This window comes from Ornithodoros turicata, chromosome 7, assembly GCF_037126465.1.
Source record: "Ornithodoros turicata isolate Travis chromosome 7, ASM3712646v1, whole genome shotgun sequence".
NCBI classification, from domain to species: Eukaryota; Metazoa; Arthropoda; class Arachnida; order Ixodida; family Argasidae; genus Ornithodoros; species Ornithodoros turicata.
In genome coordinates this window covers 23,744,734-23,858,556 of record NC_088207.1, presented here as the reverse complement: position 1 = coordinate 23,858,556, position 113,823 = coordinate 23,744,734, and the positions used below count along the sequence as shown (strand labels likewise).

At 47.4% G+C, this 113,823-nt stretch overlaps 3 protein-coding genes across 7 annotated transcripts; all 3 read right to left on the bottom strand.

Moving 5' to 3' along the window:
- Window positions 1-7,388: 7,388 nt before the first annotated feature.
- On the bottom strand, window positions 7,389-20,198 carry LOC135400362 (leucine-rich repeat-containing protein 24-like). 4 transcript variants are annotated; one of them, XM_064632200.1, is made up of 4 exons: window positions 19,423-20,197; window positions 13,019-13,167; window positions 12,761-12,907; window positions 9,050-9,138 (listed from the first exon to the last, which is right to left on the bottom strand). In XM_064632200.1, the coding sequence occupies exons 1-3, from the start codon at window positions 20,118-20,120 to the stop codon at window positions 12,798-12,800; spliced, it is 957 nt and encodes a 318-aa protein (XP_064488270.1). In that variant the 5' UTR covers window positions 20,121-20,197; the 3' UTR covers window positions 9,050-9,138; window positions 12,761-12,797. The 4 variants fall into 4 exon arrangements, with proteins under 4 accessions (XP_064488269.1, XP_064488268.1, XP_064488270.1 ...); XM_064632201.1 differs by having other exon boundaries at window positions 9,081-9,157; window positions 19,423-20,198; XM_064632199.1 differs by lacking the exon at window positions 12,761-12,907 and having other exon boundaries at window positions 7,389-9,157; window positions 19,423-20,194.
- Window positions 20,199-38,626: 18,428 nt separating this feature from the next.
- Window positions 38,627-44,868, bottom strand: LOC135400361 (uncharacterized). The gene is made up of 4 exons (XM_064632197.1): window positions 44,763-44,868; window positions 43,316-43,404; window positions 41,036-41,180; window positions 38,627-38,967 (listed from the first exon to the last, which is right to left on the bottom strand). The coding sequence occupies exons 2-4, from the start codon at window positions 43,356-43,358 to the stop codon at window positions 38,781-38,783; spliced, it is 375 nt and encodes a 124-aa protein (XP_064488267.1). The 5' UTR covers window positions 43,359-43,404; window positions 44,763-44,868; the 3' UTR covers window positions 38,627-38,780.
- A 9,719-nt stretch (window positions 44,869-54,587) lies between these two features.
- On the bottom strand, window positions 54,588-105,861 carry LOC135400359 (uncharacterized). Of its 2 annotated transcripts, XM_064632195.1 has the most exons (23): window positions 105,714-105,861; window positions 104,006-104,027; window positions 100,269-100,298; window positions 99,051-99,080; window positions 98,187-98,216; window positions 93,921-94,055; window positions 92,678-92,704; window positions 92,586-92,606; window positions 88,081-88,119; window positions 87,995-88,007; window positions 85,943-85,978; window positions 84,877-84,971; window positions 82,663-82,719; window positions 79,771-79,824; window positions 79,509-79,655; window positions 78,519-79,163; window positions 72,079-72,298; window positions 68,240-68,399; window positions 65,431-65,576; window positions 62,109-62,238; window positions 59,345-59,515; window positions 57,190-57,315; window positions 54,588-54,926 (listed from the first exon to the last, which is right to left on the bottom strand). In XM_064632195.1, the coding sequence occupies exons 2-23, from the start codon at window positions 104,019-104,021 to the stop codon at window positions 54,720-54,722; spliced, it is 2,535 nt and encodes an 844-aa protein (XP_064488265.1). In that variant the 5' UTR covers window positions 104,022-104,027; window positions 105,714-105,861; the 3' UTR covers window positions 54,588-54,719. The 2 variants fall into 2 exon arrangements, with proteins under 2 accessions (XP_064488265.1, XP_064488266.1); XM_064632196.1 differs by lacking the exon at window positions 85,943-85,978.
- Window positions 105,862-113,823: the final 7,962 nt, after the last annotated feature.

Here is a 113,823-nt window from a genome sequence, read left to right as displayed (position 1 = left end):
CTCGAAAACAAAGCCTTGAAGAGTGTTTCGAAATCAGGTCGCGTCCGTACCCTGCTTCTGTCCCGAAGACACTTCGTCATTGTCGCTCTCACATTTTCTTTACGAAAACTACGGTTGTCGTGTTGAAAAATAGTGCAGTTTGTCATGTTTCAATGCCGCTAGCACGAAAAGTGACCACCAGTGGGCGGAGCTTACCAGCATGCCACGTCACCGCCACATCTCAATGTGACGTAGGTGAAAACTCCCTATAGCCAGAAGTCGTCTGCTACAGCGATTCGCCATTCTATCTGTTCAAGAATTCGCAAAGAACTCGGGTAAATAGTCTTGAGAAAAATATTGGAACGTTTTGCGCTTTATTTTGTTTTTCCATTTATTACGCGGGGATGTTCGCTACTCGCAGACGACAGTGGCTGCCCGTGCGGCTGACAGTGGCTCGTTTCCATTGCTATACGACCGCTGAAAGCCCGTTCGTGATTGGCTACGGCCGTTGGAAACAAGATACTCATTGGCTGACGCTCAGTGTTTACATCACGGGAACGAGTAAGCAGGCTTTCTCTATTTGGACGGTGTTGGAAGTGCTCTCGTTAGAGTGTAGAAGGGAGACGCCAACTGTCGATGACGCCATGTCCCTTGCAGAATCCGAATCTATGGGGTTTGCCCGCTGCCTTCGAAAATTCGTGGAAGCGTGCAATGTTTACTGATGACATTCAGAATTTGCGTTTTTGAGTGAAAAAAAAAAAAAAGAATAGAAAAAAAAAACATTTAAAAAGTAGTGGCACTTTAAACGGAACCGTAAAAGCGACACACGATAACTCAACATTGACTGCATTAGTTATGCGCACTCGTTTTAGAAACTGTCATTTCTTTCTTTCCTTCTTTATTCGTTGTTAATATTTATACAAAACTGGAAGGCTCCCCCGGTAAGAGCTGGGCAACTCTGGGTCACAATGTGGCAGCTTCAGTTATTTGACGGTGGTTCGTGGTAACTTGGGTCACCTGTTTTAGAATTCCGTTGTAGAATTTAGGATTGCTTTAGAACTGCACTATTTTCTGAATACTTTTCTTTGTGTACCCATTAGTACATCAACCAGACCGCTGCGGACGTGACCATTTTTGTCCCCCGTGGGCCTTTTACACGCGATAATATCTCAACCACTCACACCAGTCAAGACCTCTTCACGCTGTCGAGACAAGCAGAAACAGCGACGTGTGCGCATTTTCTGCAGACACACGCTGAGCTTCATTCTTGCTCTGGGTATTCTCACCGCATAGGCAAACACTACTGGCGCCATCCATGTACACTTCGGAGGAAGAAGGTGGAATGACAGACCTAGCCTATCATGCCGACACGCCCCAAACCGTAATGAGGATTCAATAATTTGCTTTGCTTCAATTAAATTTGATTTCAATAATTTCAATTTAATTTGATTCTATAATTGGCGTTGCATCGCGACATGAGAGAGGACTGTCCAACAAAGTATACTTCGGGTGTGTTCATGCAGTCCCTTCAGTGTCGTTCTTCTGACCCAAACAGCACAACATCTTGTCTCAATATTGGCCGGCTATTGGCAATATAGTGGTTCAATATCGGACCAATATTGCATATATCGAGCCAGTATTGGGTCAACGTAGCAGCGCTCTTCATGGCCTCGGAAACATGAATGGTTTATTGCATCATGTACACGTGCACTCTTAAAAATGAACTTCACCACATAGCACGCTCCTAGCCAACCATCATCCCGAATGACAACGTTCTCGCCCCTGATTTGTTGAAAACGGGAGGAGGAGCCTATTTTGTGCCATTATGCACGGCACAAAATAGGCTCCTCCTACCGTTTTCAACAAATCTAGGGCGAGAACGTTGTCATTCGGGGTGATGGTTGGCTAGGAGCGTGCTATGTGGTGAAGTTCATTTTTAAGAGTGTGTATACTGCAGGGTTAATCTCTTTATTCTCTACATGCCGTAGCTGGCGAGGCACGAACCCCTGAACCAATTTCTCAGTCTGACATCAACAAGGCGAGAACCTCGGCCAGTCCTATTGGTCCTTGAATGCACGTGACCTTTTCCGCGTCACCTCATTGGCGGGAATGCCTGCCGTTATGTCGCAGCTGGACGAGTTTTCGCATTTTATCCGAAACCGCAACCGGGCCGTTGTAATGCGGGTAGAAGCGAATTTACCCGAGGACGCCGCCGATCAAAAAACGACAGTCTGACGCAACGCCAGGGCCCCTATTCTCGTCGAAGTAATCGACCTCGATTACTTTTTGTCTCGCCTGACGTTGGTCGTTACGTGAAGAAGGCGCGAAGAACAGAAATGAATGTTACGCGCCCTTAAGCAATAGTCGAACACTTGATCCTGCATTCTTCATGCTTTATCTACCTTGTCACTTTATCCCGGTGCCGGCTGTGCTGTCTGGAGGTTCTCTTGGGTTTAGCTCAGACGCTGTCAGACACACTATTAGAAAAAAAGGGTGGAGCAGTTACACCATGTGACCTTTTAGCAGCATGTGACCTTTTAGGAGGTAATAGTTGTCGCATATATTCCGCCTAAAAGGTTGCAAAGTGCTACCTGCCACTCACTCTCTGCCACGAATGGCAGGGTTACTGCTTCTCGTCCGGTGGGCGAGGGAGGCGTACGCCTTTTTGTAGCAATTTGGATATATGATAATATTGCTAACACGCCATTTTACACCCTTTATCTCGACGCTATGTTGACTTAGGTGGTAACTATAGAAGTTACCACGTTTTCGCACCCCTTTTTCTTAGTGTGCTTAGTTCCCTTAGAAGTCGGCCCAGGACGCACATTCCTCCCAGAGCGTTAGTCGTGACGTTGCCCACCTCTGTGAGGCGAGCTCTTTTATTAGCGCCACCACAACAACCATCACCAATAGTCGAGCACTTGGTTATGCATTCTTCCTGCTTTATCTATACGCTATCACGAAGTAATCGGGGTCGATTACTTTGACGAGAATAGGGCCCCAGAAATGTCTGATGTTCTCAAAGTGCGCTGATGTGACATATTCTGATGTCTCTAATGTCTTCGAAACACTTTGATTGACAAAGGCCTAACCCTTACCCCCCTGTACCCTTTGACGTCTCAGGATTCAGGAACACGCTGGTGTGACATCAGAGAAATCGGATGCGCCCTCTGATGTTTTTACCGACAAGTTGTTGTTTTCGTTTTGCTGTTTCTCTGCTGTCCTTCGAACCGGCTTTGATGTTCTGATGTTGCCGTGCTGTGCTAATATTGCATCCCGATTGCCCTCGCATCGAACATGCGCAACCGTAGTTGTCAGATGTAAATCTCGGTGGGTTGGCGTGCACGATTGTGGGAATGCCTGCTGTTGCAATCCGTTTCAATCGCCTTTAATCTGTGGCTATATCACGTTGTACATATACGTTCAGCGTTGGTTTTCAAGTCATACCCGTCAAGTGCGTAGGAATGTTCTTTTGTGCGTTCGTGGAGTTCGACGAAGGCAAAAAGCCGTCGGTCACGACAACTGATATCAAGGGCCCAACAACTTGTGTATGGTTTCCAGTATGAGCAAGAGCTTGACCCAGTGATTTTCCCAGGATTTTCTTCCAGGGGGGGTGTTGGAAATCACTGGGGGTGGGAGGGGTGCGGCATAATATGTGACGGTTTCGCATGACGTCACAACCATGTGACCATATCCTATGACATCACGTATGATGTGACCCAGTGGTTTTTCCCAGGATTTCCGTTTTGGGGGAGTCGGGATTTAAAGGAGTGGAATGGGGGGGGGGGGGGTACAGATGCGCTTTAGAAGACTTGCCCATTAACAACTGTGTTTCTGACTAAATGTAGCCACATTCAATTTTCAAACAGTAACGCTTTATTACGGTGAATATTATTTTGCTGCTCTCAAAATACCACCTAGGTAGATCAGGGTTGCGAGCATCTTCATTTCTGGTAAAAACGTTGTGTGACGTTTAAAACAGAAAACGAGGACAGATCACGAGAAACGCAAAAAGAAAAAGAAAAAAGGAAAAAAGAACACACATATGACGCAGACCAGTTCTCTTCATGTGAAGCGGTAAGTTTCCCCTTCATGGCCTCCTTGGTTTCCGGACCCATTTTTCAAAAGCTTTATCTATTAACTCGTGGTACTTGTTGGTGCTGCCATCAGGCGTCACCTGCTGTCGCGTAATCTGTGGTTCTTCGATGAATATCTTCATCAGAGCGTCAACATGCGGAGGAAGCGATTCCGAAGGTTCTGAGGAGAGTATTCGATTCATAGAACCATTTATGAAATCAACATTTTAGTGCGAGAGCAAAACACTCGGTCTCGTTCCTGCATATCTCATTCACAAGTACAGTTACCACACATTTAGCAACGTGATCCACCGAGTGCACCGTACTCTCGCACGATGATCCGGTGTAACCACGCTAAACTGCTGTTACTTTTTTTATGCTTTACTCAGAGCGTTAAAAACCAGTAGGCATCGTAAATATCAAGGCTTGATTTGAATACTAGACAGGGCAGCCAGGATGACACTCCACTGGGGGAGGGGGGTGTCTCATGAGCAATTCCTGGGGGGGGGGGGTTGTCAAATTTTTGGGGGTGTTAGGGCTGTGTGGAGGGGTGCTGGGAAAATCACTGGCTTGACCGCTTTTGCAACGAGACCAAGAGACACGCTGTGGATATTTATCACATTTAATCATTCACATGTTCCATTACGTGTAAGTGATTCTTAGTCTGGTACATACTCCACTCTTAAAAATGAACTTCACCGCATAGCACGCTCCTAGTCAACCATAATCTCGAATGATATCGTTATCTGCAGTGATTTGTTGAAAACGGGAGGCGTACGCCTTTTCTGTGACACTTATGCTGTTCATAATTGTCACAGAAAAGGCGTACGCCTCCCGTTTTCGACAAATCAGGGGTGTGAACGACGTCACTCGGGATGATGGTTGGCTAGGAGCGTGCAATGAGGTGAAGTTCATTTTTAAGAGTGTACTGGTATTTAACACGGTACACTCTTAGAAATGAACTTCACCGCATAGCACGCTCCTAGCCAACCATCATCACAAATGATATCGTTGTCTGCCGTGATTTGTTGAAAACGGGAGGCATACGCCTCCTGTTTTCAGCAAATCATTTCTAAGAGTGTAGGCAGGCAGGTTATCTGCCCTTCTTTGTTGAAAACGGGGGCGTACGCCTTTTTTGACACTTATGCTGTTCATAATGTAACAAAAAAGGCGTACGCATCCCGTTTTCAACAAATAAGGGCACACTCTAAAAACTGAGCTTCACTGCATAGCACTCTCCTTGGTTCTTGGTTTAAGGGTAGGGAAGGTTAGCCATCCTGGGGGAGGCCTGCCATCGTTCCGAGTGACATCGTTCTCTCACCTGATTTGTTGAAAACGGAAGGAGTACGCCTTTTTGTGACACTTATGCAGAAATGTTAATTGTCACAAAAAGGCGTACGCCCCTACTTTCCACAAATAAAGATTCATAGAAGTATATCACTCTGTACAATGGTTGGCCTTCAGCGTGCTATGTGGTGAAGCTTTGTTTTAAGAGTGCAGATAACGATATCATACGAGGTGACGGTTTGCTAGGAGTGTGCTATGCGGTTAAGTTAATTTTTAAAAGTGTAGGTCTCCTGAAGGAGTCTCCTAGGTCACTCTTCTACTCATATTACAAAAGCACAAGTACAAAAGCACAAATGTCACAGCAAGATATTCAAGACACGTCCCCAACGAGTGCATATATTTTTAGATGTTCACATAGCGGTGCATGGAGCCTGTATTGTAGTTTGTTATAATACATATATTGAAAAAGATGAGTTGGCTCAAATAAATATGTTATACAAAACGCAACCCTCTGTGAGCTGGCACGTTATTTTCTGTCGTGTGTCCTATATAGATGATGATTTGGAACACCTCTTCGCGCGCGAACAGCTGCCTCATTTGCATGCACATCAGCATGCCAAGGCACGTTTTAGCGCGACATCAGGACAGCAAGGTCTGGCTTAGAGGAGGGGGGATATGTGAGAAGAAAAGAGAAAATATGGAGATGTTTGGCTTGACATCGGAACATCAGAGCATGGTATGACATCGGGACATCAAGACCTGTCCGATGCGACATCAGGACATCAAGGTCGGAAATTACAGCCTGATGTTAGGTTCACATAAGGATTTATTGATGTCGTTTTTGATTATAGCCATTGACAATGAACTTCTACCCGCAAATCGCCAAACTGCATGGGTATCCGCGACTAACCGCGGGTGTACCCGCATCCGCGCTCATCCTCTATACGTATTACCCCTGTAAAGCTTAACGATGATTCTCCTGGAAAACTTCCAGGTTCACATCCTCCCAAATTACCTCGTTCCTTGTCTCTTTCCAAATTTATTTCTCTTTGCACTTGCCTGAGTCGTATACTGTGCCTGCTGTCTCCGGCGCAAATAACTAGAAGCATATAGTATATCGCCGCCACTGTTTGAATAGTCAAGTCGTATATTAGCGAGAAAGAAGCGTGCATATACTGCATTACTGGATCACAATTTCCTTCACGTGTCGAAAGTGACTGTCATCTCTTCCACGATTAAGACCCCGTGCAAGGGGAAAGCGTTGGCCTTTCGCACGAGAACTAACGATTCCCCAGGTCTTTCAGGAAGCTCAGAGACAGTGACGCATGACGGACGGCTTGTACGCGCATAACGTTTCCACATCGAATGTTACTTCATCCCATGGCTTTTATGTGGGCTCTCTGACGTGAACACGTAATCGTTTCGAAATACACCCGCCGTCACGATTCGCAGGAACCTGCATTTTGCTGCACAGTAGTTCTGTATCACTTGTACTTTCTGTTCCGGTCTGTTCTTCCCGTTTGAAGGGAGTGGCAACTCCCTTAATACTCCCCTACAGGTTCGCTGGATTTTTCTTCGTCTATGTTCTTACCGTTGTGCGTCCTACACTCTTAAAAATGAACTTCACCACATAGCACGCTCCTAGCCAACCACCATCCCGAATGACAACGTTCTCGCCCCTGATTTGTTGAAAACGGCAGGAGGAGCCTATTTTGTGCCGTGCATAATAGACCCAAAATAGGCTCCTCCTCCCGTTTTCAACAAATCTAGGGCGAGAACATTGTCATTCGGGGTGATGGTTGGCGAGGAGCGTGCTATGTGGTGAAGTTCATTTTTAAGAGTGTAGTGGCATGCTTTACGTAATTCCTTCGAGCACTCCATAAACACATAAATAAATATATATCTCCTATATAAGTATGCTAATCCCCAATGCGGGTATGCAAGTATTATATGGTGCGTACACACGCGTATATTTACTAAAATCCTTCAGGAAGTCTTCACTGATGTACATTTTCAATGCTGACGGACAATAATAAGGTACAACGATGAAAGGCACGCACTCACTACCTTTAATTTCAACGATTGGTTAACAAGTCGACGAGCTATAGAAGTCAGGAAAGTTCAGGAGGCGTACCGTGCTAGACGACCTTAAATATCGAACAGTCTTATAGTCCCAATCATCCTCAAAGGGAAAAAAAAAAAGTGGCTGATATCGGTCGGCAAAGTTCGGTGCCGCCACAGATACCCGTCATCACAATCACATTTTTACAAGGAACTCAAATGTGCTCTTGAACAGTCGATCCAATGTTAGGTCCAGTCGACACTCCGGTACATGCGCAAGGGCAGTTACAAGATGATATCACATTCTTTCCAAAAACTACACGCATGTAGTTGTTCTTCCTTTTATTGACGCTCGCGAACACAATCGTAAAACAGAACTTCACCACGTATCAGGCCGAAGAAAGTGCTGGGCGTACACCTTTATGTGACAATCAGCATAACTGCATAATACCCTGGCCACACGGCAAGCCTAATGCGTTAAACGGAATGACATTTACTTCGCCTCCTAACCAACCATCATCTCGAATGACATTGTTCTCTCCACTGATTTCCTGAAAACAGGTGGCGTACGCCTTATTACAATTATGTTCGGCATGATTGTCACACACACACACACAGAGGGCGTACGCCTCCCGTTTTCAACAAATCAGGGGAGACAACGATGTCATTCGAGATTTCCATTGCATTTGATGCATTAGGTTGCCGTGTGGCTACACTCTTAAAAATGAGTATCACCACATAGCACGCTCCTAGCCAACCATCATCCCGAATGACAACGTCCTCGTCCTTGAAAGCGGGAGGCGGAGCCTATTTTGTACCATTACGCACGCACATAATGACCTAAAATAGGCTCCGCCTCCCATTTTCAACAAATCAGGGCGAGAAGGTTGTCTTTCGGGATCATGGTTGGCCAAAAACGTGCTATGTGGCGAAGCTCATTTTAAGAGTGTAGGGTATTAGTGTCACACAGAGCTCCTCCTCTTTCCAACAAACCACACTCTTAAAACAAAGCTTCACCGCATAGCACGCTGACGGCCAACCATTGAACAGAGTGATACCTCTTGTACTCTTGATTCGTGGAAAGCTCGAGGCATACGCCTTTTTGTGACAATTAATATTTCAGCATAAGTCTCACAAAAAGGCGTACGTATACGTCTCCTGCTTTCAACAAATCAGGGGAGAGAACGGTGTCATTCGGGATGATGGTTGGCTAGGAGCGTGCTATGTGGAGAAGTTCACATTTAAGAGTGCAGGGGAGCGAACGATGGCGTTCGGGATGATGGTTCGCTATTAGTATGTTATGCGGTGAAGTACTGCTTTAAGAGTGCAGGGTACACCAGGAACCATTCCCTGACCGCTGCAGTCCAAATGCGGGTTCACACCACCGGGACGTGCATTCAGTATGCACAATTTTGAGCGTCCAAATGCTCAAAGAAATGCGTCCTCTCACTGCACAACACGTCACTGTCGATACCTTCGCCAATATTCTTTAAACTGTGCTCAAACAGCAAAATCGAGGTATTTGCACAAGGACAGGGTCGGTGGCTTGACGTCTCTCAGTTCTTGTTCTCGCACCGGAGCTTCTCGGCTGTCAATGAAATCACGTCAGTGCCCACGAGCTCCATGGGCGCCGAGCAGGTGATGTCGTCGTGGCGCCAAAATTGGACGCCCACAGCCGTGTCCCGGAAGGTGCTCGTCATCCAGATTATCTTGCAGTCGCAGTGGAAGCGGTTTCCTGAAACACAATCCATGTCCTGCTGTCGTGTTAAAAAGACTACGCACGCAACAAGGGTTACACCAATCGCACACTATAAATTGAAAAACTAGGCTACACTCTTAAAAATGAACTTCACCGCATAGCACGCTCCTAGCCAACCATCATTGCGAATGATATCGTTATCTGCCCTGATTGGCTGAAAACGGGAGGCGTACGCCTTTTCTGTGACAATTATGAACAGCATAAGTGTCACAAAAAAGGCGTACGCCTCCCGTTTTCAACAAATCAAGGGAGATAACAATATCATTCGAGATTATTGTTGGCTAGGAGCGTGCTATGCGGTGAAGTTCATTTTTAAGAGTGTACTAACGAGAGTCTGCCTCTTTAAGCCCAAATGTGTTCCTGCACCTTTGAAAGCAGGACTTCACGACATGACACGGCGAAGACCAACCGTTGCAGAGAATGATACCGATACCACTCATGATTTGTCAAAATCACGGGGTGGGTGGGTGTCCGGGGAGTACGCCTTTTTGTGACAATAAACATGGGTAGGTTAAGTAACGGCTCTGTATAGAGCGCGTTCCGTCCCACTCTGTCCCCTTCGCTCCGGAGCTTTTGCTAAACGGGGTTTTAAGTAATAATGGTAATGGTAGTGTGACGTTACACGTAAGGTTTGCCTGCGCAGTGTGGCGACATGTTGCACGTGCCGCGGGGTAGGACTGTGGATAATTTGGACAACATGGGGTTCTCCGTGCGCCGGAAATCTTCTACACACGGTGCTGCGCTGGAAGCACTGTTTACCTCCCCCACATTGCTACCGCCCTCGGCTGGGATCGAACCCGCGATCTTGAGCTCAGCAACCCAGCACGTTACCGACTGAGCTGCCGAGGACGGTGGGGTTTTAAACCAAGAGAAGGCGTTACGTGTGCACGTCATGCGTGCACGTTGCGTGTGCAAAGCACCTCTAGGCCTCTGGGTGTCACTGAACGTTCTTTTCCCGGTAGAGCCGTCTTCCTATCCGGCTGTCTGCAGCCTCCAAAATATTAATTAAAGGGGGCAATAAACAGGTATACGAGGCACACTTTTTTTTAAATGCGTTGTGGTACGTTGCCGACGGTGAACGCTTTCAAAAAAATGTTGTCGCAAAAAAGTAAATAATGGGTCCAAACCGACCGAATATTCACTGCACTCTTTCGCCCTCATGCCCCGCCCTGCGACGTCCTGGCGACAATAGCGACACGTCATTGTGACGTCGCGCATCATCAGCCGTTTAGGATGCGGGACGCTTATACATTAATTTTGTTGTAACATCGAGAAGTGAGGTCAACTCTAAACATGTTCCCACTTGTCCAATCCAAGGTATCCAGTTCAAACAGTACCAAAAATCCTCAATATTCAATTTTACGTGCGCACTATGTTTTCTGTGGTGTATTGCTCCGCGAGGTCACCGCGATGTTCCTGCATCCGGTTCCCTCGCGAGCTGCAGCTTGTGCAGCTTGTGTCCGTCATTGGCTAGGAGAGCGAAATCTCCCCCACCTCCAGCGCCTAGAATTCGGTGTTGCTATACGCTGGAATATAGACTTCCTGGGACAATTAGGCTGCGTTCCAATACCCCGGTTAGTCGACCGCCTAGCGGTCTATCCGGAAGTGCCGCCATGTTAAGTCTCGTCCCAAATCTCGCCAAGTCCGCTATTCTGTCGGCTACCGCCTAGTGCGCATCGATGCAGTCTAGTTATACGCCTGACCATCTGACAGCCGGGATGGAGACGCGCGTTGACGGTACCAGCGTGCCCGCTGTTTCTGCTGGCTTTAAATGTAAAGTTGCACATAGTGGTACGTTTTTTAAAACTGCGCAGAGAGTTGCAACACATGTTTAGTTGTGAAGGTGACAGTTTATGCACGATGTCCTACAAACTTAGCGCATTCGAGTCCTGCTGCGCTTGCGCCGTACGCATTTCTTGCGTGAGCAACGAGATGGCGCCACAGGCGCCTCGGCTAGGCAAGCCTGTTCCAATAGTGACAAGCAAAGGGGTCTACTCAGCTACCTAGTCAGGCGGCTTCGCGGGCGCGAGGTATTGGAACGCAGCCTTAGTTTACAAGTGTGCTCGCAGCGCCAGGAAACTCTCCCAGCTCCTTCTGGCGCGTTGTGACGTCATATCATCGACCACTTACACTGACTGCCGAGAATCGTCCGGAAAACAGGGCGAGAGCGAGCCGACCGGTTTGTAAAGGTCGCCAGCGAGAAGCGGCGCGAAGCACGTGTGCGGAGTTGACTCCCCACGTGGAAAGGGAGAACTTGGAGTTCAGAGAACGTCAAGGCGTCGCGGTAGCTCAAGGAGGGGGGACACCAGAGGCCCAAGCGCGAGGCCCCCACTGGCAATAAATCTGTAGAATGACCCAGAAGTTTACACTGCTGGAAGTTCCGAAGTGCGCGGCTTGACAGCCAGGACCGTTTGCACTAAATAACCAGCAGTCGGCGGACATTTGGGAGGTCCTGGTCCAGTTGAGATTTTAAATTAGGCCAATTAGAAATTGGATGGTTGAGGGCCAGGACCGTTTGATTGGTGAAGTTACCAGCGGGGGCACCGGTCAAGATGTCACCTCTTAGAGGCCTGCACGGCCAAAAAACTCAATCTGAATCTGGGCTCCGATGCGGAAGGCACGCTCGGAAACATTACATCGCGAGCCCACCAGATTCCCTGTCTTATGGTGACCAAATGTCAAACGTTTAAATAGCCATATGTAAATAAACCCTTCGCATCCATCACGAAAGGGTTTTCAGTCGTCGGCGCTCCGGGAGTGGAGACAAGGAACAGGATCGGTGTGAAAACCTTGGACCTACGATTGAGGCCACCAGCCATCGTCACGGCGCGGCCTCGAGTTATCCGTTACTCAGTTCAACTGCTCTGCGTCGGCCGCTGAATGGGTGGCGCCAAATATAACCGCAGAAAGTAAGAACGAAGTGGTGCTCATTATTGGGTGGATGACGTGACGTCACAAACCGGCAGACGAAGGAAGGACAGTTTCTGATCGGCGATATTGCAAGCTCTCTTGCGCACCAGGACAGCGCGCTGCACGCGTAGCTTTTGTGAGAATATGTGTGCCCCAGCGTTCGTAATCCTAATCTCTAGACTTCCTGACATATTTTTCAAGCACTACCATGCTCATTTCATCTAATGGTCCTTTCGAGCTAGGTTTTAAAGTGACCCATCAGGGACCCCCTGATAAAAAGATAGACGTAGTTACAGCATATATATTGATATTTGCCAGGAGACTTCCTTTTTCAAAAGTGCATCTTGAAGCCCAACAGAAAACACTGCACGTATGTTCAACTGGTCGCCGACGCGCTTAGATTACACACTGCTGCCTCTTTTCGGGCTCATGCACAACGTCGAAGTCGAAGACTCGGAGAGCTCTGGGCTGCTGTGACACGCACTGTCGAAGCGGTTGCAAGGGGTGCGTCCGAATAGTCTGAGATGCGCCACAGGCCCACCACATACCGCACACCGGAAGTGCAGTCAACACTTCGGCAACAATTTGCATCGTCAAGAATGATATACGTTGTCTATTTACGTTGATGCTACAGCTATCAGTTAAGTTGTGGTCGAGTTCGACCCCACTACCTCGATATTTCTCTTACCATTCGGGAGGTGATGACCCCCTGGGGTCCCTGAAGACTAGAAGCCTCTCTCAAAAGGACCACGTTCCTCAACGCGATAGTCCAGTTCGTGTGTGCCGTTTGCCAAATCTTTGGAGAATAGCAGTGTCTCGAACCGTCCTCTTCCTTCTAAGATTATCAGTATTAAATTTCATGGGCACCGTCTAGCCGGGCAAACTTGCGCTATCGGCAACGTTATTTTGGAAAGCATGTTCAAGCGTTGTCACTGAAGTTACTTACTGCTGATGTCAACCAAATGCATGTTCTGCAGGACCGGCTTGAGGACCTTCTCGGACAATGTTACTAGCTCGTTGGCACTGAGGTCCAGGAGGTTTAAAGAAGGCATATCGACGAACATGTCGTCTGGAAGGTGGCGCAGCTTGTTGTTTCTGCAAAAGTAGGGATATCATTTTTAGTCGTCGCTTAGTAATGTGCATATCATTGTCAGAATAACTAGAAATCCAAGACTGCGAAGAGGTACATCTCAACTACTGAAACGACATCATCTAGGCCTAACGAGCAGCAAGCGGTACCTCTCACAAGCTCCATACGCTGTTCACACAGGTCGCAGTAGAAATCTGTTTTTTTTTTCCCCGGTAGAATACTCCTTCCTTACTAAATAGGAAGCATCCTAGCACGTAGCAAAACGTAGCAAAAAACGTAGCAAAAATGCAGCAAAACTTTCAGACTATACACTCTTGAAAAATGAACTTCACCATATGGCACGCCCCTAGACTCTAAAAACTGAACTTCACCGCATCGCACACTCTGCACCAACCATTGTCACGAATGATAGGTTGATCGCTTCTGATTCCAAGAGAGAGGGGGGCGTACGAACTTCAGTTTTTACCCAAGCAGCACAATGTACTGAAGGTCGCGTGCAATAGGGGTACGTGGAAGGCCTTGAACACACTCGTGAAACTGAAGTACTCTGATAAGACACATACCGACCACTCCTATTGCACTCGACTTTCAGTACATTGTGCTGCTGGGGTAGCCTTACATCCAAGAGGCTCTTTCACGGAAAAACACTCCGAAATTCGCAGCCTCGTCTACTTTCTCCAGGAATCCTGCTTCGCTCAAAGGCTATGGGTACTGCTCGGACTTCTCGGCAACTCTGCAGTGCCAGCCCTAAATATTAACTTTCGGCCGTCATCATTCCTTCATCCTGTTATCACACCATCTTATCTCATCCTGGTTACAGTCGTGACGCAGCCCACATACGTGAGGCCAACAACGGCAAGCCGGTTTTTCGTCACCACCACCACCACCACCACCACCACCACCACCACCACCACCACCACCACCACCACCAGTTTTTAGAGCGTAGCCAACTATCAACCCCAGTGACGTCGTTATTTCCCCTGATTTGCTGAAAACGAGTGCGTACGCCATTTTTGTGGCATTTTAGTCGTGACGTTGCCCACTTCTGCGAGGCCGACAACGGCGAGCACCACAGAGCGAGCGGCGATCTCTTTCAGAAGAATCACCACCACCACCCTGGTGCATTATGCAGTTCATAATTGCGACAAAAATGGCGCACGCCGCCGTTTTCATCAAGTCAATGTGTACAGAACGTTGTCACTCGGGATGATGGTTGACAACACTCTTAAAAATGAACTTCACCATATAGCACGCTCCTAGCCAACCATCGTCCCGAATGACAGCGTTCTCGCCCCCGATTTGTTGAAAACGAGGGGCGAGAACGCTGTCACTCGGGACGGTGGTGGGCTAGGAGCGTGCTATGTGGTGAAGTTCATTTTTAAGAGTGTAGGAGCGTGCTATGCGGTGAAGCTCTGTTTTTAGAGTCCGTACACTGGTGGTGGCGGTGGTGGTGAAAGTGCTCGCAGTTGTCGGCCTCACAGAGGTGGGCAACGTCACGGCTGGCGCCCTGGGGGAATGCGCGCCCTGGGCAGACTTCTAAGAGAGGGGGGGGGGGTGATGGCAGGATAGGCTCGCCGTTGTTGGCCACACAGAAGTGGGCGTCGTCACGACTATAGCCAAAAAAAGAAAAGGAAAACGCATAGCAAAACAAAACACAAAGGAAGGACGGAGGACTTCTAAGAGAACTTCACTGCATAGCACGCTTCTGGCCAACCACCATCCCGAATGACATCGTTCTCTTTCTTGATTTGTTGAAACCGGGAGGTGTACACCTTTTTGTGACACTCATCGGTTATGTCAACTGTCACAAAAAAGGGTGCGAAGGGCGGTGTGCATGAATCAGGAGTGATAGCGGCAGCATTCTGTGCAGTGGTTGACGCTTAGTGTGTTACCTGTGCTTTAAAGGAACGGTCGCATCCGGAAACCCATGTATGAAACCGCGCGATACACCGCCATGTTCGGCATCGGCCGATAATCTGCTTGGCTATTTTTCTTTTCGTCCGAAAAGTGCTTATATACTAAGCTTGCGAAGTACTTCACAGGAGAAAGAAAGAGATGACAGAGCAGTTAAACGAAACAGTTATGAGAACGCAATGTCACAGCTTCCCATTCCCCTCCCTTTCCCCATTTTTTTTATAATAAACATATGTTCTCCCCCATTCAACCCCTCCCATCGCTCATAGGTGTCGCCACGTCGGCGTAGTCGGACTCGTAGCATGGGGAGTTGTCGAAGTTCACTAAAACACGTCGAAGGGCGCTCCGCCTCCCATTTGTAAGATATGTAGGGAGTCGGGGCGACGCTTACGATTCCCTAAAATGTCTAAAGAAGACGAAGGGTGTACGCCCCTCATTCTCAGCAAATAAAAACACAGAGCTGCATCATTCCGAATGCTCCTTTGCCCTTGGTGGCGCGGGCTTTGCTAGCTTTCGCAAGGGAACGGGCGCTGTAGCTTCCGAAGGCGCTCCTTGCGTTACCACAGCGCCGCGTTGCGAGAGGGAACCGAACCACGGGAGGATCGCCCAGCCTTGCAGCACTCAGCTCTTCGTAAACGTAAACGGTTACCTGCTACTGCAGAAAGAATTTGGGACAATTACACCACACTCTGTCACTTGCTTAGAGGCGGGGACTTTCCCCGCACCCCACCACACGCTCCTATTGTCTCCCCCTCCCTCGAAAAAATCTCACAACACCCCAAAATACGCTTCAAAATGGATAAGAAAGCCCTGACAGTCAGGAGTGCCACACCCCCTACGGAAGCCGGACACCCTTCCGGAGATAGAAATCCTGCGGCAATACTTATAGGTGTTTATAGGTTCCGAAGGTGAGAAAAAAAAAAAAAATACAGGGAACGAAACATCCTTGCTCTGTTTGGAATACACGCTTATCGTTTGCCCCCGGAGACTGCAGCTCAAACGCAACCTAGAGGCGAACAATGAAAGATGAGATTAAACAAGCACGAGTTTCGTGTGAACGTCATCCATTGACTTTTGGGTTTGCCCATTGCATCACAGAACTTGGCAACACCTTCAACGAACGTACTCTCAAGAGAACAGGATTATGTTTCAGGTGCTTACCCATCAACGATAACGAGAATCGTATTATCCACTTGGGTTTGGCAAGGTGCAAGTTGTATATCGCAAAGCGTGACACATTGTCACACGTGGATATTGCACAATCGATAACTGCGACGACAAGGGCATTGTATCGCAGGGCAATGTCTACTCACGCGCACGGGTTCCTACTGCAAGGCAGTAGTACATCGTAGGACGCAAGGATATAGATTAGAAGATCGTTATCGAAGATAACGTTCCACAAGCTTAGTCCCGTGCTGTTGGCCCCTACATCAGATAAGGGTTTGTTTCAAAACTTACCATAACCGATTACGCTCTGGTGTAGCCCTTCTAGGAGTATGTTGATAACTTGGGCTGTTTCATAACTATTGTGTGAGGATGAAAGCGCAAACAAAGCAAAGCAAGGACTTCGTTGGTGTGTTCTGAATCAGGAACCTGATAAGGATATCCTGGTCAGTGTTGTTGACGTAACAACAGAGCGAAAGTGGAAGTAGCACATGATGGGTTTGGACGCCCCTAGGGATGGCACACTGTTGTTTATGTCAATTTCTTCCGAAAGGAAGAAGGAAATCGCTAGTGGCAAGCCAAAATCACAGTGGCTGAATCAACAGTTACAACGAACAATAGGGTAAAGCATCGCCCCTGCCGATGGAACTCCCCATTCATCATTCCAAAGTAAAATTGTTGTCGTTACAACGGACGCAACTCTTAAGCCTATCACCAACGTCTAGATTTAAATTACTTCCAAGTATGGCAATTGAGGAAAGGTCAGAGCGCGCGGGTTCGATTCTCGTCGCCAGCAGAAGGGGGATGAGGGGTGGATGGGCGTATGCCCCAGGGCCTCATCTTCACGATTCGCTTTTTATAAATGATTTCTTTTTAAACCTTCGCAGAGACCATTTATGCAGTATCCAGTCGGAATGGTTGTGCAGTATACTTTTTGTGTTACTGTTGAAATAAAAAGAAAACGAATTGGACATAAGAAACGGTCCTCCTCGTACTGTGACGAGTATCCCGACGTCGTGGTAGAAGACTAGGTGGAAATCCCTGTTTGACATATAGAATCTAGAATATAGAAATAGACACCTCCCTGTTTGTAAACATATGACGTCATAGTGTTCGACAGCGCCACCAATTTGGTAGAGTTGAACTACGCTCAAATCTAGGGGAGAGCAAGGTCGCGCCCGAAAGCCACGGTCTTGAGGGGATCCACATGGTCCCTGACAGGGACGCGACCTTCGGTCCTACCTTTCTTTCAATAGGAGGCAGCGAACAAGTGCCCATTCGTGAAACCCAGCCCTTCCCTGCCCATTTGTTTCGGTTTTAGTCTGTCTACCAGCTTCATGCTGACGTTTCTCGGTGCAATAAGTGAACTAGAATTTTTGACAACAGTAAGTTATTGGGTGAATGGTGAGATTGAGGAAACATTACAAAAACAGGTAAAGGTCTTATGGGGAATGGTTACCGGCGGGTATCCGAGCAGTTTAGCCAGTTGGAGGAACTGCCATGTGCAGGAAAGCGCTATATCGCTCTCTTTTGCTCTCGTCCGCTATACGCGTTGCGGCGCAACCGCCGTATATAATGCAGTCGCCCATGGATAAAGGCATCTGTGTTATTATGTACTCCCTCGTCTATCGTCTCACCACGAGCAGACCGTCGTACCCGATATTGATACTTAGCAACGGCCACGTATCAATTTCCTGTCACTGGCTTCCGTAGAGGAGGCGGCGCCGGGACATGGTATCAAATGATTTGCCCCCGTTCGCTGCAGATATAGATTATGTATATGTACGTGTATGCAGGTCCTGCGTCTACGGGGTTGGGCAGGGGGGACAATTGCCTCTCCAGACGTTCGCCCGAGGGGGCGCGAAAATCACTGCCGCATGGCCGGGAGTTCACGGTGTTTGGCGTCACACAAACCGATGACAGTCGTCTGTAAAGCTCTGCTGCATCGTTAGCCGGTCACAAGTGTGGTCTCTGCGAGGCATATATTAACGCATTATGTACAAGTCTATCATTTCAATAGAATATAGAATATAACAAAGGTTCCATGGAAGCAGTATGGTATGCTTTTCATTCATTTCGTTGCGCCTCATTTCGTTTCGGGGCGTCATGTGTGCTTAGGGATCACCCACAGAACGCACGGCCAAAGACGGTACGGTGGTAGAGAGAGGGGGGGGGGGGGCAGGGGGGGAAACTCGAAACGTAGACGCATGGTCCTGCGTGTAAGTTGTAGAATATTACGTACTCGGAACGGCAACTGGAGCTGAGAGTGGAAACTGCCCTTGTGTGTCAGCATCAGTCGTTAGGCTGTTAGCCCACATTTTGATAGGTCCCAACTAGACCAATATTTGACTTTCATGAAATAAAGTGACATCAACGCAACCAATATAGGATGCGGTCTGCCATCTTTACACCTCCCAAAGAGCAGCTCTGCGATGTCGCCTGCGACCGATCGCGGCCGCACTATCCACATTGGCAACCATCCTCGGCCCTTGGTCTAACCGGATCGACAATCGCCGAGCTCTTGAGTACTTCAAGATTTTTCTCAGGGACTCTGGTCTCCTCTCTACCTTATGATGTGCCTGCGTACCTGTGTGCTGAGTGTGTGTTTTTGTGTGCTGTGTTTTTGCCTACCGTTCTGTTGATGCCTCACTGACTCCACGGACTATCGACCCCTATTTAGCATCGTTCATCACCTCATCATCAGGACACATCTCGTCCCGCCCATTGTGCCTTGTTGTAGTGGGCCGCATCTTATGTGGCGAATTTCCCCATTCATCACCATTAATTTATCTGTTGTTATTGTTGTTGCGGCCACTGCAGAGAGTTACCCCCACGCAATTAGTTGTAGAATGGAAACACGAGCAATTCCGCAAAGTTGCCCATACAATGATACTGCCGCGAGCGGGCAGATTATATGGTGCTTTTTTTGCATTGCGATTGTGTTTTGCCCATTCATGGCCAAGCAGGTGCCGCCGCGAGATATCCAAGATATGGACGTTGCTATTTCTGACAAGGGAACAACGGTGCATTGCCGATTGGGGCACTCTCTTTCGCGGTATATATCTGTCGAGCAATAAATAATGAGGCATGCATATGACGACAGAGGAACCTTCATCACAAACTGGTCGATGACGATGACGTGCGTTGTAAATACCTTGTTTGCATAGCAACAGAGGACTCACCTGAAAGATAGCACTTCCAGCTTATCCGCCGCTGGCGGAAATATCTGTCGTGACAACGTCGTAAGTTTCGTGTAAGACACCTCCAAGTCCCTTAGCTGCAGCCCGGCAAACGCGCCGTCTTCGATGACCTCAAGGTCACCTCCCTGAACCATAACATGCGTGAGGCTCTGCGGCATCGTTGAGAATTCAGGTCCGATCCTCATCAAATTCGACGAGAAGATGTACAGTCGCTGCAGGCTGCTCAATCGCTGCATGCTCGTCCAGTTAAAGTGGTCCATACTGAGCCCGCGCTTAATCTCCATCATGTACAGCGTTTCGTCCAAACTTTCGTACAGATTGAATGTGCCAGCTGCACTTGAGTAGTTCACCATGTACGTGTACAGTTCACTGACGCGGAAGTCTTTGAAAATGTCTGACGGCACTTGGGCTAGGTCACAAAGCGCCAGCTCGAACTCGAAGACGTGTGTCCCGCGAAGCGTTGCCACGGATGCACGAAGGGAATCCACATTTTGCACCTCCCGGCATTCGATTCTCTCGTACGATCCGAAGGTGTAGCAGTGACAGGGTCGAAGTCGCTCCTTGTCGGGACAGGTTGAATCTGATATCCGCACCAGCAGGGCGAAGAGTACGGCGACGAGGAGGAGTGCCATCGTACGGGCTGAACTGGGTCTCGGAAGCAACTGCAAGAAGCTAGTCATATATGTCGCGGGACGGGAGCGATAACTTTTTCTCTTACTTGGACAGTTTCGCTGCCTCTTGGCACTAGCGAATTAACATGCGGTGCTCCGATAAGGGGCCGAGCAAATTTGCGAGATAGGTGAGATTATACGGAACCACTCCAGTCCAGGGGAAGATAAAAGGCATCGCTTCACAATCGGTGAGGGTACTTGTGGTCGAGTGCGCGAGATCGATGGAGTACTTGATGAGGGGAATTTGTCTCGCATTCTTTTCTTGAGATGTCGCTTATCGGAGGAATACCTAGGGCATGCCTTCGCTATCATGTAGTAAGAATGTGCTGACGCGGCGACCTGAATTTCAAGACACCGCGTTTGATTGCGTGCGGTATGTTTGCAATTCGTGATAGGCGTGTGCGGAACAGCTTAGAAATGCTCGTTGCACGGTTCTAGGATAATGTGTTGTTTTACACAATCTACAAACTACATAATATGATGACAATGCTTCTTGCCCATAAGCCTTTCGTATCAAGGAATAATTCCCAATAGAGTAATTTCTAGCTGAATTTCGCCGCGCCCTATTGAAAAATACTTCAGAAAATCTCAAAGAAACATAGCATTCTCCCAGAATTCCTTACAGAGGATGCAGATTCTTATACATATCCTCACAGGCACACCAATGAGAAAATATCCTGTGGTATAATTCAAGGTCTGGCCTTGTGATTTCTATGAGAAAACAGCGTGATTCATGCAGGACTGACTTTCTCACGAACTTCTCTTCAGTATTAAGAGAAATTTTGAAGGATATTTCCCTGTCGGATGAACATGAAGCAAGAACTGACGGGCAGCAGAGAGTGATATGTCGTCCGTGTTGGAAAGTAGTTCGTGCCATTTCGTATGTTTGTGAATAATCCCTCTTAGGTAGATGTGTCATGGTTGCTCCGCTTTGTCGTTCCCTATTGAAACTATTAATTATATAACCTCTCATGACATTCCATCGTACATTAGTGGAGGCGTTTGTTCGAACTGCCAGCAAGTTAGTTAGTCTGCTTCGAAACGAGGAAGCGCATGGACGCAGCTAGGCATCTCAAGCAAATGTCGCCGGACATTCAGGATTTTCGTCGCGTTTGAGGTATATAGCACGTGCGCGTTTGGTACATAATCGTCCGTGCTATGCATTCCCATTCTTTATGCGTCTTTACCCCTGTTTGCAGGTATTCTGTGGATCGGAAGGTAGAATGCAGTCAGATGGTTATAGCAAACTGTGCTTTGGGCAAAAGGTATGTTACATATTTGTATGCATATCTCTCACGCACACACATGTTGTAACCGTGCTTTTTGAAATGCTATTTCTTCTAGGTTAAACTCGTAAGAAGCGACAGGCAGCGGGAATTAACGCATTGCATCCGAGTTCGTGGTCGTAACCCATTCTCGTCTCGAGAAAGTTGGGTGGTGCTTTTACGCAAGAAAGCCTATGCGTTCCCAAGGTGCAAAACAAAAACATGGCATAATCACATGCATAAATTTTTTGGTCGTCGCATTGGACATTTCAAGTACGTGTACAATGCGTTTGGCCATGCCTTTCTGAATTTATTGGCTGGGCCACAAATGTGCTGCAACATTCCTTATAGTGACGGCATGCGACTTACTCTCAATACTTCTCAGCAAGTAAGTCTGGGATCTTTCAATTTTTATGTGGCAGTGCAGCTTTCTTAGGGTGTTTCTTGCAGGGTGGCCCATTACCATTTCTCACAGGCTTTCTTGCGGGCCTCGAGAAATCCTGTGAGAAAGCCTCACAGGCCACCCTGTAAGAAGAAAGCTGCATTGCCACTGCCTGTAAGAAATCCTGTAAGAAAGCCTCCCTGGAATCCTACAGAATCCCTGTAAGAAACTCTGAGAAATTTTGTAAGATTTAGTCTCATAACCTTATAGAAATTCCTTCAGCGATCTAAGAGATTTCGTTTGAAAGATTTTCTGAAGTATTATTCGATAGGGCGGTTGTCGATACTGACCGCAACAAAATCACGGCAAAGGTTGTGGTATATCCGTAACCTTTCGGATGTCAGGAACATGTGTACGAAATACCTCGTTCCAAAACTGCGCAGATCTTATTCAAATGAATTTATTACGAAGCGAGCGTTTCACCCCTGTGAAACGAGACGGCGCTGAATGCAACACACTGCTGACATAATCCGGCAACCGGCAAGGGCATGGAGGAAAGAAGAAAAGCATATAGTTAATATAGGAAGACGCTAGAGAACGTACTTGGCGCGCCGTCAATGGGATTCGCCTATCCCCGAGCGTGACCGCCCAGGCGCAGTCATGGACAGTGTTAGTGGACGAATTTCTGTCCCCCTAACTTCAGCAGAGCTGCTCCGTTTGTTGCCAACCCTGTGCAGTCACGTGGGATAACAAACGGCGGAAACGAGCCGATGGGGGGAACGACGTCCAGCGTAGGACGCGAGGCAAGCCGTGTAACTGCGCTGAGTACGTACGAACCTTCAGGATACGTGCAGAATTGAGTAGAGCTACCGGAATCACAAGATAAACATTGTCATATCAAACGTGAACCATGTTTTATCTATGAGGTTACCCGCGACACCGCCAACCCTTTGCTTTCCACCAGCACAGATGAACGTGTTTACCGCCTATGACGTGATGAAGTGACGTTTCTATGGTTTACGAGCGAAAACAATAAATCGTTACCCATCGTAACAAATGTTGGCATGTATTTCCAAAGACAACAATAATCCAAAGATGAATACACACAGTAAACCGTCACCTTCATGCTGCTCTGCGAACCAACGGGAACCGGAAATGGCAAAAACGAAACCACCCGCCATTCCATGTTCTGATCTGTCGAGTTTCGTGATAATAAAGTGACGAACGGGCGACATCACACAAGCAAGTGATGCAGTGGTAAAAGGTTTACTGCTTATTTGTTTAACAAATACATATGAGATACCCCTATAGTACGCCGAAGTTAGATAGCAAGTGATGAATTTCAGAAAACGAGCACGTCAAGTTTAGCGGAATGAAGCAGCCAACGGAAAGCAACGCCTTCCATGACCAACGGATGGCAGCTCCCTTTTGGTCACGCTTTTTTGAGCGAGTCCGGCCCCCTGAAGAAAAGGAGGCGCCCCAACGGCCCTTCGACAGAGGAGAGAAGCGTGGGGCAAGTGACGGTGGGGATAGAAGGTGAGCTGTAGCTTCTTTGGAGCCACGCGATGGTCACGTTACCTGAATAGCCCAATCAGGTCGCTTTGCACATGCCACTTTGAGGGCCACTTCGGCGCGCTAGCACCACACCTCTCCAAGTATTCCGAAACTATGAGTTGGGGGCACCCATAGAGATGTATGTAACCGAAACCGGAAGGCGAGCGGTGATGTCACTGGAGTGGTCTCCAATCTCGGCTTCACTTCTCAGAGCAATAGGGCTTCTCCTCTCTTTCCTTCCCCCATGGGCAAGGGAGAATGCAGATTTCGAAGCAGACGACGATGCTGGGTGACGTCACGGTATCCTCCTCCGGACGAACCGCAGTAGTATGGAGCTCTGTTTTCTGCTCTTCGCATTTCGGTTTCGGTTTGCTATTTTCATCATTTAGGAATTAATTATTCGCGCAAAGTGAACGCAAATGTTGTATTCGGTATACGAGGGTGCGGTTCGTGTTCGGTATGACGCTCACCTAATGTTTTTTTTCGAATACTTGCGAAGTTTCCCTTTAAAGGGGTCGTGACGCTACCCAAAGAGTTATTCGGATAAATACAAGTACGAACGACCTGCATTCGCGTCGATGTGAACCTGCATTTCCAAACTTCACATCAAAGGAGATAATAAACGAGTAAAAATCGGCACCGCGAATATATAGCGGACTGATACAGCTGTAGCATCACGTCAGGCACATTCGCCTGTGAGCCGGCTGCGGGAGTGGTCACGTGCTCGCGAGAACCAATAGACCGTTTACAGCAGAGTTATCTGGGCGCCGCCATCTTAGCGCACGTGACCTTGCCCGCCACTGCTTGCCTTCTCTTTCGGCTGCCTGTTGGCGCGGCGCACGTAGGACGGCGGTGCACCAGCTCCCGTGGCTCAGTGGTTAGCGTGCTGGCCATGTCACGTCGAGACTGGGAGGTACCCGGGTTCGAATCCCGGTGCCGGCTGTGCTGTCTGGGGTTTTTCCTGGGTTTCCCCCATTTGTTGGCAATAAAACACGTCTAACGCACGTTGGCAATAAAACTGTTTGTCAATAAAACACGTCTACTTGCGGTGCCACTGTTTGTCCTTTAGAAGTCGGCCCAGGACGCACATTCCCCCAGGGCGTGAGTCGTGACGTTGCCCACATACGTGAGACCGACAACGGCAAGCACTATCACCACCACCACCAGTACGGCGGTGCAACCCAGAGACGCTTTCTCCGATTTAAAATTTTTTGCAATACATTCCGGATGGAAGGATGACACGAGGCTTTGGCCGAAGCTTCAACGGTAAGGTGAGTGAATTTGCTTGATTTAGAGTGATATTTCTGTCCTCGTGCGTCCCAGATGATCGACCCCACTATGCTCGAGTTACTACATATTTCGGCGTTTTTTTCCCCTCTTCTTTTGTTGCGCATACGTTATGTTGTGGGTACGTTCATAATGTAAGATCGTGATTTCTTGCTTTTTATCGCAAGAGTTGCGGTACAACTGCCTGAGAAAGATATGCATGTAAGGGCTGTTATGTTGTCGTTATGAAGTAGCATATACTTTTATTGTTGATTTCAGATGTATACAACCACATGATCAACGAGCTAGAGGGAGACGGAAAGCCTGCGCTGAGCTACAGAGAATTTGCGAAGGGAACGAAACTGTTTGACAGCGGCCATGTCGGTGTAGTACTGTGCCAGTGCAACGATGGTGTATGAATTTTAAAGGCCGACATCAGGTCGACACAAACAGTGAGAAGAACGTGTAGTACAGAGACTAGCTTCGGGCCCACTTTGGCGGCAACATGCACATGTAAAGCGGGTTTGAGCAGCAGGTGAAGTCATATTTGTACACCGCTCATCATGCTTGTAGAGGCTACAAACAAGGGGCTCACGATCGAGTGCTTCGTGCACTGACAAGGCATGTACACGGAACCGTTCAACTACAAGGAACGTGACCCCTGCAACTATGGGGAAAGTTTATCTCACAAGCAGCAGCCAACGCCTACAGCGGAGTTTGGGGCTCACGCAGAAATGCTGCGCCACCTTGAGGGCTGCATTACTTACCCTCGCTGACTCTCCCGGTTTGAAATCCTTCCTCTGAAGATTCGATACCTACTGTTGTCGAATCAGCTTGTTTTTCTCTCTTTGTGGAAACCCGTGCATTGCAAAAGGCCTCGAACGCGGGCAGTCTTTGTATAGCGACGGCTCGTGAATTTAACAAACAGCTTCGTCCCACACGATCAGATCTCAGGTGGTCAGTTTCTACATTCAATCACGGAACAAGTCTTCCCCCTGCTTTTCCAGATCTTGCACATAACTGTAGCACAGCGGCAAAAAAGGTCGGAAAGACTCACATAGGCAAAGGTACACAGGCTCTCGCAGAAGGCAAGCAATGGCGTGGCTACTGTGGCGCCATCTACTAGCGCCCGAAGCAACTGGCTGCTGTAAACGGTCTATAGGAGTAACCCAGGCTGTCCCTCTCGTGACATCAGATCTCGACACCCATGTAGTGCTCCAGCAGCTGTATCCCGCTACGTGTGGTACATAGAAAGAAAATCTTCCAAATCTTTCTAAACACGACATGGCTAGATTAGGTCAGACTGGGTTGGGTTAGGTTAGGTTAGGCTCGGTTAGGCTGGAAATAAATCATTTCTAAATAATAATTTGTCAGGTTAGGTTAGGGCCAGGTCAGGCCGGGTTAGGTTAGATGGAATGCACGCATGAAGTGACACACCACATGTATAAAAGTGTTACAAACCCCCACATGAGGGTCTGTGAAATCTTAACGCATCCCCTACGGAGTACGATGTGTCTGACAATGCGTGCCACTCCACCAAATTGAAAGCGTTCTCATCCGTGTTTGATCAACGGGTGTAGTTCCGTATCGGGACCACTCGTTTTTAAAAATTAGTGAAACGGTTAGGAAAGTAAATATTGTATACAAGTGGAAGAAGATCATACACTGAATCTAAAAATGTAAGAATTATAAAATTCTGTGGACTATTAGTTTTTTTATATGCATTTAAACAACCCCATCTGATTCACTTTTAGCGCAGGAGAAACACGGGAATGCTAAGCCTAACGGATTTGACACTTGCCGTGTTGCGAAAGGTAGAGCTGTTGAAATGGGCTAAATCACCTCACTTTAGTGAGGTTAGGTTAAGTTAGGTTCTACAGATTGGGGGGGGGGGTCTGGGGGGCGCCGCCCCCCCCAGGCACGCACTAGGCGGTGCGGGCGTCGAGATTGTGCCTCGGGTTAGGTCAGTAAGGTCCTCAGCCAAGATGGCGGATCGCCATCAAGAAAGCGGCGATAAAATTCAATTTTTATACGCTTTACGCAATATACGAGGGCCATTCCTGTTTCATTTCGTTACGAATTACTTCCACTTTCACGTAAAAGCGTTTGATTTTTGTTTTTATTAGTTTTTCTATAAAAAAAGCCACTGGTCCCGATACGAAACTACATCCTGATCAACACCACCTAGATACAGAAGGCCTGCAAAATGTCTCCTCTCCCTCCTTCGCTACGTGGACACATACAGTCAGAATTCGTCTGCTACAGCGATTCGTCGTTCTGCCAGTTCAAAAAATCGCAAATGATTGCAGCTAACTTCGCAAATTTATACCTATTGTTGAATTCCAATGGCGGAGTCGGAGCAATTAGCAGACTCCGCAGTAGAGCAGCTTGATCCGGCCTAGAGCAAGCGATCCAAATCTGCGACTGTAACACCTGCGCTCAACTTGGTGGTGATGGTGAAAGGACTCGCCGTTGTCGGCCTCACAGATGTGGGCAACGTCACGACTGACGCCCTGGAGTTCAGCCCTGGCCCGTGGCCCTGGCCAATCTCCCTTGGTGGATGACGGCCAGAGACGGCTGATGTTCCACTACAACGCCATGTTTTGCAGCAGGAAGGTTCTCCTAATCTCCGAACGTTGCCCTGGTAACGTCTGACTCATGGCTTTCTTCAAGAAGCAAAATCGCCAACGTACGACGCGAAATACCACTCACGCTGGAGACGCATTGCAAAGTGGACATGTTAGCGAGGAAGAGACTGTCGGGAAATAGGATGCGCGGGCGACAAATGATACGTCACGGAGAGTTCCAGTTGAATCTGCCTATTCTGGTGGAGCAGTCTGGGTTGCTCCTTGCAGCACGACCTACTATACTAGTGACCTGGACATCCGGAAAGCTCCCAGCACTGGGGTAGAAGTTCTGACAATCGCCGCTTCTCTATAAGATTTAGCGCTAGCCAGCACTGTTTGTTACCACGTGATTTACCGAAACCGCCGCGGCAATGGTAGGCTGTGCTAACAACGACGAAGAGGTACGGAAGAGGGTAGGGCGTGCTTAGCAACAGCTGCGTAGCAGACGAACGACGGTGGCAATGATGATAATAGTGTACATGTCATTTCGTCTCCCCAATAATGCTATTTGGCACTCGCAGCGGCCACAAGCGTAACTAACCCATGACCCGGCTCTCCCATAGACGATTGCCATTTGTCCAGGTCTCTAGCAGAGAGTAGGTCGTGCCTTGAAGCGACCTTGACTTGAAGGCCGCTCCAAAGCTCCCATTGGAAGACTCCGGCACTGTTCCCAATCTGCTAACACACTTACTCCGGAAACGCTCCGAATCTGTCATTGGAATTCAACATAAAAGTGAAACACGCTTTCCAGAAAACCAGTCTTGAGAAACGTATGGGACCGTTCTGCGCTTTATTTGGTTTTTCCCATTTAGGTGCGCGGGGACGTTCATTACTCGCAGACGACAGTGGCTGCCCATGCGTCTTACGGTGGCTCGTCTCCATGACTACGACTGCTGAAAGTACGTTCGCGATTGGCTACGGCCGTTGAAAACACGATCCTCATTGGCTGACTCTTAGTTGTTACGTCACGGCGACGAGTAAGCAGGCTTTCTCTATCGAGGTAGTGTTGGTTTGAACCGTTCGAACCCGGAACGTGGGTTCTAAGGAATCCTTTTTGCTCGAACGGTTCGCGAACGGTTTCGTGGAGAGTCAATAAGGAGGAGGTGTGAGTTGTGACTCAGAACGGAGTCATCTGGTTGGGCAAAGCAAAAACCGTTCCCGAACATTTTGAATGAAAACGATTCACTAAAACTACGTAGGACATGCTCACGTGCACCCGTAACAGATTATCCTGCCAGTTTTCAACTGATGATAAAATTACACTGTAACAGCGGAGGCACATTGTTGCACACTTCGAAATGTTGATAGTACTCAAATGTTAAAGGAAACCAACGCAGTACAGCTGTCAAAGACATGAGACAAGAAAGTTGAAGAAGCTTGAAAGGCTGGATGTGCGGACAGGGGCGAAGGACGTGTTCGGGATTTCCCGAGTCACTATAGCGACGGCTGGTTGGAGAGTCTGCTTATCGCATGCGATAACGCAACTCAGCAGTAAAAGCATGCATCCTGAAGCATCCTGCGTGCATCCTGACTGGAAATATTTCCTGGCCCATCCGTAAAAGCAAAAAAAAAAAAAAAAATCATGTGTGGGTAACGCGAAATGGCTGTAGTGGCGTGCACACATGGACAGGAGGAAGGAGTTAGAGACGGGGATCATGTGCCCTTGGTCGCCTTCATGGGCCACTGTGCCGACAACCGTTTCGAGTGTCTGAAAACCCAGGAAAAATCGTCAGACAACACAGCCCGGTGGTACGATTCCGAATCTTCAGCTTGACCATGGAGCTATACTAAAAGCATGCGAGCAAATGATATGGCCACTGAGCCGCAGTGTTAAAGGAGTTGGGACAGTTTCATAGATATGGTTCATTACATCATGGATGCATTGTACTGCACGACAGAGTACTGGGGAAAAAAGAATTCTTCTTCTTCGTGTCGTATACTTAGCTGGATGCAAGACCTCGAACACATTCCCAAGCGAAGCGCAGACGTCACAGAGCTCAGAGCTGCGTCCATTGGCGTGCGTTGCCAGTTGGCAGGTTATGCATGCATTTTTGCGGCGTTGACATAATGAAGTGCGACGTAATGACGTAATTGACGTAATGAAAAAAATTCAGTGGCGATTTAGCGGTAAATGCTAGAGAAATCCGTTAGCATAGAGCGCCTTTTCCGGTGCATACTTGACTTCCGGTTCGACACTCTGAATTACTATAAGTAAGCCTATTTTAGTTAACCTTTAATTAGAGTGAATTACTTTCAATTACCCTGTCATTACCCTTTAATTGCCGAGGGTTACATGAGGTAATCCTGAATTTCATATAATTCCCTTTCATTACGTTTACTTGCTTTAATTACTCTTAATTCCCCGTTAATTGATGTTAATCACCTTTAATTACATTTAATTACCCCCTGTAACCTGCTGATTGCCTTCGGCAGGCTTAATTTCTTTAATTTGATTTAATCTTTCTCCAAATTACATGTATCTTACATTCATTAACTTGAAACTCAAGTTTCTCACTTTAATTGCCTTTAATCACCTCTAATTACCTTCACTTACTCTTACCTCTTACTCTTTATTACCTTCAGTTTCAAATAATTTACCTCCGTTTACATTTAGCCCATCATCCCCTTTACATGTCCACTTATACCTCCGCCTCTGTGAAGCTTCACCATCTCACTTTCTTTGTCTCTCTCTCTCTCTCTCTCCACACACACACACACACACACACACACACACACACACACACACACACACACACACACACACACACACACACACACACACACACACACACACCCTGACAGTCCTAACAGACAGTCCTAATGCAATCGCATTAAAAACACGAGGCACCCATAACCACGTGACTTTCTACTGCGCTGCCTCACTGGCGGCGGCGAGGGCTGTGACGTCAGAGCAGCAGCGGCAAGCCCTTTCACCACCACCACCACCGCAGCATCAGTTTCGGAATTCCCGATGTCCATTTTCTCCGCTTTATTACACTCTTTGATGTGAAACTTTCAATGCAGGTTCACATCGATGCAAAAAAACGTGCTTTACGTTTATCTTGCATAACCATGGATGACCTGTGTCAACCCCTTTAAGGGAGAACTTCACGGCATAGCACGCTCCTAGGCAACCGTCATCCCGAATGAACGAGTGGCGTGGCCATTTTGTGGCAGTTTTGGCATTTTTGTTCATTTTCATAAAAATGCGTACTCCCAGCCTTTGTCGATTTCTTGAAAATAGGAGGCTGTGTGCTTTTGAGGGGAGTCGGATATGCGCTGCAACTGTCACAAAAAGGCATATGCCCAGCTTTCTCTCCTGACTAAAAGCATTGTAGGGAAGTTGTGCTTTTGCAGTGAACCTCTAAAAAACGGAACTTCACCGCATAACGCGCTCCTAGCCAACCATAAACCCGAATGACGTCATTCTCTCCTTGAATTTGTTGAAAATGTACACGCCTTTTTTGTGAGATTTTTATACCGTTGTGACAATTACTACAAAAAGGGTACGCCCCACGCTTTCTACAAATCGGGAGCGATATTGGTCCCAATCTATTCAATGATTGGCTTCCAGCGTGCAATGTGGTGAAGTTCTGCAAGCAGTAGTCCTTCCACCATCACGACCACCACCATCTGCTTTTAAAGGAGCAATGGGGTAACATTTGAGACGGGTCGAAACCATCCATGTCCATCAGTAGCGACCCATGCAAAATATTTTCTCTGTGCCTTGAATTGTCACTGCGCAATCGAATTAACAAAAACAGTCTGAGAAAGCAGCCGCGGACGACTGTCACGATCCTCGCTCGACGTCAGCAAGTCTCCATGGCCTTTCTTCTTTTGAGTTTTCATCACGAGAAGGCAGGCTCGAGATTATATTTTGGTGTGGTGGGAAGTGGGAAGAACGCGGTATCATCCGTATCATCCGGAGCTGCTTGGGCTGAATACGTCATGAACCACATGACGTGCGCCGTCAGTGGGACGTTCACGACGTATCCTTTCCCTTCCCTTGTTCTCCGATACGGCCTGTGCAGGAGTGGAGGATTTTCTTCAAAGGTGTGCGGATCGGAGACTTTGCTCGTGCGCTGCAGATCACTACGGCCGTCGCTCTTTCGTAAGAACCTCTTCCTGCGATCTTCGTAGCCCGTCCCCCTTTCACATCAATGAAGCGCCACTCCCGTCTAGCGACAGCTACTTCAGGCTACTCGACTACTACAGGCGAATTCGTGTGGTTATTTCGTGGCAATCTTGTTTTGTCTGATACAGAGCAGTCATATTAGCTCGCGCCATGCTCGCGTGGCGCTTTCCGAGGCTTTTTCGCTCTTTTTCGCAGGTCTCGATACGACCGGGCAAGCGGGTTGCCCAACTGTATCCAGTGTTACATCCGCACTGCTAGGATGGCGATGGTCCCGCATTGGGCGCATGAAGCAGGCTCCCGAGCGTCCTTTCCATGTTCTCAGGAGAACGTACACCCTTGTGAGACCATCCGGAAGCCGGGCGCCCCGCATACGGGCCACTGGTCGAGTTTTCTTCTGTCGTCTGTAAAACAAGCCGCCCACCAATCCCGCCAAATGCTATCTGTATGCCCAAACGGCGCATACACTGGAAACAGAGCGTCACGGGCCGGAAGTCGCACCGCTTTACCCTCGCATGAGAGTGATGAGACGAGGGGCGCCCAGGGTGCACCCGGGAACGCGCACCGGGAGTTGCTTTGGTACTCTTAAAGTGCCACTCCGGACTTGGAAAACATCGTCTATTTTATTTCGTACGTGAAAAGAAGGTGCCACAAGGATTCTATGCGCGAATTTCAATCCTGCTTACGAACGCTGTGCATTTCTGACGATTTTTGAAGATCTGCTGAGCCTCCACAAGTTTCGATGACGTGAGGGGTGGGTAACGTAATCATACGCCCACAAATTGCAATGATGTCATGTCCTGGGGAGGGCACTCGTCTCCTAGCTTGTGCAGTGACGTCATGTTTGATCACGTGACGTTGGAAAACATATTGCCGCACCGGAATGGCAAAAGGGCAAGGGTGCAGGCCAGCTGGTACATGGTGAAAAATTGGAACCCAAGAAGGGGACAGAGGAGGGACGACACGACACGTTCTCGAACACAGCAAACCCTTTAATGACGGAAACACCTACGTACCTAACAACTTCCGAATTGGTGGCGAGGGAGCAACCGACGCCACACTTACACAATTTCCCCTCGTGACAATCTTTTTGTACTCCTTTAACAGTCTGGCATCCCGAGATCGCGGGTTCGAACCCGGCCGAGGACGCCAGCAACTTGGTGGCAGGGTACAAGTTGCTTAGACACGCCGTCTTCCGCGAGGGACGTTAAATACGGGGTGCCGTGTGATGAGCTTTCATCGCACGTTAAAGGACCCTCAGGTGGGCAAAAGCAATCCACAGACCGACCGCTGTGGCGTCGCTCATGATCTCAGTTGTCTCGCGACGTAAACACCCAATTATTATTATTTAACAGTCTGGCCACAGGGTCCCGAACAGAATCTAGGACACTTGTCTCGTCGAAGGCCGGGGAACAATTATTACAAAGTCTAAGATGGGCGACAAGTTTGGAATTCCCAGACAACGACTCCGCATTTCTCTTCTGTTCGCTGAGCCGAGTGTTTAGACACCGTCCAGTCTGACCTACATAGCAAAACATCGAGAATAGCAAAACATCGTGCATCGAGAACGTGTCGTGTCGTCCCTCCTCTGTCCCTTTCTCGGGTTCCAATTTTTGCCGCACCGGAGTCACAGTAGGAGGGCATGCCGTGAGAAAACACACACTGCTGCCTGATTCGACCCGCAGTTAAGACGCATGTGACGCGTCCACATGTTCTCCCATGTCGCGTGGCTCCAAGGGGCGCAGAGGCTGCGCGTGACGTCATGTGCACAAGCCTTATTAAATATAATGACAAGTGGCACACCTCGCATCAGTAAAAGCACACCATGTGCCGACCGGAAGTAGGGGTGTATTCAATAGTAACAAAATATGCAAGAATCATGTCCGTATGGGCGCATAATGGGCATCATCACTGCGCACCACACTTCGGTTTCTCTGTGGCACTTTTCGGCACTCTGTGTATACTGTCGTCATATACTTTGCCGCCTTTCGTTTTTTAAATTCATGGGATGCATTAAAGGGACACTGATGTGATCCCCAAATTGTTTTCGTTCACTTTTCCGTGTAGAGTGTTCTCCAAAGAATAAAATCAGTTCATGCGAAAGAACGATGAGCGTAGGTAGGTGACTTACAGAGCGAGCGCGAGGGCTCAGTTCCGCACGCCTTTGAAAAATCCTCCTCGTGAAAAGAGCGCATCGCAGAACGTGAGGGCGCCGTGACGTACGCTACTCCTTTCACGTGACCTGCGGCGTATAGCGGCACAGCGCAAGCATGTATATGAGGCGCGTGATCTGCGAAGGAAAGAAAACAAAGAAACAAGGCACGGAGCCTTCACCACGTCACGAGAGTATCGTATCGGCCGTTCGCTGCTGCTCTCTCCAACTGATTTTCTTAAAATGGATTGCGCAGCTATAATTGCCGAGCGAAAATATTGTAGCGGGCCGTGGAACAATGATGACGCTGGCCACGCGCCTGGAGCACCGGATTCAGTTAACCGGCGCTTCCATTGAGACAGGCCACTCCGTGGCAAGCTATCGTCTCCAGTCTGGGCTAATGTAGAGGTACACCACCTCCTCTACAATATTTCGCGTGGTGAGTCCTGGTGGACAGCTTGACACACGAAGCAGGACATCATGCGATGTTCAATGCTCTGACGAGCCCACATTCCCGTGTTGATGTATTGGGTAGTCGGCCGCCCATCCAATCGACATTTTGTACTGGCGTATGTTTATTGGCTGATTTTTATATTCGGTTTGAACCGAAGATGCGGAGCTGTACAGTTACCCAACCCAAGGAAAAACATATGGAAACAATACTCATGTACACAATCGGCAGCAGTAGTCTCCGATTACGAATGTTATTGTCCCTGACACAGTCCGCCTCTTGTGCCAACAGAGGTGACACCGTTTCGTCACATTGGCAGTGACCAACATCTTGTTCAGATGGGTCCAACACGCTATGTGTTGTTATCGAATTGTTATCGCAACTGACTGGTGTAATCGATGAGAACAATACACAATCAGGCCGACGAACGACATAACGGTTGTGTGACAGTGAGAGCGTTTTCAAGGATACGATCTCGTGTTGTCAATAGATTGAATTACCCTCCGGGCGCTCACTTTGGCCCATATGATGGACCAGGATGGATTCTTCTTGTGAACAAAGACAGCAGAGCGGATTGGCGGGTTCGCAAAACGAAATATGGCAAACTAACGATGAAATTAAGCTAGTCAGGAAAAAGGTGCTGACGCCAGAACTCGAATACGGATCTTCCCGATTTCCGGATGGAGCATCAGGTCAGCATCTGTGAAATAACGAGAACGTAGATTGGAGTCCCTGTGTCAGCACTTTCTTCCTGAGCTGCTTAATTTAATTAATTCGTGGGAGTTGGAGGCTTACGTCTTGGTGTCATCCATGTTTGTGGCCAATTCTAGTTGCTTACCATAAACATAGCCATGCCTCTTTTATCCTATACCCAAGACTAGGCTAAGTCATAAAATAAGCTCCGCTTCAGCGTAGCGACACTGAGTTTCCCAGGCAAACAGGGAAGCCATTTTGTTTCCGCTCCACACCAGCGACATCTCCAGTTGAAGGGCAGAGACAGCTAACATAACAATGCTCGCCGTGAAGGCTGTGGTTTAGGGAAGCGTGTGAGAGTGCTGTGCGGCATTATCTGTCTGTTATCCGTGAGAGCGGCCCGGGGAGGTCAAGGAGAGCTCAAGGCTATCGAGATACCTACATTGGTTTGCAGCAGGAGCAACATTTCGGGGCGCGCTTGACATATGGCATCGTGAGCACCGTTAGGTCAGTGCCGTGTATGCCAAAGGGAGTCTGGCCATTAATGGAACCTGCCAATACATGAGGCTCCACCCACTTTTTGAGGTATCTAGCCAATCACAGGTCGAAATACAGTTGTCTATTATTACATCCATCCAGTACTTATACCTCACCCATATTTACTGGGTGGCATCATTTTTGGAGAAACTCGGAAATTCAGATTGAAACGGATATCACTGGTGACAGAAGAAAACGACGGAATTTGCGCCCACTTTTATCAACGCCCATCTGCATGGAGAGAGGCATGTTGGGAAGGCTCAAACTTGCAGAAATGGATGCTGGCAGAAGTGATTGGCCAGGAGAGCGGTACAACCGCTTCTTCGTAGCAGGCGACTACCGGTATGAAGTTTTAAATCACGTAATGTAAGTAGATCGAATAAAAAATGAGCAAAGATGTATGTATAAATAAAAACGCAATTACATAATGCAAAATCCTACGTATAAGGGTCGTACTTCTTGCTATTTTCTTCGTGTCACGGTGTTAACTAGGTCTAACGTTAGCGACGAAACATCCCATTTTCGCGTAAATCAATCAATCAATCAATCAATGATGGCGGAGCGAAAGTTGAAGCTGATTTTGCAGATACATTACATGAGAATATATACTCACAGTATGAAATTAAAGTAATCTGTGAAAATTTTTTGTCACGAAATCTCCGCTTCGCAGTTCCAAGAACCATCCTCCATCTTGGAGAAAATTTAGTGTCATGCGGCAGCGCCCATGGAAAACGGTAACCAATGAAATACGCCTAAGTTTGATTGACAGGTCGAGCCTCTTTTTTAAGCTCCTCCTAATAGCCAGACTCCCTTGGCCTACACGGCACTGCGTTAGGTCAGTGCCGTGTATGCCAAAGGGAGTCTGGCCATTAATATACCTGAGGCTCCACCCACTTTTTGAGGTATCTAGCCAATCACAGGTCGAAATGCAATTGCAAAAAAGCATTGACATTGCTTGCAAAGCATGGCATCGCCACATTACCTGAGTGTAACATATTCAACATTGCTTCAGTAACATCATCGCAATGTTACCTTTACGGAGTCTTTGAACCATGGCATGCACATTGAAACGAGTATATTTCCACAACGACAATGTGGATGTGAAACATCGCTGCAACACTTGAACGTTGAGGTAACATTGATACAACACATTTGCAACATATTGTGCTGTCTGGGCATATACGTACTTCTTCCTAAGTGTAACTCATTTAACACGTTGTTCAGCGTCTACAGGAAATACATAAGCTCACTAGTTTCAATTCCCTCCATAAAAATAAGAAGCAATCAAAGCAAAACCGTGTTACTTTAAAACTTCTAATTTCGAAGCTTTCGATGTTGTGATTTTGGAGCGCCCCGGAGGGCCGACTGCCAAACGTGGTTGGTGGATTCGAAGGATTCGATTCGCTGTTTTGGGCAATGGGATTCGGATTCGCGAATCTCGAATCCCTGCCTAGGATTCGAGGATTCGCGGATTCGGTTGGCACATCCCTACTACATACTACGAACCGGGGGATAAGTGTTAAAGAATGGGCCTCACGCACAACAGTAGCAGATAAATACGCTTGTCATTTTGGGTGGTTCTTCCGCCACACCGTGTGGGAAAGATTTTTTTTTAATGCCGTGTTAGCGCTGCGAAGCAGCGTGCAAAGCTGTGGCTTTGTGCGGCGTACATATCTGGACAGATGGAGAGAGGACAGCAGGAAAGAATGGGGGGCAGGGGGGTTTGTATGCGTTATTGGCCTACTTGAAAAGAATGTCACATTAATTCTGCTACACGCAAGACGTTCCTTATAAAGAGGCAGGCGTTTGTTGTGTCAAGTGGTTTGTTATTTTTAAATACCGTATTTTCCAGTGCATAACGCGCACTCGTGTATAACGCGCATCCTTAAAAACAATCCGAATTTGAAAAAAAAAAAAAACGTTCCATGTATAACGCACACAGCAATGTTGCTGCAACCTTCTATATTGCCACTGCTATACACAATAAACCAAGGTGGTCTATATGCGTATGCTTTATTCTAAACATATTTAGTTTCGTGTCCCTTCTCAATCACTCCGGCCTTCTGAAATGAATGCAGGATTATTGGCTGCTCAATAGCATCCCTAAGCAGTATCATTAATTTCTATGAAGTCTAGCCCCTTTCCGCCGGTTTTGTCAACTGACCCTAAGAGATTTGGGAGAAACTCACCTGCACTCGGCACTTGGCTGCACTTGCTGATTTTCGATTGTTTCATCCTCCATGTGCGCAGGCAAAGAGCTCGCCATTTTGAACGTACGTGCAACACAATGTCGCGAACGCTGACTTACAACTTACTCGTTCAAAATAACTCACGCGCATCACGATGTCGTTGACACTGACTCGTGCGAACGGAAACTGTCGTGGCGAATACGCCCGTTTATCCAACTTGTCCATAACCGTTTTTCGGCAGTGCCCAAATACATCGTCGTGTGCTTGACAACGTGTTGTTAAACATAGTCAGAGCGGTTGCTTGTATGATGGCACGGTCACACTGGTTATACGCACGTGTTTTAAAACATGTTTTGCCGGTGTATAAGCAGTGTGACCAGCACCGTATGATCATACATGTTTGAGGGATGTTTGTTACACACGTTCGTCATACATGTATGACGGGATGTTCGTGTATAATGTATAACCAGTGTGACTCCGGCCTTAGATAACGCGCAGGACCTCTTCAGAGCATTTTTTTTTACTGTATAACGCGCACGTTATACACCGGAAAATACGGTAAACAGATAGATAAAGGATGCAGGTATGAACGCCTCTGCACCCCGAGACTTCTGCAAACGGAAAGAAAGCGAAAACTGCAGGAGCACTGATGTGAGCGAGTTGGTTTGGATCAAACGTGAACGTGATGCGGGGAACAGACAGGACGCAATACGCAGACAACCGTTTCGTATACTTTGTGAGCTGCACATTGCCATTTAACGTACACACTTCCGTCTGTACCCACACTCTAAGGAAAAAAAAGGAGTAATTTTACTCCTTTTCGGGACTAAATGCATTGCCACAAAAAATAGTCCCTTTCGGTAGTAAATGCACGGGAGTAAATGAATGGAGAGAATGAAAGAGAATGCAGAGTGGAGACTGCATTTCACGCTCTGTTCTAACAGTCCCAGGTACATAATTCGCGTGCATGCATGAAAATACTTGGAGTCCAACCGTCAACCCTGATATATCGAGTGATATAAAATCTTGCGACATATATACGGCACCATTTGCGAAGAAAGAAGTGCTAACTGTTTCTTACTCTGCGTGGATGAAAAATTGCTAAGTTGGCTGAGTTATACAGCCTTATGCCATCACATTGACCAAGAACAGATATTTACGTAAACTGTTACACTCGGAAGACCGTTTGCGAAGTTCAGTGACTATTCGCAGTCCTGGGGAGTCACTGTCGGGGTCAGGGGACTAAAATGGGGAGCAATTGGCAGTCTAGGAAACTAAACTACACCTTTATTGAACTGAAGACGTGACGACAGAAATGTTGTTCTTGTTTCTCCGTCGTCACCTCTTCTTAATATGTACCAACCGGCCCATTTCGTAACTTTTACATTGTTATTCTTTGGTGCCGGTGTCGCAAGAATGAGTCACTTATGGTGCACGGAAACAATCGGAGTATCTCCGCGGCCCCTGCCAACGGCGTGGCAGTTAAAGTTGCACGGAGCGAACTTTTCGACCATAACCTTCTTCGTATTGCTGGCCATCGAGTCCGCGGTCGCCGAACAGGCTCCTGTGAGTTTCTCACGATAGCATTTCTCCAGGCTCTCGATGATGCTAGAACGACATACGGAGAAGACATTTTTAGTCGTTAGTCCGCAGGACTTACACACTCTAGCACACAGAACCGCGAAACGTAGTTGTGGCTAACCATTTACTCAGGGGCTTCGAGCCCTTCCCTAAATCATATACCCGATATTTAAACAAAGCACGTATAGAGGCGTTGTAGGCAGGGAGGGATAACGGACGTATTTTCGTTACCGTTTCCATTTTCGTTACTGCTATATTTTCGTTGCCGTTATCCGTTTGTGATACCGGCCTTTCAATTTTGTTTTCGTTACGTTTCCGGTATTGTTTTCGGTAATGGAACGGCTGTTAGAGAGCTGGCGGGAGGACAGCCCGTTCCGCTCTATTAGCACCCTGTTTTGCCCAAGTATTGCTTCGGTGTCACGCGTACACACTACGCAAGTAATTTTACGTCGTTGGGATGCGCACATCTTGCGAGTCTTAAAATAAGTAATGTAGGAACATGTGTTGGGTCACTCGGAGCCCAGCAACTCTAGATGGGCGTAACCTTCATCCAATGTCGCATTCATAAGCGGACGTTCTCAGTTGTAAATCATACTGCCATGGCCACGGTGAAGTTTTTTTTTCCCCGAACTAAGGGGCAAAATGTACGCCAACTTACGGCATTTTTTACTGAGCTCTGTTCACCTGTTACACATCGCAGTCCAAGTAACTTGGTATGCTATCCCTACGTGTCTTTCTTTTTTCATATACCTACCTATCGGCTCCACCATGCCATGCTGGCCCCCGCATCTAAACCAATATGACCGTGTCACAAAGAGCAGTTGAAACGTCGGGTCCTGCGCGGGTCGGACTTTCTCGACCCGCATGCACCTGACCCGCATGTTATTTTCACAAGTTCATCCGACCGGCCACCCTCTTTCATGTTCCGGCTTGAAAATTGAATACGTTTTCATGGAATGACTTATTCGCGCCCGACCCGCTACACGCAGCATACCAAAAATCTGGATCCGCAGTCGCAATGATGTGCGGAACATGTAGGACTGACGCTTGCTCCCCAGAAGCACAACGTTGAAGATAGGGGGGGGGGGGGGGTTGATGTATGGGGAAGGTGCGGTCATCCATGCTCTGAAGTGGCGGCTCGGTGCACCCAGGGGAGAGAGACGAGGGAAGGGTGAAAGAGGGAGGGGAGGGTGGCACAGGAGAGGGAAGGGTGCGCTAACCGTCTTGCTGTGGGATTTGTGTAGTCCAAGATGACTAACCACCACAGAAAACATGCGAGCATCCCTCAGTAGTCTTCATTGGGATGCTCCCTGTATACCACGGTAACCGCCAGGATTATTGGCGAAGTTGCCCCATCGCTAAAGTGGCTGCTATTGCAGAACAGCTCACTGTTATCCCATCCGATCATATATCGGAACGGGTGTTGTTGTGCGTCATGATGCAATTTGGCGAGCAGCGTGCGCAGCGCCATTTTGACTACTTTGAATGCAGGATTCGTACGTGTTGCGATGCTCAATCTCTTCGAAATTTACCAGGACTGAATCGAACGATCGAATGAAACGATAAGAAATCGTGCAACGAATACAACATACACACAATGATGATCCCGCCATGTAAGCATGTCAGCAACGTGTTCGTAAAGACGTTTGAAATTAATCTTGACACCTGACACACCAGACTGCATCTGGTTGTACCTAGTGACTCTAGTTGCACCTTTCCCTGTGCGGGAGAAGAACGAAGAAAGAAAACCGTGTCGTTGTGAGAAACAAATTCAAACAATGAATGCAGTACAGAAGCTGTAGCCCACCGACGTCAAGTGCTCGGTCACAGTCAGAAGACCTGCCTGCCTGGAACGACTCAGATACCGTTGAATTATACTGGCTGTAAATATGACGCAGGACCCTATTCTGTAACGAACTTAAACAATGCTGTCTTACTGTAGGGATGCACATTCTTTAATGGACAATAGTAACGTTTTGTATAGGCAACATTCACAGTTTCAGGTGACCACAGTTTCAGAGTCATTCGCAGAAAACTGACGCTGAAATTAGTTCGTTTTGTCAAGGATAGCTATCGGGAGTCAAGTAATACTCACCAGCATCCGAGCCTTCTTTGTAAAATATCCGTCTTGTCCAGCTTCGAGATATCCGCAGCGTCCCCAAAGTTGGCTTGTAGTTGCCGGACACATTCGTGGACCACAATTGCTTTTCTTCCCAGCGGGCAACGGGACATGCAGGATGCTGCATTATACAAAAGTTCACAATACCACAAGAAAAAGCGTAATAAAGACACGTGTTGCCGAGGCGATTGTGATGTGTACATAACGGTCGCCGGTCGAAATATAATGATGCTCATCGAGGATAAATAATATGTCCGAAATAGAGATGAGTGCGAATATGAAAATTTCTGCCCGCACCTGAAGCAGTGTCATTGTTGGAACCCACACACGCACGCGCACGTCCTGACGCGTACTTGCATACTCGCAGGCGTCCCCGCAGCCCAATGCGTACGCAGGTCTCAGTTATGCCACATGATCGTCACAGCACGAAGTGATTTATTGAAGCTGACGGTACTGTCCGTTACCTAGCTACTTTTCCAGCGCGCCAGACGCTGCTGACGTGACCGCCAGCTTACTAACGCGAAGCGTACCAATCATGGTGCCGGAAAGTAGACAAAATTAGACCCATTCGGCAAACATAGAACACGGTGCCAGTAAGTGACAAAGCAGTCATCATCTCACACACCACGGAGGGTCTGGATGTGGGGGGAAAGCGAACAACATCTTCAATAAATTATTTTGGGCCAAATACTCACAATGAATCGGATCGTGCACCAAAAGCCGACGGGCTGGCTTTACACCTGCGAGTATTGCGAGTATACCCGCATAATCCGTGGAGGGAGTGCGCGTCTACGCGCGCCTTACCCCGCAACCCGCGATGACAGGAAGATGTGCACCCGCGAAGAGCAAACTTGCGCGGGTATCCGCGAGTACCCGCGGCCATACCCGCACCCGCACTCATCTTTAGTCCGAAACTCGGGTGCCTGTTCCAATCGATGCTCGAAACAAATGCATAGATTAAGAGTGATTGATGCGGAAGCCTTAGGTCGGAAGCAGGTTGGTGGCCACACTGGGATTCTGTTGTGGTTATATGGGTTGGTATTTTTATGCTAGCGCTGGCTTTCACTCGCAGGACGAGCGTTTTAGATCCAGCTCTTCCATATTGCTGCTTGCACGTTATCCATCAGAGGGACATTGAGGACACAAACCTTAGCTAAAACAACGCTGTCACATGTACTTTCTAATGATGCCCAGTATCAGACGCGGCTGCAAGATGAGCTGCCACAGCTGCTACTCCTGCCACTGCACGTCTACCCCTTACACTTTCGGTTTGCCATTTATCTATTCGACGCCAGTGTGCTGCGCGTGCCCAAGCATCTAGATCTGAGGCCGTCGCCTACAGCAGTCACATCCAGTCCATCGACCCCTCGTCGGTTGACTTCACCATTGCGTGTCGCTGCAGTCATCAGGAAAAATCACTGCTGCAGAGCCTCCATCTCAACGTTGCCCGCACCCCATTGCTCCTTTACAAAATGGGCCAATCGAGCTCCCCCTTGTGTTCCACCTGTGGCGAGGTGACCGACATTCCTCATTGTCTTCTGCACTGCCACCAACACGTTCCCCAATGGCAAGCCCTCCGTCGCCCGCCGTCTACTGCAGCTTGGGTGCAACACAATCTCCATGGCCACCCTCCTTGGTCCCGTCCCTCGGCCTACCGAGTGGGCCGCCACCACAGCCCGGTTCCGCTTCCTGAAACACTCGGGATCTGCGTCTGCCCTCTGAGTGGGCTTTCTTGTGCATGTCGTGTCTGTGAGGCACTAACTGTTTTTCTTTTCCCCCTTACTGTTTCACTTCCTTTCTCTTTCTTTTTTGTGTATTTTGAGTTTCTTTCTTTTTTGGAATAGCAAGCCGGCATAAGCCTCGCTGACATTTCCCTTTTTCTTTCTTGTCAATCTATGAAACATACCCCCTCCCCCCCTCCCCCCTAGAATCGCCGTAGAAGAAACTTCAATCAAATTCGCGCAACCAATCATCCTGAATTTATATCCATTTTTTTCTTGGCTGTCCTAATGTCAACGTCAGCAGGTTTTGTTGTGCCAAGCAATCAAGTAAACTATTCGGGTCAAAACGTGCTGGTTGTGTTTTGTAATTCTTTAAGCTTGTCACAAACCATCTTTATTCCGGCCTTGCACTTTTATGCGGTGTCGTGAAACCGAAACGGGATATTACCCGCCGTTCGTATCTTTCTTGGATTACTTGTTGTTATACAATTTTTGTTGGTTAACCCAAAATAGTAAAAAAAAAAGTGGCACTTACAAATGAAGACGATCATACTAAAGACAAACAGAGCAGTCTTCATATCGCCAGCAGTTGGTGCTTATTGGAAGATTTCTGCAAACAGGATACTAAACAGAGACGGTGAACATTAGTGCCAAGCGAATACTGTATTCGAATATCGAAGCGAATACTTATACGTTCGATTCCAATTCCGAACCGAATGCGAATTTCGGTATTCGAATTGCGAATCGAATCGAATGCCTCTTTCACGCCGAATATATTCGAATAGTTGCCGGGAAAAAGGCCACGCATGAACAAACAATTAATCTACAGCGAAACAGCTAGAGACGCTGTGTAAGTGCACTAGGAGGATCGTCTTATCAGTTTCCTTAAGTCAAAACGAGGTGGCGCAGCACTCTCTTCCGTGCTCGAATGCATAAAATAAAAATAAAAATTGATTAATAAATAAAATAAAAATACATAATAATTAATTACATTAAAATATATCTGTTCTCGGTGGTGGTGGTGGTTGTGATGGTGAAAGGGATCGTCGTTGTCGGCCTCACAGAGCCGTTCTCTGCTAACGTTTCCTGTATACGTTTGCACTTTATTTCCAATCCACCTACATGTGCAAACCGTTCCATTTTGCAGCTATTTACATGGTATTCGCTTCGGGTTTCAAACCACTATTCGCGCAGGTCTAAGTGTACATGCTACACTGTTTCTGTACGGCACCACGTCCTCCTGAGAGGAAGTCGCAGGCCAAATAAGTGAACTCTCTCGTTTAACACATGATCATCTGTTGACACGCTCTACCCCGTAAAAAAAGAAAAAAAGAAAAGAAAAAGAGAAACAAACAAACAGAACTTCACCGCATAGCACGCTGAACGCAAACAATTGCATCGAACGCTACCTTTAGCTTCGGTTTTCCGTTCCGTTAGTACTAATCAAGATATATTTCCGCGGCTGATGCTGCTCTTATATCGACTGAAGTGTCATTGTTTGCAAACGTGAATTAATAATTAGACAGTTGTGCTTGACAATGTCAGCAAACTTGGCCGCGGTGAAGATGAGATTTTGAGACAATCATTTATCTGAGGTGTTATGCTGTGGGCTGCTCCCGCGATGAGCCCTCTACGCTCTTAACACAGAACTTCACCGCATAGCACGCTGTGCGCCAACCATTGCCACGAGTGCCTTTCTACACTGTTAAAAAAAAGATGTAATGGTACTGTGATGTTACACGTAGAACTTCACCACATAGCACGCTCCCAGCGAACCATCATTCCGAATGATATCATCCTGTGTCATGATTCCTTCAAAACAGGGGGAGGAGCCTATCTGTGACATGCATAATGTGTCCCAAATAGGCGCCTCCTCCCATTTTCAGCAAATAAGGACACAGAATGATATCATTCTATGCGGTGAAGCTCCGTTTTTAGAGTGTAGAAACAAAGAAAATGATATCGGTGAAAACATCACTTACGAGGGGCGTTCCTAAGGAATGAAGTATCGCTCTGGATTTTGTGAGACGTTTCTTTAAACATGTGCGCTCCCTGTTGGCCTTATCATCTTGGTTTCCTTTCACACTATCGCCCAATACTCACTTCCTTTGCGTTTCTGCTCTCTCCCAGCGAAACAAATGCGGGCGATGTATGGCGACGTTCACAAGGACATGCGTTTACTTTACTTATGCTTTACTCAATTGAAAGACAAATTTCGACGCGTCCGTCGGGATCAAAAGTGGTGTTGTACGCGATCAGGTGTGCTTTCAGGATGGAGACCTATAAGACACATGCGAATACGATTTGGCTGCGTAAGATGAGCGTGGTCTTGGTGACGCATTTTGGCTTCCATTTCTGGACTGGCCGCGCATTGTTGTGTGAAGAAGAAGAGCCTCGCATGGGCGAGCTCCGGGACCTCCGGACCTCCGGAGGCGGCTTCGGTTTTGGGGGCCAACATCAAGGTGCTCCGGGATCGGGGGTTGCAGGGACAAACAAAAAAAAAAAAAAAAAAGAAAGAAAGAAAAAAGAGACCGAGTAAAAAAAAAAAGCTGGAAACTTAGACGGTCCTATATCATCCCCTTTGCAAGTGTGTAGTAGTATGATTCCAAGCAGCACACAATATTGGACCCATATTAGCTGGGCATTGGCAATACGGGTCCAATATGGGACTTGTTTTGCCAACATTTTCCCCACATTGGCTCAAACTTGGTAATATGGGCCCCATATTACCCTCATCGAGGGTCCTTAAAGTAAATAAATGTATGTATGTATGTATATTGTTCGATGCCACAACGTTTGATAGGAAGGGATGTCTGTTCTGTATAGTGCTAGGTGCTTTCAAGTTACTTCAGGCAGTGTGTGTTGCTGAGGTGTATGTTCATCACCGCCACGAAACTGCTTTGCTCCTTTGTACTCTAGGAGCCGGTTGGAAATCTTTGGTTCATGCACTATTGTGATCCCAATGAAGGCTTCTGAGGGATGTTTGGCATTCGCAGTTCTGTGAGACTGCCTGGTTCCTTCAGCAGGACGGGTACAGCACCTGTTCTTAGTTTTTTGGGCGATGCAGTGCTGTTCTTGTAACATGATGCAATGTGGATTGATAAGAAGATCTGTAGAAATAAAAAAGGAAAAAAAGAAGAGAGAAGTAATATCAGTAGTAGATATTATACTGCATAATGCGTTATTGTTACGCAGACACACCAGCAGCGTTATCACGGAAATATTGGCACAATATGGGCAAAATAGGCTTGCTGATATAGGCAGCACATATTGGTACAATATGGAGGTTGCACTCCCATATTGGTCCTATGTTGGCAGCTGATATTGGACAACACTGGTAATCCTGGAAGCCCACACTGGTCCAATATTAGACCAATATGGCATGCTGCTTGGGATAAGTTTGTTCTTACTACATCAGTTAAAAGATGTCGCATGACGACAGCGGTCAGTTTTGCTTTGCAGAGTAGTCCTTTTTCTCATGAATGCTGTCTTTCTTAGTGTTTGCCTCGAGTCCGACTTTCTTTTTTGAGACCTTTTTTGGGCATGGTACGGAATTATAGTGAATACGAGAAGTGTTTAAAGTTTATTTCTTGTTTCAGCCCCCAAGTTGCAGCCACCAAGTTGTATGTAGTATCGAAATTTCATTGATTTGATTTTAATGTACGAGTTCCATTTCAGACGACTCGGTGGGCGCGAAGGTGACAATAATTATGTACTATTGTATGATTTTTATTAGTTATTATTAATTGTATGTATCCTTTTCAGGCGTTTCACAGGTGCCGCCACCCCCAGAATGTCAGTAAAATTATGGGTTTAATGGAGTATATGTTATTATTAGCAAATGCCTATTTAAACTCTTGTGTTTCGGAAGTGCTGCAATTTGTGTATTATTCTAATGTGTGTGGCTGTTGATATTGGGAATATTTTTTTAGACTATCCAACGGTGCTGGCACCATAATGTCTGTATTACTTAAATGTAGAAGATGTAAAAGTAGATTAATTGTGACTCTCATTCAGACTATTGAGGTTCTGCGCCACCACAATGTATGGATTATTGTATTGTGTGTAGATTGTGCATTGTATTGTATGTGTGTGTGTGTATTGTATGTTGATATTAAGTGGGATTCTCTTTCAGACTACCTTGGGGCAATGCATTGTATGTGTTACTGAATGAGATTGTGGTTTGATATAATAATAAGTCCTCTTTCAGGTCACTGCTGTGGGCTACGTGAGTTATCGAGTGGTAAGCAATGTGACGAATGTTGATTTTGTGTTCTTTCAGATCCCAACACCCTCAAGGACATCAAAACTAGTTTAGCAGAAGCATTATTAAATTTAATAAATAGTCACTACATATGTGTTTTCTATTACATGTACTGTCTTGTGTATTTTTTCTGCTGTTTCAGATAGTGAGGGTTTCTCGGCTGGGAATTTTTCCTTCACCTAATTGGCATCATAAGTGGCACAATTCCCAGCACTGTTGACTTTAATAAAGAATTGGAGATACGGTTGGTTTTAAAGGAGCATTAAAGTGGTATGTAACATGGTCAAAAACTGCTGTCATCTTGTAAAGCAGTACGTGAAAAGCATTCCCACAAAATATTTTTATCCCAAGTGTGACGTTTGTGGTAGAGAGCCCCTCATTCATTGATAGGAAAAACCGTCTGCTACGAACATTGCGAGCTGTTTCTTGTTGACTTTATATGACTTATATCACGTTTTCTAAAAAAACAAAGCATACATGCTGCCTGACAAAATGGTTGCAATCACAAGAGTAATATATCCGTGGCTTCTGTGCAATCTCAGAACTCACAGCAGCAGAAAGCAAGCGATGACTGCGGTATTGTGGCGCCACCTGTTAGCCACTGAACGAACTGTATGGTGAAAACGTTCAGAAAGGCTGCACACTGTCAGGAAGCACTGGGGTATCGGTCTTCCCGTGGTGTCAGCAGTCCCAAAAAATTGTGGTCGTGTTGTTGACAGCCTTCAAATCCTCCGTTTCGGACATCACGCAGCTGGAGAACGCATGGCGTCTCCGAAGGGGTAGCAGACGCTCCGACCTGTGCAGTGTAGCTCACCTCGATCATGTGATCCCAGGTCCAATGATGAGCGTCCCTACCACTCGCGTCACATAGTGACGCGCGTGGCGGCGCTGATCACGTGTCTATCGTGAAGGCGAAGGAGGGTGCTTTGCACATGGGAGGTTCAGGGGCTATAGCAGGAGTCCCAGTTTCGCTACACTCTTAAAAATGAACTTCACCACATAGCACGCTCCTAGCCAACGTTGATCCCGAATGAGAACGTTCTCGCCCCTGATTTGTTGAAAACGGCAGGCGGAGCCTATTTTGTGCCATTATGCACGGCACAGAATAGGCTCCGCCTCCCGTTTTCAACAAATCAGGGGCGAGAACGTTGTCATTCGGGATGCTGGTTGGCTAAAAGCGTGCTATATGGTGAAGTTCAATTGTAAGAGTGTTCGGTTGCACTAATTGTGGAAAAAACTGTTTTCGGCCGCCTAACATTCCATACTGACTAAAAACAGAAACAAGGTTGCGTGCCTCTAGGACTGCTCCTTTAATAAGCATATTTTTATTTGTACTTTTGTGTATGACTCTTCTCTGCATGTACATGCATATGTTAAGCGCCCGGGAAGTCCTCCGCCCACGTGCTACCCACCGCGTGCAAAAAAAAATCGCGAAAGTAGTCGGCCCTGGTGGAAAAATGCCCGACAGTGGCGGCGCCTGGCGGCGAAGGAATCAAATCGCCCAGACCCTATACTACTCATGCATGCACAAATACCTTCATAGCAACATGTGATTCAACTGTCCTTGACAGGCTATGATGGAACTAGGATTTCATCATTGTGTGTCACCACGCATATTTTGACATACTGTGCTATGTGAAGCACCAGCTAAACCTGCCCTCGTGTCGCCGACGTGTTGCCAACGGCAGCCTCGACATTACTTATACAACTAAACATTTTTTGTTGCTCATGATAACCTCAATACAAAAGGTGTTTCGGAGAACCTACTGTTGTTCACACACACTCACACACACACACACAAAGGAAAACATCATTTTTTGGGACAGCACTTTCGTCCTATGACCTCAGTAGAGATACTGTGGTTCCAAAAACAAAAAAACAAAACAAAAAACAAACAAACAAAGAGACATAGCAACAAACACGGTTCACACCACATATGGAATGCTTTAATGAACAATTATATGGAAAATATCACTCCTGAGGTACATAAACGGCACTGCAGGGTATTTTCAGGGTAGCTTATTACAAGGGCAAACGAATGAATCGCCTGGTTAGCTATGTGGAGCAAATACAAAGTACAAGCAAATATTGACGGTTCACACAAGAGGAAATGATTGTCTGGAACAAAATATAATGGAAAGTTCTCACAACGATGACAAATGTCCGTCTCTTTTTGGGACCCTTTTCTCATGCAAATCTTTCTGTCGTTTTCACATGCGGTTCACTGAGAACCAATCATCGTTAACTGGTTGCTACAAAAAGGCTGATAAATTTTCTTCCTAAACGTAGTGCACCAAATTTATTCTGTCAATCGTCTTTGACATTACACTTATTGACCTTTAATGTGATCAAGAAATCCTGATAGTCTTCTGTCTAAACATTATCAGGACGCCTAGCTCGATTTATGAACCTTCGATTTATGAATTCCCCCGTTTGATGAATAGGAGCACAAGGGACCAAACTTTTTACATGAGTTTTTCCCTCGTTTTATGAACTTCGATATCCGAATAATGAACGGAATTTCTGGGAACGAACTAGGAGTTGCCCAGCGTTTTTGCTCTCAATTTATGAACGGATCGTTCCGAGGTCCACAGAAACCTTCAAAGGGATTATTCTATGGTCTTATGAATGACGCAGGAACGGACGAAACTTTCTCCAGGTATTGCACCGTCGGTTCTTAAACCCTGGAAATCCGGACAACAAACGGGTTTTCCAGGGACGCATTAGGGGGACCAAGTGTTCCTGACCTCAATTTATGAATAAGATGGCCGCAGGTCAGGAGGATTTCTGAGCGTACCAGTGACGTGGTCCCGGTCCATGTCGGCTATTGTGCTAGCTATATGTTACATTATAAACGCAATCCCAACTCTCAAATACTGCTCGATAGTACTCACCTAACGGAATTTTCGATTTATGAATCCCTCGATTCTGTTTCAGGAAACAGAGGGTGTTCATAAATCGAGGGTTGACTGCATTTGTAGAGTAGCATCGCCTTCTCAGACGCTTCTGTCCCCTAAGCTGCGTCATCCAAGCATGTGTTTCTCAAATGGATATAATATACAGTACGACTTCCCAACCTCGGGAAACTGCCTATGCTGGACAGCATCTCGTTGCACAGGCGGACCGCTATTGAGAATACAGCAGGAGTTAATCCCTACATCGGACACCTGCCCTCTCAGACATTCGACAGGGTTTTCCGTGCTTACTTGAACAGTCTTGCTATGGCCTCCAGTGTCTTCTATGGCTTTCTTCTAGGGAAGTTAGTGCTCTCTTGTCAGCCTGGGTTTGGTGTCTCAAACATGTGAACCTCAGCTCTTTCACTCAGCTCAAGGGAACTTTCAGACGCACAGGAAGAATGTGCAGAGAGGGGGTGACGTTTGTAATACAATGAGGGCGATAAGATATGTGTTCGTCAGGAATATATGTGTACAGCTCGAAGCAGTTTACTTGAATGCGCCTCTGACCTGCGGAGCGGGAAGAGAGCCACCCTAGCGGCACTTGGGCGAAATGAAGGGAAAGAGTGTTTCGACTGTCCCACTTGTGCTAGGGGGTGCCCGCCTTGCCATGAGCGGCTCACTCGGCACTGCATTATCATTGCATCCTTGCCATATTGCTCAGCGTACACCTCTACGTAATCGCCGCAAAACCAACAGGGAACAGCTGACGGTAATGCGATGCCGAGTCAACAGCTCATAGCAAGGTGGACACACCCGCAGCATGTCCGACATTGGGTTTTTTCACTTACATACAACCATGGATATAGTCAGCTTTTTTTTTTCGGGGGGGGGGGAGGAGGTGGGTTAGGGGGTTCAACACCCTCAAAATCGTACCTTTAGTAGCGTATTTGGGAGAGGAAACACCTCCTTCTCTGTGTAAACTCCTATAAACCCCGAAATACTTTTACCGAAATACCATGCTGAAAGGTTAAAACGAGCGGATAAAACGCAGACAAGAGGGAGGAGAGGGACAAACGACACGCTGGAGTAGCAATAGTTTAGTCTACATTTTATACGCTGGTTTTAACCTTTTTAACATCTACCAACAGGCCCAGCATTGTGCCATGCTGCATGCAAAGGTGGTGAAAGATGTTGATTTCTTTATTCACAACATGTTTCTCCCTCTTGTGCACGGGAATAACTTTATCACTTTGCGAGTAGTTTGTAGAGAAGAGTAACCGACGGTAACCCCAGTTGCAAAATAAATTGTCTATCTGAATTGATATGTCGTATTTAACGAGTTTTCAGGGTCAGTGGAGGAGGGAGAACGCGACTTCGTTCTGATGCATTACAATGACGCCCCATGTTTAGAAGCATCAGAAAAGGCTAGATAGAAGCACTCATATGCATTGCGCAACCAGTGGGTAAGCCATGCAACAAGACTGTGCACACAAGCAATGTGTCGGCATCTCTTCTGCTTCTGTGGCGTACGCCTGTCTTAGTACACGTAACATGCAGGTGCAGAGGGTGTTTAACAGTCTTACACCCTCTTATAAGGGTGTTTAAAGGGTGCAAAAGTAGGCATTTTCAAGGAAAAGCACCTTTTCAAAGGGTGTTTTACACAGAATACACCCTCTAAAAAGGGTGTTTCAGACCATACGGTGTAAGTGGTGTGTGTTATAGAACAAGCCATTTACACCCATTTATAGGGTGTTTTTCAGTTTACAGTGTACCCTATGGAAAGGTGACACCTAATACCAAGATCATGACTTGGCTTTGGGACTTCCTGTGTGATCGAACCCCAGTGTAAAACGACATCTAGTCAGTCACATGACCTCAAAATGACGTTGCGTATGACGTGCGACCACGACAAGATGGCGGTTTTGCGAAAAGCACCCGCTTTAGGGTAGTTACAACAATGGCGGGTTTGTGTCACCCCTGTGCTCCACCCTGTCAACGACGGAGGAGGAGGAGAAGCGCGCGCCCTTCTTCGTCTAACTGGATGGTGTCTGAGTGAGGAGGAAAGGCTCCTCCGTCATCCACTTTGCTCTATCGCTCTCACCTTTTCTTCTAGCCTCTCTCCTTATGATTTCTATGTAGCCTATCATTCAACGTCATCTTCAGAGCCTGTCATATCACAGCCACTCTTTTAACTCGAACTTTAGAACCCAACACATCACAACCCCTCATTCGACTTCAAAACCCATCACACTGACTTGCTTCAGATCCTATCAACCGGGATCCCCGACCCGATCATCATCGGGTCTGAGGTCGGTGATGGATTTTGAAGGTAAATTCCGATTATGGGTTCGGAAGGGTAGGCGATGGGTTTTGAAGTTGAATTCCAGTGAGAGCTATGTTTTATCTGCCGCATAGCTGGGCTGGGTTGAGACATGAGGGGCATAATGAGCACACATTTAGCACTTTGCTACCGGTGGTGCATACTTTCTTATAGTGCAGTTTTAAAGGGGTGGTGATCTATGTTTTACATTTCATTCCCTACGATCGCAGCGAAGAGCCATTAAATCAGTTAGTTGTCACTTTTGAGTGGGAGTAGCACACTCCCGAGCGGCCGTACTCCCTTTGCGTGACTGTTATTGCTATTGCTGTGAACCATGTAAAATTTGCTGCGTGCCATTTACCACTCTGTTTCGATTGCGGACATTTTGGTGACGTACATTTCTGAGGGGTGATGTGCTGTTAATTACGGTTTTATATCTCATTCACTACAGTAACAGCGAAGCGCGATTAAGTCAGTTAGTTGTCACTTGCTTGTTGTCGTTGTTAGTTGTCTATACTTCACAGGGACTGGAGCTACATCGCAGGTGCCTGCCAGTCACACTCACAAGGAACAACGTTTTACCTTCAAGGGGTTCCTGTAGCGATGACCAAAAAAACCGTAAAAGTTAGCACCGGACCTCTGAACCAATGCCCTCGTATCGCTGGTGCCATAGTCATAATGATAACCGAAAACATATCAAACTTCACAGAGACTGCAGCTACAGTGACCGGAAAACTTGGAAAAAGTAGCACCACACCCCTTTAATATGGACCCACGCCCTCGTATCGCTGGTGCCCAAGCCGTAATAATAAGAAATGTTTTAAAGTCACAAGTACATGAGTGCACCTTCAAGGCCCATAATACTGACTTCAACGTCAAAAAGTTTACATCACATAACACCTACTTGAGGGGGGGCGTCAGGATGTACTGACACCACCTCAATTTCTGCCTACAATTAACCGAGAACGCGTATGGCCAACGTTGGAACCCCCTCTCAGCAAAATCCTGGATTCGCCCTGGGTCACAGCCCTTCATTCAACATCAGCATCACATCATCTCACATCATCTCACAGCACTTCAGAACGATAAGGACTGCCAGGTACACTGGGACTACCGTATCCACAAAAAGTTCATTTCGAGCGGACGCTCTTCATCAGAAACCGATTACGATCATCCATGATATTTATTTACACCGTGACGAGTTCACCGAGAACCCCTAGTGTTTCCGGCGAATAGACTTCTCCCTGTTTGACGCCATAGTGTTCGACAGCGCCACCAATTTGGTAGACTTGAACTAAGCTCGAAGCTAGGGCGAACAAGGTCGCCCCTGAAAGCTACGGTCTTGAGGGGTTCTTGAGGGAAAAGGATGCAACCTTCGGTCCTACTTTTCATTTTCTTTAAATTGAACTCTATCCTAGACACGTCATCATGACGTTGGGAGACAGACTGACACCGAAACAAATCGGAAAGGGAGTCAGAAAGGAGGCAGCGAACAAGTGCCCATTCGTTGTTCGCTGCCGCCTATTGAAAGTAAAGTAGGACCGAAGGTCGCGTCCCTTTCAGGGACCATCTAATCCCTCAAGACCGTCGCTTTCGGGCCCGACCTTGTTCGCCCCTAGCTTCGATTGTATTTAAACTACCAAATTGGTGGCGCTGACGAACACTACGGCGCCATTTATTTACAGACAGGGAGAGGTCTATAAGACGCAGCGAACAAGTGCCCATTCGTGGAACCCATCCCTCTCCTTCAGATTTTTGGTTTCAATCTGTCTACCAATGTCATGATGACGCTTCTCGGGTAGAGGTCTGTTGGACTTACATTGCGGCAGCAGTTTATATTGTTTCAGGCATGCAAGAACGAAAGAGACTAAACCGCAGCTGTCACGGTAGTCGGTAGCATTGTTTCGAATACTCTTTAGGCGGACACGTTTTTGAACACCCGTTCGCAATCAGGAAAAATAAGTTATTTGAAAACGGCCGTGATGGCCGTGCACTGACCATTGTCTGGGGTTGCGCAGCGAGAGCGCCTTCTGTCCAATTTAGTGTTCCCGCTGGCGTTCTCTCCGGATGCAATCGGTTCCGTATTTTTTAACGATCAAGGGCTGCCGGATCGAGTTTGCGCAAAAGAACGGACGACACCGACACACTCCGGTGTCGTCCGATGTTTTCTTTACCCACCGTCAGGGTTTTAGATCAGCTCGCTTGCACTCATTCTAGTTACCATCACTGCCATCAGCTGCACTGCACAGAATGTCACCGCATTGCATGCCAACAATTGCCCTATATCAAAATGGGCCAAGTCGGCTGAGGAGACGCGGAGACGTGATGACACGCTATTTTTTATTTCGCTATTTTAGTGTCTGGAAGGAACGGTAAATGGCATTCAGTCTGTCACTCACTGGCACCTGTCTCATTTGTGCCTGCCGCATACGCAGAGACGCGCTAGCAACGACGCTGTTCAAAGTGGAACTTTAGGACATAATGCCCCTGCCGCGTACGTTCTCTTCGTCAGAGTCTGGGCATAGCGGAGAAGGGAATCTGGGCCACGGAGTTCTGTCTGATTCGCCAGTTTGATGGGAGGACAGCTTGGAGCACTGGTTGCAGTCTCGGTGTAGAACAGGCAGTATCCGAATGCGGCGTTGGAATCCTGGGCGGCCATGCACGCCTACGAACCAATTCACGAATATTATGCATTCACAACTATGCAGTGACTATTCACTGCTAATATGTAACTCGAGCACATAGTGGTTTTATGTAGATTTCTTGGTACTGTAGATTTCTTGGTACTGTAGATTTCTTGGTATGTAGATTTCTTGGTATGTAGATTTCATGTTGTACTGATCTGTACAAAGGTTATTTTTCAAAGGTGATATTAGAAATTTTCTACTTCAGCGCCGGATATACCATTCACGGTGTTTTCACATGACGTCAAACGAACACGCTTGGCCGCCATGGTGGTGGTCACATTTTCGCCGTAGCTGTCGAGATTATCCAGCAATTGCTCGAAAACGGAGCCTTGAATGGTGTTTCGACATTGAAATTAAATTAATTCAATTAAACGTCCTGCTGGTTTTGAGCCTTCGTGTTTGTGTTTGTTTACGTGTCTTGCCCATCGCTCAGGCTTGCATATCGTGGAATTTATCCACGAACAAACACGAAGCCTCAAAACCAGCAAGACGTTTAATTGAATTAGATTAATTAAATTAAACGTCTTGCTGGTTTTGAGCCTTCGTGTTTGTGTTTGTTTACGTGTCTTGCCCATCGCTCAGGCTTGCCTATCATGGTAACGGAAACAGAAACGGTATTTTACCGAAATTGGAGATGGCAACGATAACGGAAACGGAAACGCATACCACGGTTCTCCATTACCGGAAACAAACGAATTTATCGTCCGGTACTGAATCGGGTAATGGCTAATTCCTGTTGTGCGATGACATTTGAGTGACTTTTCATTTTTGCTTTTGTATTTTGATAACTCCATTCCCTGTAATGCTCTAACTACTACACGGGAGCATGGGAAGAAAGCGCAAATTGGATTGGAGGGTGCAATCCCTCGCTTACCACGCCCCAGTCCTCATAACTCCATGACATCAACAGATGACTATACTCTACCATAGCACGAGGATGCCAGCCTATGATGCTTAGTTACTTATCTTTTACTTTTCTCTTCACTGTGGCCATGTGAGTATTATTTACTATTGAGAGCGTCCGCTTATGAATGCGACATTGGATGAAAGTTACGCCCGTCTAGAGTGACTGAAGACTGAAAAAATGTTCCAACATTTTATCTTGCAACATGTGCGCATCCCAACAACGTAAAATTACTTGTATAGCGTGTACGCGTTACACCGAAGCAGCACTTGGGCAAAACAGGGTGCTAAACGGTAACCAAAATACGTCAGTTATCCTTCCCTGGATAAGAGTGGAAGACAGTCCTTTTGCGATCTGCTTCGGTGCAGAGTTTCCCGAAAACGGGTAGTACCCATTTTAATGTCGACGCTGTTGTAATGAGCTCCTACCACTCATTCACACGGTGCGCAGCTTGCAAGCGGTGTCTGACAGATACATTTGAAACGGGAAGTTCTTCGATTCATGATTATTTAGCACGGGGATCTACCTGAAACACACTGTATAAGTATATACGTGAGCTGTACGTTCGAAACTGAAAAAGCCGGGGCCGAAGAGGAAAGGAGCTGCCGAAGCAGCACCGTATCTTGTCCCACCCTTGGTCCAATATTGGCCCGACATTGCGAATATTGATCCAAAATTGGTCCAAAGATGTTGTGCTGCTTGGGTGCCATCACTGTTCACGAAACACTGACGAGTGGCGACAACGTTCTCGAAACCCTGGGTGGAGCGTCGTCAAGAATTTGAAAAGATAAAGGAAAGCAGTCCAACTCCAGTGCGCTTTTCTATTTTACCTCTGTAATATCCAAGTAGTACCAAGTGTAATACCCAAGTCTGTAGTACCCAAGTAATTCTTCCACGATTTTGACAAGCAACGGGAAGATAGATAAGCGAGACAATTTTCTTTCTCTACCATACGCGATGAAGCAGCATCGCACCCGACAGCACGACAAGTGTTGGTTACGGCATGTGGTATTCTACATATAGTACCCCAGTTGAGCAGCTTTGGGGATGCTCTCGCAGTGGAAGTAGGACTGCCGTGTTGACACAAAATTCGTACCAAGCGCCATTGGCCGCTTCAAATGATTTGGAGAGACCCAATAGGAGGCATTGCCAACATAGAGAAGGAAATCGTAAATTTGGTTTCGTTCGCGCACCTCATTTCTTTTATACTTTTACACCAGTTTTATCGCGTTTTTGGCGCCTTATCGCCCTTTCAAAGACACGCACGCAGAATAACCGCGCCACGCAAGCGCGCAAGTTCAAGTTCAAAAAACGTATTTCTATTTGCCGAATCCTACCTTTGTCACCATGGTTCGCGGTGAGTCATATATGTACAGAATATTATTACTCAGAAGGAACCATGACCACGTTGTGGGATCTATGCGCTTCGCCTGCTTTGGCGTCGAGCTGTGAAGCTTGCACACCTGCGAAGAGAAGAAGCGTAAGAAGGTAAGAACTCCTATCTGCATGTATTTAGTTACGGATGTTTAGTTACGTGGAAAAACAATATTTCACCTAATTCGACTTACAATTTATTGTTTCATACTTCTCCTTCGTAACATGTGCAGCGTTAATACAAAAGTGTACTATTTTTCGGATACGGGCGAGTAGACGTAGCGCCATCCAGATACCCATATCCATTGTTACGGCATTTGAAGAATGGTAGCACCCAATGAAACGCCAACGCGGAGGTACACAGCGTTCTACACGTTCTACAATGAAATTCACTACATAACACGCTCCTAGCCAACCATAATCCCGAGTGACAACGTTCTCGTCCCTGATTTGTTTAAAACGGGAGGCGGAGCCTATTTTGATACATAATAGCTTAGAATCTCGTTATCAACAAATCGGGAACGAGAACGTTGACATTTGAGATGATGGTTGGCTAGCAGCATTCTATAGCGTGCTATATAGGTGGTCAACATCGGAGCTATCACATACATTTATGCAAAAAATGTCGCAGCCAACAAGTGAAAATCACTGTTTGGAGCCTACACTCTAAAAGCAGAACTTCGCCGCATATGTCACTTCAGTTACATGGAGTTTTGGCATCCCGTCGATGAATGTGATACTAGCCACATGTGACCCTGACGAGAACCCAGAACACAGAATGGTACCCTGGAAACCAAACGGAATTCTCGAAACTGTACTTCACCGCAGAGCACGCCCTGCACTCTTAAAAATGAACTACAACACATAGGACGCCGAGGGCAAACCATCGTACGAATTGATACCTCTATCATTCTTGATTTGCGAAAAGCGGGGGTACGTCTTTTTGTGAGAATGATTTCTGCACAAGCGTCACAAAAATGCGTACGCCTCCCGTTCTCAGCAAATCAGCGTGTGCGTGGTAAATTAAGAGTGTTGGCCAACCACCATCCCGCATAACGTCGTTGTGAGTATAGTTGGAAACCGGAGATTTGATACTTATGCAGATGTGTAGATTGTGAAAAAGGCGTGCACGCCGCGCTTTTCACAAACCCGGAAACGGCGACGGTATATATCATTGTGTGCAATTGTTGCCCTTTGGCGTGCGATGCGGTTGTATACACTGTAAACTGAAAAACACCCTTATGGGTGTAAATGGCTTGTCCTATGACTCTCACCTCTTTTTACACCATGTGGTCTGGAACACCCTTTTTAGACGTTATATTCTGTGTAAAACATCATTTGAAAGGGTGCTTTTCCTTGGAAAAGGGTGCTTTTCCTTGGCAACGATATCATTCGAGATGATGGTTGGCTAGGAGTGTGCTATGCGGTGAAGTTCATTTTTAAGTGTACAGTGTACACTCTAGAAACAGAACTTCACCGCATAGCACACTTGTGCGCCAACCATTGCCACGAATGATAGGGTTATCGCTCTTGACTGGAAGACAGAACGAGGCGCACGCCTTTTTGTGGCAATTTTCATATATCCAAATTGCCACGAAAAGGCGCACGCCCCTCTGTCTCTTCCAGTCAGAAGCGATAACCCTATCATTCGTGGCAACGGTTGGTGTACAGTGTGCTATGCGGTGAAGTTCTGTTTTTAGAGTGTAGAGCAAAATGTTATGTGTACCTCCGCGTTGGCGTCTGATTGGGTACTGCAATTCTTCAAATTACGTAACAATGGATAGAAGTACCGGGATGGCTGTACGTCTAATCGCCCGTATCCGAAAAAAAAAGTGCGTCTTGTATTAACGCTGCACACGTTATTAAGGAGAAGTATTGATTAATAAATTGTAAATGGAATTACGAAGCGTAGAAGAACAATATTACACTTATTACACAACCTATTACTAAATACCTGCAGATGGGAGTTCTTAGCTCATTGAATGGGCGTTGGTTCCTTTGTTTCTAAAGGAGCGCGCGTAGTGGGCGCAAGATATTCGCAATACGGTTCGCACAGTTTAACGACTTAGAAGCTGTATTGCGTACATAGGGTGTTGAGAGACTTTTAGGAAGACTTACGCTTTCTCGAGGCTGTGTGGTCTCATTGTTTTTGCACGATGTTCCTTCCGGAGTCTGTACGGTTAATACAACCCGCTCCTGGCGAAACTCTTTCCCACTAGCGTCAAACGCTAGGAAGCGCTTCACGGATTGATCGATGTTCAATTTTTTTAGAATTTCCAATCCCCCAGCCTGAAATAGAAGAAAGCAAAGGGTAATGCAAATAGGAAAATGAAAAAATGCATAACCAGGGCATAGCCAGATATTGTCGAGCAGTAATACCCTGCACTTTTACAAATGAACTGCACGGCATAGCACGCTCCTAGCCAGCCATAATCTCGAATGATATCGTTATCTGTTGTTGAAATTACGATCAGCATAAGCGTCACAAAATGGTGGTAGAGATTATGGTCGGCTAGGAACGTGCGTGCGTTAAGTTGATTTTTCAGAGTGTAGTCGGAAGGCAAACCAAGGCCGTTACCGGAAAGACCATTACTTCGCCTGTGATCCAACCACCATTTCGAATGGCATCGCGTTCTCTGCACGAATTTGTTGAAAACAGGAGGCGTATGCATTTTTTTTTGTGTGTGACAATTATGAACTGCATTATTGTCACGAAAAATCTGTACGCCTCCCATTTTCAACAAATCAGGGCAGAGAACGATCTCATACGAAATGATTGTTGGATTACAGGCGAAGTAACGGCCGTTCCGCTAGCGGCCTTAAAGGGACTATGAAACGATTTTTTTCTTCGTTTCGTTCGAAAGAAGACATTTTTCTGAGTCTAGAACCGAAATTTTACTTTCGTCGCGCGAGCGGATTTCTCGGGAGCGAATTTAAACGGAGCAGCGAAGGGAGGACAGCTAGCGCCGCGCCGTGGCGAGCTGCCGAGCTGAGACACAACGGGCAACTTGACGCGACCACGGCCGGCTCAGCAACACGTCATCGTGACGTGTGGCCGAGCCGAGGAATCCCGCCAGGAGCATGCGCCGTAGGATCCCGCGTATGCGTTCATCGGGAGTGACAGCAGCTTTCGCGTGATCGGCAGATTTCGGCAGTGGCGGCAGCCACAGCGCGAGCTCGCGGCATTACTTGCAACACCGGTGACGTAACGGGGAACCGAAGTGCGGTCCGTACAGTTACACCATCAGCTGGGAAATATGCGCGGGAGAGGAGGAACGCGGAAGAGACATTTCCAGCGCGCACTCCTCGCAGAGTGGAGCGATTTCGTCCGGAAAAATTTGTGGCATATTAGTTTCTCTGCGGGAAGAACTGTTTCCATCGAAAAAAAGTATGGGGGTTCGGAAAATTTCATAGTCCCTTTAAACGAGCAGTCTCATAGAGGCACACAACGTCTGTTTTTGGTCGGTAGGAATGCTTGGCGCCCGAAAACAGTTTTCCCACAATTAGTACAACCGTAGCGAAATTGGGACGTCTGCAATAGTCCCCCGGATCACGTAAGTGGCAGGGACGCTCCTCATTAGTCCTGGGATCATATGGTCGAGGTGAGCGACACCGCGCAGGCCGGAGAGTCTGCTACCGCTTAGGAGACTCGAAGCGTTCTCCGGCTGCGTGATGTACGAAACGTAGGACTTGAAGGCTACCAACGACACGACCTCGATTTTTTTGGACCGCTGACACCACAAGAACGAGTGGTGCAGCACGGATCTAACAGATACTCCAGTGCTTCCCGACAGTGTGCAGCTTGGCTGACCGTTTTCACCGCACAGTTGGTTCAATAGTTAAGAGGTGGCGCCGCAATAGCGCCTCATTGCTTGCTTTCTGCTACTGTGAATTTTATGACCAAGAGTGCCTTCTCCCGGTATGGTACTGGTATAGTGTGTAGTGTGCTGTCGCACCAGGAAGGTCTTGAGCAACGTACACTCTTAAAAATGAACTTCACCGCAGAACACGCGCCTAGCCAACCATCATCTCGAATGATATCGTTATCTGCCCTGATTTGTTGAAAACGGGAGGCGTACGCCTTTTTGTGACACTTATGCTGTTCATAATTGTCACAAAAAAGGCGTACGCCTCCTGTTTTCAACAAATCAGGGCAGATAACGATATCATTCGAGATGATGGTTGGCTAGGAGCGTGCTATGCGGTGAAGTTCATTTTTAAGAGTAGTTGCATCGCCATGCCAATCGAGCGGGAGCATATCTGCTGCTGTTCCATCGTTGACGTACAGATCCCGACAAAAGTTTACGGAACACCAGATTGACGTATTGCTTGATCGGTGCGACCCCGTGGTAGCGAACGGGAGTGGACACGGGACTTACTGAGAGGTGTATGGAGTACCGTGTCACCTGTTTGTACGTCTATCTACTCCTGTTTGCAGCAACGGTATCGCTCCGATTACTATATACACCACAACGAAGGATTGCACAGAAGCCACGGATCGCAGTGTTGTTTTGACAGGCTGCATATACGTTGTGTTTCTCAGAAAACGTGATATAAATCATGCAATGAATAGCAGTCAACAAGAAACAGCTCGCAATGTTTGTAGCAGACGGTTTTTTTGTACCAACGAATGCGGGGGCTCTCTCCCACAAACGTCACACGAGAGTGCATGGGTGTGGTCTGCAGTTGGAGCGCTCCGACCTGTCACCGCGGCAGCAATTTTGCAAGTTAATTGCGCCGCGGTAAAACAACCTTGTAGGGATGCTTTTCACGTACTGCTTTACAAGATTTACATACTGCGTTTTTTTTTTTGAGTAGGGTATAACTCCGTTGACGTTATTTGCCACGCCTTAATCTAGAACATCGGTGCGACAGAACTCACAAAATTTGGCTTATCCAGCTGGAAGCTATCGGTCCACGCGGCTGGTGCATGAACCAAACAGTTGTTGTAACGGTCTGTGACAGCGAAGTACGTCGCGGTCACTATCATGAGTCCGTCCGCAATCTTCGTACTAGAGAAAGAGTCCTTCATGAAAGTGTGCTTACAGCATATAAGTAGCATCATACAGGCAAGAACATCGAGTCTTAACACGAAAATGAACTATGTGATGGGCGTAACTCGCCACTTTTGATTAAAATAGTTAAAAAGAAAGTGAAGAGAGAAGAAAAAAGAGGAGGCAGTATGGTAAGGCAAACCCTTCAGAGGGCTCTTCATGAGAAATATCCAGGAAGGCACGGGCAAAGTGTACTATGTTCTACACCTATATTCTAGTATACTTTAGCACAGGTGTACAGGCCGCCTATGTGCGAATGGAGAGCCAGGTGTTCCGGTTCAGGAGTGGTTGCTGCTTCCCATCGCGCAGCCGGTGCTTCTCACCGGGCCGCTAAGCTTGGGTTTCGCTGGGTAGAGGTTCGCGGAATGCCGTGGTCGTTATGCTTTGGACGTGTACTGGCCTCCGGTTTTTTCGCGACTGGGAGGCATAGGTCGGCGCAATCATGATCGCAATGCCTTATCAAAGCCTGATGATCGCGATCATGAGTGCAATCACGAAGCACTGGCAAGGGTGCCGCGATGATGATCGCGCCGAGCTATGCTGGGAGGGCAGCCTCGGCTTTCCTCTGGCATCGTTTGCTCGTTGTTGGGTTTCAGCCGGCGCTTGTCGGCAGCGATCCGTGACCCATTTCTTCTCTGCGCGTCAAAGGCTGGGTGGTGTCACGTGCTGGCTATTATTATCGGCATGAAAAACACCCCATCCATTGGATTGTAGTATGCCAATCCAATCCAATTTATCTGGAACACAGTTGCTCAACACATCACGATAGAGTTAGACGTTCCTCCGGAACAGTAAAATACACGCCACAGGGGACGCTACTGGGCTTCGACTGAAATCTCTGGCGAACTCGCACAGCGGCTTACTTCGTGTGACCTTGGCTCAGGCCTGGCCCCACGACTCCATACCTGGAGCGGCCCCACCCCAAGCTCAGTCAATCTCGCTATTCGGCTACCCGACCCAGTGAAGCGCGGGCCGTAAAAGATGACTAAAGTGACTACCAAATGATGTTACACAGGTCCGATCCCAATCTAGAACGGGCAACGAGCGGGCTCGGCCTGGGTCAATAATCGGGAGGAGTGACGTGACGCGTTACACGTCATTTTGCGCGTTACACCGATGGAAACTCACGGGCGCTACTTATGGGCAAACAAGGGGCTCAGGAGCGAGGTGCCTCAGGTGCAACATGGCACAAATATTTGTATTTGTAAGTAGTGCGGATGAGGGTTACCGCGAGGCGGTTGCCTGCCCGTAACAAATGGCGACGAGAGAACTTCCGGCTTCTCTTCGCATGACGTTACTTGACTTCCTGTGGCGAACGTTTGCGCTGTTCATCCAATGTTGGAAGACTGTTCGTGGTGAGCTTTAGAGCCCTGCACAGGCATAGTTTTCCGCGCCCGACGCCCGGCTAGGGCGCATGGAAAAATGGCCCGGCCCGTTGGCCAGGGGAATAGAGCCCAGCCCGGACCGGTGAGTCGGCGAATAGAGCCCAGCGCGGCCAATCCCGGTGACTCATCGAGTACAACCTGGCCTAGTACTTCCAGTGGTGACGTACGCGTTTCTAGCGCTTTATAACACAAATTTATAGGAAGGCCACAAACATACAAGAACTGTCGGTTTGACGCCACAACAGCATGAGACAGGTCCCCCAAGGTCGCCATTTCCCCATGTATTTGTTCCTATCCCGATGCGTGCAATGCCGGAGGCCGCCCTTAGATACCCCATTGTTACCAGACGTTGGCTTGCGTGGATTGTAGCGCGCTAAAGATCCAGTTGAAGCACAATCCAAGCCAGGCCAAGTCACCGAAGGAGAAATGGACGACTGCAGCGCCTGCGGCGTCTGGTACGACAGGTACGCTATGTGAAGCACGCAGCCGTGCACTAGATCCTTCCGATCGCTCAACACGTTTAAAAACGGGACCAAACAGTGAAACACGACAAAGAAAGTTGTTATACGCGTTTTATTTGGACATATAAAGACTAGATTCATTCGCAGAAACAACAAAAACATTTTGCCGCTAAACTTGAAGTGATCCGGAACGGCAATAGTGGGGTATCTAGTGGCGGCCTTCTTCGTTGCACGCTTTTCCGAGGTGAGTTTGGGGGCCCTGGCATGGGACCAAATTAAATCCATGACGCACGGGGGCAACCGCGTTATTGCTACTCTACCAAATTTGTGTGGATGTAGAGGATGCCGTCGACAAACTCCTCCCAATTCCTAACCCTCTCATTAAGCTTTGCGAACGTGTTTGAGGAGTCAGGAGCAATGTAAAATGGCTTTGAGAATGTTATCGAAGTTGAATTATACGCATAATGCAGTGTCACTTGCTTGTTTTTTGTAAATACCATGCACAGGGATGACGCAAGCACGTGATGACTATGGCGAGCCACGCTCTCTACGCTATGTTGTCAAGTGTGCCGCCGCTAAAGCCGCCAGAGGGCAGCGAACACTGGGGGGGGGGGGGGAGGGGCGTGGCGCTCGGTCACAGGCCTCGTTGGGGATGCTTTTTCCCGCTGAGAACTGATGCTGTTCAGAGGTGAATAAACCCCTTCTGTGTTTGATTGAATCCGTTGTGTCGCTTGTTCCTTCGCGCGCGGAGCGGACGGGCTGACGCCCCGAGGTTGTGGGAACTAAGGTTTCCACATAACATAATAGTCCTCCGTTGCGTGAAAGTAGCCGCGTGACCCGGTCGATCCTGACTCTCGGAAACATGTTTGCCGGCACGGCCCGTCGGTGCTGCCGTCCTTTGTCGGCCTGGACCCGGCCCGCAGGACCACGCAGCCAATAGCAAGCCCGCCAGCCCGGCCCGCGGGCCGGATCGGGCCTTTGCAGGGTCGGGGAAGCGGGCAGGGCTCGCTCTAGTGAGTAGACTGAAACCGACCTTCGATGAGAAGTTTCCTTGTAGGACGCATTCCAAGTCACGATATCCTATGACAGTAACTTCTCGAAAGTATATAGTTACTTTCGCATCACATGAAATTTTTTTTAGGAGAACACAGTGGATTGCCAAGATGTAACTGGACCGTGAGGGCGAGCCCAGCGAGTTTATTCTCTCGGTAGCACATAAACGTGAGAAACTATATAAGGGCATATGGTGATAGTGGAACAGTGAAAATGCTCATCAAATAGATATGGAACCGTGGGACACTTACTCCACAATGCCCTGGGTGACACTAGCCCACTTTTGAACGTCGGCTTTGGCCCTGAAAGCTGGCGTCACACCAACCACTATATGGCTGGGGTAGTTGGCGTATCGAGCGAAACTGGTTTGGAAAGATGTCTGCAACGCTTTCAGTTCCTGCAAATTAAGGCATCTGCTGTTAACTTGCATCCAGAGTACGTGTTATTATGTACTGCCCGCAAAATAATAAAATACGAATGACGAATACATCGAATTGAAGGATGTTCTTTGTCCGCATAATCATATGTAGCAGATCGCATGCAGCCAGAGGCGCACGTTATATTTCGCACAACAAAGGCCACAATTTTACATCTTGATATGTCGGCCCACGTGGTGCCTGTCGCGGCGCGTAAAACGCACCGTGGAAGGAGAGTCTGCAACACGCAGAACCTGTGCACGCGAAGCACATATGGTCGCATAATGTCATGGCTGTCCGTCGCTTATGCTTTCTATTCACTAAAGGGCATCTGTTGTACCCTTCAGATGACTTATGTGACACGTATTATCAGGTCACATGTGTTCCACGCCGCTAGGCGGCTTCCTTTTAACTACCAGACACAAACCTTTGTCAACCAGCTAAGATGTTTGGCATCGAAGTGTAAATTCGGAGATTAAAGGGGGCACTAAAACGCAAAAACAACGTGCTCTCGTGTTTCAATTAGTACCAGTTCAAGCAAAATTATTTCATACAACGGTATACCGTTTAGAAGAAAAACACAATGAAAACAGCCATCTTTGACGGCAACGAATGGGAACCTCAGAAGGCAGAGATTGGCGGCATCCAATGAGACAACAGGAGAAGCGAGCGCATACCTATCGTGCGTCTGTGGATTGGAACGGGTCCGATCGTGTTCCGTATATGCGCGGCATGATTTTTCAATAGTGATTCACTGAATTGTAGCCCACAACAGTTTCCGTGAACAGTTTCCGTGAACAGTTCACTGACAACATTTATCTTTACGTCCTTCGGACAGCGACGTCAGCCAGTCCGCTTCCCAGCGCGCACTATGTCTTATGAAAGTGAATTGGGTGCCGTGTACGGGCACACGTCCTTTGGGCAATCGTTCCCATCTCGGCGAAGCAAAGTTATGACGACCACTGTTCCGACAAAAACAACTTCTCGCCACCGGCCATCAACCACCGGGACTCACCATCCTGGCCTCAGGGCATCAAGGTGATGGCCAACCTTGACCGCCTCCTGTTTTCAACAAATCAGGCCAGATAACGATGTCATTTGAGATGATTGTTGGCTAGGAGCGTGCTAGTGCGTGCACACTCTAAAATGCACTTCACCACATAGCACGCTCCTAGCCAACCATCGTCCCGAATGACAACGACCTCGCATCTGATTTCCTATTTTCCTATTTCCTATTTTGTGAACATTACGTGCGGCGCAAAAGAGGCTCCGCCTTCAGTTTTCAACAAATCAGGGGCGAGAACGTTGTCATTCGGGATGATGGCTGGCTAAGAGCGCGCGATGTGGTAAGAGCGTGGACATCGCGCCTTTAGTTGAGTAGGCCCGCTCTTGACCACAACACTTCTGTAAAAACGTGAGCGAAGCGAAGCCAAATATCTGAGACCGTGCGCGTTTAGTCTTTTCTTTGCCATCGAAAACCTCAGCTCGTCTGCGACCTTTTCTTTATTATTTTATTCTAGGGCGAAAAGCGCGCCCATCATGTTCAGGGAAGTCGTTGCCGTGAGCATCCCCTGCGAGCTCTTGCCACATTTAAACGGTCTGATAAATTCTTTCTGGCCCTTCTGCCACCGAAGCGGGTCATTTGTTGCAGTAATTAATTAGTTTTTTTAATTTTTGTCGCGGCTTGTCGCTGCGAAGCGCAAAAGGACGCTCTTTCACTCCCTTATCCAACAATGAATTACGTCCTTACACCAATGAATTACACCAATGAATTACACCAATGAATTACACCAATGAAATACGCCCTTTTGCGCTTCGCCGCGACCAGCCGCAAAAAAAAAATACGCAAACCGAAACCAATTAATTACTGCAACAAATGACCCGCTTCGGTGGCAGATTTTTCTCTAAAAGGTGTCCACTGAAGGTCCCAAAAGGGGTAGTACCCATTTTAATGCCGACAGCGCCCTGCTTTAGAAGTTACGCTTTTTTATGAAACTCATTTGCATTTTTATTTTAATAATGAGCACCTCCCACTCATTCACACGGTATGCAGCTTGTACGTGGTATCGGACAGATACTTGTAAAAAAGAATGCTCGTGGATTGGTGCACCCGTTCGCGAATTATTTAGCCCGGGGATTTAACTGAAACACCCTGTATAGATTGTGCCCAATGAGCACTCCTCTTTTTATTGATTTTTCGACGAAATCAGGTGCCTTGAGGAAGGTCTCTCTCAGACCTGAGGGACGCTGTTCCGCATTATTACTCAGCTACTACTTTGCGTCCACCGCGAAGTTGCTTCGTGGCGGCTGCTCACACCATCTTCCTTTTCTTTCTAGGCGAACCTATATTCAGTAGCTAGATCATGCGGAATACTGCGTGCGGAAGACTCATTGTTCCGACTCGTGTTCTGTCAGATTCAGATACGCATCCCGAAACGTAATGACTGCATTCCTTTCTGATTCAGAATCCGTATACTTGTGAATACGTAAGGTCCTTACGTAAAGAAGAGCATATTCTAGAAATTCAAGGCAGATGCGCCTTCGAAACATTTTGTCCAGAAGCCGATCCCACTGGCTGGGGATAGGCATATTACAGAACCCTCTCTTATCTCGTTCAACACCGGAAGGAATCGGAACAGCCTACTTTCATCCAGTTGATTACACGTTCCGGCGAAGAGACCTTGTTTTCGCTGAGGACGACGTCCAGGAGACCGTAATTGCGGACCCAGTGTTGCCATGCTGTTGTCAGCTTGCGCTTCACGACGGGACCCTCGAGCGTGTTGGGATTAGTGTTAGTGACATCTCTGGAAAGAATGCAGGTATAAACAAATGTAGAGGCAGTATATACAGGGTGCATCTATATCCGTTATTTCTATTTTATTTTTACAGAGCTACGAAAGATGCCCTTGTAGATGGGCTGCACAACCAGGCGCACATCCTCAGAGAAGACTTTCAATTCCATCTTTTCAGAAAAATACGAGACAGCAGAATTGAAGACAATTATTTGGAACCACCTTCGGTTTCAAAATATCGGCGGCTCCTGTTCTGAGGCACCTCCATTACCGGTTGCTCGGTTTGCTATATTCTACCTCAACGAATACCAAGATAGGAAATGAACCGACGCCAGAACCACACATTTCTTGAGCACAGAAACGACATGACCTCTGGCTTATCTGGGCCGGAAAACGGAGTATCTATATCCAACAGATCAACGCCTATACTGTGGTCAGCTCCATCACAAAAAAAGAAAAAAAAATTGTGCTCGAGAAGAGCATAGTTTCTGTTTCGCCTCATTCGCCCATGCTCCTTTAAGAACCACTACGACACTACGACATTTCATAAGCAAGATGCAATTCGAGGGAAAATTGCCGGAGAGTCAATCTGTCCCTTTTTCCCAGCTGACTTCTCGATTTAGTCGTCATGTTTTCGTAGGTGGACTGTGCTGAGCTTAACATACACGTCTTCCGAGAATTCTGGTCCTTATTTAATTCCGCCCACTTTTCTTAAATATCCTGAGAGGAGCATGTACTAAGAAAAGTGGGCAATTTTCCCTCGAATTGCATCTTACTTACGAAATGTCGTAGTGTCGTAGTGGTTCTTAAAGGAGCATGGGAATGACATTTAACGTGGCTCGAAACCCTGACTCAAGCAGTCCACCAGGAATCACAATGCAAAATATTTTCGCAGTGCGGTATATTGTCAATGCGCAATAAAATCTACAAGAGACAGTTTGAGAAAGCACTCGCGGACGGAGAAGCTGCCCTCAGTGCCTTTTTTTTCTTCTCGGCTCACGCGCCGCACTTTCACATGCTCGAGCTGTGCCGTTGGGCGTGACTGGTCACGTGCCGGAGCCGGGGGGTCCTCGAAATCCACCATTTAGAATAAACGCTTAAGAATAAAACATTTAATAATAATCCGCTTAAAAAATACACGCTTAAAAATAGATCTCCTAAAATAAACCGCTTACTATCCCCGCTTAGAGATCATCGTTTAATAATCCACCACTGTTTCAAAATCCCCTCACCATCTAGCACGGAGGGGGACTGATCGGGGTGTATCCCGTTTGAAACCATTAAAAATAATCTTTCAAAAATAAACGCGTAAGTACCCACTGTTAAAAAATATTTCCCAGAATATACGCTTAAAAATTAACGCACAAAAATAATCGACGAAATATCCCCGTTTAAACAAAAGCGCTAAGGAATCCACGGTTAAGAATATACGTTAAAAATAAATCGTTTCAGAATCCCCCAAATCCACCCTACAGTTGCTAGAGCCATGTGGTATGGCCCAAACCAAGGTGAACTGCAAGCAAGGGGCTTGAACTAACCTCACAGGACCAAACTAGCCTAAACTATCCCAAACTAACCGAAACCAAACTAAACTAACCTAACATAACGATCTAACACGGCGCAAATTGCAATCAGTCCACCTCCGTGCTAGATGGTGAGGGGATTTTGAAACAGTTTATTTTTAATGGTGGATTATTAAACGGTGATCTCTAAGCGGGGATAGTAAGCGGTTTATTTTAGGAGATATTTTAAACCGGGTATTGTTTTAAGCGGATGATTCTTGAATGTTTTATTCTTAATCGTTTATTCTTAATGGTGGATTTCGGGGACCCCCCACTGATTGCAATTTGCGCCGGTTAGATCAGGTTATGTTAGGTTAGGTTAGTTTGGTTTCGGTTAGTTTGGGATAGTTTAGGATAGTTTGGTCCTGTGAGGTTAGTTTAAGCCCCTTGCTTGCAGTTTACCGTGATTTGGGCCATACCACATGGCTCTAGCAACTGTAGGGTGGATTTGGGGGAGATTTTGAAACGATTTATTTTTAACGATATATTCTTAACCGTGGATTCATTAGCATTTTTATTTAAACGGGGATATTTCGGCGATTATTTTTGTGTTGCGTCGCGGCGAAGCGCAAAAGGGCGTATTTCATTGGTGTAATTCATTGGTGTAATTCATTAATGTAAGGACGTAATTTATTGATGGATAAGGGAGTGAAAGAGCGTCCTTTTGCGCTGCGCCGCGACCAGCCGCGACAAAAATACGTAAACCGAAACCAATTAATTACTGCAACAAATGACCCGCTTCGGTGGCAGATTTTTCTCTAAAAGGTGTCCATTGAAGGTCTCAAAAGGGGTAGTACCCATTTTAATGCCGACAGCGCCCTGCTTCAGAAGTTACGCTTTTTTACGAAACTCATTTGCATTTTTATTTTAATAATGAGCGCCTCCCACTCATTCACACGGTGTGCAGCTTGTAGGTGGTATCGGACAGATACTTGTAAAAAAGAAAGTTCGTGGATTGGTGCACCCGTTCGCGAATTATTTAGCCCGGGGATTTAACTGAAACACCCGGTATAAGATGGAAAAATTTCGTGATATTGGAGTCGAGGGTGGGTACATGTGTACATCGCTATAGCATCTACCCCTGCCACGACTGCTTTGTTGTTGACACGAAGTCGAAATGGACGCGACGCGAAGGCCAAGTTGAATTGGAATCTAGTGGTGTTGACGTTCACAATGCAAACAGGAAAAGCAGCATCGACGATGTGTCAACCAAACAAACACATGTGTATGGACGGCAATCTGCCGTTCCTGTCCTCGATTCAGTAGACAGTCGTGTTCAATGCACTGCATATCGCCCTCCTCGTACACCGTCTGAAGATCCAACGATCCGATGACAACGCTTCTTCCGAATGATTTTCCCGAATGCTTTACGGTATAACGCAAATCGAAAGCGATGTATTCGATAGCCGAAACCCTCAGTATGTACGTAAGTTTTGCCCCAGTTTCACAATTTTTTTTAGGAAAGTTACGGGTAACACTGTGTGGTCACCAACTCCGCGTTTCTCGTCAAATACGGCGGCAAAACTGGACTGGATGTGGACAATACTGGATTAAAAACGAAACGAGTAAGCCAGGAACATAGATCACTGTGGCTTGACCAACATCATTTGCGACAAGCTGTCACTCCGAGCTGTTTTTACCTTAGGGACACATACATACATATGCGACTCTTTAGGCAGGTGACATCTCAAGTCGAGGTCCCTCAAGCGACCGTCAAAGCACGTTCCTAGCCATCATCTCCAATGATATCGTAACGTGATCAGATTTGTTGAAAACGGAAGGCGAACACGATTTTTTTTGTGTGTGACAATTAATAACAGCACAAGTGTCACAGAAAGGCATACGCCTCTCGTTTTCAACAAATCAGGGCACATAACGACATCGAAACGTCATCGAAAATAGAAATTATTGGGCATTCTCTGTCACATTTGTAACAACCCACACAGGCCGTCAAAATAATATCCCTGTCTGCTGCGTTATGGTGCTCGCAAAGCGAGCTGTCAGGTGTGAACCTCGCAGGGACACGATCACTACTCGTTGAAAAAGCGTTATGAAAGGCACATGGAGGAGGAACGTTAGGGTGCACCTCTCTCCAGAAGCATTCTTGATAGGGGTGATATGGTTCTTACCCTGGGTCGATGGACAACCCGTAGAGTGTGTATGGCTTAGCTTCAGATTCATCGTAGAACTTATCAATCACTGCCAAGTTCTTCTGTCCCGACAACTGGTATGTATTCACTTGCAAGTACACCATGTCGCAAATATGGTCGCTTGGGAACACGACGTTGGGGATTACATATGTGTAAGTCCTCATGAAGCAGATGAGAGGTCTTGCGCTCCAGTCAACACCTGCAAGGGAAAAGGCGTGAGTGTGCGAAAGTTTAGTGTTGCGATGAGCATGCATTTGTGGTATTAGAGGGTCTCGTAGCCTTACAGAAGAGTGACCGGGTCAACGATGACCCTGCTACCGCATTTAACGCGTGCAGAACTAAGACCACCTGCTGGAGGTGACAGGTGAAGTGAGTAGCGAAACGTAATTCGAATACTTAAGAGAGGCCATCGCATGGACCTCGCCAGGGCCATCAGCCAATGAATCACTGATCAATTAAGCTGCTCATGGTTGTGTCACCATGAACAGCGAATGGATGCGAACCGCCGATATTTCGGACGGATATTCTTTGATGTCATGCAACTCGGGACCGGTCTTGGTGGAGTAGTTGCAGTTGGTAGCGTGCCCGCCGCCTACTGAACTGATCCCAAAGTTGAGGGTTGGGTTCTCGCCAAGGACGCCAACGATTTGATGGCGGGGTGCACGTTGCGTGGTCTCGCCGTCTTCCTCAACGTTAAATAAGGTGTGCCGCGAGATGAGATCTCAGCGCGCATAATGGGGGAATATCGCATGTTCTAGACGATTTCGAAACTATAGTGTAATTTCATTCCTGGTGGACCATTCACAACGATATTGACAATCCAACGCGAAAGAGTGGCGTATAGTTTCATCCAATGGGACACAGGAGAAGAAAAGGATGCATCCGGGAATTCCATCTATGGAGAAACGAGAAAACCAAAACCAAGGAGAGACCCTGAGAAAAGGAATGCCGCAACCGTCTGGTCGACTCACTCGTCCACCTATGGAATGGTGTCACGCCGCCGGAACAGCGCTGATTATTCGTTTAGTAATGCGTTAGCATTAGGAGCGGAGTTTCAAGGAAAATGCCGGTGCCGATCGGTGGTCGAAACGTGGAGGGGAAAGTATGGTGCTTGTGAGAGGAGGGCAGTGGAGAGTTGAGAGTAAGGAAAAGTAGGTCACGGAGAGGAAGCCAACGTACGCGTGCAGCGGCGGGTGACGTCACGGAGAGGAGCACGTCTGCGGAAGCGGTCTTAAGGCCCGTTCCGACATGCAGCGCTTTGCTCCGCAGCGCTGCACCACAGCACTGCAAAACAGCGCTGTATTTCCACTGTGGGGTTCGCACTTGCAGCGCTTGTCCCAGCGCTGTACTTGGTGATCTCACGTGATCGCGTGGAGAGCGTGCAGAGCAACGTGCAACTAGGCCTACGTGCAGTCACTGCGACAAGAAGCGGAAGGAGGAAAAAAAAAATGCAACCCCGTCACGTGAACGCGGCGCCGCGTTCTCATTGGTTCATGGAACCTATCGCTGGGAGACAGCGATGGGAAAGTTCACCGAAGCTCAACTTCGCCAAGCGCTGTTCTCCACCGAGTCGCAGCCGGGAGAGGAGGGAAAAACAGCAGTGTTTTCCAGTGCTCTGGAGCAAAGCGCTGTATGTCGGAACGGGCCTCTAGCGGCGTGCCAGATACGCGGGCGAGTCTGAACTTGGGGATGTGCAGGGCGCGTATAGGCCGAATTCAAGTACAAAATAAAGTGTGAACCGAGTACGAGGGCCGGGCCAAGTAGGCGCCAAAAGAGCGAAGGCGACGACCTGCCGAAACTAAGGAACAACGCAAGCAACGTCAGGCAGCGGACGTCACTGCTCTGCGCCGAAAGCGGGCGGGCGAACGAAACGAAAGAGCGAAAGCAGCGTTGCAAAATACGCCGCCGACGTGGAAGAAGGCTTCCGCCGCAGTTGTAGCTGTATGGTTAGTAACAGTTAGTTATAGTTAGAGGTGGATTGAGGTGAGACGGCTGAATGCCAACGAATTTCCGCCGAAACAGCTACATTAATCGGTATCACAGATTGGTTTCCGGATGAGATCATTTCCTTAAAACCCGCATTTCCTTATCCCATCCGGGAACATGTGTATGACACCGATACACTAATGTGACCACACTCCGAAAGAAAGGAGAAAAAAAGGAGTAATTGTACTTCTTATGGGGACAAAATGCATTGCCACAAAAAGTAGCCCCTTTCGGGAGTAAATGCACGGGAGTAAGTGAATGCCACAGAGTGGAGACTGCACTTCACGCTCTGTCCCCGGTACATAATTCGTGTGCATGCATGAAAATCAAACCAACCATATATGGAGCGATATAAAATCTTCCCACATGCATAGGGCGAAGAAAGAAGCGCTATCCGCGTTTCTTACTCTATGTGTGCGGAAAATTTCCAAGTTAGCTATCAAATTCACGGAGAGCACATATTTAGGTGGATGCTGCAATTACTCATTTTACTCCCTTTTTTCTTAGAGTGTGCACTTCGCGGTCTGCCTGCTCAAATTTTCTCTACCATTCGCACTGCCCCTGCGGCTAAGGACACCCGAGCGACATTGACCTCACAATGACGTCCGCCAGGTGTGGCAGAACCTTGAAGCGAGATAGACGAACTTCTTCCAACATCGGTTTATTATAGGCAGCTGCTCCGAGCCATCCTACTCGTTCCACAACGTTCGGAACAAAAAAAAAAAAAAAAAAAAGAAACGCAATTTTTTTTTTTTCGTGCGCTTTCGAGCGAGCTTGCGTCTTCCTCTTCTTTCGTCACGACAGCAACCGATACAAGACAAAACAAAACCCAAACACATTCGAGGTCAATTCTCTAGACCAGGCATACGAATATACCATGCGAGTGAGTACTGACGCGGCCAAGTCGCACGCGTGGAACACGGTGTTACGTTCCTGGCTGTACGAACGTGCCCGCCGTTAACCCAGGAGCGACATTCCGTGACGTGATCAACGACTCTCCGCGAGCTGCAGATGTCCACCCTCCCGCCGGTGACCAAAGGTTGCACCCTGATTGGACATGTCCGTGTGACGTTTCCTTCCATTTCCGTAATTCCGGCGTTCTCGCAACATCCGGCGTCTGCTTCTGCCATGCATTTGTGGTTTCGGGGGTTATTGTCGGTGATGAGCAACGCGCAAAACGGTGCTGCGGTTTCCGAATCGCCCTGGACGGATGCGACAGTTCCTTCGACAACCCTCGGGGGGGGGGGGGGGGGGCAAATCCGCGGGCCGACTACGGTGTCGTCGCTCACTACCGACATATCGACTGAAGGCTCCAGATGACTAATCGTCAAGGTCGAATGGCGGGGGCTAAAGGAGAGGCCCCACTTGGGAGATAGCTGCCGCACGAGCGCCTGCGACGACGTGAAAGAAACTAAGATGATGGCTGTAAATACGGAGGACCGTGGGACTAGCGGTCGCTCCTGGCAATGCCACGCTCACCTAGTTGCCCGGTCATGTGATCCCCACATGTCTCGCTGTTATATGCGGTCTGCGTGGACGCTTGGAAGTACCCCGAATTCTCAATCATCTCCAGCAAAGTTCTGACCTTCAAGGAGAGTATTGGCAACATTTGCCGCGCGATGAAGCAAAACAGGAGAGATGCCAGGCAATGTGACGATGACGTACAGTCTTCTAGCAATTTAGTGATTCATTGCTTCCACACTGAGATTGTGTTTCAACGGGTATGATAACTCCAAAGAGGTTATGAAAGCGCAAGCAAGTTATTCCGCCGCTGCTCGTCTCTGTATTCAGGTAAGATACGCCTCGGGCATGGAGGACGTGTTGCCGGGACGTTTACGGGTCACGTGCGTGGGCAACTAACCACAAGGCTACGCGCTGGACACAGCACGCGCGCTGCACTGGGAAAGGCATTAAGGTCACCTCCTTAGCTTCTTACCTCCATGACCTCGCGCGAGGGCAGAGCTCTTTCCCGCGGTGGCAGTCGCGCTCTTCACGAAAATCGCGGGCGTGGACGGCGGGTAGCCAATGAGGATACAGGCCAAGCGTTGCGGAGACTGTGTGGGGGTGGTATATATCTTGCAGCCATAGCCGACGTTGGACTATGTCCCCGCTTTTCCCATTTCATAACGAGAACGCGGGTGAAGAAAGGGGGAGTGGAGGCTGCTCTGCTATCTATTTTCTGCACTGCGGCGCGCGCCGAATTTTCTTCACACGCAAGTTGGGATGAGGCTTTACGTGGCAATCGGCTGAGACCCCCCCAAGATCGCAGAACGCTGGACGGAGAGAAATGGGAAGCAAGAGTCACTAAATAGGGAGCGAGACCGCCAACTTGGGTCCAATGGAACGCCAGTCCCCTTCTCCACAGAAGAACGCGCGCACTCGAGCCGGCTCGCAACCTAGGAAAGCGGTTTTGGATGGAGGGGACTGCGGACGGCGCGTTCTTGGAGGGAGAAACCACGTGACACGATCGGCCCAATCGCGGACAGCGAACGGCGGCTCCGGCACGGAAAACGAATGAGGTACTCTGTATCCCTATTAGGTGACTCTAGGGCAAGCTACAGGGTAAGGTACTTGTCTGGTTGGAGTGGACAGCAGTGGACGTCTGAGCTACCTCATCTTGGCGACTTGTTTTAATACTACGGTTAAGTCGATACACGCCCGTTTATAGGAGACGTAGAAGTGGTTTCAACAATTTTTTGTGGCTGCTCTCTAGGAAACTGCAGCATAGACGACCCTCTGTTTACAAAGTGTGAAGTCACGAGGAGACCGGTTCGAGGTTGTATTTTGCTGTGGTGGGCAAAAGTGTGGATGATAGGGTTAATAAAGCTGATAATTGCCCAACAGCATGCCTTGCGCGGCGGCGAACCTTAATCGATGTCGTAGGGGCTCAGATCGTTTATTGGTTGTGGCGCATATCACTGGGCGCGACCATGACTCTCCTTTACTGCTGTAATGGTGACCGGGTGACGTCAAGGCAATATGGCGATTGTTTATACCTGCACCCTCCGCGGATGGAATCGGACAACCGCAGGATACTTGCGGGTTCGGATGAAATATGGTCGCTTTTGTCATCTGCGGATCGGATGCGGATGGCGGACCAGGATCGGATCGTATGCGGTTGTTAATAGTGAGTTTTAGTGTACCGTGGATAATGTTATCGTGCCTATCGGAACCAATCGCAGTCGTGCGTGACTCAGAATCTTATCCACTGGTTGGTTCCGGTTGGTACGGTTCGACGCAAGCCGCGTTATCAACGGTCGGCGGCAGATCGGATGCGGGTACACAGCGAGATTGCGCGACCAATTTTCTTCGGCACCGAACAGCGATTACGAGGTGGACGAATGCCGCTCGCGCGGCTGGGAGAGGAGGCCTCTGACGTCTCGAGTCGAGGGGCGTGTTCGGCGCCGATCTTGCGTTCCTCTCGCAGTAAACCCCACCGACTCTGTTGCAAAATCTCTGCTTGGTGCCATGTGTTCTTTCATGGCAGCTAAATCTGTGCTTGCTGTCGTGTATCCTTTGGTGGACGCTCAGGACCTGCCCTCGCTACGAAAAGCTATATGCGAATTCGGTGTTTTCAGTGTTAGCACAAGAGACGAAGTCGCCCTGTGGACGAAGTTCGGTGACGGAAGTTTTTACTATTGTGCCGACGGGAAATAAAGTTTATTCCCCGCAAATTTATCTCGATATATCGAGCCGAGAAACTGAGCCATCTGTGCGTCCCGTGGGAGACACGGATTTCGCGGGTCGGATGCGGGTGACATTCTTGACTTTGCGGGTCGAATGTAGATGTAGAGGTTGCTCGCCGTTGCTGATGCGGATCGGATGCGGATGCCAAAAGCTCATCCGCGCAGGGCCTTAGTTTAGGAAGCTGCAGTATATCTGGATTGTCTGTAGGTACAGCGTTTGAGTCATTGGAAGAGAGCGGGGCGTACGCATATTTTGCACAAAAAAGAAAAGAAAAGCAAAATGTCATTGTCAATTGTCAAATGTCAAGACATCGAGTTGAGTTAGATAATGCGCGGGGGGCGGGGGGGGGGGACATCCGCTACGAAGTCCTTCAAAAGCATCACGTGGTTCTCAGGTCCGCTTCAGCGTTTAGAACGTGAAAGCGACGTTTGTACGAAGTGTATCGTACCACACCTCGTACCGTACCGGTACACGCGAGGTCTACCGTTCGCTACATTTAGCATGAAAGCATGTTTCATGAAATGAACACACAATGTTGCGTTGCAGTGAGGCTTAAAGGGCTATATAGCTTTATCAATGTGTGCTGAACCGTTCGTTTTGTTCGTGGTTTCATGCAGCAATTTTAGCTGAAGCATGTCCCCCGCGGCACGCGTAGGTTATGGCAAGGGGGCTTCCTGTTGTTCCAATAAACACGTGGGGTCCCTGAAGGATCACTGCTCGAGAGGAATGTACTTCGACTTGCTTACGTGGTCGCGGCGTCGTGGTTGTGGTGGTGGTCGTTGTGGTGGTGGTCGTTGTAGTGGTGGTAGTTGTAGTGGTGGTCGTCGTAGTGGTGGTCGTCGTAGTGGTGGTCGTTGTAGTGGTGGTCGTTGTAGTGGTCGTTGTAGTGGTCGTTGTTGTAGTGGTTGTTGTAGTGGTTGTACTGGTGGTTGTCGTACTCGTCGTGGTTGTGCTAGTTGTGGTTGTGGAAGTCGTGGTGGTCGTGGTTGTAGACGTTGTGGTCGTGGAAGTCGTGGTCGACGTGGTGGTCGTGGTCGTTGTTGTGGTCGTGGTCGTTGTCGTGGTCGTTGTCGTGGTCGATGTCGTGGTCGATGTCGTGGTCGATGTGGTGGTCGATGTGGTGGTCGATGTGGTGGTAGTGGTTGTTGTCGTTGAGGTGGTCGTAGTCGTTGTTGTGGTGGATGTAGTGGTCGTGGTTGTTGAGGTCGTTGTGGTGGTGGATGTTGTGGTGGTTGAGGTTGTGGTGGTTGAAGTTGTGGTGGTTGACGTTGTGGTTGAGCTTGTGGTGGTTGTGGTGGTCGTTGTGGTGGTGGTAGATGAGGAAGTCGTCGTTGGCGTCGTCGTTGTTGGCGTCGTCGTCGTTGGCGTCGTCGCTGGTATCGCCGTCGGTACTGCACGGAATGCGTGAAGGGATATTGAATATATTCAGTAGAAAGTATAGTATACTCATAAAACAAAACTTCACCAAAAACACGCTGATGGCCGGCCACAGAACGACACCGTTGTCACACATGATTTCTGGAAAGCGCAGGGCGTACGCCCATTGGTCACATTCAACATAGGTGTGTAAATGCGCCTCTCGTTTTTGACGAATCAAGGCAAGACAACGGTGCCGTTCGAGATGATGGCTAGCTGGAAACGTGTAGTGGGGCGAATTTCAGTTTCAAGAGTATACCAGCACTACAAACAGTCTACGTGCTCAGCACACCATGTTCCACAAGTACCTACACACTTACATGATGAAGGAAGTAGAGTCGTAGGAGTCGTAGGAGGCAGAGTTGTAGGCAGAGTTGTAGGCAGCGTTGTAGGCAGTGTTGTAGGCAGCGTTGTAGGCGGAGTCCTTTTTGTCCGCGGAGTAGTCGGCTTCACTGTTTTGGGGGTCGCTGCAATAAAATGCTAGCTACATATCTGTGTTTCGTGGCGTTAATCGAGCGTATTTAAAAATAATTCAGTGTGTACGTTCAAGACCAGGTCTGACTTGCGTATGTGAGTACATACTTGGGAGAGGAACTGTAGCAGGAGGGAGACCCGGCCCTGAGGGTACAGCTGGATCTGGAAAATGTTTCTCACAGTTAAATATTCTATTTACGAGCCTCTATGCACAACATTTTCAACATCTAGAATTGTTACGTGCATGGCATAACCCTTTCATGCAACACACATTGGCGTGCTTGGAGGGGTCGCATCTGTTGCGAAACTACAATAATTTAAAGAACATTACGAACATTCCGGGGCCAGCGGTTACGCGGGGAAGTTCCCAAAGCGTGCATTGCTAAAAATATATAGCGTACCTGTAACACACAACTGTGTCATGCAAAAAAAAAAAAAAAATGTAGTGGCTATGCAAAGCATCGGATTTTGCTATCATCGGATCAATGGATAATCGGATTTTGCAGTCGGCTGGATTGAGGCAATCCTCTCGGCAGGATTGAGGCAACAGTATGTCAGTGCAGTCTTTTATAAAGGCAGGCTGTCCGTCACAAAACGCGGTCTCCCGACTCGCGAATCTCTTGCCGAACAGTAAACTAGGAGGAGGAGGGAGGAGGAGTGTCGTTGGGAGTGTCGTCTGCCTGCCTGATTAGGCGGCTTGTTTCTCGGGAAGGGAAAGGTGGTGGAGAGGAGGAGAGGAAAGGGTGAAATGGAAGACCGAGCGGAATCCGCTCGGGGGGAGGATAGCTGCGTCCATGGGCCGACTTCAGGGGAACTGTGCCGGCATACGCCTATTACACATCTGAGGGAAACCCAGGAAAAACCCCAGACGGCACAGCCGGCCCGCGGATTCGAACCGCGGACCTCCCAGTCTCCAAGCGCACGCGTTACCGCTGCGCCACCGGAGCTGGTAGTAAACTAGAAACATCTGTGTTCACCCCAAGAACACACGCGGTCCTCAGGATGTCCTCAAAGTGTCATCACGTCCTCGTCCGTGATGGGATGAACGGAGGAGGTCCACAGGCTGTCACCATAGGAGCTTCCAGTGATTGTCATTTGTGTACATCCTGCGGCCGTCAACCGGAGGACAAGCACAGGAGAAGTAAATTATTTTAATACTGCGTTGGTGCATTTTAATAGCTGCTAGAGCTAGCCAGTAATCAACTTCCCGATTTATTTCTCATTGCCCAATACAATCAAAAAAGGAGTGCTCATGCATAAATTAAAAAAAAACGAAGAAAAATATAAAATAAAAAGACATATAGGGGCGCAAATACTGATCGTCGGATTTTAAAGGAATCCGTCCATGTGCAGAGTTTGACGTGCACTAAAATACAGTTTGCTAGACCTTTCACTGCGGTCTTGTTGCATGAGTGTCCGCAAAGGGTCCCTGGCAGGAGGTTGCGCGGAGCATTTTATTTCCGAAGAGACAAAAAATAATAGCGTTTCACTGCTCAAGCTTCACTTACGATGCATGCATCAAACCAAAGCAGTAAGAAACACGGACACTATCTTGATAGCGATTTAATACTCCAAGGAATTTCCCACTTCATTGTTGGTTATGTGCGAAATCAAGTTAAACTTATATACCTCACCCTTTGTTTTGACTGAGATGCGAAGAGGACTCCCGAATCTGGTGAAGTTCGGAAGACAAGCATTAACTTGTATCTGTTCTGTCTTGGAAAGGAAATGCTGCTGCATCATATACCTTTCTAAGTGGTTTCGCAAGGACCTAGGGGCCTTTTATATACATCTCTTTTTTTTTTTTTTGCCTTTTAGACTGTGACACTCATTGTTCGTGAGGAGAAATACGCTGAACGAAATACACATAAGAAACCACGAATGGTAGCTGGTGACCGAGGTTGAAAATATATAAAAAAACACACACACGCTGACTGGGTGCTGCAAATGTGCCCTCACTTCCCAAAATAAATAATTCACTAAGGCATCTGCTTGCTCCCAGAACTGTACTAGCCTCGTCATTTGGTAGCTCCCATAGGAGGTCCTGAGGATATGACGGGGAGTCTCACTTTGTCACATTTCTAACAAATTGAGGACCTGGTAGGGAAGTCCTGGGGATGTTATCCCTGTCCGCTGATGACTTTCCTCGGACGTACCCAGGAGGTCATTGTGTTCTTGGGGCAGTGGCATCGGAGAGCAACCAACCTTGCGACGCCGTTGGTTGAGCGATTGGGAGTCTGGCCGGCAACGCCAATTACGTCACCGGAAGAGGCGATGCAGGGAAAATCAGTCTCAACCGGACGCTGGTTTCGAATAAGATGTTTTTGATGTTTTATGAAAAAAAAAAAAAAAGAAAGACGAATTTTGCGAACTTTCGGTGCTTTGTTCTTGGAAGGCATCTCCTAGTGTATATCACATCACTTTATCATTTTAGAATTCTGCATTCCTCGCGGACACCACCTTTAACGGGGAAAGGTCTGGAATGTTTGCATACGAGACTAGACTCCCAGTCACGTCTGTCACGTGCGGATCTGAACCCGGTTTTTTTAATACGTACAGTTTAATGTTTATCGAATAATAAGAAAGCATGAACTAGGGCACAAAGGAAAAAAAAAAGAAAAGGCACGATATGAAGGTTCCAGTCATTTTTCCAATTATTCCAAATGAACTCCAATAGTCCTCCAATACCTACTGTCATTGTTTTTCTATGACATATGTACTTTGAGAAATGCCTAAGACGTCTGGACTTGCAACTTTCATGAAATCCAAGGTAAATCACCTTAGAAGAGTACCCTATGGCGTTGCTTTCCTATTTCACTAAGACGGGAACAAGGCAAGGATCACAATATATGCCACATCAGTGTGTAGAATCAACCGTCGATCCAAATTATTGTTATTATGAATAAGAAATCAAGAAAGGTGCTTTTCGTTTCTTAGTAGGCATTCCCGACGGATGTTAGTTCACTACCTAATCAATTGGACAACTCTTAACCTACTTACATAGTGGGAAGTCGTTTTCGCCGTCAGCCGTGGACTTGTCCTCATCATCTTTCTTCCCTTCAAGATGAACGGAAACACGTTAACACAACCTTGTAGACTGTAGATGTGCTGTAGGCTAGCTCTACAAGGACAGCTCTAGAGAAATCTACTGGAAGAGTGACGAAATTTGGTATGAGACCATATTCTGCTGAGCGCTATAAAGACGAGGACGTAAGAAAGGAACACATGAACACAGGAATACACAGCGCATGTGTTGTGTTCCTTTCTTATGTCCTCGTCTTTATAGCGCTCAGCAGAAACATGGTCTAGAGAAATCGTTTGCTTCGAAGGCCACCCGATGTTTCCGCTCCAGGGTCGTCTTGAACACCCCCTTTGTACACCCCCGAGCAATGCTCAGACCAGTGGTGCACTGGTCTGTGCATTGCTCGGATTGCGGGACGCCAACTCTTTCGATTGAAGCTCGATTGAAGTAAGAGTGCGTGGGATTTCGTTGGAACCGTTGCCTGCTACCTCTGTAGCAGAGACACGAAACTACGGACATGGAGGTGAGATTTCTAGGGAGACCGACCGAGTGGCGTCACGCCGAGACATGTGGAAAGTTCTCCAGTCACCATTTGTCCAGGCAAACAATGGCCTTTCACAAACCATCGCTCGCACAATGAATGGTGTTGTATGTATTGGCGCCGTGTTGCGCAACGTTCGAACCTAGACATTGCTGTAACAAATGGTGGCTCCCAGCGTCAGTTTTCATTGGTGTAGTGCACAGCATGACATGCAACATCTGACGTCCCTTCTCTCACATCCAGAGGGAGGTCCCTTCCTTTGGTGCTCTTTCGAGAGTGCTGACAAGAACGTAACACCAAATTCAGAAACGCGTCATCGAAGACGATGCTCATGACAATTGCCGTCACAAAGTACCCACTGTCGTCCTAGGCAGGTCAGACGGTATGTATAGCAGCATCTGACGTGCCATCGTAAGAAAAAGTAGTCGAAGATGATGCGTTCGGATTGCTCACATCTTATCGCTCGACCACTTTTCCGCGCCCTCGCAGACAGTCCGGCGAAAGGAGGCTGAAACCACACGTTGATAGTAAACAAAGTGAGAGGTAACGTGTACACTCTTAAAAATGAACTTCACCGCATAGCACGCTCCTAGCCAACCATAATCTCGAATGATATCGTTATCTGCCCTGATTTGTTGAAAACGGTAGGCGTACGCCTTTTTTGTGACAATTATGAACAGCATAAGTGTCACAAAAAAGGCGTACGCCTCCCGTTTTCAAAAAATAACCGCAGATAACGATATCATTTGAGATTATGGTTGGCTAGGAGCGTGCTATGCAGTGAAGTTCATTTTTAAGAGTGTACCAGGAAGGACAGGCACGGCTTATCGCATCCAGCTTCCACCGAGATCATGCTTACCCTCCTCCGCATTTCTACTTATCCTTGTGTGGGCTTGGGTTTGCAACCTCCATTCGTCGGACGGATGGCGAGGGCGCGCAAGTGGTAGAGCGCTAGGTTATGGGCGCTCCCAAATGCATGATGTTTGATAATCTTTTCTAATTCGTAATTTTTACGAACCAGAAGCGATACCCCTAGAACCAGAATCAGAAGCGATAACCCTATCATTTTTGGCAACGGTTGACACACAGCGTGCTATGCGGTAGGAGGAGGAGTGTAGGATTACCGCTTCTGAGTCGAGGAGAAAGGGGAAGTACGCCTTTTTGTAGCGATTTGGATATACGGTATAATTGGCAGTGATTGGCGCACTATGTGCTATGCGGTGAAGTTGTTTTTAAAGTGTACTACACTCTTAGAAATGAACTTCGCCGCATAGCACGCTCCTAGCCAACCATAATCTCGAATGATATCGTTATCTGTCCTGATTTGTTGAAAATGGAGGCGTACGCCTTTTTTTGTGACATTTATGCTGTTCATAATTGTCACAAAATAGGCGTACGCCTACCGTTTTCAACAAATCAGGGCAGATAGCGATATCATTCGAGATGATGGTTGGCTAGGAGCGTGCTATGCGGTGAAGTTGATTTTTAAGAGTGTAGAATTCGCCATTAGCGACTGAGTGGGACGTGTAGCAGATATTTCAAGCCCCCACAGTGGCCACAAAATGCATCATACATATTGGAGATCGAATGTATGCTAATCTCAGTAACGCCATCTTATATACCATGCAAGGCTTCCTGATGTTTAACTCACCGAACAGCTTGGGGATGACGAAGACCACAAGTAAGGCACTCACAAAGAGGAGCAGAAGAAGTGCCAGAAGCAATACCAGCTTCATTTTTTTGGACCTGCGTATGTATGCTAAACTCTTACTATATTATTTCCACGAAGTGGTGGTGTAAATAGCAGATTAGAGGAACAGACTTCGGATAGTTCTCGACGGTGTTCATGCAGCCCTTTTCTGTGAATTCTTTTGCCTCGTATAGTACATTATTCGTGATCTACTATTTTCACATTACTTCACCTCCTATGCCCAACAAAGAAAATTTATCCGCATCTAGCACTGCTGCGAACACAGCCTCACAGCATGACTTCTGACTTGGGAGATGGGGGGAGGGGGGGTTGCTTGACTCGTGCCTTTTTATGTCAGTTAACACATATGCAATACAAAACGACGTAGGGGAAAGAGGGGCAAGATGAGACAGTAATTTACATATGATATTTCTGTAGCCACGAAAGAAAACTAGCCACGGGCACATTCTCAGCGGTCCAGAGCTTCTGATCAGAACAGACGTAGCCGGTTCTAAAATAAACGCAGAACAAGAAATTCAAAAATGTAGATTGTCTCATCTTGCCCCAACCCTCGGGGCAAGACGAGACATCGCGTGGGGCTAGATGAGACACGGCACCTACACGGCCCCTCGAGGCCCCAGACCGCTATAAAACCACACAGAACCCGGTGTTATTTCCCTCCACCGTCCTTTGCAAACAAAGCACCGCCAGTCTGATGTGTATCTGGTCGCTCGCTTTTGAGCGAGCTTCTGATTTGTTGGAAATATCCTAGGAAATTTTGCTGTAAAATCCTAGGCAATATGCCAAAAAAGGAATAGGAAAGGAAAAAGAATAAAGCCACGTAATTGTTGACTTATCAGCTTCTAAATTACATTGAATTTAATTTGCATTACATTTAAATTACATTAAGTTGTCGCGTCTTGCCCCGTGCATATCGCCTGATTTTTCAGGATAACCGGATAACCAAGAGTGCCCATATTTTGCATATATCTAGATGAATGAATAATGAAATAGGATGTGTACTTACATTGACTGAATAAGCCCGAGACACACTGCAGTACAGCTGACAAGAAAAAGGGCTACAGAAAATCGCGCATTTTTCACGGGTCTTCACATTCCAGGCAGAAGTAACCGATTTTTTTTTTTCTCTTCAACACAAACACCAATCCGGACAACTCTCACGTGCAGTAAAGCGGACATGCAGAGTAAAGCAAAGGTATAAGTAAAAGTTTCGAGGGCACGGCGCAACACGTCTGTGAGACAGGCGGCGTCAAGCAAACAAATGTCGAATCTTGCCCCGTGTCTCATCTTGCCCCACTTTGCCCTACGCTTCCCATTTTCGGTTGGTTTCGACCGAAAAACCGAAAGAGTACCTGTGCGCTGTTTGTTACCCACACAGGGCGAAGTGTCTGACAAAAGAAGAAGTGATTAGCTTGACAGCTTGCCAGTGCAGCGGAAGGTTTGACGTGCGCGTTGGTACACTTCAGATTTACTACATAGTCAGATTTACTAGCCCGCCACGTTTGACGGTTAAATGTGGTTGCGCTAGGGTACGCTGATCACAGACAGGTCCTGACTAAAGACTTGAGCCAATTGGGACTATTGGATTGGATTGGATTGAGTGTTGAAAGTAAGGGTGGGACCAATCCAGAAATTTCCGATACCGAATCCGAGGAAGGTTCTCCGAATTTCGAGCTTTCGAATCCGAGAGCCACAAAAGAAAAAAAGTGTTTTGAAGCAGAATTTGATCTCTTCATTAAATAAAACTTTAGAGCAAACATACCCGTATACTTCTTCCTAAATGTAATTGAACTCTTGAGCCTGAATTCTTTCCGTGAAACTGAGAAACAATCAAAAGCAAAACCTTGTTACTTTAGGCTTGAAATGAGACTTCCTGCTTCAGTCCAATGTAAGCAACCAATCAAGAAAACATCCAGCGACCAATCAGGCTTGGTGGATTCGAAAGATTCGATTCGCCGTTGTGGGCACAGTGATTCAAATTCCCGAATCTCGAATGCCTGCCTAGGATTCGCGGATTCGGTTGGCCCATCCCTAATTAAAAGGAGCACGGAAGGTAGGAAGGTACACTCTTAAAAATGAACTTCATCGCATTGCACGCTACCAGCCAACAATCATCTCGAATGATATCGTTATCTGCCCTAATTTGTTGAAAACGGGAGGCGTACGCCTTTTTTGTGACAATTATGAACAGCATAAGTGTCACAAAAAAGGCGTACGCCTCCCGTTTTCAATAAATCAGGACAGATAACGATATCATTCCAGATGATTGTTGGCTAGGAGCGTGCTATGCGGTGAAGTTCATTTCTAAGAGTGTAGCACGGAGCACGGGAACATTTTAATCACCTTACATGAACATACGCCCAGAAAATGGCACAATTTCCTTTGGAAGCGCCCATTTCACGAGAAAATCAATGTACATAGATTACGGCGCCGCAGATACTTCTATCCATTGTTACGCTATTTCAAGAATTGTAGCATCCAATCAGACGCCAACGCGGAGGTATACGTGACGTTCTACTCTATACACTCTTAAAAATGAACTGCACCACATAGCACGCTCCTAGCCAACAATCATCCCGAATGACCTCGTTCTCGCCCCTGATTTGTTGAAAACGGCAGGTGGAGCCTATTTTGTAGCCATAATACCGTACATAATGGCTACGTAATAGCCTCCACCTCCCGACGATGGTTGGCTAGCAGCGTGCTATATGTGAAGATACGGACCTATCAGATTCATCTATACAAAAGGTATCACAGCCAACAAGTTAAAATCGCCGTTTGGAGCCGACACAGTCTGCGGGCTAGCTTGGTTGAGTTCACGCGTGAACACCAGTTCCTTTTGTATTGCTGTCACGTCTTGTCGCAGAACGAATGATATATCATTCATTCTGGGACAATATTTTTTTTTTCATTTTAGTGCCTCTTCAGACATTCCAATTTGCTTACGTGAACCGCGGGAGATTAAACGACCGGATGTTCTGGCGGCTCCCTTTCCATCATTTAGTTACCTCGACTGATCGCTGATTGGCTATGTTCCTTTACGCGTACGTATACTTACGAGTCGTTTTCGTCTACAAGAAACGAACAACAATGCACACCATTCGAATAACCCAATGACAGAGGGATGGCAAAGCGCTATCTCACCTTTATCGCTTTGGCCTGTAACCGACGACCCGGGGTAACCTACGTGAAAACACGGGCAGGTAAGGTAAGTTTGCGTATAACTTGAAAGCACTGTTTGCGTTTGTGCTGGCGTTATGAACTCAAGCGGTAGCCAACCTAACAGTACTTTGGGCCTGCAGTCCTTGTTCTGGACATAAGCCCGTAACACTTGCAAAACGCCACTGACAGGAGCGAATGGTGACGGTGGTCCACTAGTGGTCCAGATCCGGCCATGCGGTCTGATCTAGCCAGCTAAATATAATTGGCCGCACTCGGTAGGATTTGGCTATCTCGTATATCAATGTCAATGGCGATATCACATCATATCCGATATCATATGTCAATCATCACAGTGACGTTCCGACATTCGTTGCTAGATTGAGCAGCAAAATGCAACTGCACCCAGCTAGCGGCTGTTCAGTAGCGCTTTGTTCCAGTTCCATGGCTGCAGAACGTGAGTCATGCTGAACAAAGCATTAGCGTAAGCACGGCTTTCCATTTTTTTTTGGAAGATAGGTGCTGCACCCGACGTGCAGACAGTTCTAAACCCGGTTTCTGAACCAGTCGCACCGACGCAACACCACCTGCTCCTAAAAAGAATGAGAAACTGCAGACCTTGTCTGCTACGGAGAGTTTCCCACACTCTTAAAAATGAACTTCACCGCATAGCACGCTCCTAGCCAACCGTAATCTCGAGTGATATCGTTATCTGCCCTGATTTGTTGAAAACGGGAGGCGTACGCCTTTTTTGTGACACTTATGCTGTTCATAATTGTCACAGAAAAGGCGTATACGCCTCCCGTTCTCAATCAATCAGGGCAGGTAACGATATCATTTGAGATGTTGTTTGGCTAGGAGCGTGCTGTGCGGTGAAGTTCATTTTTAAGAGTGCAGTCTGTGGTTGCAAGGCGGTGGTATGATTTCTTCCGTTTCTTCGCGCTTTGTTTGTAGTAATAATTCTTAAGGGGGCACTGGGAGGTTCTCGTTCCTGATAGCGTTAACTGCGCAAAATACTCTCAATAATGCCAGAAAAATTGTTTCAGCACATGGAACGGAGAGGTGATAAATGCACTACAGGATATAGTGATCGCATTTCCGCTAAGTTCACCTACGTTGTTCATCCGGAACATTTTAGCGTTGCGACAGAGGTACAGATGGAGGGGTACGAAAGAGCGGTGGTGAGCGTACGTATTGCAAGGACGTAAAGAACGAGGGTTTGCCGAGGCTGACAGACACATATGCCGCAAACGTTGTTTGAATTAATAGCTTACTACAGCGTTAACTATGCGAACAACAAGCATGACATGTTGCTTGGTGTCACAAGTAAACACCCCATCTTGAATTATACGTTCGCCTTTATCACCACCACCAACACCAACATGCTCTCCGCAATCTTGTCTACTCTTCTGCATCCTTACATTGCACGGCCGGGATAAGTCGTGCAAGAAAATGGAGAACTAATGCAGAATTAGGTCAGCACTTCAGGACGTGCAGTGCGAATGCGTGACAAGAAGAACGCCAGAGTGTTGCACTCCTTGCACTATTTCAGGAGTCGCAGGTAGAAAGAACGCCGCTTATAGAATCGTACGACATCGGATTTTATTGGCTGTAGCCATAGCCGCAGCCGTGCAGGCTACTGACAGGGCTTCATTGCACAGTGTTTACCGGCTTCCCAGCGCTACAGGCGACTCCAAAACGGGTGGTGTGTTGTTACAACGCCTCTTATTTGGAACAGGATCTGTATCGATGAAATTATAAAGGGAACTGTACTTTAAAGGGACAGTCTGGAGCTGTCGACTGATTTCGATATTAGAAGTGTGTATGGGCTAAGTTCACGCGTAGATTCCCAAACAGCCTTGTTGTCTTAAAACGAGCGTCATAGTCACTTACGGTATCGGTACTATACGGTGACCGAAGCATGACGTATACTGCACTTTGCTGTGCGTCAAACCTCGGACGCCGGGCAGAGGCTCTGCCGCAAAACCGTCCCGATGTTAATTTTTGAAGTGAAAAACGTCAGTTGACGGAAAGTCAGAGTGCCTTTGGTAGGGCTGGATCCCAAACCTCAGGTTAGGTTTGCTACCAATTACACTACGCCGACATCGCGGTCCGCTGCTTCCAGATGACTTTGGGTGTCGGTGTTTGTCATAACTGTTATTCCGCACAACTTACATTAATTCCCGGCTCGATGCTAAACTGGACATAGCTGAAGGTGGAGAAAGGACAACACGACACACACACCTCAAGAGGTTAGGAACAGATGTCACGCAGGGGAACGGGAATTGACGCGGGAGGTCGTGACGAATCACAGGGAGGCGATGCATCTACCACGCAGCACGTCATCTTAAAAGAGAACTTCACCGCATAGCACACTCTTAGCCAACCACCATTCTGAGTGACATCGTTCTGCTCCCCCATTTGTATTGGACGTAAGCTTTCCACAAATCAGGAACCAGGAATCAGGATTACGGCATCATTCTGTGCAACGTCTTCACGACACCATGCTTTGCGGTGAAGGTCTGTTTTAACAGAGCATAGAACATCCAGCTGAAGAGTGGTTCACCACAAAGCACGCTCTTATAGGCAACTCATTCCCAATGATGCCCGTCCTCATTCCTGACTGGTTGAAAATGAGAGGAGGTGTCTTCATACGAGCGGTCATTGAAGCCAACGATGATTGAACTAAATCCCCTCATCTTGCAAAGGTAGCGATGCTCTTTGTTCCTTCCGACGAGCTCAGTGATACGTCGACGTTAGAACGTTGCAGGGGGGGGGGTAGGGGGGCGTCGACAGAGGCAGTGCAGAGGTTGTTGTCTCTACCTTTCGTCATATAGGAGCCTTCCATTGGAGCAGAGCCCTTTATAGGGAGAGGTTTGCCATTCTATGATCTTTTGCCGCTTCCTGGGTGGAGCTTATTTTGACGTCAGAGTCGTCGTTGCGCCGCCCAAAAGGCCTGAATCCAACCGGAATCCCCTTATCAACCATCTGGTGCGCGCCATTTTGATGCTGTCCGCCAGCTGGTTGACAACCTTGTGGTCGCGATGAATGTAATCTACAGGAATAGTCGGCTCATGACCCACAACCGCCTGTAACAAAGGGGGCTTGAGTTCAAGAGCGAAAGGCTTTCGAAGCACCGTGGAAGGACGAAGTACGCACGTGTGTTAAATTCTAGCATCAATATGGCATCGGCGACCGGCTGACGACGGGACAATAGAGCATGGCGAGGGAGGTGGTTCATTTGTGACGTTACGTGACGCACTTCAAGTTAGGCTCCTGCGAATGGCCAAACAAACGGCTCTGCATTGGAGTTGTGCGTAGCACCACCTAGCGTGCAACGTGTCAGCTTCTCAAAGAACGTTGGATTCAACAGGTTGACAGTGACAGACTAGGTGGCGCTACGCATGTTCTACGGTCATTATATAATCAGGAAACAGATCGATATCGCTCGGAATGGGGGTTAATAGCAGAAGGGCAAGGGCGCAGGCGAGCTAGTACACAGTTACAATGGCGATTGCCCATTCCTGTCTCTCCCCTACACGAAGCACTGACAAGGTTTGCACAACATTAGCCAGGAAAAGAAGCATGCATTGGCTTCACATTCGAGCACATGATATTTCATAGTGCACTAATGTTCCAGACTACAAAATTCAGCAGAGGTATTCTTAGTTCTGCGTACCTTCACTGCTGTCATCTACACTCTAAAAAGAGAACTTCACCGTATAGCGGCGAAGTTCTGTGTGCGCCAACCATTGTCACGAATTATAGTGTTATCGCTGGTGATTGGAAGACAGAGCGGGGCGTACGCCTTTTTGTGGCTATATATCCAGACTGCCACAAAAAGGCGTACGCCCCCCTCGATCATCAAATCAGAAGCGACAACCCTATCATTCGTGACAACGGTTGGCGCACAACGTGCTATGCGGTGAAGTATGACGAACATAATGAAAACCGAAGCTCTAAACCCCGTATTTTTAAGTTTTACATTCTACAATTAAAAACCTGCGTTTCCGTCTGGGGGAAGGCGCCCGGGGCGGTGACCCTTCTAGTCCCATCCCCGGTTCGACTCTACTCTGCATAAATTTCGCGTAACGAGACACGTAGCGTAGTCGTGTCAGCTCCAGAGTGTTCCTCTAGGCCGACAAAACAATTTTTATGAGCGACGCCACAGCAATCGGTCTGTGGATTGCTTTTGCCCACCTGAGGATTCTTTAATGTGCGATGAAAGCTCACCACACGGCACCCCGTATTTAACGTCCCTCGCGGAAGACTGCGTGTCTAAGCAACTTGTACCCTGCCACGAAGTTGCTGGCGTCCTCGGCTGGGTTCGAACCCACGATCTCGGGATCAGAAGGCGACCGCGCTAACGACTGAGCCACCGAGGTCGAAACTAATTTTTGCTCTGTCACTTTCAAGTAGACAGATCCCAATAGCGTTTCCATCCTTTTAATGCACTCTCGAAACGTACGTATACACATACAACGTCCTACCTTGCAGTAATCCTTCAGACTCTGCAAAAAGAAGAAACATGGATGTCACCTCAATTGCCGCATGACTAGCGATGTGTCCCACGTATACTTACGCTGTCCATACTGATCGGTGCTCCAACCTGGAAAACCCGTTGAAACAACGTCAGAAACTCACAAGTGAAGGTGTACGATAGATTGTACCTTGATAACCTTACTCGTCGTAGCCCGCCAAAAACAAGTATTAACCCCAGAATACAACAACAACATTAACCCCAGAATAAAATTGTTGAACCCCAGAAATGGGCATACAAAAATGACTAACATACGTATTCTAATGTTCGTCATTTGAGGTGCAACAACAACTCCGGGTTACTGTTGTACAGTCGTGTTCAACTTACGAAGGAAAGGAAATCTAGTCCGTCATCTACACACGCCATTGGAGATAAGGCAGAATACGCTGCACAAGTGCGTCTCTGCGCATGAGAGGAGGCAGTGAGAGGGAAGAGGGATGGCGCCGCCATAGCCAATGGGGCTTCCCGAGTGGAGTAACCGGGAGAGGAGATATGCGCAGAACGCTCGGTTACTTGCAGAACGTATAGCGCGTCTGGAGAAATACTGCAGCGCCACCTCGGGGAGGGCCAACGCCACTTGGATACAGAAGGCCTGCTTATTGCCTCCTCTCCCTCCTTCGCTACGTTAGTCAGAATTAGTCTGCTATTGCGATTCGCCGTTCTGCGAATTCAGGAGCTCCGAAACGATTGCAGCTAACTTAAAACCTGCAGACATGAATTTGTAGACAAAAAGTGCAACGTGTTTTCCAGAAAAATCCATGGCTACGACCGCCGAAAGCTTTTTAGTGATTGGTCACCGCAGTTGAAAACACGATCCTGATTGGCTCACTATTAATTGTTACGTCACATCGACGAGTGAGCAGACTTTATCTAGGTGGTGTTGAGAGGGCTCACGTATAGTCATGCGGCTAGTCTTAACAGCCAATAAGAAAGCAGAGTGTGATGAATTACATTAGCTTGCGGATGAAGGAGAGCGACTACTCTGTGCCCAGTCATCCTATCTGCGGAGCAGTAATATTTTGAGCGCTCACGGACTAGATTTTTAGAACACGACTATAGATACTACGACGTCATATATCATAACAGTAGCATCACATACACAATATCGTATCGTTAAGAAAACCCGCACCAGTTTATCCATTTGCGACACAATGATGGACACGGCTGCTGAAGCCCTCCCTCATAATCATGGGCATTAGGAAGCACGTTCAATACCACCTTGCAAGCTGCAACTGACCCCCATAGAATATCTATAAACTGGTTTAGGGATGTTCAGAAAGCTTGCCTGTGCCATACTGATCCGTTCCGTAATAGCCGGTGCCGTACTGTTCTGTGCCGTACTGGGTGCCGCCGAACTGTTCTGTGCCGTACTGGGTACCGCCGAACTGTTCTGTGCCGTAGACTTCCGTGCCATAATTGCCTGAAATGAACCACCATTTCCCTCATGCAGTGATACCGATTCCGATCTTAGAATTAACTGAATACTGCTGAAAGTGGTGGGAAACGTCACGACTAACGCTCTGGAGGAAAGTGCGTCCTGGGAAGACTTCTAGGGGAACTTCGCCACGTATAGCAGACCCGTAGCCAGCCACCGTTCAGAATAATTTTCGTTCTGCGTCCCGATTTCTTCAAAACAGGGGCAAGCGACTATAGGACGACATGCATAATGTGTGCCAGATAGGCGCGCCTCCTCCCATTCTCAACAAATCAGGACACAGAATGTCATCATTCGGAATGATGATTGGCTCTTTGAAGAGTACTGTTGCCGAACGCCTGCATCTTTCACCCTAAAGACATTCATCACCATTTCACCAAATTCATCACCACATTCATCACGAAAGAAAGGGTAAAGTGTCACTCTAAAAACAAGGCACGGTGAAGGTCAACAATTGCACAGAATCAGAGTTATCACGTCCGATCTGTGCAAAGCGTGAGGTGCACGCTTTAATGCAATAAATAGCATTACTACAAATGTGTCACAAAATGTCTTACGCCTTCTTTTTTTAGCCCATCAGGAGGCAAATTATGCCCTGCCAAAACAGAACTTCACCACAAGCCTCCCTTCCACACTTCACCGCATTGCACGCTGTGCGCCAATCATTATCACGAAGATACTGTTTCTTATTCGAGGACAAAATGTTACGTACGCCTTTCTGTGTCAATTATCCCCCTCAACGCCCCTCTCTTCGAATCAGGGAATGGTTGGCGCACGGTTTGCACTCCCGATTTGCGGAAAGCGCGGGGGCGCACGCAGTTTTAGGGTCAATTAACGTAAGTGTCCCCAAAAAGTTGTACGCCTCCCATTTATAAGCATCAGGCGGCAGAAAGACGTCATTCTGTATGATGGTTGGCTACACTCTTAAAAATGAACTTCACCACATAGCACGCTCCTAGCCAACGATCATCCCGAATGACAACGTTCTCGACCCTGATTTGCTGAAAACAGGAGGCGGAGCCTATTTTGTGCCGTGCATAATGGCACAAAATAGACTCCTCCTCCCGTTTTCAGGGGCGAGAACGTTGTCATTCGGGATGATGGTTGGCTAGGAGCGTGCTATGTGGTGAAGTTCATTTTTAAGAGTGTAGGAGCGTGTTACGTGGTGAGAGCCTTAAGAACCAAATTCTGCTGAGTGCATATAGGGCCCTCAGTTTTCGGGTTTTATTTTTTGTGAAAATCGGGGGGTAAATATCAGGTTGAAAATCAGGACCTGCGAAACAGGGTAAAATCGGGTGATATACTGAGAAGTGATGTATTTTCGGGTGAAAAAAAAATACTTTTATATGTTGAAATTAATTAATAATTGGGGGTTTACGTCGCGAGACAACTGAGATCATGAGCGACGCCACAGCGGTTGGTCTGTGGAGTGTTGAAATTAAGTGAAAGACAATTTATTAAGAGACTGGTAGATAATTCACTGTATAACCACTAAGGCTTGCACTGGCCCTGTGTATAAAAAGAATAAGTTTCATGTTCAGTAAAGCATCATCCATCGATGAGCGTTGAGAGCATGCTCGCGCTCACGTTGGTATGCCTTGTATATCGTTGGCTGTTGCTGCATCCTCTTTACTACTCCGCGTACTTTGCTGATACAAGGTACTCCCTACAAGATTTGAAAGTTGGCTTCACCTAGCACTTCCATGTATTGAGTGCAAACCCACTTCAAGGAACGCCGAGCGTTGCTTAACTGCGTTTTTTCACTGTTTAGCATGATTTTTTCCTGATTCCTTTACTTTTTTTTGTAACAGCACAAGAAAGGGTCTCGTCGACGTCCACGGAAAACACTAACAGTACAAAAATGCAACACTGCAGTTTTCAACTTACTTATTGACACAAGCTTTCATGTGGCAGACTACATTTCTTTGGATATGAAAAACACAGAGCATTTTTGGTACGAAACCAAGGTATTACTTTGGTTGGCATTGCCATTCAGCAAGGCGGCTTTACCTCATTATTGAAACGGATTTTGAGGGACAAGGGAAGCTGTCATGGCCCCATTAATCTAACTTATCACTAAACTAACCAAGTTGATGATGTCTTAAGTTAGTTTAGTGAAGTTAGGTTAGATTAATAGGGCCATGGCCGCTTCGATAATGAAGTTGGGAGTGCGAGGCAAGCTGCCACAGCCGCACTAACCTAACCTAATATATCACTAAACAAAGTGTATGACGTCATAGGTTAAAGATAGCTTTCCCGTAACACAAATATCGAATCGAAATGAATCGAAAAGTTCCGCTAAATCTACAAACGTACAACACTAAGCATTCGTTGAAGTGGGCTTGATCGCAATACACGGAAGTGTTAGGGGAAGCCAACTTTGAAATGGTGACTCCTACCAAAGGAACATTTTTCACGCTAGAAATCGGACCTGCATGCAAGCGTCCACAAATCCAAACCCGACGTGTTGTGTTTACTTCACCAGCAAGACGCGGCGCGGTCGGGGGCAAGTCGGGAGCGGTCGCGCGATTGCCGTAGTTTGCGCGTGTGCAGTTCAAGTCCTTGGTTTCCACTTTCGCAAGCCTGGTTTACGGGTTTTATCGGGTTAAACCCGAACTATTTTGATGTAAATCGGGGGGTAATTGAGGGCCCTAAGTGCATATGTAGCGCACATAAATGCACAGTGGAATTTATATGTTAGTCACACGGCAAACTTCATGCATTAAAGGAGCAGTCTAGCGGCACACGACTTTGTTTCTGTTTTTGGTCGGTATGAGATATCAGGCGGCCGGAAACAGTTTTCCCACAATTAGTGCAACCGTAGCGAAATTGGAACGCCTGGAATAGCTCCCTGAACCTGCCGTACGCGAAACATCCTCCTTCGCCTTCACGATAGACACCTTGGGCCTAGGATCACATGATCGAGATGAGCAACACCGCGCAGGCCGAAGCGTCTGCTACCGCTTCGGAGACGCCATGCGTTCTCTGGCTGCATGATGCACGAAACGGAGGATTTGAAGGCTGTCAAGGCTGGATGGACCACGATTTTTGGGGACCGCAGACACCACGGGAAGAACGAGTGGTGCAGCCCGAAATTAACTGTACACTTGTACAAATAACTCATGTACATTGAAACTCCAGTGCTTCCCGACAGTGTGCAGCTCCTGACCATTTTCACCGCACAGTTGGTTCAGTGGCTAACAGGTGGCGCCACGATACCGCCGTCATCGCTTGCTTTCTGCTACTTGCTTTCTGACATTGCACACAAGCCACGGATATATTACTCTTGTGATTGCAACCTTATTGTGTCAGGCAGCATATATGCTTTGTTTTTTTAGAAAACGTGATATAAATCATATAGAGGATAGAAGTCAACAAGAAACCGCTCGAAATGTTCGTAGCAGACGGTTTTTCCTACCAACGAATGAGGGAGCTCTACCACAAACGTCACACTTAGCCTGGGTGATTTGAGAGAGTGGGTGGGCGATTTTGCAAACTAATTGCGCCGCGGTGAAACAACTTTGGACAAAAACATTTTGGGCGAATGCTTCTCACATACTGCTTCACAAGATGACAGCTGTTTTTGGCCATGATGGATAACAATTTAATGCTCCTTTAAGCGGAATGGCATTTACTTCACCTCCTAACCAACCATCATCTCGAATGACATCGTTCTCTCCCCGGATTTGTCGAAAACAGGTGGCGTACGCCTTTTCTGTTACAATTATGTTCAGCATAATTGCCACAAAATGGCCTACTGTTTTCAACAAATCAGGGAAGAGAACGATATGATGGTTGGTTAGTAGGTGAAGTAAACCCATCAAAATGAGTTCCACCACGTAGCACGCTCCTAGCCAACCATCACCCGGAATGACATGGTTCATTTTTAAGCGCGTAAATGCCATTCGTTTAATACATCAAATTTTGCCGTAGGGAGAGGGTATTAGCCTATTTCCCTAGTTTTCTTCACATCATAACACGTACACTCCAAGACGCTACTGAATTCTCGTGTCATATCTGATGACTCCGACCCACTATCTCATATGAACTGAACTACGGCGCAAATCAGCACTGAATTTATTACACAGCCGGTTTTATTAATATTGAGGTACTTACCGGCATCGTACTGCTGCGCTCCGTAATTTCCTGAAAAGAACGGTTCATTATGTACACTATACACTACTACAGGGGCTTGTTCAGCAGGAGCATGAAGGGTACACAACTGCACAAAATGCACGACTGGAGCGCCTCATGTTGGTTTCAATACCGCGGGTAAGAAAATCTGCTTCTCCCGTCCGCCTCTTTGCGATGTGACGTCATCCGCTCAGGAGCAGGGGTGGAGAGTAATCATCATATGTTGTATTACCATAATACTTCCTAGGAATCAGTATTATAGCAGCAATACGTGATACTTTGATTCGGTGGTACACTCTTAAAACTGAACTTCACCACATAGCACGCTCCTAGCCAACCATCATCCCGAGTGACATCGTTCTCTCCCCTGATTTGTTGAAAACGGGAGGAGTACGCCTTTTTGTGACACTTATGCAGAAATGTTAATTGTCACAAAAAGGCGTACGCCTCCCGTTTTCAACAAATCAGGGGAGAGAACGATGTCACTCGGGATGATGGTTGGCTAGGAGCGTGCTATGTGGTGAAGTTCATTTTTAAGAGTGTACACTCTTAAAAATGAACTTCACCGCATAGCACGCTCCTAGCCAACCATAATCTCGAATGATATCGTTATCTGCCCTGATTTGTTGAAAACGGGAGGCGTACGCCTTTTTGTAACAATTATGAACAGCATAAGTGTCACAAAAAAGGCGTACGCCTCCCGTTTTCAACAAATCAGGGCTGATAAAACGATATCATTCGAGATGATAGTTGGCTAGGAGCGTGCTACGCGGTGAAGTTCATTTTTAAGAGTATACTTCCCATCACTGGAACCACCGTATGGACGTACTATGTTGACGTACTTACCAGCGTCGTACTGCTCCGCTCCGTAATTTCCTGAAAGGAACATTTCATTACGTACACTATCTGATGATCTATAGACTTAAAGGAGGCTCGTTCACGTCATACAGGAGCATTGAAGGGTACGAACAAACGTATGTCCAGAGGAGTAGAGATTGGTATTTCAGAGCCTTGCGATACACTAATGAAACAAGGGAACAGGTGCAGGCTAACTGGTGCATGAAGGCCGAGAGAAGACCGAGACACTTGCGTGTGTCGTCTTCTGTGTCCGTGTCTCACGGTCATCTTGGGATACACATTCGCACAAAAAGCACGACTAGAGAGCCCTATGTTGGTTTTAATCCTGCGCGCAACTTCACCGCATAGCACGCTGTGCGCCAACCATTGCCACGAATGATAGGGTTATCGCTTCCGATTCAAAGATATGGAGGGTTACGCATTTTCTGTAGCAATTTTGGATATATGAAAATTGATGATATGATATATGAAAACAAAAAGGCGTACGTCCTCTCCCCCTCTGTCTTCCCAACACAAGCGATAACCCTATCATTCGTGGCAGTGACTGGCGTGCAGCGTGCTATGCGGTGAAGTTCTGTTTTTAGACTGCGGGTGATTAAATCTGCTTCTCTCGGCTGCCTGTTTGCGATGTCACGTCACCCGCACACATGCAGGGGTGCTCATATGTGCTCATATGTTGTATTATAATACTAATACATAATACTTCCCCAGAAATCATAATACATTCATACTAATACATACATAATGCATACACGTATGACATCACGACAAACAAGTCCGTCTATATCATGCGCTTCAGGAGAAAGCCTATTTGAACAGACCTCCAGGAACCTTGAGCTACCAATTTCACAGCTGCTTATTCAGATTAAATACCATGTATGCGGAATAAACGGGTTTACAGTTTGCAACATTGATTTTTTTTTTCTGGAAACGAAAATGCCCACCAGAAGCGGAACCGGTTAAAACCGGTATGAACCGTTATTTTTTTGCTTCGAAGCAGAACCTAAAACCGTTTCGGTTCGACAACCCTGGTTTGTAGATAGCGCAGAGCGTCGATTTTCACGAATAAATATCGCGAGAGATTGAGGAATCGTGAGAGAGAGGTCGAGGGATATTTAGAGAGGTCCAGCGGCTAAACAGCCAACCGTCTTTTGCGACATTCGGCACTGTAAGGCACAATCTAGTATTATGTAGAAATAGTCTTACCTGTAGCATACTGTTCAGTTGCCCATGCATCTGTGTGAAGAATACGAACACAACTTAATACATGAAAACACTACAAACGCTTAATCGACACTTGCGTAGACGCTCAGCGGAACTCAGAAATGTGGCATATTCCACCACGATTCATCGTTCGGGACTTGAATGAGAGTCCCCAGCCACATAATGTTAAAACCTTTCTCAAAAACGTGTCACTACGCGCTAAATTATATATTCATAAATTCTTATCATTGGGCTCCATGTACTTCACGTTGGATATTGGAAAAGTATTTTTATACCGTGTGACGAAGTATCGTAAAACTACTTTTGCGTTTTCCGAAGTAATGCGCCCAATCGGTCTGGCCACATTGCTTCTCCAATGTCGCTTCCCGTCTCCTAACCCATAGACCTCTAACTACAAACCAAGCTAGCGAAGAAGAGCACCCCAGCAAGTGAGCAGCTATGATGGATGCGGTATGCATAACGTATTACGAACGGCGTCCGTGCAACGTTCTCACATGTAGCAGCATAAGGTTTAAGCAGTACAATACCCGTTGCTTAGGAAATAGGAAGTAATTCAACCACATTCCACAGATTACCACATTCACACAAAACAAACGTACTGCTTGCGACACGGTTGTCTGGAATCGCTTGTCAGCAGTTCCGCAGCCCATATTTTCGTGGTTGCCCTCAGGAATGTTGTTCTTATATTTATTTAAAGAAAACCCATATGCTGCATGTGTTTATCAGTCAAAATAAATGATCTTGTAGCGCCTGGAGATTTGAGATAGGATAAACCACAGGGTGCTAATTTCAGACGACCATGTCGCAAGCTGGACTTCGCGCTCGGCACGGCACACGGAGCCCAGCTGAAGGGATTAAGACTTGGATTTGATTGGATACCAGGGTGCCGAAGCCGACTGGCATTCACGCTTGGAAAGGCTGTGGCCGAATCCATCATGTCGATGATGGCGCCTGCGTGACTTCGACGCTGGGTATTTCCTCAGTACAGGTCATTTCCTCTGCCCCATTACTCATGACGTCACAATGACGTCATCTAATCCCTAACCCACAAAATTCTGCAGCTTCTTTGGAAAATTTGTGGAGTAATGTTCGTTGGCGACGTTTATATTTTGTGTACAGAGTCTGTGCGCGAAGTTGATTTGTAACATGAAATAATTTAAATAACTTTTTAGTCCGCGGAGCGACAATTTCATTATTTCGTAATATTCTGGTTAAGCCTTCCTGGCATACCCACTATGCGCACGTGGAAGCCGTAAATGCAGAGATGCGGCGCAAAATGTAAACAATATTTATGTCGATTGACAGGAAAGCGGTACTGCGTCCGGTGGAGTCCAGAATCTTCTGGAAGTTGAGAACCTCACGGCAACGAGGCACCTGACGCATCATTCAAAGTACACTGCACGCATCGCAAGACACCGTATTCTGCGAGCATCTACTGATAAAACAGTACACAGTGGCGCACAAACAAACAAAAAAGTGCAATTTAAGGGACATTACAACTGCACCACTAATTCGTACCTCGTGACTGCAAAATTTTATACCTTTCGAAAATGTGTAGCACTTTATGCGTTAGTGAAGCTCTAAAATTTAAGCCTTCCACCCGGTATGTAAATGTGCACCTGCGTGCCAGGGTAGCTGCTGACGTTGCATGCGTTGTGTGTAAACATAACCACAAATGCAGTAACCATAACAATTTTGCGCTCGCTGAGGGCTACGCTTCCATTGCAGGATTTCAAAACGCGATAGCACTTCAACGCAATATTGAGGCCTGCGCGTAGCCACGTCGCGTCATTTGGTTGGAGATCGAGAGGGGCTCCCTCACTCTCGCAGTGTCTGAAGCCCCCCTTAGGACCCCCCCCCCCCAGTTTGTTTCTGTATCGCGCCTCCTTGCCTAAGAAGAAACGTTTCGCCGTACGCCCTGGCTCATTAAGCAGATTAAGCAGCTTGGCAAGTCTTTACGATAGCCGTTCCGAAGATGTCAAGCCAAGCACCTGCTCCTTTTGAAGCACCACTATTTGATTTGACAGCTTCCTTTATCGTATAGTTTCCGTAGCGCGTCTAGCTTGATGTCGTCCATGTCATCGGGCAACACGGACGCCGCATCGTATAGACAGTGTGGTGCGGAGCATTCGTACTAGTATGGGGCTCGCATATCGGTGCCATTGCTGTGGGAGCTACTAGAGTCACTGAATAGGGAGCAGAGTAGTGACACTGAGCCAAGCCGGAAAGCGAGACCGCCATCTTGGGTCCGGCGCGGCTGCGTCGCCTAGCAATGGGACACCAATCTCCCCCTACTCCGCCGGAGAACAGCGCTCAGTCGAGCCAGCTCGCAACCGAAGAAGCCGGTTTTGGATGGAGGGGACTCAACATGGACGGCGCTTGGAAGGAGAAACCACGGTCCATGTCTAGTTTAGCGGCGCCACTCGATTTCAAACTTCTAATCTACATACCTGGATAGAATTTTGCATGGTGCATCGTAATCCAAAATAATCAAGCGGCGGTCGGTTCCACGAATTCCTCCAGAGATCAGTTTCCCCGGGAAAGTTTCGGCAGCGGCGACCATGTCATCTCTATGCGCCCATTGTTTACCTATGACAGCTTACGCATACCTCGCACTTTTCCCAGCATGCATTTCGCCTGTTCTCTCCAGTGGTTCCCTCCCGCTTGTTGCCAAGAATGCACAATGAAAGCACTAGATCTCGACGGGTATCATTTGTGGTACTCCTACGCATCAGCCATAGAGCTTGGTTTCCCTCACTAAACGAAGTATAGTGAGGTTAGGTTAGGCCAGGTCAGTACATATTATACGCGGGGGGGGGGGGGGTCAGGGGGGCGGCAATTGCGTGAGGAGGAGGCCGACTGTCGTCCGATAGCGGAGTTGCTGTGCGTCTTAGCAACGAACAGGCGAAAGGCATGCTGGGAAGAGTGCGAGGTGTGCGTAAGCTGTCATAGGTAAACAGAGGGCGCATGGAGATGACATGGTCGCCGCTGCCGAAACTTTCCCGGGGAAACTGATCTCTGATCTCTGAATTCGTGGAACCGACCGCCGCTTGATTATTTTGGATTACGATGCACCATGCAAAATTCTATCCAGGTATGTAGATTAGAAGTTTGAAATCGAGTGGCGCCGCTAAACTAGACATGGACCGAAACCACGTGACACGATCGACCCAATCGCGGACACCAAACGGCAGATCCGGCGCGGAAAAGGAATGCGATACTCTGTACCCTTATTTAGTGACTCTACGAGCTACAGACGTGATGGGCGAAAAAGAGGAACGTAAGCCGCGATAATGCCGGAGGTTCCGTGCGACAAAGCTTGCCACCGATACAATCGGCCAGGATGTTAAAAATGCGCATCAAAGGGTACAATGTATTAGCAGGAAGTGAACCCGTTTGCACGCGACACCCGTATTGCAAAGCCACCTCGATACTGAAGGCCTGCTTATTACATCCTCTCCCTACTGCGCTACGTGGATATATGTAGCCAGAATTCGTATGCTACTGCGATTTCCCGTTCTGTGAATTCAAAAACTCTATTTACGATTGCAGCTAACTTAAAACCTGTAGACATGAATCAGTAGACGAACAGTGCAACACGCTTTCCTGAAAATCAGTCATGAGAAAGATATGGGACCAGAAGTGCAAAGATACACCAACCATCATCAAGCCAGTCCCGACTAATTATCACAGTGGACTCGAAGGTGAATTGGCCTTACCGGTAGAGTCTGCCATGGTAATCTGCGCAGAGACAATTGAGATATATTGATGATGACATAATATTGGCATACATAGAAAGCACCATGTAAGACATTGCCCTCATAGTTACGGTAAACACACAGCAACAATAACGACATTGCCCGCAACAACCGCGGTGTCAAAATTATCATACTGTAATATAGGGGTTCATTCACGTGACGTCACCCGTGAGGGAGTGCCACTGTCGCCGGGGGGATTAGGCGGTACGGTCTAGGTCTTAATCTTCCAGATCATTACAGCGTTCACCGTTCATTTGGTGTTTTCAAGTTTATGTACCGTCGGATTGCTGCTTGTACTATACTACAGTAATTCCCATGTTTTCGGAATTAGTACTCTTCTAAAAATCATATGGCACGCTCTCAGAACAGAACCTCACCGCATAGCACGTTGTGCACCAGCCACTGCCACGAATGATAGGGTTATCACTTATTTGAAGAGAGGTGCCTACGCCTTTTTGTAGCAATTATTGTATAGTTTCTACAAAAAGGCGTACGCCCCCTCGCTCTTCGAAACAGAAGCGGTAACCCTCTCATCCGTGGCAATGGTTGGCGGACAACGTGCTATGCGGTGAAGTTCTGTTCTGAGAGTGCAGCTAACGACCTGCGACGGACCCACATCGCGGCGCTATTTTAGTCCTACACTCTCAGAACAGAACTTCACCGCATAGCACGTTGTCCGCCAACCGTTGCCACGAATGATAGTGTAGCCACTTCTGATTCGAAGAGCGAGGGGGGCGAAGTCTTTGTGTAGCAATCTGGATATAGGGTAATTGATGCAAAAAGGCGTAGGCATATCTCTCTCTTCAAATCAGAAGCGATAACCCTGTCATTCGTGGCAGTGGTTTGCGCACAACGTGCTGCGGGGTGAAGTTCTTTTCTGTTCTGTTCACACACTGGTTACAGTCGTGACGCTGCCCGCATAAGTGAGGCCAACAACGGCAAGCCGGTTTTCGTCACCAGCACCTGTTCTGAGAGTGTAGCTAGTCATCGCTATACGGGTGACGCCAATGATGAAACGTTCTAGCGAGACATCACCGGGGCCCTATTCTCGTGAAAGACCTCGACATCGATTGCTTTGTGTCTCGCCTGTCATTGGTCGTTGCGTGAAGTCGTGAAGAACAGAATTGAACGTCACGCGCCCTCAACCGATAGTCGAGTTCTTGATCCTGCAATCTTCGTGATAAAGTATAGATAAAGCATGAAGAGTGCGGGATCAAGTGTGCGACTGTTGGTTGAGGGTGCGTGGTAACTGTTCGATAAACATACTGCAGCGTTACCAAATTTCATTCTTATTGCATTATCGTTCTTAGGTCGATGTGGGAATGGAATATGAAGACTTCCTAATGTACGGCTCGCATCAAACTTGAGCACCACTCTAGCCTGCTAAGCAGGAAGAGAGCAACAGCGCATAGCAGAGAACGCCGTCCATAACGAGGCCCACCCGTCTATACCAGTGAATAGATGACCAAATCACCCTCCGCCGTTATTTCTACTAAGTACCACCATGGTCGACAAGACGGAATGGCGTTCAACTTAACTCTGATGTGAGATGTACGGGCCTTTCAGAACGTATTGTTCCGAATACCGCAAACGTATCGATGAGAGTCCTCCACTCTATGACGTTATAATTTATACGCAAAGCGATAGTAGTAGCACGAAACCCACATACCGTTTTACAAGAGCCAGAAGATAACGTCTGAAGAAGAGAAGTCGCAAGAGGGCTTAGAGCACAAGCAGAGGTTGGAAGATTGGAAGAGGTTGGTCAATGGAATTCTCGGTTGTTCCTCGTGAGGTACGTGGCAGCTTGCAAGCGTCGCGTGACAGTTCCGAAATGTTTCTTTTTCTTCAGCACGAAGTGGTCGAGATATCTAAGGTATGGGCGATAAGATAAGGGCCATTTCCTTTGTGACTGAAGAAGAAGAAGATATGGGTACAGATGATCCATTCTCCGTGGGACGAAGAAGAAGAAGAAGATGCCAGATATGCTGCCACATGCGGTGCAAATATTTGTTTAGCATATACTAGAGTCACTAAATAAGCTACGCTTCAGAGTAACGACACTGAGGCAAAAACAGCCGCCATGTTGTTTCGGATGACCTCCAGCCCCACCTCTATTTTGGCAGTACAAATAGATGAAGATGAAGTTCAGCAGTGGAAGAAGACAACACTTCGAAGAGCGCTGGAGTTTGGCTGTCCCATTTTTTCTAGTCGTCCGCAAACGCAGCTTCGACCTCTTCTGCTGCTCGAACGCAGGGCGCTGCGCTTCTGTCTGGGCGTACCAATCACTACACCCATATCGCACCTTTATGCTGAGACTGGCGTTATTCCTTTGTCCTCCCGATTCAACACCCTAACCCTCCGCTGTATTTTACTTCTTTTCTCTAGTCAGCACTTCCTTCGCGTTGCCTTCCGCGTCACCAGTATCGCGTCCTTCCGCGCCCTCCGGTGGACCCCCAGGATCTACCCGCAGCTGGCGTTCGCCGAACGCTTGTTCCTCCAGCTCTATGCGATGCCGGTCAGCTTATCCAGGTTGGTTCCATCGCCCGCTGCTCCCGCTCCGGATATCAGTATCCGCGTCGTGCCCCTATTCAACCCTGGTCGCGCCAACCTTCCTCCCCCTGCAGTCCTCTCCGCGCTCCTCGACAGTCACGTTAGTTCACTCTCCTCTCACCTTGCGATCTTCACCGATGGCTCTGTCGTAAACGAGAAAGCGGGCATTGGCTTCTTCATACCATCCATGGGCGTGCGCAGGAGCATCCGCCTCCCTGACTACATCCCGATCTACTTTGCAGAGCTAGTGGCTCTTCTGATGGCGCTCCAAGCCGTGCCGTCCTCGCACAGTCTAGTCTGCTTCTTCACCGACTCCTTGTCCCTAGTCTCCAAATTGGACAGTGGCAGGAGCTCGCATGAACGTGACCTGCTTCTCGCATTCTCTCCCTCCTTCATCCATGAAATTGTTCTGACATGGGTTCCCGGCCACTGTGGGCTTCCCGCTAACGAAGTCGCGGATTCTCTTGCGCGTGCCGCCGTCGCATCTACTCACCTCGCTGTTCTACCCCTCATTCCTACGGTTCTATACGCAATGTACAAAAGGTTCGACAGCCTCCGCAGAGCTGCTGCCCTCCAACAGCAGCTCCGCGCGCGGCCTGAACTAGCGCACCTGGAATTTTGCTGGAACCCTCTCCTTTGTGGTTCGCGGCGAATGGAGGTTCTGCTCACGCGTTTTCGCTGTCGCGTCATCCAGCTAAACTACTACCTCCATAGAATTCGCCGCTCTGTCTCTCCTCTTTGCCCCTACTGCCAGCAAGACGAAACTATTGAACACTTTTTTCTCCATTGTTCGCGCTACTCATCCCAACGCGCCATGTTCCTAGCCGTCCCGCTCCGTGCCCACGATGTTCCACTGTCGGCATCTTCCATTCTGTCTTTTGGTAGATTGTCAGGTCGTCATTCCATTCCCCCGCTCGTCTTTTATTCAGTCATTTCATTCATCTCATCCTCTCATCGCTTCACGTAACTGTCATTAACTGGGCCCTCATGTCACGATCCGTGGCCAATTGCCCCGTGCTATGCGCCACTGCGGAGAAAGACGAAGAAGAAGAAGAAGAGCGCTAAATGGATGGCGCTGGAGGTCATCCGAAACAACATGGCGGCTCAGTGTCGATACTCTGAAGCGTAGCTTATTTAGTGACTCTAGCATATACACAACAAATCTAATGGCGAATTCCGCTGGTCGCTGTAGTTGCGAAAAAGTTATGCTGACTTGACTGGTGCCTGTTCCATGGCAGTGTTGTACATACTCTTAAATTTAAAACACCCTTTAGGGTGTAATCCGGGTGTAATTGGGGTGTAAACCAATTTTTATTCCCAAATCACACCAGCTCGAAGAAACATCCTCGGATGAGGGGTGTTAAATGGGTGTAATAATAACTTAACACCTTATTTACAACGTCCATTGAGCTTGGGTGTAAAAGAGGCATAAAATGGGTGTAGCGGACATAGAGTTTTGTACATTAACTGTATTTCTATCGAAAGCACAATGATATGCTTCATGCTGCTTAGAGATGCATACAATGGGGCACCTCGCTAGAAATTTTGCGTCTACACTCTAAATCCTGTGACGAACACGTGCCGGTTAAAAAAGTTCCCTCAGAAAGTACAGCCGGTAAACAGCCGTAACAGTTATCAAGTAGCGAGCACAGCGATCCCCATCGCCAAATTTCAGCAGCTACAAAGCCGTCACATCGGTATGAAACGGCTTTGTGCCCGCTGAATAATATGTGTACCCCCGAGCCGTGTACTCGTGTGCTTGCTGAATAATGCGTGTGCCTTCGCCCAGCAAACCACAGATATCCCAGCGATATCCCAGTAACATCCCGGCGTGGATGTTCGGATATCCCAGGGATTTGCCCAGAGAGCCCGTAGAAGTCCTTTGTACATCCATAGGACTAGCAAAAGACCCACTTTTGTACGTTTCAAGAACGCCCTATAAATATCGCGGCGGGATATTCGGACGTTCAGAGGATATTCCCGTTTGCATGCTTCTTGTCGTTTGGAATATATATTGATAGTGGTTTATGCTGGCATTCACCCAAAATGAAACAAGAATATGCTGTAACATATCTTTTATTGTACCACACACAGTGTATCGTATAACATTTTCTAACATAGTTACGGGTGCAGAAACTCAAAATCCTGTCACGCTGAGCTTCTCACTGTTCGCTCGGAACGAGAATTGCCCTGTTCCCGATTCACTTCCCGTTCACGTCCACTTTTGCTGCAATAAAGCGTAACTATAACAGAACTAATAACACACTTCACGTAAGATTTTGAAAATATGGAAGCAGGATTGCGGGGACGTTCGTTAGGCCTAAAGTTTCGGATTACAATTCATCTGCATAGCTCACATGTTGGAGCGTGCTACGTTGCTCCGCGCTCCGCCGGTGAGGAGTGACGTGTCACCGCGTATTCTTCTGCAGTGCATTACTCCCTGCTTTCTTGCCCGTTGTCTGCGCTGCAACCTCGCCTTTGAGAAGGATGACAACCTTGCTTTTTAAGTACAGGTTTAATGTTTGCTTAAGGTGATGCATCGTACGACGCCTGCGTTTTACTTGTGTTTAACCATCGAAGTACATTCTGTTGCAGACGGTGGACGCATTGCAAATGGCGGCTGGAGAGGATCGGCTACATCGGTGAAGCGACGATGTACATTACAAGCGAGGGTAATTGTATTATTTCGTTATAGGTGACCGTGAGACTGGATCGACTGCAAGGACGTGAGTTACAAAGTGCTGTACTATTCCAGCATTCACGTTGGAACAATACCAGCATGATATTCACTTCAGTTTCTTTACAGGTTGTTTCCTGTCTCATCGGTCACACATACGTGTGCAAAATTGCAACTGCTTCTCACATCGAAGCGTGTCTGGTGCCACTAGCTTGGACAATTGTTCGTCGTCCATTTCGTTTGAGGAGCTGTCGTGTTCGTCATAATCTTGATTGAGCGTTGCAGTGCCAGCCTGTTCGAAGTTTCGAGGACTGTGTGTTCGATGTTTGGAGGACTGCCTGGTGCCGTTCGAAATTACCCAAGGCAACCTAACGTTTTCTTTGTGGAAATGGGTTTCCCGTGGTCATTTTACTCAGTATAGCACATAATCCCACTCGTAATGCAATGGCAATTGCCGAAATAAATTCGCCATAAAAATGTTACCAATATGTGGCAAAAGTTATTGGCAGAAAAAAAAAAAAAATCCCTTGACTGCATGTCTACCCTCTTTCTAGGTCTTCCCCAGAAGTCTTCACAACGTCCAGGGAGTGGCAAAGCAGGGCCCTCGACGCTTCCTGCTTTCTGATGCACTTGGCCAGAAAGGCAAACTGTGGTTGCACAGGCAGATCAATAGCAACCGCCTGACCGTTGGAGCGTGCTTGTGCTTGCTGAATGGCGTTACTACCCTCCAAATTCAACATGTCCACGACGACGCTTCAGGTCATTCTTTCCTCCCAATCATAGCAGCATGACTAGTACCCCAGGAAATGTATAGCAAAAACTCGAAATATGTGTCTACATGCTGCATATGCACACATATGCACTTAAAAATCGTCCCAAATTTCTTTAAAATAGCGTCAAATATAGCCTTAGAAAGCCTTCAAAAGCACAGCCAGGAAAAAATATGCATTTGCATGTAAATCCGGACTCTAGTGATGACACAGGCGATTAACCTTATCCAATAGATTGTTTGCAGCTTTTGACATGCTTAGGGGGTATGTAAAGTTGAAATGAAATGGCATGTACAGGAAAATGCTACATGAGTTGTTTTTCTGGAATGGCTTCATTACGGAAGTAATCTCACACGGGTACTCTTCCTGAGGAACTCATGCTCCCGGAAAAAGAGTATTCAACGTAGTTTTTTGAAAAGTCAAACGCTTTGTAAGAGAAGCCGCCGTGCGGCTGGAAGAATGGCAGCAGGGGATAGGCAACAATATAGTGACTCCTAATTGCTGTGAGACCTAAGCCGTGGTGCAGTAATGCCAACAGCACTCAGAAGGCTGCGTATTCTTCTTGTAGGCGTTGGTCGAGGTGAAAGCATGACCAAAGATTACACCATTCTTTGATCTTTTTACCACCTGGTAGCTACTTACTGATGACTCCATGAGTGGTCGCTTATGACGGCAGTTGCGCCACTTGACCACAGGGAAAAATTATCAATCCATCAACAATAAGCAAACGGAAAAGCTCGAGGTTGGGATTCTCGGATATCTCTAACAAAATACGGTTAACTGCTATTGCGGTAAAGGTCTTGTGTTCTAAACATTCTGACGGTAAGATTATTAAATGCAGATATGCGCTATGTGCCCTAAATTATAACTTAAATGCGCATCATCTCAAGGTCAAGTCCGATGTGAAGTAATATACATTGGCTGTGAACAGTGGTATGATTTGAGCTGCATGCTGACTTGCGAGGGAACATAAATATTGCGCTATCTTTAGACACATTCCGCAACTAGATACCTACGGTTGTTGCCTAGAGAAGGGTATACTCTTAAAAATGAACTTCACCGCATAGCACGCTCCTAGCCAACCATAATCTCGAATGATATCGTTATCTGTCCCGTTTTCAACAAATCGGGGCAGATACTGATATCATTCCAGATGATGGTTGGCTAGGTGCGTGCTATGCGGTGAAGTTCATTTTTAAGAGTGTACGGTAGCGGAAAACAGAGGCACAGCATCTACATTACTTTTATTTGGTAACAGTAACGGTATCGCGTTACTCTTTCAAACTTGTACCGACGTTAGATTGCGCTAGTTTCTTGCGGAGTTGCGCATAGCGGCATTCCGTTACTTCTTTTTGGTAGCGTGTAGAACACTGTTACGTGGTCGCCTCAGTGCAACGTGCGCGTCTCATTGGTCGGTCCGTTCTTAGAGCGGCCTTCGTTCGCTCAAGCCACACCCGCACACTGCGCTGCGCAGCACCAACCTGCGAGCAGAATTTGCCATCACATCTCGAAGCTCAGTGGCATTGTCCAACCGATGAAGGATCAGTGAAAGACCTTTCCATCAATTTTTCGACGAACATAGTAGAAGGCGGGCAGGCTAGCTTATGCGAGTTCGATGAGGGCAAACACAGAACAAACTTGTTTGTGTCGTGTCTTTATAGTCTGTCATACCCTCCTCAAGCTCAATGAGTTGCCCTCTTTGTTCAAGATTTCAAACAACAATTTATGCAAACATTTGTTTTTAGCCCTCTTTACGGCCGGTTTACCTACCCCTGCTCCTGTGCGTCAAAACTTCAGAAACAGACTGAGAGGTTAACACACCCAAGCAGATAAGCACGCCACTATATACCAGCCACAGACTGACCTTACGCGTTTAGATCTTCTCCCAATTACGTTTTTATTATGAGCTACAGAGCTCGGTTAGAGAGGTTAGAGAGGTTTTGGGCGCAGCGTTTACCCAGGTGACTTTCGCGATGTCAATTGCGTTAATGCGTTGATGACGTTGACTGGTACGTTGAAACACTCGTTGACAGTTGCGAAACAGTTGGACCTCTTGCAGACAACGTTGACGAGGTTGCTTGGGGATCGAGGGCGTTGGAATGAAATTGGTGGAGGAGCTGTATGGACGTAGAAAGTTGCTCCGCGTACTTATGCTCCGCGTGCCAATTACTATCTGGTCTCGGACGCGCTATGCTCCGTATCATCATAACGATCATGAAATTTCATAGAGGTAGTTCGCTCCATAATAATAATCTAAAAAATCCTGCTGGATGTCTGCAATAAACCATGATCAAATCCCCGTCAACCCCTTCCTTCTAAATCGGAATATTTTCCCAATACAGAACTCAAACTCCTTTATAGCGAACACCTTTTTAACGAAAATACCACTACAGCAAATTTTTTTTTTGCGGTCCCGCTGGAGCCCTATAGGTCCAATAATGGGCATCCTTTTTAACGAAAATACCTTTACTGCGAATTGTTTTTGCTGTCCCCCGAGTTTCGTTGTGAAGGAGTTTGACTGTGTAGTTAAAACGGAAAGGATACGAGGAAACTGGCGATTGCGTACATCCATAATGAAGCCCTGAGATTAGGGAAAGCAATGAAACACGACAAAATCTCAAACACAGCTGAGTTTATTCACAAAGTTATGCTACAGCATGGGGAAAAGGAGAGGGGGAGGGAAGGAACGCTTTCACCTGCGCGGCTTACGGGAGTGATGAACGGCTTACGCTGTTCCCAGAACTATTGATTTCCGCCGTCTCCCTCAGAGGCCTTTTGAGGTCTTTCGGCTTCAAGGACCCTATACTAGAGCCCTGCACCATCCGCGGATGGAAGCGGATATCCGCGGATATCCGCAAGATGCTTGCGGATTCGGATGAAAATTCAGAACTTTCTGCGGTGTGCGGATCGGATGCGGATGGCGCGAGGTCGGATGCGGATCGGATGCGGATACGAAGGCAGCGGATCGGTAGCGGATCGGATGCGGATATACCGCGTGCTATAATTTTTCCACCAGCAATTTATTTGTATTGCGCTGCGACAGCGAGCGAATGCTCGGGTTCACCTTTGACCATGCACGGCCAAGACGGGAGAGAAGGCATTCTGGCGTCTCGAACCGTGCTAGCACCGACGAGGTAGCGTTCCACGCGTTACAGAAGGCTCTCCGTAACGCGTTTGTTGAAATGTTTACCTTTGCTTGACGTCGTGAGTCGTTCCGTGACAGCATGGAGGCATCCGAAATTATACCAACATATGCTTCCGGCGGTCTTTACGCGTCCTTCGAAACGTGCGGATTTTGCGGATCGGATGCGGATGGTGCGTTTTGGTCAGCGGATCGGATGCGGATGTAAACCGTTGTGTGTGCTGCGGATGCGGATCGGATGCGGTAACGGTTGCGCGGATGCGGGTCGGATGCGGATGCCAAAAAACTCATCCGCGCAGGGCTCTACCCTATACACTCTCAGGACAGAACTTCACCGCATATGACGTCGTTCGCCAACCATTGCCAAAAATGATGCGGTTACCGCTTCTGATTCGAAGAGCGAGGGGGGTGTATACGCCTCTTTGTAGCAATTGCTACACAAAGGCGTCACACTACACAAAGGCTACACAAGTGCGTAAAATTCGTAGCAGTGGTTGGCGCACAACGTGCTATGCGGTGAGGTTCTTTTCTGAGAGTGTAGTTGCGTCCCACAAGGGCACACAGTTGTTACAGCCATGGAGGTATATTTCCACGTCAGAACTGCAAGCTGGCCAGAAATTTTGTCGTGTTTGGTTGTTTT

Excerpts from the sequence above, each read along its gene's own strand:
- LOC135400362 (XM_064632198.1), bottom strand. The coding sequence starts at position 20,120 with ATGACTAGCTTCTTGCAGTTGCTTCCGAGACCCAGTTCAGCCCGTACG. Across the intron at positions 13,168-19,422 it reads CTGGAAGTGCTATCTTTCAG|AAACAACAAGCTGCGCCACC; the intron begins GTGAGTCCTCTG and ends CTACTTTTGCAG. Across the intron at positions 9,139-13,018 it reads GCATTTGGTTGACATCAGCA|GAAACCGCTTCCACTGCGAC; the intron begins GTAAGTAACTTC and ends ATTGTGTTTCAG.
- LOC135400361 (XM_064632197.1), bottom strand. The coding sequence starts at position 43,358 with ATGAAGACTGCTCTGTTTGTCTTTAGTATGATCGTCTTCATTT. Across the intron at positions 41,181-43,315 it reads TAGTATGATCGTCTTCATTT|CATCCTGCATGTCCCGTTGC; the intron begins GTAAGTGCCACT and ends TGTATAATGCAG. Across the intron at positions 38,968-41,035 it reads CAAAGAAGGCTCGGATGCTG|CATCATCGAGAGCCTGGAGA; the intron begins GTGAGTATTACT and ends ATGTCGTTCTAG.
- LOC135400359 (XM_064632195.1), bottom strand. Across the intron at positions 79,164-79,508 it reads GACTCTACTTCCTTCATCAT|TACCGACGGCGATACCAGCG; the intron begins GTAAGTGTGTAG and ends CATTCCGTGCAG. Across the intron at positions 65,577-68,239 it reads GTGTAATCAACTGGATGAAA|GAACTGAAAGCGTTGCAGAC; the intron begins GTAGGCTGTTCC and ends CTTAATTTGCAG.